Here is a 133,916-nt window from a genome sequence, read left to right on the forward strand (position 1 = left end):
AGTTACAGGTGATATGAGGTACTTAACATGGATTATACTGGGAACCAAACTTGAATCCTCTGCAAATGTGGTATCAGCAATTAACCCTAAAGCCACCCCTCCAGACCCCAGATACAGAAAATTTGTATATAGGGTTGTGATGTAAACTTTGTCCTTACTCTGTCCCTGTCCCAAAATATTAAAATATTTTTTAAAAAGAAAGAAAGGGCTAGGTGGTGGTGGCACACATCTTTAATCCCAGCACTTGGGAAGCAGAGGCAGGAGGATCTCTGTGAGTTTGAGGCCAGCCTGGTCTGGTCTACAGAGCTAGTTCTAGAACAGCCAAGGCTACCAAAGAAACCCTCTCTTAAAAAATAAAAAAATAAATAAAAACATAAATAAACAAAAGAAAAAAGAAAGAAGGAAAAAAGGAGAAGGGGACATGAGGAAATTATTGTTTCTGTCTTTTTTCCATGTGTTGGAAACTCTGTCTCAAAAAACCAAAACAAACAAACAAACAAAAACCACAAATCTGAATCTTCATCTCCATGATGTGGAAAGAGAAGGGGTGGAAGTTGAGACTCATAATGCAGGAGAAGGTACGTGCTCCACTAGAGTTGGAGCAGAATTAGTAGGCATGTTGGGTAGCAGGAATTGCTTCCAGACTTGTGTGAATAATAATGACGAAACATTGTTTAGTCCGATGAAACAGAAAATTTAAATTAACGAAGTCAGGAGATACTGGAAGGCAGCCGTGCTCCGGTAGGTAAGAGACATAAGGTGAAAACGGGCAGCAAGAACGCTTAGTGTTGTTTTTACAACTTGGGGGCAGCCAAGAGCCGAGTGGGAAGCAGACCAAGAGAGATGGTTTCCAGGTCAAAGTTCTACTATGCGAGCTCTGTTTACCGTTGCCCTGGCAATGGATCCCCGTTGAAGGCAATGAAGGATCTAGAGGAGCCTCTTATAAATGTAGTTGTAATTCAGGGGCTCTGCTTAGTCTGAGTTTGGTCCACTTTGGGGTAAGGTCGGAGGAGGAGTTTAAAAGAATTTGGTTGGGGCTAAAGAGATAGCTCAGAGGTTAAGAGCACTGGCTGCTCTTCCAGAGGTCCTGAGTTCAATTCCCAGCAGTCACAAGGTGGCTCAGAACCATCTGTAATGAAATCTGGCGCCCTCTTCTGGCCTGCAGGCATATGTGCAGACAGAATCCTGTATACATAATAAATAAATCTTTAAGGAAAAAAAAGGCTTGGTTGGCAAACAAGGGAGATGTCATGAAGGAAATGATAGAGCTTCTGCTTCCTGTCCTCCATGGAGAAGCTTCTCCACCATATTGTTCTACTTCATTACCAGTCCAGAAACATGGAACCAAGTGCATGGACTGAATCCTCTTAAACCGGAGGCAGAGATAAACAGTTCTTGCTTTGTTTCTGTCAGGTGTGTGGTCGCAGTGATACAAAAGTAACAAATGTATCAACACTTCTGGAGCTTCTCATTGTCCAGACAGCATCAGGTCAGTAAACACCCTCCTTCAAAAAGAGTTTTCCTGGCACTCAAGAGGCTGAGGCAGGATCATTTCTGCAAGTTCAGGCTATTTTTAGTTATAGAATGAGACTGTTGCTAAAACGCCAAAACTTTTTTTTTTTTTTTGAGACAGGGTTTCTCTGTAGCTTTGGAGTCTGTCCTGGACTAGCTCTGTAGCCCAGGCTGGCCTCAAACTCACAGAGATCCGCCTGCCTCTGCTTCCCGAGTGCTGGGATTACAGGCATGCATCACCACAGCCCCGGCAAAACGCCAAACCTTAATTCTTGATTTTTATTTAAGTTTGCCAGGGGCCTGGGGTTGTACCTTAGGGGTAAAGTACTTGCTAAGCATATACAAGGGCATAGGTTCAGTGCCCTGTGCTAAAAAGCAAAAAAACAAAACATTGGAAGAAAAACGAGGATTTGAATCCTCCAAATTTGGGGTCCTGGAGAGATGGCTTAGCAGTTAATAATGCTGGCTTCTCTTCTAGAGGACCTTGGTTTAGCACCCACATCGTAGCTCAGATCCAATCTGTAGTTCCAGTTCCAGGGGATCATATGTCCTCTTCTGACCTCTTTGGGGAGCTAAGCTATATATATATATATATATATATATATATATATATATATATATATATATATATAATTATATAGCAGCCAAGGTGAATCTCTGAGTTCGAGGCCAGCCTGGTCTACAAAGGATAGCCAAAGTTACACAGAGAAACCTTGGCTCGAAAAACCAATATATAATGCATGTAAGCTGTGGGCTGTCTTTCTGTACACTGCGAATATATGGTTGTTCCCATTGGTTAATAAATAAGATGCTTTGGCCTATAGCAAGGCAGCATAGAGGCCGGTGGGAAATCCAAGGAGAGAGAGACGGGAAAAAGAAAGGCAGAGTCTGGAGAGAGAAGCCAGCAGCAGCCAAAGGAACAACAAGATGCCAGCAGACCTGTAAAGCCACAGCCACATAGCAACACATAGATGTATAGGAATCGGTTGAATTAAGTTGTAAGAGCTAGCTAGCAAGAAGCCTGAGCCATAGGCCATGGCCATACAGTTTATAATTAACATAAGCCTCTGTGTGTTTACTTGGGATGGAGCAGCTGTGGGGCCAAGCGGGGACACAGGAAAATGTCTGACTACATATGTACATATGTATGTATGTATGTATGTATGTATGTGTATGTATATGTATATACATATATATATATACATATATATATAATTGTTTTCTAAGTGTGGTAGAATGAACCTATGCTCACAGCAAAGCCGGAAAGAAAGGAAAAGAAGGGGAGAGGGTAGAGGGGGATGGGAGGGAGGTGATATGAGGGGGGAAGGGGTTTTCAAGAGAGGATAAAGTCACTAACATTAACTGAACATCATTTACCACAGGCCAGCCACTGCTTTTAATCCTTCAACAACCCTAATAATGTGGTATTAAACCATTTTACAATCAAAGGAAATATGGTACTGCTATCCACTGCCCTGGGAGGCCTAGGAGAGGACTCAGCAGGAAGCTACCATGCAAAAGGGTGAGGGTGGTTAATCCAGTGGAGTCTGGACGCCTGGAGCCTTCTGCAGGGGCTAATCACCAATGATCCCGGCTTCTCTGCCCATCTCCAGACAGGATCTTCTCATCCCACATGCCTACACCCAGTTTTGCTGAGGCAGGAGGCCACCAAAAGCGGAGTTCCTGCTATGCCAGTCAAAAGTAACTAAGATGCCCAAGCAGATGAGGACCAGCCCAGCCACTCCCAAACGAATGAGGTTTCCCTGAGTATAGTCCGAGGAGCCAGAACCTATGGGCCAAAGAGAGGGAGACAGGGTGTTGGTGCCGTACCCCAGAGTCTCGATGCTCTTCTGCATATCTGAGACACAGACGGAGTTGTAGACTTCAACTCCCAAGTCTCTAAATTGGATGGGGTTGATGTCCCTGGACCCTTGGGTCTGAAGAAGGCCCAGAGCACCTCACCTTCGGAGCTGATGACCAGCGGCGGGCTGCGCTGTGACAGCACATAGGGCGCAGATGGTGTGTGGTAATAACAGCTGTAGGTGCCCGGAGCATGGGCGCCCGTCAGAGGGAAGTCAGCCCAGGGATACACAGAGTCGATGTACTGCAGAGGGGTTGCCACACCCACGCGGTACAGCGCAAAACTCATGCCCGGCACGCGGCCTGCACAGCGCAGGCTTATGTTGGCTCCTGGAGCTACCACAGGCCCAGGCAATGCAACCAGCGTTGGTCTGGGCAGCTGATCTGTAGAACACAGGCAAGGTTGTAAGTAGGCTGGCTTGTCTGTCTCTCTTCGCCCTCCCCTTCCTCCTCCCTCCTCTTCCCCTATGTTCAAGCATCTCTTATTCTACCTCCCTGCCATCTCTCTCCTTGTGTCCCTCTTCCCCGCCACACCCACCCTCCACCTTAACCCCACTCCTGCGCCCTTCTCCAATTTCTCCCGGATCTCACCTGTCACCAGCAGTTCCAAGACATTGCTGGACTGGGACCAGACACCGGGTCCCCAGTCTGTCCTGCGATAGCGGCAGTAATAACTGCCTCCCTGGGCCAGAGCCACTTCCTCCAGGAAGAACTCAGCCAGCTCCGCGGCCACATCCCGGAAGAACAGGGGGGTAACATCCCCAGTTCTGAAGAGTGCAAACCGCCAGGCAGGTTGGGGGGCACGGCACCGCAAGGTCACGTTGACTCCCGGAGTCACAACTGTGGCAGGGTGAGCCCCCAGCCAGGGCTTGGGGTTTGAGGCTGGCGGAGCTTAATAAAGAGAAGTGCTTGGGTCCTCAGGACCCTCCGTCCCTCCCAGCAGCCCCAGGAGACGTAGAAGAAGTTGGACAGGCACCGATCTCTCCTGATCTTAGATCTCTATAAAGGAGGGGAGGGCCTGGAGTACAATTACAACTGGCCCAAACTAGCTGAAAAATCACAGGAGTAAAACTTTGAGCTTGTTTTGTTTTGGAGGAAGGGTTTCTCTGTGTAGCAGCCCTAGCTGTCCTGGAACTCACTCTGTAGCCCAGGCTGGCCTAGAATTCACAGAGATCCTCCTGCCTCTGCCTTCTGAGTGCTGGGATCTAAGGTCTGCACCACCATGCCCACCTCTAACTGAGTTTTCTGTTGTGGAATATTTGTTTACACTGTGAAGACGTGTCTTTGCCAAGGCACCTTCTGATTGGTTTAATAAGGAGCTGCACGGCCAATGGCTAGGCAGAAAGAGGTTAGGGGGGACTTCTGGGGACGGAGAGGACTCTGGGAAGAAGAAAAGTGGGACACCACTGAGACATGGAAGAGTGGGACACAGAGAATGGGAGAGAGATAAAAGCCACATCGAAGAACATAGATTAATTTTTTAAAAATGGATTAATTTAAGTCATAAGAGCAAGCGGGACAAGCCTAAGCTAATGGCCAAGCTTTTATAATTAATAATAAGTCTCTGTGCCGTTATTTGTGAGCTGGTGGCCCAGAGGAAAGTCTGACTACAGCTTTTCCCTGCAGTTATTTGTTTGTGCCCAGAAGTGAACCCAGGGCCTTATACATTGTGGGTAATCACTCACTCACCACTAAGATATAGCCTCAAACCTCCTCCATTTTTTTTTTTTTTTGAGACAAGTTCTTGTGTAACCCTGGCAGACCTTGAACTTTCTATGTAGAGAAGAATGACCTTGAACTTCTGACCCTTCTGGATTATAAGCATGAGCCACCATCAGGACCACCACCTCCCCTCCCCATCTATGTAGTACTGGGGCCTGGTGGGCAAGCTAAATCCCCAAGCCCTTCTCCGAAATTTTAAGGCATAGTTTCAAAATATAATTTCAGAAATGGTTACTTTGTTTTGTTTGGTCTTATTATTACTGTTATTTTGTTGTTGTTCATTTGTTTGTTTTGAGACAAAGCCTCACTGTGCAGCTCAGTTTGTTCTAGACCTCACAGTGGTGCAGGCTGGCTTCAAACTTGTAATCCTTCTGCCTCCGCTTCCAATTGCTAGGCTGACAGCTATGTACCACCACACCTCACTACAAGCAGTTAAGGTTTGCCACATGTCAATAATTACTGCTACGGTCTGAACATGTCCCCCAGCTTAATCTTTGATATAATGATGTTGAAAGGTGGGTCTTTAACAGGTCATAGACTAGTGAACTGAAGAGATGACTCAACAGTTAAGAGTGCTTGCTGCTCTTGCAGAGGACCTAGGTTTGGCTTCTAGCACCCACACTGAGCAACTTATGACTACTTGTAACTCTAGTTCCAGGGGGATCTTGACATCTCTGGCCTCTGCAGGCACCTGCACTCAGGTACGTATACTCCCATACAGACACAAACACATACACATAATTAGAAAAACAAAAATAAATCTTTCTTAAGTAGGTGATAGAACAGTGGGGTACATGTAACTATTCCTCAGTGAGGGCTAGGGGGTGTGGCTCAGTGGTAGAACATCTCTCTAGAATGCCTCGGTGAGGGACTGGGAGTGTTGCTTGGTGAGAGAGTACTAGCCCACGATGAACAAGACCATAGTTTCAAAGCATCCCTAGTACATATCCAAACAACAAAAACATAACATGGTCAATGACCCAGTAATTCCACTGCCTCAGAATACATAAGCAAACTCTTATTTGTAAATAAATTTAAAATGTAAAAATAACTGTAATGATTGGGAAATATCTCCAAGACAAACTGTTAAGTCTAACATTTAAGATCCAGAGCGGAATGGGTCATGAAATACCAATTTTGATCTGGCAAGAAAAGGGGGAAGTGTGTAAATGCGTGATGTGTATGAATGCATGGAAAGCTTTTTGTAGGATCTGAAGCTTGTTTCAGGAACACAGGAAGGGGAAGAGGAAGATTGTTATATCTTTTGGTAATGACTGAGTCTTTATAACAATGAGTACCCATTAGCTGTATCATTTAAAATAATAGCCAGGTGGTGGTGGCACATGCCTTTAGTCCCAGCATTTAGGAGGCAGAGGCAGGCAGCTCTCTGTAAGTTCAAGGCCAGCCTGGTCTACATAGTGAGTTCCGGGACAGCCAGGGATACACAAAGAAATCCTGTCTCAAAAAAAAAAAGAAAGAAAGAAAGAAAATAATAATAATAAAAAAACAAATTTAAGGGGCTGAAGAGATGGCTCAGTGGTTAAGAGCACTGACTGATCTTCCAGAGGACCTGAGTTCAATTTCCAGTACCCACATGGCAGCTCACAACTGTCTGTAATTCCAGTTCCAGAGGACCCAATATCCATGGCAAAACACCAACGTACATAAAATAAAAATAAATAAATTTAAAAAAACAAATTTAAAATCAGGGGACTAGACAGATGGCTCAGCAGTTAAGAGTACTTGCTGCTTTTGCAAAAGACTGGGGTTTGATTCTCAGCACCACATGGTGGCTCATAACCACCTGTAACTCCAGTTCCACAGGATCCTCAGCTTTCTTCTGAGCTCTGCCAGCTCCAGACATGGATGTGGTGCACATACATGCATACAGGCAAAATGCTCATACACATAAAATGAAATAGTAAACTGATAACTCAGATATGAATGGCTTCCCAGATGGTTCTCATTCAAAACTGGAGTACAATGGGAGAAAGGCTGGGAGAAAGGAAACACCGTCTCCATCAGAAAACCCAAGGTGAAACCATCCTAGGGTAGGGGAATCCTCCTTTTGTGGAAAGCAGTTTCCAGTGAGAGAAGCTGGTATAATGGGCATTGCAGGAAATCCTGTCTGGACTATGCCAGGATCTGAGCCTACAGTTGACCTACATAATCATATTAAATCCTTACTGCAGCCATTTTCCAGAGAAGGAGATGGAGTCTTCAAGACCCTGGTTTTTTCAAGGCCATGCAACGAAGAAGATGGTCTAGTTTAGGTCTCCTTAGTATCCACATTCATGGTCTTCTATACTCACCTCTAAAGGTCACTAAAGGGATGAAGGGAAGAGAAGGGAGAAGAGAGGGAAGGGAAGGGGCCAAGGAGGAAAGGAATGGAGGAGGGAGGAGAGGGGGGAGGGGGGAGGGGAGAGGAGACAAGAGAAAAAGAAGAAAGAAAGAGAACAAGGGAGTTAGGGGAAACGAAGGGATGGAAAGAGGGAGAAGGAAGAGGAAGAGAGGCGAATAAGGAAATCTGGGGTGAGGCTTGGCGTCAAAATAAAGTGGTTTGGTGGAGATGGGGTGTGAGCAGCATGAAGGAGAGCATTGGGAGCATGCCACTCACCTGTCGGTGCGAAGTCCGCGTGACACACAGGCCCTGCAGAAGGTTAGGAGCCAGTTCTTTCCAAAGCTTCTGACTACCAGTCTTCCCTCACTGAGAGCCCTAGAGTCTGACTACATAGTTTCTTTTTCCTCTGGGAAATAAGAATCCTATCCCTGTCTTCTTTAGGATCCAGCAAAACTCTAGACTTCCATTCTCCAGGTACTTAAGAAGCCAGTGGTCTGACCCAAGGGGGTTTGGAAGTCTGGATGTCCTCCTCTTTCCAGTGCAGGAGTCCTGCCCATCTGTCATGAGAACTGAATATATTCCTTGACCCTAGATATCACTTACTTTCCTCCTGCCTGGAGATCCAGAGAAATCTATGCTCACCCCAGACCCAGCAGTCTGTCTTCCCCCATTTAGGACTCAAGTGTCTGGGTACCAGTCCTGACTCTTTTTTTCTAAACTGGATGTTGATTCCAGATAATCAGATACGGCTCTCAGCCCAGCCAGGGACCCACCCCCACACAGGGGAGGGACGGCTCACAGAAGGTCAACAGCTGGAGTATCAGCGACAGGATCATGGCGGGCACTCTCCGTGGAGCTGGGGAAAAGGCGAACCCTGCCTTCTGTCCTGAGGAAATGAAGCAGCACCAGAAAGCCATGTGAGAGCCCTGTTTAGGGAAGAGAGGAGTCAGGTGGAGGCCCCTGGGTAACCGTGTCATTGCCGCATTGTCTTGGAAAAAGTTGCAAGAGGGACAGTCAGAGCCTCCGGTATTCATTAATTCCATTTAAAAGTGGGGGAGGAGGGTTGGGGATGTTGTAGCGAAGGGGGAGACTGCTTGCCCAGTGTGTTCTAGTCCCAGTGGTGAGAGGAGAGAGGAAAAAAAGGAGGAGGGGGAAAAACAAAACAAAACAAAACGAAAAGGAGGAAAGGGGAAAAGATCCTTGGTGCACAATATACACTATGCTGGTGAAAAAGAGAAGGCTCAGACTCCATCAGTGCCTCACAGTCCCGGGTCTCGCTGGCTCAAGCCGATAACTTTTTTTTTTAAGTGATGTGCACGGTCTTGAAGGCTCGGGCTTGTAATCCCACCTACTTTGGACAACCAAGGCAAGAGGACCCCATGTTCAAAGCTTGAGGCACCAACCTGAGCCATTTAATGAAACCCTGTCTCAAAATAAAAACTAGAGATAGGGCGCGAAAATGTGGCAGTCAACAGTAAAGGACTTGCCTAAAATCCACCAGCTACAGCCTGGGGGCGTGGTTCAGTGGTAGATGGGTAGTCTAGCCTGTTCTGGTTTCAATCTCCAGCGAGACTGAGGGGCGAGAAAAAAAAAATGCGGTGAGCTGCATGCACACTAGTAACGTAAAGCACAGAAAAGTCCTTATTCTGCCGGGTGATGGTGGTGCACACCTTTAATCCCAGCACTCAGAAGGCAGATGGATCTCTGTGAGTTCAAAACCAGCCTGTTCTACAGAGTGAGTTCCAGGATAGCCAGAGCTACACACAGAGAAACCCTGTCTCGAAAAACAAACAAAACAAAACAAAACAAAAAGTCCTTAATTTATTTGGTATCGATTTAGAACTTCCAGAATGAGGGGCTGTCTAGATGTGACCTCATTGTAAAGCGGACTTTCTTGCCGGAGAACTCCAAGTTACTCCTTTGATGCATTTTTTTTTAAGCTAAAAGAAAAAGTTGAGACCAGCAGGTGTGCAAAGTCCTTGTGGTTTAAATCTTTGCCGCCAAGGTTCTCTGCTCTAGTTTAAAACGTCGGCTAAGCCTCACTCGGGAACTACAACTCCCATAAGGCTCCACGCCCTCGCCTTCCTACTCCGCTACTTCGACTCGGAAAGGCGCAGCCCAAGGGGCGGAGCCTCGCGCAAAGGAAGGGACCACAACTCCCAGAGAGCTCCGCGCCCTGGTCGCCTCCGAGACCAAGATGGCCGCGAGTAAGTACTGGCTCGGGAGGTGCGCGGGGCTCAGGTAGTTCCCAGGGAGCCGTGGGCTGGCGGGTGACTGAGGCTCAGCAGAGCTCTGGGGGCGCGGTGGGGTCCGTCCCAGAAGAGGGACGCGGCGGTCACGAGGGTGCTCTTGCAGGGTAGAAGTGGTAGGTGAGGGAGGGTTAGAGGTCACCGCAGCAGCCCCCAAGGGTGACTCTTCTCCCGCCTCTCCAGGAATCTCCGCCTTCCTTAAGAATGCCTGGGCGAACCAGCCGGTGCTGGTGGTGTCCTTCTCCATCTGGGGTCTCGGTGAGTGCTCCAGGAGCAAGTGTGCGTCCTCCACCCTGAGGACATCAGCGTTCCACAGTTCATCTTGCAGCCCCCGGCCCGTTCCGTACCGACATTACCGTGGCCTCCGTTCCTCAGCACCCTACACACACCTACGCAGGACAGCCTCACTTGTACTTTGACTTCGAAGTGCAGAAAAGCCTGTCTTAGGCAGATCTCCCAGCAAGCCTCTCTGGTGAAGAACCTGCCTTGGGACAGGGCTGTCCACAGTTCGGATGCACTGGAGCCCTGGGGGATGGGGGTGACCTGTTAAGCAAATTCTGATGACGACGGTCTGGGGTGAGGCCTGTGGTTTGGTAGTTATCACAGTCCCATAGTTATTGTCAGTATCGCCGAGCCGGAGTGTGATAATGAAGTTCTAGGACCCTCCCCCCTCCCCCCACCCCCCACCCCCGCCGCTACCCTAACTTCAAAGACCTAGAATACCCTAAAGTATGTGGTTTTAATGTAGAAAACGTTAAGATAATTATTTGAGGCATACTGATTCGTTCTTTAAATGTAAAATTACATTTGTGTGTGTGATTATCACCAGTTGGTTGTGGAGGTCAGAGGACAACTTGCTGGAGTCAGTTCTCTCCTTCCGCTCTGGGAGTCTCAGGCATTGAACTCAGGTTGTCAGCCTTGGCAGCAGGTACTTTGACTTGCTGAGCTCTCTCACAGCTCCAAGGTTAAATACTTTCTAGAACTGATTTTATTTTTACCTTTTCAGTTTGTTTGTTTGTGTTTAAATATAGGGGAACACACAAAAATTTATTTAGCCCAAGCTGGCCTCAAATTCACAGCAGTCTGCTTTGGCTTCTCAAGTTTTATTACAGACACAAGCCAATCTTTTTTAAGTGTGTGTGTGTGACACAAGCCAATCTTTTTTAAGTGTGTGTGTGTGTGTGTGTGTGTGTGCCTGCCTGTGGAGGTCAGAAGAGGGCATAGGATCCTTTGGAGCAGGAGGTATAGGCAGTTGTAAGCTAATGAACATGGCTGCTGGTTATTGAACTCAAGTCCTCTGGAAGATCAGCAAGTGCTCTTAACTGAGGAGCCATCTCTCCTCCACATTTTAAAAATAGATTTATGTATATGTGTGTTTCTGTATGCCACATGTGTGGGAATGCCCACAGAAGCTATATGAGTTTGTGTCAGCAACACTGGTCTATTAACATTCCTGTTGCCGGGTGGCAGTGGGAGGCAGAGCCAAGCAGATCTCTGTGAGTTTGAGGCCAGCCTGGTCTACAGAGCGAGACCCAGGACAGGCGCCAAAAACTACACAGAGAAACCCTCTCAAAAAAAAAAAAAAAAAAAAAAAAAAAAAAAAAATCCTGTTATATACCCACCTCCACTCCCGAAGACTCTTAGCTATAGCCCACATGGGCTAATCCAAAAGCTGTCAACTTGTGACCAGCCTTTGGCCTCACGTGTTCTTGAGTCCTGGGCTCTGACCTCTCTGCTACTCCCCACTTCAAACTGACCTCTGATAAGTGGGGACGGTGGAGTGCTGAGGGACCCACCGAAGGGCCCTCCTGGTTGTGCTGGCTCTTCCTGCTCCCCTTTGCCAGGGCTCGGTTTCTACCCTTTCCCCGCCCCTCGAGAGCCACTTCATCCTTGGATCTCACATTTATGCCTTTCTCCACAGCTATAATTATGCCCATAATCAGCCCCTATACCAAGTATTCTGGCATGATCAACAGGGCCACACCCTACGTCTACCCAGGTGAGCAGAGACCTGAGCTGGGGGAGGGGCAGGCACAGCTGTGTAGGAGAGTCCCTGCTGCGTTTTGGATGTTCTTTGTACTTTTAACATGTTTTGAGTTTCTCTCTCCAGATTTCTGGTCTCTGTGTTCCTCTGTCCCTGTTAGAGATATCTCCCTTATTTGGCTGTCTCTGCTGCTGCTGAATCTCTGGCCCTCACTCTCCTCCTTCTCACCTGGCATCCAATACTGTCTCTGAATATATAGAGACAGACTACCTCCTCTCTACAGGACCCTAGAGATCTGCTGATCTCAGTGGCTCACCCTTTTATTTCACAGTGCCTGTACGAGATAATGGGAACATGCCGGATGTGCCCAGCCACCCCCAGGACCCTCAGGGCCCAAGTCTGGAATGGCTGAAGAACCTGTGAATCCTCCTGCTGATGGAAGAGGCCCCCTTCCCTGTGCCCCCCAATAAAAATGTGAAAACCAACCACACAGTCTTTTCCTTGGTGAGTTTCTTTTGTTGTTGTTTTGAGAGAGGGAAATCTCACTATTTATGTAGGCTAGGCCGACCTGGAACTCAAGTGTGTAGCCAGGGTGGCCTCACACTTATGGCAATCTTCTGCCTGGGCCTCCAATCCCAGAACCTGAGTGTTTCAGGGATGGGAGCAGTGGACAGTGGCCTAAACAAGTGTACATGGGGAGTCTGTTTATTGGGGAGAGAGGATTAGTCAAAGGGTGAGCTAGCTAGGGTAGGGTAGGGCAGCAGTTTGTCCGGCCCTCGAGAAACCCAACTTGAATCCAAGGCCTCATCTGCTTCAAAGCCAAAGTCTTCCTCAACCTTAATCTGGAAAGATAAGCAACAAAATGTGAGTGGATATGGAGACCTAGAAGACATACCCCGCCCCCAACACATGCACCCAATCAGCCTGTGGGCACCGGTTTCCCGGGCCAGTCACTGTCCAGCAGCTCTGCCTGACAAGTATCCCTCAACTGACGTCCTCTGTCCCCACTGTTCACACATCTAGTCATTTTCTTCTTTAAACTCTAGTCTAAATTTTCCAACTCCTCTTCCCTGGCCTACCTGACTTTAATCCCGCTGCCACTCTGCCCAGCCCTCCCCCAGCCCCAGACCCCTCAAAACCCAGCCCAAGATTCTCACCACGCCTTGGCCCCAGCCCTCGGCTCCCACCTGTACTGGGGCCAGTTCTGGGGTCAACGAAGCCCCCACCCGAGGTGCCCTCCGCCTCTTCCGCCCACTGGGCCCCTCGCCAGGGGCTGGGCTGCTGGGGTCTAGGGGTGCAGGCGTCCTTTGGGGTGGGGAAAGCCCCTCTTTCTCTGGAGGCTCGTTCTCAGCATTGCCTGGGGTGGGGACATCTGTGCCTTGGCTGCCATCATCCTGGGAAGATGCACATTGGAGGCAGTTAAAGACTTAATTGGACTCCCCACTCCCCGAACCTGCCTGGAGACCAGAGCTCACCTCCAACACGATGGTGAACTGGCTAGCCCGGTAGTCATCCCCGTACGAGTCCAGCACCCTCATGAGGAACCTGTGTGGACAGAGATGCAGGCTCTGGGGCATCGTGTCTTCTGGGGGAGGGAAGTGACATCACAAAGTCCAGATCTCCCTTTACTTTAAAGTTGTCCCAAATTAGAAAGGTTTGGAGCTCTGCAGCCTGCGGGCATAGCCTGGGAACCTGTCTGCCCCAAAGTCTGTGAAGGACAGGTTACATACTTTCCCGATCTCTAAAGAACACAGTGTGATTGTCAGCATTGGCAAACATTCAATTGGATTCCAATTTTGTTGTTGGTAATGAAGACTGAATCCAGGGCCTTGAACATGCTTCACAAGTATTGCACTGCTGAGCGAGGAGTCCCAAACTTCTTATTTATTCATTTGTTTTTGTTTTTGAGATAGGGTTTCTCTGTGGAATAGCCTTGGCTGTCTTTGCTTTGTAGACCAGGCTGGCCTCGAACTCAGTGAGATTCACCTACCTATGTCCCATGAGTGCTGGGATTAAAGGTGTGTGCCACTACACCTGGCTCTGAACTTTTTTGTTTGTTTGTTTTTTGTGACAGGGTCTCATGATCTAGCCCTGGCTGGCCTTGAACTTACTGTGAAGAATAGGCTGGCCTTGAAGTTACAGAGATACACCTGCCTCTGCCTTCCAAGTGCTGGGATTAAAGGTGTGCGCCACCATGCTTGGTCTCTAAACAATTTTTTTGTTTTTAAGACATTGCCAGACTCAGCACCAAATAAAACAGAATTACAGTCAGGCAGGAGGATCAGAAGAACAGGGTTAGTTTGAGGTCAGCCTGGGCAACAGGAGCCCCTGACTTGGGTGGAATGTGGGGTGTGAGGAAAACTAGCTGAACAGAGGAGGGCATGGCAGAAGAACACCTCTGGCAGCAGCAGACCCTGTCACGGCACTGAAGTGCTCTGGGGTTTGAGTTCTACATAAAGCAAGCCACCCAAACCAGGCCACTCTGGCTATCATGAGGATGCTCACTCTCACTATGCCAGTGAGGGCACTGAGAGGCTGTGAGCAGAGGGACAGGCTGTCTGTCTGTTTTTCAAGACAAGGTTTCTCTATATAGTTCTGGCTGTACTGAAACTCACTCTGTAGACCAAGCTGGCCTTGAACTCAGAGATCCTACCTCTGCCTCCCAAGTGCTGGGATTAAAGGTGGGCGCCACCACCTGGTTTGTCTTCTATTTGAAGATTGTGTGCTCAGTCACCAGATTCTGATATAACAGGTCTGGGGTGAGGCTGGGAACTTGATTTTATAAGAAGACCCCCTAGTGGCAGCGTATGACAAGTGGTCCAGAGACCCTCTGGGAATGTGGCTGTGATCCAGGTAGAGAGTTTAGAGACTTCATCAGTCATACTGGATTGTTAAGGGGAGTTCATTCATTCAGCTTGGGTGGCTAATTTCATGTTTTACCTACAAAGACCAACAACCCCTATCATCAAGTCCCCTGATCCTACTGTAAAGTAAAATCTTGACTAGCCAGGGAGTGAGCATTGATAAAATTCCACCATCCAGAAAGAAACAAACAAAAAAGCCTGCAATATACAGGGAGAGCCTTTCTCTCTAGCCAAAACAAAAGGGCCGGAGAGATGGCTCAGCTGTCAGGAACACTTGCTGCCCCATCATGAGGATCCCGGTAGCCACACCGGAGGGTTCACAAATCCCTCTAACTCCAGCTCCCAGGCTCTCTTATGGTCTCCACAAGTGACCTAAATGTGTGCATAGAAACAATCACTCACAGAGATACAAAAGATTTTTAGAAATAAACTAATTAAAAACAAACACCTGGGCATGGTGGCACAAGCCTTTAATCCCAGCACTTGGGAGGCAGAGGCAGGTGGAACTCCAAGTTCGAGGCCACACTGGCCTACACAGAGAGTTCTAGGACAGTCAGGGCTACACAGAAAAATCCTGCCTTGAAACAAAACAAAAAAGAAAATGAACAAGGGCCGGAGGGGTGGGAGCATGCTGCTGTTCCTGAGGACCTGGGTTCAGTTCCCAGCACTTTCATTGGGTAGCTCACAACCACCTGTAACTCCAGCTCCATTCTCATACTTTTTCCTTTTACAGTACTAGAGGTTCACCCAGGGCCTAGAGAGATGGTTCAGCAAGAGCACTGACTGTTCTTCCTGAGGACCCAGGCTTGAAGCTAGTGCTGCCCACATGGCAGCTCACAACATCTGTAACCCAGGGGATCCAATGCCCTCTTCCTGTCTCCTTGTCCACTTCACACACGGGGTACACTGGCACACGTGCAGGCTATAGGGAAGAGGGGCAGGCTGGAGAAACGCACCCTGACCCTGGAGCCCAGAACTAGGGAAGGATGGCTCAGATCAGGCCAGTGAGAGAAACACGGTTTAGTTAGCTCAGATCAGAGACATCTCGGCCCCGGGCCAACTGACTTGTGAAACATTGAAGATACAATAGAAGAAATAGATTCATCAATCAAAGGAAATGTTAAATCAAAAAACTTGAAACACAAAACATCTAGAAAATCTGGGACACAGTGAAAAGACCAAACCTAAGAATAATAGAAATAGAAGAAGAAGAAGAAGAATCCCAGCTCACCAGGTGGTGGTGGCGCACGCCTTTAATCCCAACACTCGGGAGGCAGAGGCAGGCGGATCTCTGTGAGTCTGAGGCCAGCCTGGTCTCCAAAGAGAGTTACAGGAAAGGCACAAAGCTACACAGAGAAACCAAAAAAAAAAAAAAAAAAAAAAAAAAAAAAAAAAGAATCCCAGCTCAAAAACTCAAGAGAATATATTTAACAAAATCATAGGACAAAAATGTCCAAACATAAAGGACATTCCTATAAAGGTACAATAAGCTTACAGAACACCAAATAGATTGGATCAGAAAAGAAAATCCCTGTGCCACATAATAATCAAAACACTAAACATACAGAACAAAGAAAGACTATTAAGAGCTGCAAAGGAAAAAGGCTAAGGAACATACAAAGGCAGAACTATTAGAATCACGCCTGACTCCTCAAATGAGACCCTAAAAGCCAGAAGAGCCTGGACTGATGTCTTGCAGACTCTAAGAGACCATGGATGCCAGCCCAGACTAATATACCTAGCAAAACTTTCAGTCACCAGAGATGGAGAAAACAAGATATTTTACGACAAAGTCAAATTTAAAACATATCTATCCACAAATCCAGCCCTATAGAAGATACCAGAAGAAAAACTACAACCCAAGGAAGTTAACTACACCCATGAAAACATGGGCAATAGATAATCTCACACCAGCAAAACCCAAAGAAGGGAAACACACACACACACACACACACACACACACACATACACACACCAACCACAACCACTACCAACAACAACAAAAGAACAGGAATTAATAGTCACTAGTCATTAATATCTCTCAATATCAATGGACTCAATTCGCCAATAAAAAAAAAAACACAGGCTAACATAATGGATATGAAAACAGGATGCATCCTTCTGCTGCATACAAGAAACATCTTAACATCAAAGATAGACACTGCGTCAGAATAAAGGGTTGGACCTAAGAAGTAAGCTAGTGTAGCTATCCTAACATCTAATAAATAGACTTCAAGCCAAAATTAAACAAAAACGATGGAGAAGGACATTTCATATTCATCAAAGGAAAATTCCACCAAGATAATGTCTCAATTCTGAACATCTATGCCCCAAATGCAAGGGAACCCACATTTGTAAAAGAAACATTACTAAAGCTTAAGTCACACAATGAACCCCACACATTAATAGTGGGAGACTTCAACACCTCACTCTCACAATGGTCATCCAGACAGAAAGAAAACAGAGAAATAACAGAACTATCAGACATTATGACTCATATGGACCTAACAGATTATCTACAAAACATTTCACCCAAACACAAAAGAATATAACTTCTCAGCACCTCATGGAAAACTGACCATATACTCAGCCACAAAGCAAGTCTCAACAGATACAAGAAAATTGAAATAACCCCCTGCATCCTATCAGACCACCATGGATTAAAGCTGGATACCAACAACAACAGAAACTACAGGAAGCCTACAAACTCATGGAAACTAAACAACTCTCTACTGAGTTACCAATGGGTGAAGGAAGAAACAAAGAAAAATTAAAGACTTCCTAGAATTTAATGAAAATGAAATGCACAACATACCCAAACTTGTGGGATATAATGAAAGCCATGAAAAAAGGAAGGTTCACAGCACTAAGTGCCTTCATGAAGAAGTTGGAGAGATCTCACACTGGTGACTTAACAGCACTGAAAGCTCTAGAACAAAGTCACCCTAGAGGAGTAGAAGGCAGGAAATAATCAAACTGCGGGCTGAAATCAATAAAATAGAAACAAAGAGAACAATACAAGGAATCAATGAAACAGAGTTGGTTCTTTGAGAGAATCAACAACACAGACAAACCCTTATGACAATGAGGAAATCCAAAGAATCATCAGGTCATACTTCAAACAGGTACTCTACAAACCTGGGAAATCTAAAAGAAATGGACAAATTTCTTGATAGATACCACTTATCAAAATTAAATCAATATCAGATAAATAATTTAAATAGAACTATAACCCCCAAGGAAATAGAAGCAGTCCCAACCAAGAAAAGCTCAGGGCAAGAAGGTTTCAGTGCAGAATTTTACCAGACTTTCAAATAAGAGCTAATACCAGTACTCCTCAAATTATTCCACAAAGTAGAAACAGAAGAAACATTGTCAAATTCTTTCTATGAGGACACAGTTACCCTGATACCCAAACTACACAAAGATTGAACAAAGAAAATTACAGACCAATTTCCTCATGAACATTGATGCAAAAATACTCAATAAAATACTGGCAAACCAAATCCAAAAACACAATGAGAAGATCATCCACCAAGATCGAGTGGGCTTCATCCCAGAGATGCAAGGATGGTTCAACATACAAAAATCTATCAATGTAATACAACATATAAACAAATTGAAAGAAAAAAGCCACATGATCATTTTACTAGATGCTGAAAAGGCCAGTGACAAAATCCAACACCCCTTCATGATAAAGGTTCTAGAAAGATCGGGAATACAGGGAACACACCTAAACATAATAAAGGCAATTTACAGCAAGCTGACAGCCAACATCAAATTAACTGGAGAGAAACTCAAAACAATTCCACTAAAATCGGAAACAAGACAAGGCTGTCCACTCTTTCCATATCTACTCAATATAGTACTCAAAGCTCTAGCTAGAGCACGAAGAAAACAAAAGGAGAATAGGACAGGAAAAATTAGAAATTCAATTAGTAAATTGGAAAAGAATAAGTTAAAGTATTGCTATTTGCAGATGATATGATAGTATACATAAGCAACCCCAATTCTACTAAGGAACTCCTACAGATGATAAACATCTTTATCGAAGTAGCTGGATAGATACAAGATTAACTAAAAAAAATTAGTAGCTCTCTTATATACAAATAATAAAAGGGCTGAGAAAGAAATTAGGGAAACCTTCACAATAGTCACAAATACAAAACATATTAGGGTAACTCTAACCAAGCAAGTGAAAAATCTGAATTGACGAGAACTTCTAGTCTTTGAAAAAAGAAATTGGGGACAATATCAGAAAATGGATCAGTAGGATTAACATAGTAAAAATGGCCAAATGCAATCCCCATCAAAATTCCAACACAATTCTTTACAGAGCTTGAAAGAACAATACTCAATTCATATGGAAAAACAAAAAACCAGGATAGCTAAATAATCCTGTACAATAAAAGAACTGCCAGAGGCATCACCATCCCTGATCTCAAGATCTACTACAGGGTTATAGTAATAAAAGACACAGACATAAATCTACACACCTATGGAAAGTTGATTTTTGACAAAGAAGTTAGAAATATACAATGGAGAAAAGAAAGCATCTTCAACAAATGGTGCAGGCATAACTAGATGTCAGCAGGTAGAAGACTGCAAATAGATCCATATCTGTCACCATGTGCAAAACTCAAGTCCAAGTGGATCAAAGACCTCAACATAAATCCAGTTACATTGAACCTGATAGAAAGAAAAGTGGGGAAGAGCCTTGAACACATTAACACAGGAGACAACTTCCTGAATAGAACACCAGTAGCACAGACACTAAGATCAACAATTAATAAATGGGACCTCCTGAAACTGAAAAGCTTCCGTAAGGCAAAGGATAACATCAATAGGACAAAATGGCATCCTATAGAATGGGAAAAAATCTTCACCAAACCCACATCCAACAGAGGGCTGATCTCTAAAATATATAAAAAACTCAAGAAACTAGAAATCAAAAAACCAAATAATCCAATTAGACAATGGGATACTGAACTAAACAGAGACTTTTCAACAGAAGAATCTCAAACAGTAGAGAAAAACTTAAAGAAACGTTCATCATCTTTAGCCATCAAAGAAATGCAAATCAAAACAGATCGGAGATTACACCTGTCAGAATGGCTAAGATTAAAAACACAAATGACAGTCTATGTTGGCAAGAATAAGGAGCAAAGGGAACACTCCTCCACTGTTGGTGGGAATGCAAACTTGTACAACCACTGTGGAAATCAGTATGGCGCTTTCTCAGAAAATTGGGAATTGATCTACCACAAGACCCAGCCATACCACTCTTGGGCATATACCCAAGGAATGCCCAATTATACCACAAAGATACATGCTCAACTATGTTCATAGTAGCATTATTTGTAATAGCCAGAACCTGGAAACAACCTAGATGCCCTTCAACTGAAGAATGGATAAAGAAAACGTGGTACAGATACACAATGGAGTACTACTCAGCTATTAAGAATGATGACATCAGGAAATTTGAAGGCAAATAGATTGAACTAGAAAAATATCATCCTGAGTGATATAACACAGACCCAGAAAGACAAACATGGTTTGTACTCACTCATAATTGGATATTAGCTGCGAAGTAAAGGATAACCATGCTACAAACCACAGACCCTGAGAGGCTAGGTAACAAGGAGGGCCCCAGGTGGGATGCTTGGATCTCCCTGGGAGTGGGAAATAGAAGATATTGCTTGGGTGAACTGAGGGAGGGTGGGGATGGGAACATGAAGGATAAGGTTGGGGAATGGACGGGGAACAGTGGAAAGGAGGGGTAGTCTGGGGTCTAGTAGAAACCTGGCATAAGGGTAACTCCCAGGAATCTACAAGGATGAGCCAGCTAAGACTCCCAGCAATAATGGATACATAGCCTGAAATGGCCATTCCTGTGGCCAGGCAAGACTTCCAGTGGAGGGATTGGGACACATAACCCTCGATCTACAGTCTGTCCTGCCTATGGGATGTGCTGGGGTAACAGTGGCATAGAGGGAGTGACCAACCACTGACCCGTCCAGCCTGAGACCCATGCCAGGAGAGTAAGCCCATCCCTGACACTGCCTGGAGTGCCAGCACCCAGAGGCTGGATGACCCAGAGATCTAGGATAGAACCAAAATGACTAGAGAAAAAAATGTCAATGTAATATTGCCTAAAGATATTCTGCCATACGCATAGTTCGGTGCCTAGCCCAACTGTCATCAGAGAGACTTCATCCAGCAACTGATGGGAACAGATGTAGAGACCCACAGCCAAACAAACATTAGGCAGAGCTTGGGGAATCCTGCTAAAGAGAAAGGATAGAAGGACTGTAGGAGCCAGAGGGGTCAAGGACATCACAAGAAAACTTACAGCATCAACTAGCCTAGCTCATAAGAACTCACTATGAGTCAGCCAGGGAGGGACAATCTAAGCCCTCTCCATACGTGTGACACTTGTGTAGCTTGGTCTTCTTGTGGGGCTCCTAACAGAGGGAGCAGAGGCTGTCCCTAGTGCTTGGCTGTCTCTAACCTTTTGCTGCCTTCTGAAATATTCTTTCTCATACTGGGTTGTCTTGCCCAGCCTTAATACAAAGGGAGGTGCTTAGTCTTGCTGCAACTTGATTATGTCATGTTTTGTTGATACTCATGGGAGACCTGTCCTTTCTTGAACAGGAGTAGATGGGGGTGGAGATGGAGGAGAGGTAGTGGGGAGGGACTGGGAGGAGAGGAAGAAAGGGAAACTGTGGTCAGGATATAAAGTAAATAAATAAATTTAAAATAAAATTTTAAAAAATGACAGAAAGATTGAACTAAGGGCCTTGCACACGCTAAGCAAATGCTCTATGGGTAGGCCACATGCCCAGCCCTTCCTGGGAGATTCTAGGCAGATGCTCTACTAATGAGCCAAAACCCAGCCCCTCACTGGATTTTTCCAGGCAAGCACGATATTACTTTGGTCCTCTTTTGATTTATTTTTATGTATATAGCTATTTTCATATGAGTGTGTGTGTGTGTGTGTGTGTGTGTGTACACCTTGTACATGCCTGACACCCACAGTGGCCAGAAGAGGGAGTTGGAGGTACAGACAGTTGTGAGCCGCCATGTAGGTGGAAACTGAACATGGGTCATCTCCAAGAGCAGTCAGTACTCTTAACCACCAATCTACCTCTCCAGTCTATAAATTTAAATTTTAATTATCAAATATAAGCAAAAATAGCCATCTATAGCTAGCTAGCAGCCACCATACCTGACTATGAATCCTAGGAACTGACTACGGGGTGATGCTGTGGAACAAGCATCTTTTGGCACACTATGAATATGTATTATTCCCACTGGCTAATGAAGAGTTGACTGGCCTATAGCTGGGCAGGGGGGCGGTTAGGCAGGAAAACGAGACTAAGAGGATGCTGGGAGGAAGAAGGGTGGAGTCATGGGAGTTCAGAGGAGTTGACAGACAGATGCAGAGGGAGCAGGAGATGAATGTGCCATGCTAATAAAGGTACCACCATGTGGCAGAGTGTATATAAGGAATATGGGTTAATTTAAAATGTAAGAGCTTGTTAGTAATAAGCCTGAGTTATTGGCAGAGCATTTATAATTAATGTTAAGACTCTGAGTGGTTATTTGGGAGCAGGACAAGAAAACTCCACCTACAGGGTGAAGATCTGGGAGTGTGAAGACTGATCAGCAGGGATGGTTGAGAAGTAACTGCCTAGGAGTACCAAGACACCAGGAAAGTGTTCTTAGGGAGGGCCCATGGAGTCCAATGTGCCAAGCTGTGGAACTGAGAAGAGCTGGGTGGACTTGGCCTCAAAGAGCTCTGAATCATAAGCTTGTTCCTGTGTCAGTGGGATACAGCAAGTGGGCAGCTGACGGTAGGGCTCACACCCTACCTGACCATGGGGATACCAGTGCCTGGCAGGAGGTACTGACCTGAGCTTGCCACAGTGAACTCTAGCTCAAGCCTCGGTGCAGACTCCAGATGCTGCTGCTTGCCACCCTTAATGTCGGAGGATGCAGCTCAGAGACACAGCAAGTAAGCTCTGCGCTGCTTCCTTCCTGCGGTCCTCTCTACTTACACGGAGCAAACGCTGTCCTACCCCTTGGTCCAGTCCCAGGGCCAGCTCTTCTCTCCAACACCCAATTCCACCTTCGCCATTTATCTCATTCTGGGCCCATGTCTTCAGCTTTGTCCCTGTGCCGTGTGAAGGCCAGGAGGACGAGAGATGGCGCACAGGGTGAAAGGTGGTGGGAACATGTGGGAGCAGAGGTGCTGGACCCACAGAGCCTGCAGAACGGTACCTGCGCTCCTGCTGGAGTCTCCGGGTTATCCTTTGCACCTGATGGAGCCTGTTCAAGACTCGCTCATTCACCTGCAGGACGGCAGAAGAAATGCAATGGTTTTAACGAGAAACGTCCTCAGAGGCTCTGGCATCTGAATACTGGGTTCCCAGTTGTTGGCACTATTTGAGGAGGTCTAGGAGGTGTGGCCGTACTGGCGGAAGTACATCACTGGGACCAGGCTCTGAGGTTTCAAGAGCCTCACACCATTCCCAGGGCTGTTTCTCTGCTTCGTGCTTGCTGTTCAAGGTGTGAGCTCCCAGCTTCCTGATGCCTCTGCTCCACCACTTTGGATTTGAACCCTCTGGAACCCTAAGCTAAAATAAACTCTTCTTCAAGTTGCCTTGGCCATGGCATTTTGTCACAGTAACAGAGAAGTAACTTATAAAGAAGCCCGGGTCAGCTGGACTTCATCTATTCTCCCATTCACTTATTCAGTGTTTCTAATGCCATGCCTTCCATGTACCTGGCTCTATGGAGACATTTCAGGGCCCAAGGCCCTACTTCATTCACTTCTTTCTCCGGCCCATCATGGCTCCCCAGAACACACTCCTGGTCTAGAGAATGTCTTTCCACATTGTTCTCTTGTCCTCTCTCTCTCTATTTATTTTGAGCCAGCATCTCACTATCAGTCATGCCTGGCCTAGAACTTGCAGAGCTCTGCCTCCCCTTTATATTTTCTTTCTTTTTTTTTTTTTTTTTTTTTTTGTGGGGGGGGGGGTGTCTAGGCAGGGTTTCTCTGTGTAGCCCTGGCTGTCCTGGAACTCACTCTGTAGACCAGGCTGGTCTTGAATTCACAAAGACCCACTTGCCTCTGCCTCCTGAGTGCTGGGGTTAAAGGCGTGCGCCACCACTGCCTGGCTCCTTTACGTTTTCTAAACACACACATCTTCTTTACTTGGTTCGCTTATTGTCTGTCTAGCCACCCACAACATAAGCTCCCCAGTGACAGCAATGTGCCTGTGTCCCCCAGACCTTAACAGAGCCTGCCTGGTAGAGCCTCAGTCAAACCTTGCTGAATGAATGATTACAGAACTTTCCACTTCGAATCTGAAATACCTCCTTTTCTTAGTTACTCTTCTATTGCTGTGAAGAGGCACCATGGCCAAGGTAAATCTTACAGAAGAAAGCATTGACTTGGGCTTGCTTACAGTTTTAAAGGGTTAATCCATTATCATCATGGTGGGAAGCAGACGGGCATGGCTCTGGACCAGTAGCTGAGAGACTTACATCCTGATTTTCAGGCAGCAGGCATAGAAAGAGACGGGACCTGGCATGGCCTTTTGAAACCTCAAAGCCCACCCCCAGAGACACACCTCTTTTTATAAGGTCACACCTCATAATCCTTCCCAAATAGCTGACTAACCGGGGAACAAGCCTGCCAACGTATGAGCCCATGAGGGCTATTCTCATTCACCCACCACACCCTCACGGGCTCAAGCTTTCAATGCACGGCTCTCAGTTGGTGGGAGGCTTGGGAAAGTTTGAAAAGTGCATCTGCCTAGCAGAGATCAATTATTAGGGTTTGGCCTCTGAATGTTATACCCAGTCTGTGGTTCCTGCCTTCCTCTCTACTTCCTGGTACACAATGGTGTGAAAAGCCTCTTACACATGCTCCTGCCTACACAAACTGAGCAGATCTACTGAGCATCCTCACCATGATGCACTGGAGTCATGAGTCAAAATAAATCTTTCCTTTAAGTTGTTTCTGTTGGGTGCTGGGGTCACAGAAATGTAAAAGTCATTAATACAAGCACCAAAATGTTTGGCAGACACCAACAGTCTGCATGTCAGGTATTAGACCCGAAGATGGCCACTGTAATAAGGGCCATCGGAAGACCATTAAGCCAATACGTGAATGATAAATAGGAGACAAATGAGCAACAAGTCAGAAAGAAAACACTTTGGCAAAGAACAGCCCCTGAAGTTTCTGAAGACCCCAGCCCAGGCATGGAAAGAAAGGGATGTGACTCAGACAAACAGAGCCTAGGACATGGGCTGAATGTCCAATATGTTCCTTCTGATCAGAAAGACCCCTAATTCCTGCTCTGCCACTCATCAGCTGTGTGGATTCTTGCAAATTACTCAACTTGAACTTGGATTTCTGAATGTGGAATCTATTCTTAGTGGGGTGGATTAAGAATGGAAGCTTAGGGGATGGAGCAACAACTGGGTAGGTAAGAGTGCTTACTTGGGAGAGGGGAAGTGCTGGAGAGATGGCTCGCTGGTTAGGAGCATTGGCTATTCTTCCAGAAGACCCAGATTCAGTTCGCAGCACCCATATAGAGGCTAACAACCATTTGTAACTCTAATTCCAAGGGATCCAATGCCCTAGTCCAGCCTTTGTGGGTATTAAGCATGCACAACATGATGCACAGACATACATACATGCAGGCAAAATACGCATAAATATTATATGTGTGTGTGTGTGTGTGTGTGTATACACACACGCGCGCGCGCGCGCGCGCACACACACACACACACACACACACACACACACACACACACACACACACACAGAGTAGGAAGATCCACTCTGAATGTGGGCAGCACCATTTCCATGGACTGGAACCTGGAACTTAGTAAAAAGGAAAAGCCAAGCTGAGCACCAGTATTCATCTCTGTCTCTTTCCTTCCTGACTATGGATGCAACATGACCAGCTATTTCAGGCTCTTGCCACCATGGCTTCTTCCCCTCCATGATGTATCCTCAAACTCTAAGCCAAAGTAAGCCCTTCCTCAAGTTGCTTTGTCGGGTATTTTGTCATGACAACAAGAAAAATAACGAATAAATATGTTCGGGAAGAGAGCAATCCAGGTGCCTGGCAGATTTCGACCCACGTGGATCTGTTCATTTGTTCTAGTACGAGAGGACATGAGAAGAAGAGAAGGAAACTGGGAGGAGGAGGGGGGGAGGAGGAGGAGGAGGAGGAGGAAGAGGAGGAGGAAGCAGTTTAGGTCAGAGGACCCCCAAAATGGGAATCCACACTCACCTACCTGCTCGATCTCCCGGCAGCGCCGACCTAGAGCCTGGTACTTCCTTCTGTTTAGTTCCCGTTGGCGACGCCTGCGACCCCGAGCTGCCTCTTCCTCTTCATCCCGCTCCCGGAGTCCTGAACCACCCAGACCACCGGACACAAACTCCACTTCTGTCTCTAGCTCACTCTCCAGGATGTGGCCACCAAACAGGGGAGGCAGAGCCAGCTCTGAGCCTGGTGGCGCTGAGAACTCTTCAAAGCCCACGGCTGCCATGGTCCTGTAGGGCCGATAGGTTTCAGGAACCGTGCATTCGGGCTCTCCAGTCCCTCCTCAGACACTCTGGTCCAGGCCCCAGCCTTCCTCCCTCACACCCTACGGTCCAGGCCCCAGAATCAGACCCTAGCCTCCTTCCTCACCCCCAGGAGTCCAGGCCCTACCCCTCCTCCCTCACATCCCGGGGTCCAGGTCCCAACAACCCTTCTCCCTCACACCTAGAAATAAGACCCTAGCCTCCTCCCTCAGATCTTGGAGACCACGCTCTTCTTGCTCTCAGATCCATGAGGGCACACAAACTCCTAGTCTTCTTCCATAGGATGCTCCAGCACAGCTACCAGCACCCCAAAAAGATTCTAAAAGAAAACAACTTCACAAACTACAATCCCCACCCGCCTTAAGACCACTTCGGTCGACCGCGGCACACCACGCAGCAGTGTTTTCGGATTTCTCGTTTACACACAGGCTCAGCTACTCACCCCTCTCTCTGTTCCAGCTCCATTTCTCGGATCAGGAGACACCTCAAGCCTCAAATCGGTGGCGCCGAGCACGAAACTACCTGTCCCATTAGGCCTCGCGACACAGGAAAGCTTCGTGTCTCCTGGGAATTAGAGTTTCCTACCCCCCACCTTCGTTTGCACCCGACCCCGAGTGGCGGCTTGAAGTCCTCGGTGTATCCTCTAGCGCCTCCACCGATCGTCTTCGTCGCCGCCGTCTTTATTCCTGTCTCGTCGCCGTGTCATAGAGCCAAAGCGATTTCCCACTTACCAGGCTCAACCCACAACGTCGTCGCAGGAACCGGCCGAGCTCCACTTCTCGGCTTGCCGTCCAATGAGCCAGGCAGCTGCTAATAAAGTTGTTGTCCAAACGCTGCCGGAAACGTCGCGGGAAGCGGCCAATCAGAGCCCGGACGGCCGGGGCGCCGGATAAGACGTCATCAAAGAGCGCCGGCAGCGCTGCGGAAAGCGGATTTCTTAGAAACGGTTGTGAGAGGATCGAATCGGTGAGTGTGGTGGTGGAGACGAAGGGAGAGCGGGAAGCCAAGCTACTGGGTCTGGCGGAGACAGCGTAGCGGCCGACTTAAGTCATAGCCTAAGTAATTCTAAACGCACGAGGTGCCTTAGAACCGATGTACAGGACGTGTGTGAATCCTAGCATAACTTAGTTTAGGCTGGAATGGGGCGTGTGGAGCAGACAGGTGGAATGTGAGAGCCAAAGGCAGGGTGAGGGGAAGGGGAATGACTGTTCAAAGACCCAGAGATGTGGAGAAAGGTTGCCAGGTCAGGTAGCACCTGGAGGGTGTGTGGGTAGGAACTGGAGACATCCTCCCTGAACAAAGCAAGCCGTGGAGCCTGCGTGCTGGGGGAGCTGATGAGGAAGAAACCTCAGGGCCTTGGGGAGGAGCTGCTCCTAATAACTATAAAGGGACAGAGTCAAGGCGCAGTATTAGGGAACCCCATTCTCACTGTCCTATAGGCCTTGGGATGTCTCTGGCAGATGAGCTCTTGGCTGACCTTGAGGAGGCAGCAGAAGAGGAGGAAGGAGGAAGCTATGGAGAAGAAGAGGAGGAGCCAGCAATCGAGGATGTACAAGAAGAGACACAGCTGGATCTTTCTGGGGATTCCGTCAAGAGCATTGCTAAGCTATGGGATAGCAAGATGGTGAGATGGTACCCTATAAGCCAGTGTCCCTGGGAGGAGGAGAGGTAGGAACAGCAGTTCTTCTTTCTGAGAGCCCTGGTTGCTGACTGTGTTCTCCTTTCCCATCAGTTTGCTGAGATCATGATGAAGATTGAGGAGTACATCAGCAAACAAGCCAAAGCTTCAGAAGGTGCCTCTTCGCTCTTGTCCATTCTCCTGGCCCCGTGGCCCCTTTTGCTCCTTGTGGTTTTGGAAACTGAATCTCTCTCCCTCCTTGGCTTTCCCTATAGCACACTTCTTTTCATCCCAGTCACCAACCCTCTGAAAACATGTTGCCTTGTACCCAGGCATGTTGATGGGTGCTTATAATCTCACCATGTGGGAGGCTGAGACAGGAGGTGTGTGAGTTAAAGTCCAGCCTCGGCTACATAGTTAGGTGAGGATCAACCTGGGTAAAACCCTGTCTCAAAAATATATACATACCTGGCTCATAACTATCTGTAACTCTAGTTCTTAGAGATCTGACACCTTCTTCTGGTTTATGCACATATATACATTGCACTATAAAACCGGATACTTAAGCCCTATGTGTTTTCTATGGAATAAATTTACATTTAAATTTTCTATTTATATTTAAGTATAGAGTAGATAAATTTAAATATGGAAACAAGACCTCACTCTATAGCCCAGGATGATCTACACATATAAGCCTACAATAGCCTTGAACTCTGAGAAACCATCCTTTTTCAGTCTCCTGAGTGTTAGGATTAGAGGCATGAGCTACCACACCCAGCCTCAATTGGAGTTTGAATACTTGTGCTAACCCTGGAGAAAGAGCATGGTCTTTCCCTAGCCCCGAGTCATTGTGAGTGCCAGAAAACTCAGATAACAGCTTCTACAGGATCTCATGTGTCAGGCTGAGAAGCTTCTTGCTCCATAGAGCCAAGGAAAATCACAGAAAGTGGCATTTCCTGATGTCAAGTCTGATGAGTCAGACCTGCTCATAGCAGTTATCTATCTAGTGGAAGTAGACGCAAAGCATGTCTAGCAGAGATGGCCCGGCCCAGGACGTGGTATGGAGAGAAGACATCTCACCCTTCTAAAAGGGGAGGGAAGTGTCTTCCCTGCCCTCTGAGTTTTAATGGCTTAAAGAGACATTTGGCTGGGCAGCGGTGGTGGTGCACACCTTTAATCCCAGCACTTGGGATGCAGAGGCAGGTGGATCTCTGTGAGTTCAAGGCCAGCCTGGTCTACAAAGTGAGTTCCAGGACAGCTGGAACTGTTACACAGAGAAATCCTGTCTCAAAAAATTAAAAAAAAAAAAAAAAGACATTTGATGCACATATTATTTAATACCAGTATAATTATGCATAAATCAAAATTTCTAGAAACAGACTCAGGGAAGGAAGGGAGATGGAGCAGTGCTCATGAAGGCCAGGAGTAGTGAAATAGCCCTGAATGCCAGTGTCTGGGAGGATAAGGCAGGAAGACAAAGGCTATATGGAGCTGATGAGTCAGTGGATCTCCCTGGAGTGACTCCTGTACTGTGTGTACCAGGACTGCAGATGTGGGGAACATGTACCTAATACTTTTCCTTGTGGGTCCTCCCTCTGTATGGGAGACCTTGAGTGCCAGTCTGAGGATCTTGCTCGTTAGCCTCAGGGCTTTGGAGAGCCACCGAAGGGTTTAGTTTTGGAGAAAGATGAGGTCGAAGCTAGATTAGCCCAGAGGATGGACTGCAGGAGAGAGATGCGGGGCAGGAATAAGGATCCTGGAGAGGTTTCCGACCACCCAGTACATGCTTTAGCCCCTACTTAGCCCTTCAGCCTCCTTCCTGATCCCAGCCAGCTTCAGCTCCACTCTTCCCCAGCTTTGTGACTTCAGAGGGGTGGGTGTCCCTTCCTCATCCACCTCCTCCTTCTTTATAGTGATGGGACCAGTGGAGGCAGCCCCGGAGTACCGAGTCATTGTGGATGCCAACAACCTGACTGTGGAGATAGAAAACGAGCTGAGTGAGTGATGGGAAGGGCCATGGAGACAGCCCCGTCCTGTGCCCTTCAGTCTTTCTCTATAACCCAAAGGGAAGAACAGGCATGAACCTGGACCTCTTCTGTTTGCCTTTCTTGGACTACTGCTCTGACTAGGTTCTACTTCTCTTTTTTTTTTTTTTTTTTTTTTTTTTTTTGGTTTTTTGAGACAGGGTTTTTCTCTGTGTAGCTTTGCGCTTTTTCCTGGAGCTCACTTGGTAGCCCAGGCTGGCCTAGAACTCACAGAGATCCACCTGGCTCTGCCTCCCAAGTGCTGGGATTAAAGGCGTGCGCCACCACCGCCCGGCTAGGTTCTACTTCTGTACCAGACTAATTTACATAAAGAGAAAGTGTATTCTCCTTCATAAAAGTCTGAGTAAACAGAGCAGGTCACTCTTTGACCCCATTCATCCGCCAGACTGCCACCTGTTTCATGCTCTAGGGTCCCTACCAGCAAATAGGGAAGGAAGATAGGGCATGGCTGTTTTCTTAAGGCCATGGTCTGAAAGTTGATCCTGTAGACATTAGAACAAACTCCCGCCTGCACATAGCATTGGGGACAGCTAGGAAATGGAGACTTCATGCACCAACCCATGGTTTGGGGCTGTTTACTAGAGAGGCGGAAGGGGTATTGGGGATAGCAGCAGAGTTGGCCTCCCCCTCAGTGGACACCTGCCCTCCCTGTCCACTTTAGACATTATCCATAAGTTCATCCGGGATAAGTACTCGAAGAGGTTCCCTGAGCTAGAATCCTTGGTCCCCAACGCTCTGGATTACATCCGCACAGTCAAGGTGAGTGGACAGGAGTCTGGCTCCAGAACTGGGGCACTAGACCATAAAGCCTCAGGGTCTAGAAATGATGACGAGGCATGGATGGGGGCTCAGTGGGAAGGGGCAGATACTGGCGAGGATGTTTCACACGCATCTCTTGCTTCTCTCCTCCCCTTGGTCTTGTGGGAAAATCCCCATTGACCTGGCCCTTGCGTCTGGCTGCCGTTGGAGCAGGTGTCCTTTGAACTGCCATCTGAAGGCTGACGTAGGCAGAGGCTGCAGCTAGATCAGAGCTAAGATCCTGAGTGGGGACAAATGAGGAGGAAGTGAGAAGAGCCAGTGGGGAGAGCCGGGACAGGTCTGAAAGGTCAGAGTATATCAGACAAGGAAGGATTTGGCTTCTCTGGGAGAAGTGACGGGAGCAGGTGGAGGTAAAAGAGCAGGGGTCCTGCCTCTGTCCAAGAGATGAGGATGGTAGCAGAGGGAGTCTGTTTCTAGTCGTGAGCTCCTGCAGGCATCTGTAGTGCAGCATGGCTTCTTCGTGGAGGCCACTTTGCCCAGGTTCCACGTCTGGGTCAGCAGAAGAGCAGGCAGTGCTGATGCTTTAAGCAGCAAAGTTATAAAACTGTAAAAGGCCAGAGAGGACTCCAATATACAGACCTTAGCTTTCCCAGGTTCCTCAAGGGGAGACCTCTGTTAGTGTTGGAGCAAAAGGGCTTCTAGCATCTTTTGGGGGTTACTATGATTTCTCTCTTTCTCCCCTTCCCGCCCCAGGAGCTGGGCAACAGCCTGGACAAATGCAAGAACAATGAGAACCTGCAGCAGATCCTGACCAATGCCACCATCATGGTTGTCAGTGTCACTGCCTCCACCACGCAGGGGTATGTATACCACATGGTAAGGGGCCGTAGGCCTGCCACAGGCCAGCTAGCAGCAGAGACCAGAAAGGGCAGAATGGGGTGCGTGGTCAGGGTGGTGCTGGCTGAGAACTATGGCCCCTGGGCTGTTAGAACTTGGAATAGCCCCAGAGGTACACAAACACATGCAAAAGCCGAGAGGATGAGTGGGGCTGAACACCAGTTAGACGTGTACCCAGCAGAACTGGGGGCTGTCCCCAATGCTTAACCTGACCCCCAATTCAGGCAGCAGCTGTCAGATGAGGAGCTAGAGCGACTGGAGGAGGCCTGTGACATGGCACTGGAGCTGAATGCCTCCAAGCACCGCATCTATGAATATGTGGAATCCCGGATGTCCTTCATTGCACCCAACTTGTCCATCATCATTGGAGCATCCACAGCTGCTAAGATCATGGGTAAGTTCCCAGCTGGGTCGCATGGGCTGGGTCTGCTGATAGGTTAGGCTGCCTTGAGGAAGTAGGGTTTGGCATTAGGAACTCTATTATGTTGTCATTTGGAGACTGAGGTCAGCCAGCTTGGTACAACACATAGTAGAAGCATAGAAACCCCTTCTAGGTATAGCTGGCTCAAGCAGGTTGTGCAGATGGCAGACCAGCCTCCTGCCAGCAGGTCCATTTTGGACTCTGGGGCAGCCACAGAGTGGTAACGTCAGCTCCCTGACCCTTGGGCTTTCCTACTGGATGGGATAGCAAAGCCTGCCATGTGCTAAGTTCCTCCTCCCAGAAGCTCCTGTAGCCAGAGCCTCCTTCCTCGCGGGGTGCTTGCAGAGGGGATGTGGGGAAGCCACCCTCTTTGCTCCCGGACTTCGGCCTTGACCCTACAGGCCAGTTCTCCTGAGACTGCTATTTCAGAGATGACAAGTCTGAGACCAAGGTGCTTTGGGGGTTGGTTTCTCCCTAGGTCCCTGCTTGACTCAGGCATATCCTTCTGTGTCTTCATGCAGCCGTCCTGCTCTATCTGTATCCTTATCTCCCTTTCTCACAAGGATCCCAGTCAGATAGAATCAGGATCCATATGACCTCATTTTATCTTAGCCATCTCCCTAAAGATTCCCTGTCCTGGGCCAGAAAGATGGCTTAGCAGGTAAAAGTACTTTCTACCCAAGCCTGACACCCTGAGTGTGATCCTCTAAACCCACATAAAGGTGGAGAGAGCTGAGTCCCACAAGTGTCCTCTGATCTTCATGCACACTCCCTACACACACACATAAAATAATAATAAAAATAAAATACCGCCCCCCACACACACACAAAGGATCCTATATCCTTCCAAATGCAGTGGCTTAGACCAGTAATCCCAGTATTTGGAAGGCTGAGGCAGGAGGATTGCTTTGAGTTTGAGGCCAGCCTGGGCCACAGAGTAAGATACTGTCTCAAACCATCAAGTAAATGAAGGTGCCAAGTTGTCTTAGTCACTGTTCTGTTGCTGTGAAGAGACACCATGGCCAAGGCAGCTCTTACAGGCTTAAGCTATTATCCTCGTGATCGTTGTGGCTTGGTAGCAGCGAGCATGGCAGCAAGCAGGTGTGGTGCTGGAGTAGTAACTGAGAGCTGCATTCTGATCTGCAAGTGAAGACAGAGATTGGATCTGGTGTGGGCTTTTGGAACCTCCGAGTCCACCACCAGTGACACACTTCTTCCAACAAGGCCACACCTCCCAATCCTTCTAATCTGTCAGAGTTTCACTCCCTGGTGACTAAGCATTCAAATTTATAAATAAGCCTATGGAGGATATTCTAATTCAAATCACCAAGGTGCACTTGAGCCCCCAGATGTGAACCCTGTGTTCTTCTGATCTTACCTCTTGTTGTAGGTGTGGCCGGAGGCCTGACCAACCTCTCCAAGATGCCTGCCTGCAACATTATGCTGCTGGGAGCCCAGCGCAAGACACTATCTGGTTTCTCCTCTACCTCAGTGCTGCCCCACACCGGCTACATCTACCACAGTGACATCGTGCAGTCCCTGCCCCCGGTAAGCCCTTTACCTTGTGCCCTGCTCCCAGCCCCCAGGCCTTATCTGGTTTGGCTGACAATAGCACTGAGGAGCCTGAGGATAGGACAGCATGGGTTGGAAAAGGACACAATTCTGGGGCCACCACTTGGCAGTCAGGATGGTGGGGTGGGTGGAAGCTGGGAACCCTGCAATTAGGTAGCTAGGGTATACCTCTCAAGAGGCTGTTAGGAGATAAGCCCACAGGTGTGAAGCCTACCTCCTAGAACATGGGGTACAGCTGGACCTAGATGAGAAGTGACTATTGTGGTGGCTGTCACCTTGCCTCTAGAGAGTCATAGTTTCCTCTCCCCTTTCCATTGCTCCAGGATCTCCGGCGGAAGGCAGCCCGGCTGGTGGCTGCCAAATGCACTCTAGCAGCCCGTGTGGACAGTTTCCACGAGAGCACAGAGGGGAAGGTGAGGAGAGGACAGGCGTCTGTCCCTGGGGCTTGGGGCCTTTTCATGAGAAGCTACTTCAGAGAGCTCTCCACACTAGGAGACAAATATATGTGTCTACAACCCTCACCTCTGGGCATCAGTTGCATAGGGCAGCTATACCAGATCACTGTTGATGGAGTAGCTTCGTAGAGAAGTTTGCCGGGCCTGGGAGCTTATATCTTTAGCCTCAGTACTTGAGAGGAAGAGGTAGGAAGATCACTAGTTTGAGGTAGCCTGGGCTGTATAATGAGTTTCAGGTCAGATGAGGTTACATAGTGAGATCCTAACTTTGAAAAAAAAAAGCCCAGGGCTAGAGATGTGGCTCAATCAGTTAAATTCTTGCATGCAAGTGTGAGGACTTGAGTTCACTTCCCAAAAAAGGTGGGGGAGGGGGGAGACAGGCACAGTATGCATGCTTGTAACCCCAGTCAGTGCTGGGGAGGTGGAGGCAGGAGGGTATCTGGGGCTTGTGGGCCAGTCAACCAAATCATCAAGCTCCAGGTTTAATGAGAGACCCTGTCTCAAGAAATAAGGTGAGGAGTGAGTGTTGAAGCCACGTGATATTAATCTCTGGTCTCAGATGTGCACACACATACACACTGGACTAACATCAGGGTGTTAGTTGGGCTGTTCCCATTTGTAGCCTCGGGGGAAGAAATGTTCCTGCCCTTGTCAGCACCAGAGGCCACCAGCCGAGGCAGCATCTCCAGCCTTTCTGACCCTGTTAGGTTGGGGCCCCTTGTAGGATATTGAGCTCACACTCAGTGACAATGCAAGGTATTGTCACATCTCAGTCCTTAACTGAGTCACATCTGCAAAGATCCTCTGCTATGTGAACTATAGTCACCGATTCTAGAGACCAGGACACCTGGCACCAAGGCAGAGCTCTGTGTTGGAGAGGCCAGTGTTGCCCACCACACTAGGACCTGCCCTCCATTAGTAGGGACATAACTCCAATGGTACTTTCTGTTTTCCTGGGTGGGCTTAGGAAATATGGAGTCTCTGCTGTATGTGTGACTCTGCTAGAAACCCCATCATATCCTAAGTCAGGGTTCAGTCTCTCTCTCTGCCTTTTGCCACTGTCTAGATAAGGCAGTACAGCAGGGAATTACACAGATGTCAGATGTCTGCCTCCATGGCTTTTGTTTTTTTGGTGTGTGGGGGGGTGCAGTACTAGGATGGTACCTAGGACTTTACACACTCTAGACAAGTGCTCTACCACTTAGCTACATCCTCAGTGTCTCACACACACACACACACACACACACACACACACACACACACACACGAGTTTTGTTTTTTGTTTTTGTTTTGTTTGAGATCAGGTCTCTTCTCATCTCTAGTCCAGGAAAGCCTTGAAGAATTGTGATCCTTCTGTCTCTGCTTCCCTGGTAACTGGGATTGGAAGTTGTTGTCACACAGCACTTATGTTCTAGCCGGGACCAAAACACCTAGGCAGTAGGCCTGAAAAATCTATAATGGGTCCGGTAGTGCTGTGTGAATACCAGGGATGATAAGGGGAATTGTGGGGTGAGGAAGCTTAGATTCTGACTCAGCTAGGGTGTGAGGAAGAGCTTTGAGCATGTTGTAGTATGGGCCTGAGTGAAATTAGAGTCAGTTGTGTGGATACTTGGGCTACCCACTTGAAAGAATGTTCCAAGCAGAGGGAATGAATAGTGAGTACAGAGAACCTGAGGCTAGAGTTCGGTGAACCCCAGCAGGGACAGGAGCCTGCTGCACCCAGGGGCAGATAGTGCAACCTTTGGGGCCTCTGGCTGCAGTGGAGGCCCTGAAGCAACCCAGATGGGATCTGTGCTGGTGTGAGAGATACAGTAGAGGTGACATGCTGTCTGCTGACGGGGGAACACAGGGATTCTGCTTGGCCCATTTATGTTTGAAGGACTGGGATGGAAGCAGTTACCCAGAGGGTGCAGAGCTTGGTTGTAAGGGTTGAACATGAGCTACAACTTTAAGGGGTGCCAGGCACTGAGAACCGCACAGGACACCCTCCCTGGCCCAAGAAGTACGAACATGTCTTGGGGAGGGTGCACTGTCAGATGGACAGACACACAATAGATGGGTTGATGATGTACAGACATACTGCCTGGGGGACAGTCAACATAGCTGGCCACAGCTTCTCCCCAACTCCCTGCCCAGGTGGGCTACGAACTAAAGGATGAGATTGAGCGCAAGTTTGACAAGTGGCAGGAGCCACCACCAGTGAAGCAGGTGAAGCCCCTGCCTGCACCCCTTGATGGGCAGCGGAAGAAGCGAGGGGGCCGAAGGTAAGGAGCCCTGGTGGGGCTAGAAGCTGGGAAGGGGGTGAGGAGGAGGCTGGTACCTTCCCAGCCAACTCCCTGTATCCTGTTGGCATCCACCTTCCCCAGGTACCGCAAGATGAAGGAGCGGCTAGGACTGACAGAGATCCGGAAGCAGGCCAACCGCATGAGCTTTGGAGAGGTCAGGCTCGCTCCACAGTAGCAGTGGGACCTTGAGGTTTCTCTCTGCAGATCCTGCTGCCATCCTCTTTCCACCCTGTAATCTCAGAGTAGATCTGGGAGTACCCCAACCTCCTCCCTCCTGCCTAGTCTCTCCTCTCAAACACCCTTCCCCATCATGGTCTTTGCAGCTCTGAGCTGGCTGCCCACCCAGCTCCCCGTACGCTGCACCTGTATCTGGCCATCATCCAGGTGGTCCTGAGAGAATCCACTTAGGCACCATCTCAGCGGTGCAGCCCATCCCAATTCTTGGTGACTTAATCTGAACTTAGGGTACAATGGCCACTCTGTGTTCAGGTCAGGAACCAGTTCTGCACAGGGTTCCCAGCTATACCCAAGCAGAGTTAGGCTGGGCTCTTTCTCAGTCCTCCCAGCTGAGTGGGCACCCGTGAGGCTGGCTGATTGGAGACTCCCTGGGTTTTCAGTGGACTGTCCTGGGGGACGGGCTGAATGCAGCCAGCTTCTTAACAGCAGGCCACTCTCATCTCACCAGATTGAGGAGGATGCCTATCAAGAAGATCTGGGCTTTAGCCTGGGCCACTTGGGCAAGTCAGGCAGCGGCCGTGTACGGCAAACACAGGTGAATGAGGCCACCAAGGCCAGAATCTCCAAGACACTGCAGGTACGGACTGGGCCCGTGGGAATGGGAGGCAAGTAGGACATGGAGGTCAGTGAGCCTGGATCAAGCCTCCCCCTTTCCTACAGCGGACCTTACAGAAACAGAGTGTGGTGTATGGCGGCAAGTCTACCATCCGTGACCGATCCTCGGGGACTGCCTCCAGTGTGGCTTTCACTCCACTCCAGGTACCACACCCTCTCCTACCAGGCATGCAGTAGGGCTGTTGTGGAGGCCTTGTTGATCTAACACATGAAGAGCTTAGGAACCCAGGGCCACACAGTAAGTGCAAGTGGTTGGGAGAGACAGCGGTGACAAGCTCAGGCCAACTTTGAACTGGTCTAGGACTCTGTCCGTGTGATCCACATACCGTGAGCATCCTAGTCTTTGCTTTGAGATAGCCCCAGTAGTCAGGGTAACCTCAAGGCGGGCTTGAGTATCACCCCAGCCCAGTGGCATTGAACAGTGTGAAGCAGAATGGCCTCAGGTTACTCATGACAGGTAGGCAGATGTGTCCCATAATGTCACAAGCTTGCTAGAGTGCCTACTGATCACCAGCCTACCATCTTCTAGGCTTCAGGCACAGTGACAAGAGAGACAAGCCTTAGCCAGGTGTGGTAGCATACACCTTTAATCCCAGCACTCGGGAAGCAGAGGCAAGCGGATCTCTGAGTTCAAAGCCAGCCTATTCTACAAACCTTGTCTCAAAAAACCGGAAGAAAAAAAGAGAGACAAGGCTTGCCTTTTGGGGAGATGGAGGATGGGAGAGGACAGATGAATGCGTCAAGTGCATACTGTATTAGAAGGCTGTGGGTGCCAGAGAGAAGCAGGAGTGAAAGGTGATGGGGCCAGAGAAGGCCCAGCAAGAAGACTGGAAACATTCGATGAAGTGCCAGCATTATCATTGTGATGGTGTGGGTTTGCAGGAAACTGGCTGGTTATATCCCTCTGGAGCTCAGTTTCCTCATCCAGAATCAGACCAGAGTGGTGTTTGGTTTTTCGAGACAGGGTTTCTCTGTCATTTTTGCTGCCTGTCCTGGAACTCACTCTGTAGATCAGGCTGGCCTTGAACTCACAGAGATCCACCTGTCTCTGCCGCCCCGAGTGCTGGGATTAAAGGTGTGCCCACCACCGCCTGGCAGGAGTGGCGTTTTTAGCATCATCTGAGGAAGTTAACAATCCTGATATCCAGGCCCTGCCCCTAGACCCACTGGGACAAAATCTTCCAAACTGGGGGAGACTCCAGGGACTGTAAACAGTTCCGTGTCCACTAGAGTGTTTGGGGACATGTCTGGCTCTCACACAGGAGGGAGGCCTGAGCCTCCCCACCTTACCTGTCACCCTCTCCCTTCCCAACCCAGGGTCTGGAGATTGTGAACCCACAAGCAGCTGAGAAGAAGGTGGCAGAGGCCAACCAGAAGTATTTCTCCAGCATGGCTGAGTTCCTCAAGGTCAAGGGTGAGAAAAGTGGCACCATGTCCACCTGAAGAGGCCCACACCCCAGGTGGCCACCCACTGGAAGGACATGGAGGACTAGAACTTGAGAAATGATGGACATCTAGCCAGGAAGTTGTGGTGGCAGCCTGCCCTGCTCTGTCCTTGGCCTAAGCCCACAGCATCTAAGGAAAATGGTGAAGGGCCTTGGCCTCCCTACCCCATCACCCAGACTGCTGCTGCCCCAAATGGGCAGAGAAGGGCTTCCTCACACTCATCTTTTTTACTTACATGGGGAAAGGAAGTGCTTTTTTAGAAAGAGTACAATTAAATGCACAGTGTCAGGCTCTGACCAGAGGGTGTGATTATTTGTGAAAGACCCAGAGGAGTCAGAGCTGTGGGGTTTCCAGTCAAGGCAGCATTGACCCAGCTCTCCTCTGCTCTTGTCCTGGAATCAAAAAGGAGAAAAGCCCTGTCCATTTCTGACATCACCACCCACCCCCTGAGAACCCTCAGCGTCATGGCCGAACAGTATGGCCACAACAAAGCTCCAGAGCCCAACAAAGGCCCATAGGATTATTGTCCCTCAGGCTAGAAGCCTCCTTGGTCCAAGATCCACATCTGCACTGTGAGGCACCTAAGAAGCCTGGGAAGTGTTTGCAGAAGGCACCCAGCACTGAGCTTATTGGGGAGCCAGTTGTATTAATGTTTGCTGAGGGGGCCATGCCTGAGTCCTCAACAAGGGTGAGGCAGATGGGTACCCTACTGTGGGAGGCACCAATGCCAGGTAAGCAAAAGACGCACGCACTACCCAGGCTGACTTGAGAACCAATGCTCTGCCAAGGGAAAAAGTAGAACAGGGTGGACTATCTTTGGTGTGTTATGAATCTATGGTTCCGCAGAAGATAAGAAAGAGTCATTGCTGGGCTCCATTTTCTCAGCTTGAGCTTAACTCTGAGAGTCTGAGCATGGACCCAGCTGGTGAGGTCAGGATTCTCTTACTCATAATTTTGGCAGGTCTGTCTTGGGCTTCCTGGTCCATTCCTCCCTCTGTCTCCCCACTCTCTATCATGACCCCAGTCCCTGTGGGTCTGTGTGGAAAGCACTTTGTACATCACCCCCTTTAGAATCCCTGCTCTGTCCCTGCCTGACTTGCATCTGACATGGCCAGTGGTGAGTGGAATGGAATATGAAGGTGCAAGTCTCAGAATTCAAGATGCTGCAGAATGCCTTGAGGGCTCTCTAAGACATGGTTGCTAGTTCTAGAGTTTGATTCAGTTTTGCTAAGATAGAGCTCAAAAAAACGTGTATTTCACCCTGTAATCCTAGCTACCCAGCGGACCTGAGGCAGGCGGGTTCCAAGTTCAAAGCTACCTGGGCTACACAGTGAATTCAAGGGCAGGCTGGGCTGTAGGAAAAAGTCTGGGTCCAAAAGAGGGAAAAAACAAATTAAGCTAGAGAGAGGCCTGGAGAGAGAGCACTGTTAGTAAAGTGCTTTTCATAAAAGCACAAGAACCTTGGGAGGCAGAGGCAGGTGGATCTCTGTGAGTCCAAGGTCAGCCTGGTCTACAGAGCAAATTACAGGACAGCGAGAGCTACACAGAGAAACCCTGTCTTGAAAAAAAGTAACAAAAACAGCATAAGAACCCGAGTTCAATACTCAGCACCCATATAAAAGGCCAAGAATGGCAGCACGTGTTTGCCATCCCAATGCTGAGTAGGTGGAGACAAGTGGATCACTAGGGCATGCTACCAGCCATCAGTGAGTCCCAGGTCCTGATGAGTAGCCTATCTGAAAAAAATAAATAAATAAAAAGCTACTGAGGTTGATTTGGCCTCCATAAGCACATATGTGCAGCTACATACAATACATTCATATGTACACACACAATTTCAGGAAAGAGTTGGCTGGAGAGATTTCTCAATGGTTAAGAATATTGGCTGTTCTTCCAGAGGACCTGGGTTTAATTCCCAGCATCCATACGGCAGCCTACAATGATCTATAACTCCAGTCCCAGAAGGTAGGGCATCCTTTCCTAGTCTCCCTGGGCACCAGGCACACGTTTTGCACAGACATTCATGTAGGCTAAACAGCCATACATACACAAAAAAATGTCTCTAATGGGCAGGAATGCAGCGGTTCACCACAGGGTACTTGCCTAGCTGTGTCCAGGCCCTGCCTCTAAACAGTTGTAATAGGGCTGCTTTGCAGGACAGGCTCCAAAGCAACACAGAGAAACCCTGTCTCAGAAAAAAACAAGAACAAAAAAGGGCTGCCGCATGTGGTGGTACACACCTTTAATCCCAAGACTCGTAGGCAGAGAGCAGATTTATGTGAGTTGGAGGTCAGCCTAGTCTACATAGTGAGTTCCAAGGCCTACACAATAAGATCCTTAAAAAAGGGCAGAAGCTGGGACATGGTGGTACATACCTGTAATCCCAGCATTCGGGAAATGGCAGCAGGAAGACCAGGAGTTCAAGGTCGTCCTCTGCTACAAACCTAGTTCAAGTCCAGCCTGTCCTATATGAAACCCTGCCAAAAAAGAGGTGAGAGACGATTGGGGGAATAGCTCAATAGTAGGGTATTTTCCTGTCCTGTGAAGTCCTGGGTTCAAATCTCCCTGTGATGAAAAAGAAAAGTGCATTTCTATGTGTTATTTTTGGTGCTAGTTAAAGGACCATGCTTTGAGGAGAGTTTTTGGTGAGTGGTCTTTACATTAGCTGCATGTTGGAATTATCTCAGGGAAAGAATGGTAGCCAGCTCCTGCCTCCAGAGGTTGATGTAATTGTTCTAGCATGAGCCTGAGTATTTGGATCCCCTACCTCTCACCCCAGCTTCCCAGGTGATTCTAAAGTGCAGCTAAGCCTGAGAGTCACCACTCTGTGTTCTTGGGGCCATCAGCATGCCCTGGGAGCTTGTTAGAAGATGTAGAATTGGGAACCACTTAGATAAGCTGCATCTTAACAAACACACAAATTCCTGATAAGGCTAGAAGCAGGTCCCCATTCAGGGCCCACGTGGAATAGCAAAGCTGTGCATGAATAACAAACTCAAAAAAGTATGGGGGTGTTAGGAAAAATCTGGACAAATGCAGCTTCCCAGGTTTCACTTTAAGTCTATGTGACCCTAAAAATAAGCATTTTTTAAAAACAGTTTGTGAATGTGTTAGTATAAGGGAGTCAGATACCCTGGAAGTGGTGTTAACAGGCATGTGAGCCATCATGTGGATGCTGGGAACAGAATCCCAAGTCCTCTGCAGCAAGGTGTTATCTTGACTGCCGAGCCATCTCTCCAGCAGAATATGCCTTTTTATAAGCCATTTCTTCCTTTCTTGCTTCATGCCATTCTGTTGGGGTACAATGCACATCCACGTTCTCTTCAAGTTTGGATTTATCTTAATTTCCTTCACCTAGGCAGGCAGAGCTAGATCTGGCTTCCCAATTCATGAAAATGTGGTGCTCAAGTTTTCAACGCAAGTCATTGCTGGGACTATTCATCTACTAATTCAGCAAAAGGCTATGGAGTGCGTTATGAGTGCTAAACACTGAGAAATACAGAGAGGGAGACCCAAGTAAGTATTTTTAAAATAAAAGGGCAGGGTCTGAACGAAATTAAAGAGGCTCACCTAAGCATTCTGCAAGGGTGGTCGGGGAAGTTTACTCCCTAAGAAGCATAACAGAGCTCTAATGAGTAGCCATGACAGATGTAATCAAGTTAGGGCAAAGCGCAGCTTCTTATGCAGCTTCTACAGCTACAGAATCCTTGCAACACCAAAGAGATGGAGATAGAGGAGAGTGCCCCACAGTCTGCTTTCTCACTTAACTGGAGGCAGGACAGCCCCGTGCTCAGTCACTTCTGCTATGCATCGTGCCGGTGACTTGTCTCTGATTCCGCCTTTCCTTTTTCCATCCAGAAAGCACTGAGTTTTAGAGCTATGCCAAGCAGAGGCTCTTGAGGAACTCTTACCCGGACGGCAGGAATAGGGAGGGATGCTCAGAGAACCACACCTGTCGGCCGCTCACGCAGCACCCTCCGCTAACAACTACCCTATTGGCCAAACTGACGAGCCTGCCCCGGGAAATGGGAGGGGCCTTCTTGTCCAGCCCCTCCCCTTAGGCCTGGTGGCTCTTTTGATTGGCAGACAACTTGGGCCTAATGCCCCACCCCACACTCCACCCCCAGTCACCTGTCGTCTCCCACTAGGTAAGCTGCCTTTAACACCCACTCTCCATGCCTTCCGTCGTTTTCCCCTACCCACTTCCATGGCCAACCAATGAGTTCGGGGCGGAATATACCTTGCAACCAATTGCAGCTGCTTTCAAACTTGACGGACGACTTCCCGCCCCTCAGCCTGACTCCTCCCCGCAGCCAATTGATTTAGGAGAAGGGGGCGGACACATCCAATCAGCACGACACAGGCCTCCTGATTGACATCCAGGCCCTCGCGCTGGCGTGTTGTGCTCTGAGGCGGGGAGGAGGAGGAGGAGCCGGGAAGGAAAACCTGAGCCAATCCAAGCAAGCTGAGCGGGAGGCCAATCGAACGCCGCGCCCTGCAGGGATCAGCCAATCCTAGGGAGGGGGCCGGCCGTATCCTCCCCAGGAGCCAATGGGACGCGCCTGACGGCGCAGAGCGACGTGCTGCGGGAGCAATGACGGACCTATATTCGGGGCTCGGGGGCGGGCCGGCGCCAGAGACGAGAAGAGAGGAGGGGAGGCCTCCTCCGCCGCCGCCATCTTGGACCGGGCCCGTTCAGCTTCCGTGGAGCCGTCGGCAGCCGCCGCCGGGCCTTCCCTTGAGCCCCGAATCCCCTACTCGGTCGTCTAGAACAACCCCGGGCCCACTTCCTCTATCAACAACCCAACCCCACTTCCGGCTCTTGCGCCCTCTTATCGCGATAGCGCCCGGGCTTGGGGCGCGAGGAAAGAGGAAAAAAAAAAAAAAAAAAAAAGGCGGCTGGCGGGCGCTCGCCTCCGTCTCCCCCTCCTCGCCTGTCGCGATACGCTCCGCAGCGGCGGCGCCAGCTCCTGCGGTGAGAGCGTCAGGCTCGACTGGGCCGGACCCCTTCCCCTCTCCCCTCAGCGTCGTCGGCTGCCTTCCCGCCCCGCGACCCCTCCGCCTGCCGCGACACGGCCTCCGCGCCCGCCGGGCCCTGGCCCTGCCCCGGCCGGCCGCGCGCTCGGGCCTGGCTTCGGCTCGGGCGGGCGGGGACCCTCCACTCTCAGCCCTCCCGCGCGTCCCGATTCCCGCGTGGCAGCGCTCCGGCCCCGGGTGCGAGGTGCCCGCCCTCCTCCGCGTCCTGCCTGCCGGGCTTGGAGCGATGGGCGCGCAGCGGGCCGGGGCTTTCTGCGGTGGGTGTTGGGGGGCACTCCTGCAGCCATGCCCTCCCCGGGAGCTCCCTTTGGGAGCGTGGCCTCTGCACCCGAGAGCTCCAGCTTGTTGGTGTCTTGATAGGGGGAAGCCTCTTTGGAAGAGATGGATCTGGTGGAGGAAAAGTCCCCAAGACCCGAGGGTGCAGCTCCCGTTGTGAGTTGGAGCCTAAGCCAAAGTTTCCACCTTGTCCTCACAGCTCTGGCAGTCAAGTCTCCTAGATGTCCCATTCCACCAGTCTTCTTTTAAGGAAGCATGGCTTTTTTTTTCTTTAAACACTCCCTCCCCAGACCTTGGATTCAGGACTGTCCACCCTATTGCTCACTTCCTGGCTTCAGGAGGTCTTTTACATCTTTGAGGTAGGGGTATCAGTGGCCTCTAGCTTTGGGGATGCAAGCTCCACCAAGGTGCAAGCTGTCTGCCTCCGTGGATGTGGCTTCCTAGTGATGTCAAGTCTGCCGGTATTGCTGTGTGTGGTGGGAGCTGTTGAGCTCTCCTGGGTCCGTGTCGGTGGATTGTGAGCTCCCGGGCTCTGTTAGTGGTATGCTGCTGCTGTTAGGGGCAGTTAGAGCACCTCTTCTAAACAGCTGCATCTCCGTTCTGTGACTGTCATCCTCGGATTCGATCTCGGCCCTTTTGGCAAGGGTTTCCTCACTGTCTTCACCTTCTCCCCTCCATCGTATGGGTTGTCATCTCCCTGCACTTCCTTTCTTATTGACCCACCTGTGTGTGTGTAATCTCCCGTAATTGAAATCCACCGGGTGAAAGCATTGTGCCGGGCTAGAGTGGTCCTTCTCACCCAGCTGGTACCCCGTAGGCAAGCATTCCTCGCCTAGGTCTCCTGCTGCGTGTGCAAGGGGTGGCCTTTCTCCCTGCATTTGTGTTGTATTTGTGGGGTGGTGTCACCTGCAAGGTAAAGTTCCTTCCTTCTTTGGTTTTATCATCACCCTCCCTCCTGCATGTGAGATGACTACACCCTGGTGTACTCACTGTGAGGCTAGGTACTCTTGGGTGTGAGTACCCCCAGCTAGTGTGATTGACTCCTCTGTGGTTTTTCTGTGGGTCTAAAGTGAAGGTTCCTTGTGTGGTGTCTGGGACTTGGGAGAGAGACCACTGTGGTCACTTTGCTTGGGACTAAAGATTCTTAGGGATGACTTTTCACGGTGTAGGTTCCTCATCCCCTACCTTTGGTGTTGGGCCTCTCCAGGGGATACTTTATTCACCTAATAGAACCCCCATGTGGGGGTGCCAGGGTCCTCCACTGGGTTCAAGTTCCCCCTCCAGCGCTGCTTGCCACTGCTCCTGGCTTTAGTGTGAGCCCTCTAATCTGCAGGGTGCCCAGTGCTGTGCCCCAGGATGCCTGTGTGGCCACTCAACAGCACCAGCCTTCAGGATTAAGGCTGTGCCCTCCTTAGGTCTCGGTGTGACGATCTTGGAACCTGTGGTGAAAAGTTCTGAAGATTCCTGTTGTGAGTCCTGATTTGAGGATGTGCCCACATAACCTTGGACAGAGAGAGGAGCCTCCATCATGGGCCAAGAGGCCCAGCTTCCTCCATGCTGTCCAAACCCCATCCCATCTGTGTACATGTGTATGTTCTGTGTGAAGGTGCTTGCCTACCTCAAAAGGGCCCTGTGCTGATGGCCTCTTGAGAGGGTCTTGGAAAATGGGGTAGGCAGTCCTTGGTGGTGGCACCTCTGGTTTGAGGCTCCAGCACTGGCTTCCTTTCTGGCTTCTCAGGTGCGTGCACCCTCTTGGTGTGCAGCGGTTTTTGTTGTTGTTTGTTTTGTGGAGAGAAGGTGTTGCCTCCACTCTAGCTGAGAGAGCAGAAACTCCTGGGTGTGTGGGCCTTGTCCTGCTCTGTGGAGCAGCCTTTTGCCACTCAGATGCTGTCTTCACTTACACAGCTGTGCCCGCCCATCTTGATGGCTGAAGTATTACACCTGTTCTTTTTTTTTTTTTTTTTTTTTTATCATTACTTTTTAAAATTACTTTTATTCTATCCCTCCATGTAAGTGTGCTGTGCTGTACCTGAGAAGGCTATTGGTTCCCCTTGGAACTGGGGTTACAGGTAATTGTGAGCGGCTATGTGGGTGCTGGGAACTGAACCTGGACTGTGAGAGAGCAACAAGTGACATTTCCATCTGAGACGTCTCCAGCTCTTAATTTTTTTCTTATTTTATATATTTTTAAAGTTGATTTTCTGTATGTGCATGCATGCCAAGACAAATGTGGGGTTCAGAAAAAAACCTTTGAGAAGTTGATTCTTTGCTTTCACTATTTGGGACTCAGGTTGAATCCAGATCACCAGTACCTTTATCATAGCGAGTACCTCTATATACTCAGCCATCTCACAGGCCTTAATTATTTTTTATTGCTTTATTTGGTTGATTTTTTTTTTTTTTTTTTTTTTTTTGGGAGACACTTTCTCTCTATGTAGTCTGGGATGGCTTGCAACTCACTATGTAGACCAGGCTGACCTTCAGATCTGTCTGCCTCTGTCTCCCAAGGGTTGGGATTAAAGGCCAGCCCTGGCCCAACATTTCGTTTGTTTGTTTGTTTGGTGTGTATGTACTCTTTGGAATGTATACATGCCAGCACACATGTGAAAGATCGAGGACACCTTTTGAGAGTTGGGTCTCTTTCTGCGATGTGAATCCTGGAGATTGAACGTAGGTCGTCAGGCTTGGTTTATGCTGATCCTACTCACTGGCCCCTGTTTTTTTTTTTTTTTTTGACACCTTGTTTCTGGCTCCTTTAGGATTTCTGTCATTTTTTTGGTGCCATAGTACTGTATTCTCACTGTAAGGCATATCACCTCCCCCCTGTCCCAACCACATCACTGTGGAATTAGGGTAGGGCCTCGCCTCCTTAAGGTTGGAGTGCCTTGTCTGGGTTGCAGTGCCTGTCCAGAACCCTCCTGTAGGCTCTTGGGACAGAGTGGGTAGTGTAAGCTCTGTTTAACACTCCTCCCTTCCCTGGTGTAAAAGGGGGCTCTTCTGTGCTGATGGATGGTAGAGCCAAGACTCATTCCTGGTCAAGATCCTGAACACCTCTGCTGATCCCAGGCAAGATCCCTGGATCAGAGGTGCCTGTACTTCAGTCTCCTCAGTGGGGCTCTTTGCTGAGTCCTTTTGCTGGTTGTCTCGTCTTGCTGAAGATTCCTGGTGTGTGGTGTGTCAGCCAATCCTCAGAGGAGAGTGCTGCTCTTTTTTTTTTTTTTTTAAATAGGTCCTTTATTTAAGTTCCTAGAGCCTCAGGTGCTACCCATACCTACCTCCCCACAGAGTGAGACTCTGTAGAGTTAATTTTGAAAATTCCTTTCAGAAGAGGTGCCAACTCCATCGTCTCTGGGCCTCTTTTTCTAAATCCTGCTCCAAAATTCAGTGTCCATGCAGTGGTTGCTAGTCACCTGTGATTAGTGGAAATGGGAAAAACTGAGCCAGGAATGGCAGCGCACTCCTCTAACCCCAGCATTTGGGGGGTCAGGGCAGGAATGTGGGTTCAAAGCCAGCCTGAGCTGTATTCTAAGAGCCTGTTCTTGGAAAGGGTACGATCCTGTTTTTCTGTTGCACTGGTTGTAGTACATTAGGCTGACAGTGTGCTTTGAAACATTCCCCACATTGCATCTTCTGTTAAAAAACTCTCTGGGTATTCCTTTCCTTGTTAGTAAGGACCCTCATAGCTGCCTGCCAGGTTGAAACTCTTGGTCCTGGGAGTAGGGCTGTTTCTGCTAAGAGCTACTTTGGGGCACCCCTGTCCTGTATAGTTTTCAGAGCCTTGCTTTTTAGTATACCCCTAGGGAGACTGCTTCTGCTGGCGGCTCAGAAATCCTCTTCCCATGTCCCTCCCTCTCCAGGTTGCCCTGTTTCAGAGTCAAGTTTTGTTGTGTGGACTTCTTTGGCTATAACCCTCCCCTCCTCAGTCCTTCGTCCTCGGGCCCCTCTGAGTTAAGTTCACCTTTCTTCAGAATAAAAGTAGGTGCCCCTCTGTTCGTTTTGGTTTCTGCCCTGATGGGTTCATGTTTCTGAGTCTAAATTGCCAGTCTATCTGATAGGGAATTCCTCTCTCACAGCTAAGGTACCTTTTACTCTCTTATCTTGGCAAGATTTCTATCTTCTCCCAGCCCTCTTGAGGTGCTGCTTCCTGCTCCCAAGTTTCTATAACCGTTTTTAGTTTCAAGCTCTTCTGGTCAGGAGCATTATCTGTGTGGGCTCCAGGATTCTACTGTGAAGTAAATTTCTTGTTTGACATCCTGCCCTGTCCTGTATGAGCGGGTCCAGGTCTTCATAGCTACAGAAGTCCCCTATCACTCTTGCCCTTCAGTTCACACCTGTATACACAGCATCTCATCTTTCCAGGAGCCGCCAGCCTCATGTATTTCCTGACTTGTCTGGAGTGGCCTCTCCCAGTCACCTCTGCTCCCAACCCCTGTTTAGAATCCTCATTTCTAGGGCTCATGCCTGCACCCCAGCACTCCACTCTGTGCTGCATGTGCTGTAGTGTCATCTAGAGAACAGATACTCTGTACTCTGGAAATTTTTTGCTTCCAAAGTAAGAGGCCCACAAATAAGATACAGCAGTCTTTGTTTCAACAGTTTCCCAGAATCCAGTCTGCCCGTCTCTGTGCTGGGCAACTGAAGGAATTTAAAAGCAGGTCAGATCTCCCTTATCAGATAGGAAATGCAGCTGGGGATGTAGCTAGATGAAAGAATGCTTGCATGTGCAAGGCCCTGAGTTGTATCATCAGGTAGGGAAGAGGGCAAGTAACTGTTTCTTCCCTCTACCATCCTGCCTACCCCGTGACTCCCACCACGTCTCTGCGTTTGGACTAGCCAAGGAATAGATGTTAAGTCCTACCCAATTTTCCCCAGCAGCGTCCATTTCCAAGAGAGTATGAAGAGAGTTCGTCTGTAGGGCAGGGAAGATGGCGGACAAGCGCAAACTCCAAGGTAATAGACTGTAAATGTGGCCACATGCCCTCTCTTCTGGGAGCTTGTCTTTGGATATTTGCTGCCTTGGCAGGATCCTAATAGTCTTCCTCCCTGGCCAGGTGAGATTGATCGCTGCCTCAAGAAGGTGTCCGAAGGTGTGGAGCAGTTTGAAGATATTTGGCAAAAGGTACACGGCCTAGGAACCTCAAAATCTGGGTCTGTGGGGAGGAGAACCAAGAAGTTCAGAGTCTCAGGGTGTTGACCAGGGAATCGTCTCTAAGATCGACTGTGGGGAGGGGGTCCTAGATGTCCCAGCCCCAGCCGAGGAAGAAAGAGACTGGACCTTTTCTGCTATGGCGAGTTCTGGGCAGCCACCCTCACATTGACTGCTGAATTCTTCATCCCTCAGCTCCACAATGCAGCCAACGCGAACCAGAAAGAAAAGTATGAGGCTGACCTAAAGAAGGAGATTAAGAAGCTACAAGTGAGGGGGCTGGGGCTGGACTCTTGTGTCCTGTGGGAGGAGGGTTGGGGAGAGTGGACTGCTGGGTCCCAGGGAGAAGAGGTCACTAAGGGCCCCAGTTCCTAGGCTGCAGCCTGATTTTCTTGCTGGATCTCCCTTCAGCGGCTGAGGGACCAGATCAAGACATGGGTGGCATCCAACGAGATCAAGGACAAAAGGCAGCTTATCGAAAACCGCAAGCTCATTGAAACGGTAGGACACCAGAGCCTGGGGCTCTGTGGGGTGGTGAAATGATCAGGTTCCTGGGACCCCAGAAGGCAGAAGTGGAGCAGCAGCTCCAAACTCCTGAGAAGAGTAATGTCTCCACAGCCAAGGGAAGGGCAGAGAGGTCTCCAGGCTGTCTGTAGCATTGCTAGGCCTTACAGCTCCTGTCCCACCTTTGTGAGCTCTCCACCAACCTTACTCTCCACAGCAAATGGAACGGTTCAAAGTCGTGGAACGAGAGACCAAAACCAAAGCTTATAGCAAGGAGGGCCTGGGTCTGGCTCAGAAGGTGGACCCTGCCCAGAAGGAGAAGGAAGAGGTTGGCCAGTGGCTCACGGTGAGTTGGGACAGAGAAAGAAGTGAGCACATGGGCCCAGACTTAAGTGTATATCAGGGACTCGAGGACAAACCCTCTTCCCTTCTCTTCCCCCAGAACACCATTGACACCCTAAATATGCAGGTGGACCAGTTTGAGAGTGAGGTGGAGTCACTGTCGGTACAGACACGCAAGAAGAAGGGCGACAAGGATGTGAGTGGGGGGAGAACCATCACCTATGGGGTAGGGGTGGGTGTGGCTTGTGCACAGGAAGCCTCTGGAGGCTTGTGGGAGTCTAGTTCTGGGTGTCTAAAGTACACCTGGTGTAGAGATGGAGAAGCAGGACGAGGCAGCCTAGCTGGCTGAGTGGGGTAGGGAGGAGGTAAGATAGGATCCTGGGATATTGGCTAGGGTTAGTTTGGGTGAAGAGAGACTTAGGTTCAGCTGGGACTCCAAGTAAGTGAGACATGAAGGGACAGCCAGATTGGGAAGGTACACAGCACTCCAAAGATACCAGGTTCTCAGAAGCGGGTGATGTGTGTCCCTGAGAAACCAATGGCTATGGGATGCTCGGGAAAGGATGGTTTGAACCAAAGCCGTATGTTAGGGTCCTGGATCCTACACCTTTAGGGTTGTAGGGTGTGAATTCAAGGGGATGTCTGCTTAATGGTGTCACCAGAGAAGGAAGCTGGGGTAGGATGGAAAGTGAGAGGTGGTATATCATGATTGGTGAGAGATTTGAAAACCAGGGGTTGAGAGGGGAGAGGGTGAACTGGCACTAAGGTGTCAGGTGGTAAAGGGAACTGGAACTTTGGAGAGGAGCAGGAGCTCCCTGTGCAAGTTTCCTTCTCACAGCTCTGTCCTTAGTACTGTCATTACTGTCGCCACGAGAGGGGATGTGTATTCCAGGCAGAGGGCAGAACGGAGGGAGGCTGGGTGAGCACAGGCGTCACAGGTCTCTAGGGACCTCCAGAGCCCAAAGGGTTTGAGGAGGGAGAAGTGGGTCCCGAGATATCAGAAACCTCAGACTGGTCCTCACTGGGACAGGGGGTGGGCACACTCCTCACTGCCCCGTGCTGGGAGGGGCTGTAGTGGAGTTTTTGGGGTGCCCTGGGGACGGGGGACTGAGGACAGGTTCTGTGGGGGCAGGAGGGCTGGGCAGGTGCTCTGCAGCCCCTGAGCCTGGCCCTGGGCTCGCCAGCAGAAGCAGGACCGGATTGAGGGCTTGAAGCGGCACATCGAGAAGCACCGCTACCATGTGCGCATGCTGGAGACCATCCTGCGCATGCTGGACAATGACTCCATCCTGGTCGACGCCATCCGAAAGATCAAGGATGACGTGGAGTACTACGTTGACTCGTCCCAGGACCCCGACTTTGAAGAGAACGAATTCCTCTATGACGACCTGGACCTCGAGGACATTCGTGAGGCCCTGGGCTGACCTTCATGGCACAGAGGGTGAGGGCAGGAGGTGTGGCTGAGCCAGCTAAGCATGCTGCTCCCCTGCCCCCACAGCACAGGCGCTGGTCGCCACCTCCCCCCCCAGCCACAGCCACATGGAGGATGAGATCTTCAACCAGTCCAGCAGCACGCCCACCTCAACAACTTCCAGCTCTCCCATCCCACCCAGCCCAGCTAACTGCACTACGGTGAGGGTCTGGGTTCCCAAGAGGGTGGGCATAGAGAAATCAAAAGCCCGGTCTTGCCCTAGAGAGAGAGCAGCTGAGGAATTGCAATCTAGGCTTTTTGTGCTCCAAGGTCTTTCCTGGTATGGAATGGATATAAAGCCAAAAGATTGGCCCTGGGTTCCCACTCAGGTTTAGCATTCATGTGGGTTTTAGGTGGTGGTGGTGGCGTGCTACAGTGTGGGGTGCTGGAGGACCTGAGCAGCTGGGTATGTCCTCTCTGACAGGGATCCAGGGCTAAAGTCTGTAAGAGGTTCCTGAGTACTTCCCAGGGTGGGAGTGAGTGCTGGCTCTCAGAAGACAGTACTGAGGAGCTCAGATTTAGCTGTTTCCCAGTTTCAGGTGGATGTTGGAACAGCTCTGGGTCACAGGATGAGTCAGATGGGCCTGTGAGAAATTAAGAGCAGTAAGGGCCCTCCTGGGTCCTTTAAAGGATTGCCTTTTGTGTCGGGACCCTGGAAGTCACACAGTTCTGACTCTTACTTCCCATACCTCAGGAAAACTCTGAAGATGATAAGAAGAGAGGCCGCTCGACAGATAGTGAAGTCAGCCAGGTGGGTCCAGGTCTGAGTCTGATGGCTTGTCACTTGTTTATTCAGTGGTCCTTACAATCATTGAAGCTGCTGGGCTCTTGGAACGGTAGCATGCCAGAAACGGTGCCACCCTGAGGGCAGGCTGATGACTGGTGCTGTGGTTGAGGTGGCCTATGACTTGGCCTGCAGAAGAAGACCGAATGGTACTGTGGCAGCAGCAGATCACACAGAGGGGCTGTAGCAGAAAGCTTGGAAGTATGATGGGTGGGCCTGTTGGACTGAGGACCTGGTCTTTGTAGACCATCTCAGAAGGAACCAGACATGCCTGGGAAGTGATCGGAAGTCAGAATGCCTGTGTTGTGCTGACTGCAGGAAGCAGTCTCTGAGAGAGGAAGGAGTATGCGGCACTCCTCCAATTCCTCTGGCTCCTAGTGAATGAACTCTCTTAGCTCTGTCAACTTCTAAGACAGAACATACCTTAGGAAACAGGAATGTTGTGGCAGAAGGATCCCGAAGCCCCTCTGTGATGATAGAAGGAATAGTCCTAGGTGGGGGACCTCACTGGGCACAAGGGTTGAGAAACAGCAAGCGTAATGGAGAGAGAGACTGGGACAGGGACGCCTGGGAGTGGGCCCAGCTCTGCCACCTCACCAGGCACCCTGACTGTCAAGCATGATCCCAGGGGAAAAGAAAATGGCCAGTTCCCTTGGTACTTGGTAAGTGAGGTTCTTGTGGTGGTCAGAAATCCAGGAGGCAGTTCAGCATGGCAGCCTGGTTTCTGGAACTTGTCTGAGGTAGGGGTTCCCAGTCATTACACTGTGCACCACTGTATTTTACAGTCCTGTGACTGGCTGTAACAAACAGGCCTTTAGCTGACATTCAGAAGTATCCTGGCTGTCCCAGTTCCCTTACTTTTAAACATTTACACTGATCTAATTGAGGTGTTTGGGGGGGGAGTTAATTTTTGTTTAAAATTAAAGCATCTCACTGTGTAACCTTCACTGGCTTGAACTCGCCTAATAGACCAGGCTAATCTCAAACTTGGAGAGACCGGCTTCTCTCTGCCTCTCAAGTGCTAGGATCAAAGGCGGCGTGCACCTCCACTCCAGGTCTCAAATGGAGGGTATTTAAGAGTTTGCACTGGTCTCTGGTCTTAACGACCTAACCCCTGTCAGATTCGTGTGACGACAGGGGGCAGTGTCCACCAGGACTTGGACAGCTGAAGGGGCTGAAAAGAATAAATGGGTCTTAAACATGAGGACAGTTGAGTTCTGCTGGGTGCCCCGGAGGGTATGGACTGTTGTTGATAGCAGGTCAGAGACAGTGAGAGGGTGGTGGGTAGTGGACAGGCTGGCCTAGTACCTGACCAAGCTCTGTTCTTTTTTCCTGCAGTCTCCAGCCAAAAACGGCTCCAAGCCTGTCCACAGCAACCAGCACCCCCAGTCCCCAGCTGTGCCGCCCACCTACTCCTCTGGCCCCCCACCTGCCACTTCTGCCTTGAGCTCCGCCCCTGGCAACAATGGGGCCTCTACCCTAGCAGCACCTCCAAGTGCCCTGGGCCCCAAGGCCAGTCCGGCTCCCAGCCACAACTCGGGTACTCCTGCCCCCTATGCCCAGGCTGTGGCCCCACCCAATGCCAGCGGGCCCAGCGCTGCCCAGCCCCGGCCTCCCAGTGCCCAGCCGAGCGGCGGGGGAAGCGGTGGTGGCAGCGGAGGGAGCAGCAGCAGCAGCAGCAGTGGCACAGGCGCGGGGGCTGGCAAGCAGAACGGTGCCACCAGTAAGTGCGGCCAGCTGGGGGGACGGCGAGGGGGGCAGGGCTGGCAGCCTGGTGACACTTGCCCCTCTGCTCCCCAGGCTACAGTTCGGTTGTTGCAGACAGCCCTGCGGAGGTGGCTCTGAGCAGCAGTGGGGGCAGCAGTGCCAGCAGCCAAGCCCTGGGCCCCACTTCAGGCCCTCATAACCCAGCTCCCAGCACCTCGTGAGTAGTTCTGGAGTGGCAGGGTGTGCACAGGCTCTCCCGGCACCCTTGCTGCGGAGCTCCCAGTCCTGTCCCTGCTTCTTAGACCTGGGCCGGCTGTACATCAGTTCCCAGCTTTGTCCTCTTTTACTGATTTTTCCACTCTGGGTTCCAGACTGCTATCTCCCCGTTTCTGTTCTTTGCTCTGAGGTGGCCTGACTTCCATGGATGTGGGAGCTTTTCCCTTTCCAAGTGAAATGTCCTAGTCCCCCGTTTCTCCAACATGACGTCAGATTGCTCCCGCTGTTTCCAAACACATGCTGAATGAAAGATTGGCCACCTTGCCCCCGACATTACCAGCCCTAGTGAGATTGCACCATCTGCATCTGAGCAAGGTTACTTGTTCTGTGATAGGAACTTTATTCACTCTGCATCTGCCCCAGTGACTGCTCTAGAACTACCCTGTCCCCCATCTTTTAAGCTGTTAGGGGATCCTAAAAACCTGTATTCCTAACTCAGTACCTCCTGCTGTACTGAAGAGGGTCTCAGAGATTGCTCTCTTCTGCCCACCCCGGCTGTCTTGCCTTCAGCTGCCCGCTTTGGAGACCATTTTCTGTGTCCATCCTCCTTTAGGGACCTTAATCTCCTTCATTCTTTTTTTTTTTTTTAAAACATTTTTATTAAGAGATTTTTTTCTTTTGGAGTTGAGGATCAAACCTAGGGCCTTGCGCTTGCTAGGCAAGCCTCTACCACGGAGCTAAAGCCCCAACCCTCTCCTCCATTCCTTACCCAGGAAGGAACCCAGTACGGCAGCCCCAGCGGGGACTGGGAGTGTGGCTTCAGGCTCAGGGAACAACTCAGGGGGACCCAGCCTCTTGGTGCCACTGCCTGTGAATCCTCCCAGTTCTCCGACACCCAGCTTCAGTGAGGCCAAGGCAGCTGGCCCCCTGCTCAATGGTCCCCCGCAGTTCAGTACCACCCCGGAGATAAAGGTGAGCTCCTCAGATGTGGACCCTGAGCCCAACCTGGGACAGGAGATCCAGTGTGTCTCCTTTTCTAGGGAAGAAAAAGCATCGTAGATGTTCTCCTGAGTGGGTGATAGGGCTTTAGCATGGTTTTTAGGGGAGAAGAAACAAAATGACACCCTGTGGAGAGGCTCCTGTGGGTGGGGTGGGGGAAGAAGAGGATGAAGGAAGGACTAGGCCTTACTGGCTGTGACTAGTACAGAGTGAGTCCCTCCAAGAGATCTGGATGCAGGTCTGTGGGTGGGCTTTGGTAATGGAAGGGTTGTGCAGAGTGGGTAGAAGAGCCAGCCCTAAGCTCTTCACCAGGGAAAGCAGTGTGGGGGCTGCGGACCCAACCCACTGATGTTCCCAAGGAGACTGAATGCCCAAGGGATGGCCGACTTCCTTAAGCAGCAGCAGAGCCTGCAATCCTGCCAGCCACCTCCCTAAGATGCCATATTACTGTGGGCAGTCCAGTGGGCATTCCCCCAGCATGTGGTGTCTTTATGGAAGTGTGTGCTATGGCCTGTCCACCGTGTTTGTAGGGTATTTTTTCCTCTGGAATGTGTCATGGACCCTGAACAGAATTACACACTGGAGAGTCAGTGGACCATGTTCTGATGGTGACTTCAGATTTGCAGCTTCCTTATAGCCATGGTGTTTTAGCACAGTATGGGCAAATCTTGCAAATAGGGAACTAGCAACAGAAGAGTAGGCAGGGTGTACAGGTCCCGTCAGGCTTTGCATCTCTATGTAGTCCATTCTCTGCTCCAGGTCCTGAGGCTTGTCCCCTTTTTCCTTCCAGGCCCCTGAACCTCTGAGCTCTCTGAAATCCATGGCAGAACGGGCAGCTATCAGCTCTGGTATTGAGGACCCTGTGCCAACGTTACACCTAACAGAGCGAGGTGGTAGTCATGGAATGGTGGGGAGGGCAAAAGCCAAGGAGGAGGAACTGATCCCATCCTCATCATTGAGGGGCCTGGTGCCCCATCCCTCCCTACAGACATCATCCTGAGCAGCACATCAGCACCCCCCACCTCAGCCCAGCCAGCCCTGCAGCTGTCAGAGGTGAACATACCATTGTCACTGGGCGTGTGTCCCCTGGGGCCGGTGTCCCTCACCAAGGAGCAGCTTTACCAGCAAGCCATGGAAGAGGCCGCCTGGCACCACATGCCCCACCCCTCTGACTCTGAGCGCATTCGGTGAGGGCTGCAGGAAGGGGCTGGGGACCGGGTCCTGAGAGACTAGGTAGAGTACGCAGTGTTAAGGACTTGGCTTGGGCTCCCTATAGCAGGTTGAAGTTTATTCTAAACACCTCCCTGAGGACAGGGCAGGAACTGGAAGTCACCTGGCGCTAAATCCTCTCTGGTCCACAGGCAGTACCTCCCCCGGAACCCTTGCCCGACACCCCCCTACCACCACCAGATGCCACCCCCACACTCGGACACAGTGGAGTTCTACCAGCGCCTGTCAACTGAGACACTCTTCTTCATCTTCTACTATCTGGAGGTACAGCAGGGCCCCCGGGGCAGCCTCGGGCCCCCCAGCTCCGCCGCCACCGCTGCCATCCCCCCTCGGGCTGGAGGGGCGAGGTGGGTGTCCCACTGCGGCCACTGGGACCGCACCCCTCCCCATCCCAGGCCCCCTCAAATCAAACCTGTCCAGTCCCAAGGCATTCCACTTGCTCAGACTCAGGGAGAGGCTGCAGGGCCTAGGCCGTATCCACTCCACTGCCAAGAGCTCTCTGCTCCCTTTAGTTTAGGATAGCCTCTGAAGGCCTCCCTAGAGACCGCTGATTGCAGTGAGTCAGCCCCTCCCCAGCTCCCTTGAGTTTTCTGCATAGTCTCCTCTCAGCTTTCATTATGCATTAGTTTCTTCTTTCTCGGAGCTTTTCTGAAAGCAATTCTCACCTCACCTCCTGTTTCATTTTCTTCTGACCATGGTATGTTTTGTGCTCCCAGCACTGTCTCCAAGTGGACTCTCCCCAGCTGGTCTGTTGTGGGGGCCCTGGTCCAGCCCTGATGCCCTGCCCTGTTCCCCTGCTCCCTACCCAATTTGGATGCCCCCTGATCTTCCTCTGCATTTTCTCTCCCAGGGAACCAAGGCACAGTATTTGGCAGCCAAGGCCCTAAAGAAGCAGTCCTGGCGATTCCACACCAAGTACATGATGTGGTTCCAGAGGCACGAGGAGCCCAAGACCATCACAGATGAGTTTGAGCAGGTGAGGGCCCCGCCCACCCTGGTCCCACTGGGGTATGGCTAGTGTCCCCAAGCCCAGTCCTGCTGGCCTTTGACCTTCAAGCACAGTCCCGTAGACTGACCAAACTGGCCTCCCACACTGTTCACCTGGCCTGGGATGCTATCCCTCTCCATTTATCCATATCTTGGTGCTTTAGGTCTGAGCCATTGTTACTTCTTCCAAAGAGAAACTTTCCTAGAGCTGCTAACTGCCTCCACCATGCAGCCCTGGGTACTTTAGTTGGGAGTGTGGTGTTTTCTAGTTGACATCTCCCAAACCTGACCTCGGTGACCCCTTCTTCATTTCCTGGCAACCAGCAGAGCAGGAGGGACTTGAGTGTACTTGGAAGGAAGTCTGTTTAGGCAGCCAATTGGAAACTCCACTCTCCCTAAATTCCCCAAAGCTGGCTGGTAGGGGTTTAAGCCTAGCTCTTGCTGGCTGACATTGGGCAGGTCGATAGAACCTCTCTTGGTTTGATTCTCTGTCTGTACAAATGGGAGTTCACAGTGCCCATCTCATGCAGTTGTTACAAGGATTAAATGAGTTAATAACATGTAAGTACTAATGGTGCCTGCTATACAGTGAGCGTCACGGATTTCTGTTCTTCCTGTAGTTGCTGTCAGGTGGTGTGTTCCACGGTGGCTTTCCCTGTGCACAATTTCCCTACCTACACTTCCAGGTGCCAAGCTGGCCCTCATGGTCCCATTCTCACAGAACTCTGTCCATCCATCCCCTCCACTCTTCCAGACCACTGTGAAGCATTTCAGACGCTTGACCCAGCTTCTTTCTTCCTGTATCCTACCAACTTTGACTTCAGGCTTCCTGTCTCACCTTGGTTTGGTCCTCGACATTAATGCGTCTCAGGGCACTGAAGTCACTCAGAATCTCAGTTACAATGAAGTGTGTGTCCCTGCAGAGCACTTGGATATAGATGCGGCATCTGTTGGATGTAGGTCACCTGTCGGTCAGCATTCCCCGCTGTCTGAACATAAGCCGAGGCCTCGTGACTGTTCACATTTAGCCAAGGTCCTCCATAGTAGAGAAAGCCTCCAGGTCCACCTGGGGCCTGGCTCTCTGCGTCTCCCTCCTCCACTCTAAAGGCATCAAGGTTGGAGTGTGACAGGGTGTCAGCATGTAGGACAGATCAGCCTGGCACCTCCATGTCCCTGACAACTGCTTCTGTGTCCGTCTGCCTGGCCCAGATCAGCCTCCCTCCTCGTCCACTCACTGACCACCTTCTTCCCCGGCCAGGGCACCTACATCTACTTTGACTACGAGAAGTGGGGCCAGCGGAAGAAGGAAGGCTTCACCTTTGAGTACCGCTACCTGGAGGACCGGGACCTCCAGTGACACCGGCCCCCTCTACCTGACCCCTCCCCCGCATGCTGATCCCCCTGCCCAGGTGAGGGCCCTGCCCTGGAAGACTGGGGGAGGCCCAAGGCCATGAGGCACCCTCCCCCCCAGGAAGCAGGGAAAGGGCAGGGAGGCTTTCTCCTCCTCTCTGCCCTACCCTGGGGGCCTGGGGGCGAGGGCTGCCCCTTCCTCCCCTCCCCAGTGAGGGACATTTTTTGGTAAACCTATTTTCATTTTGGAAAATATTTATGAATAAATAGTTTTATATGACGGCTGGCAGCTGCAGCCTCTCCTATCCCCCCAGGAGTCAGTGGGCAGGAGTGGGGTTCTGCTGGCGGGGGCGCCGGGCCAGCTGGGGGTTGAACTGGGAGTTGTACCGCCGCCTCCTTTCATCCATCTCTTCCACTTCTTCCTGGCCTTGCTGGGATGCTCGGCCTTGTACCCGGGCCAGCAGGGCCTCTGCTCGAGCCCTCTCAGCTGCTTCCCGCTGAAGACGCTCAGTGCGGAGCTGTTGTAGGGAAGGTGGCCTGCACGGGGGAGAGCAAAAGAGCAGAACGCTTGAGAGAAGCCACCTGGTTCTGGGCCATATGAGCAAGTCCTCCTCATGGTTCTAGGATCAGATGCCCCTCCAGATCAAGAAAACACATTGAGCAGTATCCTGGGCCCCCTGTACCATTTTCAAATAAAAAGAGGTTACCCTTGAGTACCCCTTCTCCAGTTGATAGAATCTAGCATCTTACAGACAGAAACCTGCTTTTATTCTCTAATCCCAGTGATTTTAAAGATCTGTTTCTCTGTGTAGCCCTGGCTTATAGACCAGGCTGGCCTCGAACTCAGAGGTCTACCTGTCTGCTTCCCAAGTGCTGGGATTAAAGGCACCAGGTGGTAAGTTGTATCTATATATCTGTACTGAATTAGAAATGAAAACTGAGCACACAACCTTTGATCCTAGCATTTGGGAGGCAGAGGCCAACTACATAGTGAGACCCTGTCTCAAAGAAAACTGAAGGCTGGAGAGAGTTCAGTGCGTAAGCGCTCTGACTCCTCAGAAGACCAGGGTTTGGTCCCCAGCACTGTATAGTGACACAGTTTCAGGGGATCCAATGCCTTCCAGTCTCTAAGGGCACCAGCACATATGTGGTGCACACACAGACAAACATGGCAAGATACCCTTGCACATTAAAACTGAGAAGTCCTGCACATAAACATAGCCTTAGCCATATGGTGTAGCTAGAGGAGATACTGTTCTTAAAATCCTAAAATAAGTCTGTCTCCACAGAAGTCTCTAGACCATATACTAAGAACCATTTCACCCCAACTCTGCTGCTGAGCCCTTTTGTGATACCCGGGCTCTTACTCTCGGGGCCGTTGTTTCTGAGGCCGCTCCTCTCTAGAAGGCCGGCTTTCACTGCTGTGCCTTTTCTTTCCCAGGTGTTTCTGCATCTCCCTCAAGGGGTCCAACCGGTTCTTGATCTTCTCGTCTGGGCTTGGGCCTGGAGGGCAGCCCCCTTCCCTTGGGGGGAGCTGGTACCAAGGAGGTTGAGTTTGGGCCTCTGCTGCACTCTGGCCCAAGTACGTTAGGATGCCTAGTGCTTTCTCTTGCCTCTCCTGTTGGAGCAAGAAAACAGAATAGTCTTTTCAGTCCTTCTGGAAGCCCTAGATATAGGAGTCCCCGGAGAGGAAGGGTAGTCATTCAGCAAGGGAAATCACAGACCACGGAGCAGCTATGCAAAGTGCCAAGGGCTAATCTGCAGTAATGGGGGGATGGGAAAAGCTCCATGAGTTCAAAATTGGGCACCTTTGGGAGAAGTCTAAGGAAAAACCTGCAGAAAAGCAAAGCAGAGGAGTGATTTCAGTGGGATCCCGCACCTTCAGAGTTGGATGGGAGGCACTGTACAGTTCACAGCTTGAGAAGCACAAGTGCCATCTGGAGGTGCATGCCTATGACCCCAGCACTCAGGAGGCTAAAGCAGGGGGTTGTGAACTGGAGGGCACCCTGGTCTGTGTAGTTGAGGTCTCACCTCAAAATAAAAGTCTCATAAAATAAGGTTAACATCAGACACAGCTTAAGTGTTCTACGGCAGTAACCAAATTGTTAGGTGCTGCCTTTCAGTCACATTCAAAATTTTCTGTGTGCTCATCTGTCACCATATCCTAATAGTGGTTAGTCACAGCTAATTGTGTGTGTCATCCCCCCCCCCCACACACACACACACACACATCCCCAATTCCACCAACAGGAGGCCAGCTTACCTTCTCCTGTCGCTTCTCTTCCTCATGTTCTTTATTGCCTCTGGGCACTCCTTTCCCTTCTTCTAGCAACTCCTTAAACAGGTCCACAGGCCCAGAACTTGGATCTCCTGCATCTGCTGCTTCCAGCTCAGGCAGTGAGTGCCTGGCTTTCTTCCGTAGGAATTCTGTGCGAGCCTGTGAAGAAGTTATAGGCAGGACTTTCAGAACCTAGAAGCGCTGGGGGTTACAAGAAAGGGCCGTGGGCTGGCTAGTGGTGGTGTGTGCCTCAAATCCCAGCATTCAGGAGGCAGAGGAAGGAGGATCTCTGGAGTAAGAGGCCAGTCTGGTCTGTGGAGAGTTCCAGGTCAGTCAGGGCTACACAGAGAAACCCTATCTCGAAGAAAACCTTAAAAGGGGGGCGAGGGCATGGAAGTCTGGGAGCCAGAAAAGAATGACACCATTTGTAATTTAGAGTGCAGCGTGGATGTTTTTATTTAAACAGTAAACTGTACTGTCAGGAATTGCTGGGAGATCTCCAGCCTAAAACAAGGCTTCCCAGCCTGTAGTAATGTAAGAAAAACAGCTATCAAAAACCACTCCGCTCTGGGGTGGAGGTGGCTCGTTCAGCCATAGAGCCTCTGCTTAGTGTACACTCAGCACACGCATGCGCAACCCCCCAAATGTAGCTTATTAGGCAGCCAAACACTGATTTCTGGACAAAGGAGCTGAATCCCAGGTGTCGCTCCAGGTCACTATTCTCCATGTTCTCAATTAGGATTGTCTCCAGTTCACAATTCTCCCCTCTGCAGCCTCAGGATCTGGGATTACAAACTTGACCAAATTGGGCTACTTAGGTGTCGTAGTCCGCCCCCCCTCCACCCTCCCCAAACAGGGTTTCTCTGTGTAGCTTTGGAGCCTGTCCTGGAGCTCACTCTGTAGACCAGGCTGGCCTCGAACTCACAGAGATCCGCCTGCCTCTGCCTCCTGCGTGCTGGGATTAAAGGCGTGAGCCAACACCGCTCGACCACTTTTGAATTTATCTTTTTTTTTTTTTTTTTTTTTTGGTTTTTCGAGACAGGATTTCTCTGTAGTTTTGCGCCTTTCCTGGAACTCACTTGGTAGTCCAGGCTGGCCTCGAACTCACAGAGATCCGCCTGGCTCTGCCTCCCGAGTGCTGGGGTTAAAGGCGTGCGCCACCACCGCCCGGCCCACTTTTGAAATTTTAAAAATCCACACTACTTCATGATCAGATTGGCTAAGGGACTTAAGTGTAAGCCAAAATGATTGAGTAATTATTAAAGCCTGTGCATGTGTGTGTGGTCTTCAATCCCAGTATTCAGGAGGCAGAGGCAGGGGATCTCAGAGCTCGAGACCAGCCTGGTCTACATAGCCAGTTCCAAGATAGTCAAAGCTACAAAGACCGTTTCAAAGAAAGCCTCTGGGTGTGTTTGGGAGAGCAATGATGGAGAACGAACGCGTCCAGCCGAGTGGACTCCAGCCTGTCCGCCCTTTACCCTTCTCGTTGAAGCCGCTGCACTCCGTGCCCACCTCTAAGGACTCAAAGTTGTTCTAAGAGGGATTTCTCAAGTCTCGTGCTCCGTAGGAGGGAGCATACGTAAGTGGGTGCTCAGTAATTAACTTGTGCGGACGATCTATAAAGTAATCACAGTATCTGTACAACTCTTCCTATGTGCTAGTCTCTGGTCACTCCGGCTACACCAGTGGGGGAATCTAGGAAGGTTTCCTCAAAGTTAGCAAAGGATTTGCAGAGAAACATCGCCAAACACCGACCCGCGCCTCACACCGAGTGACGGGCAGGCCCACTGTGCTTCCGGGCCAGCCCCAGGCTTACCTCTTGCTGAGCGAGCAGCACCCTCCGCTCACGTTCCTTCTCCTCCTCCCGGGCCCGGGCCTCATCGCGCCGCACGCGGGCGACATTGTCCTTGTTTCGGACGTGCCAGCTCTTCTTGGGCAAGATATTCATGGCTCCGTAGCCGACCTCCGACCATCAGGCCCACTCTCAAACACTTCCGATTGGCGCGAGGATGTCACCGCCCCATGGTCCCACCCTCGCCTGCGCATTGGTTCTGGGCCAATTGTCACGCCCCCTCATGGCCTCGTTTAGAGGTGATTGGCTAAGAGGACCTCCATCACAGCAAATCCTAAACGCTTGCTACCTGAGTTGCTCCAACCGGACGCTGCCGTAGCAGGCTGATGATGCCCTGCCTATCTAGCCCTTCAGGCAGACACAAGCAGGCCCCTCCCCAAACCCTGCCCAGGGCTTCAGAACCGGGTTTCAAAATGCATAGCGGCCTCGGCTGTTGTTTATTAATACGGTTCAACTGAGACAATGGCACTTGGTGGCAGAGGGCGTGGGATTCGATTCCAGAGATGATCGCTTGATATATGAAGTCACTGAGGCGTAGAATGGGTCTGAGGGGCTGAAGGTGGGACAGCATTTCCAGCCAGACTGGTCAGATAACTCCATTACCTGAGCTCAGAGCCACAGCTCTCCGGGCTAGGAAGACTTTATTCTGCGCTTCCTAAAGGCAAAGGGGGCGGAAGTGAGACACCTTCTCTTCACCCATGTCCTTCTTCCCGTGTTCTCAGGGAGCCCTTCCCGGGGAACCAGCCTGGCTCACCGACTCTATCTGGCGTTTGAGCTCAGAAATGAGGCGTCCGTAACAGTTAGCCAAGGCTACTGTATACGCCATCAGTATGCTAAGGAAGACAGGAATGAAAGTCACTCCAGGGGGGAAAAAAATGTGTATATATATCCTCATCATATGGCTCCTTAGAAACCAGGATCAGGAACCTCAAAAACCTTTTGATTCTTCTATTCTCTTCTGCCTCAGACCAAGGAATCCATAGACCTCTGCCTCCTCCTTCGGACCAGGAGTCTAGGCTGCAGACCTCCTTTAGACCCAGGGTTCCAAACCCAGACTTCTTTTCTTAGACCCAGGAGCCCAGACGCCAACCCTCCTGCTCCAGGTCTAGGTGGTCCCTCGATCCCTTCCATCCCACATAGGTATCCAGCCTGCAGCCCTCCCCTCTAATACACGGGTGCCCAGCCCCTGCCTCCTTTTTCTTTCAAACACTAAACCACACATATCCAAACTCTGACCCTGAAGTCTGGAGCCACTCACCTAGAGAGGATCAGAAGGGGTACAGCAAAAGCCTGAGTCCCCAGAAAGTAGAGAAAGTTCTGAGCAGTTTGGGGGAGACTTTCAATGGACTCAGGGATCTGGACCCAAATGGACGGCTTCCCTTGGAATGGGCCACACAGCTTAGAAGGTGGGATCCTGCAGGCAGAGACACACTGGGTTCAATCGAGCAGGGCCAGAGTGAGGACCCCGGATGAACGCAAAGGGAAGCGGAACCCCTCATACTTACAGGAAGATACTGTAGAGCACAGGGACAGCAGAGATTGCCAGACCCACAAGAAGCACCAAGGGGAAAAAGAAATTTGCTATGGAGGCTCGGAAGGTGCCAGAGGCCGGTGAGTAGATGGAGAAGAGTGTTATCTGGCAGGGAGAGGTGAGGGAATGGAGATTTGAGACCCAAGAGTCAATCCTTTGTTTTTCCTTTTTTCCCACCTTGGAGTTTTGGCCTCCTTTAAGGCAGGCAGGACCCAGCTATCTGGGCCACCTGTTGTTCAGTCCTAGAAGGCAGAGTGTCTCAGATTCCTCCTTCTCTGGACCCAGGACTCTGAGGTCCAGCGCGCCCTCCCTCCCTCCCTCCTTGGTGGCATTCTCCTTTCCCTAGCCCAGTGCAGTCCACAACACCTGTCATCTCAGACCCCAGGATCGTCCTCGGCCTCACCTTCTTCAGACAGAAAAGTATCAGGAGCTTGGCAGTGTTGATCAAAGGTAGTAGAGGGCAGAAAAAACTTCCCACCCAGACCACGGTCTGAGCGTAGATGAGCCCCAGCACCTCGTCGGGCACTTGGAACTCCAGAGTCCCGGCCAGACGACCCAGTGCTCCAGGACAGAGGCCGCAGAGTATCCTGAAGCGCAAGGTAGGGCAGTCATAGACCCGCACTGTGGTCTCCCCAACCTTACCATCCAGCCCACTATTTTGTAAAGGATTGTGAAGAGCTGGATTTTTAAGACCTGTGATCTGTTCCAGAACCTGATTTCATAGTTACCAGGTCTAAAATGCTAAGCGAGCAGGAGTGAGGTCAGAGAGAAGTAAGAGAGAGAGAGAGAGAGAGAGAGAGAGAGAGAGAGAGAGAGAGAGAGAGCCTGGTCATCAGAGCCCTAGGGAGGCTGGATCACCACCAGTTCCAGGCCAGCCTAAGCTACAGTCAGACAGTGTCTGAGAAAAATCAAAAAGGAGGTGAGCAAGACGGCTCAGTGGTTAGGGGCCTGTACTGGGCTAGGCATGGTGGCGCATGCTTTTATTCCTGGCACTTTCAAGGCAGAGGCAGGTATATCTCTGTGAGTTCAAGGCCAGTCTGGTATACATAGAGAGTTCCAGGACAGCCAGGGCTGTGTTGAGACCCAGGGGGAAGAGTCTTCTTCCAGAGGACCAGAGTTCAATTCCTACCACCCATATCAAGTAGCTCACAACCACTTATAACTCCAGCTCACAACCAGCTTGTAACTCCTCCAAAAGGTTGACACTATTTTCTGGTTTCCATGGGCACCTGAATACCCACCCCCTACCCCACCACCCCATACACATAATTAAAATAAATCGTTAAAATACACACACACACACACACACACACACACACACACACACACACACACACATATATATATAGTCAGAAGAGATGGCTCAGCAGTTAAAAGCATTTGCTGGGCAATCATGAGAACCAGAGTTAAGATCACAGAACTCATATAACAAGTCAGGCATCTTGGCATGTCTGTAACCCCAGAAGGCCAGAGACAAGAAAATTGTTGGGGCTTGCCGATTTCCTGACTAGCTAAGAAAATGTGAGTCCTAGGTTCAAGGAGAGAGACCCTGCCTCACTCAAAGGAATAGGCAGAGAGTGATAGAGGAAGACATACAAAGCCCTCTCTGATCAACCCCCACACAAGCACATAGCATATGCTCACACAAACAGACACACATGCACAGAAATAAATAAACATGATAAACAAAATAATGAAGAGAGCTGGGGTATCTACTTTGCTTATGTAAAGACTCCAGTTAAAAAGAAAAGAAGTGTGGCATGGGCAGGGGTCTCCATGATGGGTAAGGTGACCCGCTGCCGTCCCACACAACCTAAGCCAGAAGCTCATTTTTTAGTAAAAGGGGGACCTGTAGGGCTCTGGCCCCCGTTTTGAGTAACTGTTGCCTTGCTTGCTGACCTTGACCTTGATATCCTCCCTATGCTAATTCCCTGCCGGGTTCCACCCTCCTGAATGCTTAAGGGAAGTTCCTTGTCTGTTTATCCTGAATAATGGGTGTTAACAGCTTAGATGCAAGATTGTAAAACATCAGTAGCAAACTTCTGCCCTCCGGGGTCCTCCCTTTGTGCTGTAAGCCTGTATTTAAGACCTCCTCCCTCCTTCAATAAACAGCATTTGGCATAAAAAAAAAAAAAAAAGGAAAGAAAAAGAAAATAATAAAGGAAAATCTGTAAAGAGAGAGTAAAGTAATACAGAAAGAATAGGCCATGTAGGGATGGGAAACACAACACAGGGCTTTTGGACCCTCTACAGTGCTTTAGTAACTTTAAAGTGTTTAAATGCTAATGAAAAAAAACAATAGCTACAGAGACATTGGAATGTGGGAAAACTGCTGAATTAAACCAGCCTATGCATTTTAAGTATGTCTTAACTTCAGAATGGAAGTCAGGAAATGTGTTACATTGGGGGGGGAGGCTATGCCTTTGTTTTCTCAGGAAATGAAAATGGATTTCTTCAAAATTAATAAAGATCAGATTTGACCAGGAAAATAAAAAAAAAAAAGAAAGAAAAGAAAATGGGTAGAACAAAGGTGAGAACTGAGCTGTGCAGCGGTGGTGCACGCCTTTAATCCCAGCACTCGGGAGTCAGAGCCAGGCGGATCTCTGTGAGTTCCAGGACAGGCTCCAAAGCTACACGGAGAAACCCTGTCTCCAAAAGCAAAAACAAACAAACAAACAAAAGGTGAGAAGTTCCCATGGTGGGTGGGGCCTGCTCCGATAGGGGCAGGGCTATAAGCAGGGTCAGAACACTTACTTTCTAGGAAACTGGACCAACAGCATGACCAGCAGGCCCATCAGCAGATCAAAGAGCACAAGTTTGTACATCTCTTGGCCCAGTCGAGTCTCCCAGCACTGAAGAAGTAAGAAATTGGTAGACCAGACCCTCCGACGTGGAGGCGCAGTTCCGAGGCTCCAAATTGCCAGCAAGCATCAGAAACCCCACTCATGAGTTGTGTGGGTGGGGGCTTCGGTGTTTGTAAGCATTCATGCTATGTTCAGCTTCCTCCCAAACCAAGGGAGGATGCACCCAGTTCCAACTATCCCTGCCCTACCTCTAAGCCCAAGAATGCCACACAGGCACCCACAGCATTCTCACCGGAATTTCTCTGTAATTGTAGCCACAGGCCTTGCATCCTTCCGCCTCCTTGTTCCCCCCACATGTGATCTGATTCCACAGAGAGAACAAGAGGAGCACCAGGGAGGCCAGACGCAAAAACACAGTCCTGCAAGATGAAGGTGGAGAGAAGGACTCACACTGATGTAGTGCAGACCATGCTGTTCCCGCCTGGATACAGGCTCATGATCCCGCCACCCCCCCTTTCTACAGAAGAAGGAACTGAGTTTCAGTGTCAGGATCTCATATGCATGGAACTCCCCTGTCTTACTTGTTTACATATATATTTTTGTATGTGTGTTCCTGTATGTGTGTGTACTACAAGCATGCTAGTGCCTGTAGAGGCCAGAAGAGGGAGTCTGATCCCCTGGACTTGGATATTCAGGCAGTTCTGAGCTCCCTGATGTGGTTGCTGGGAACCAACTCGCGCTCCTCTCCAGCTTCTTTCTCTATTAAAAAAAAAAGTGTGTGTGTGTGTGTGTGTGTGTGTGTGTGTGTGTGTGTGTGTGTGTGTGTGTGTGTGTTCGCGCATTGGAGGTCAGAGGACAACTTTGTGCATTAGGTTCTCTCCTTCCACCTTGACATTTCCTTCTGGGGATAAACTCAGATCGCCAGACTTGCACAGCAAACGCCTTTGTCCTCTGAGCCATCTCACTGGCCCAGACTTCTCTTATTTGCAGAACCAGAGACCCTCTCTCTTCCTGTCCCTTTGTCCCTCCTCCCAGAGATCCCATCCCATCCCGTGAGTCCAGAACCGAAGCAGGACGAAGACGATCTGGCGGCTGCGCGTGTAGCCCTCCAGCGAGGCAATGAACTTGAACACAGGGGGCAGCACGAAGTTGAACACGGAGATGAAAATGGATGGAAGATAATCCACCAGAAGTTTGAGGAGGGGGGTTTGTTGGACAAGGGGTGTCTCCTGAGAGGGAGTGTGGAACAAGGAAAGAAGCAAGCTGAAAATCCGTCCTTAGCCTCTTTTTACCATAAAGGACCTTAAAATCCCAGGCCCAACACCTCCCCTTTCCCAAGTCTAAGATCCTGGGATTTCGGGACTTCAGTCCTCTCCCACAGGGCTTCACCCTTGGAAATGTGAGTTCTAGGACCCGAGAACCCTCCTCCTCCAAGACCCTCTGCACCTGCAGCGTCACGGTGCACTCTGTGGCCCAGTAGATGCCGTAGAAGGCCGCCCCCAGGAGCGCAAGGATCAGCAGGTTGAGCAGAGCTCTCAACGACCACACCTTGGCTCGCTGGCCCAGCGTCTGCTCCGCAGCACGGCGCCTGACCACGGCTTCCTCCAGCTCCACCTGAGGCCAAGAGGGACGGCTGCTGCTGGGGATCCATCCCTCCAGCCTGGCTCTTCTTCAGACTGAACCACTATAGCCCTCTCCTTGTTCCATACCCTCCAGGCTGTCCGTGGGACCACTTAGTTCTTGGGGCACTGACCCTCCGCAGCCTGGACTTGCACCCAAGATCCACCTAGCCTAACACAGAAGCACAAACCCCGCCCCTTTGAGGTTCCGTCTTCTGCCCAATCCTTCCCCAGTGCAACCCAGAGTCCCAGGATCCATCCTCCTGAGACTCCGAGCCACTTCGTTTTTCAAGCCACGCCCCTATTTTACTTTGGACCAGTCTTGGGCTCCGCCCCTTCCCTAAGCGAATCCCTCTCGCCTCTTCCCCGCTCCCAGTCCCCTCCACGCCAGGCATTCTTGTGTAGCTTCTCCCTTACTTCTCTCTCGCTGTCTCTTAGCAATGCCTTGCTCCTCATCTCAACCGGGTCTTGTGTGGTCCACAACTAGTTGTAGCCCCGCTTGCCCGAGCGCACCTGTAGTTCGTACAAAATGACGCGCTGGCGCAGCCGCACGTGCACTTCCCCGCAGAGGCCAAAATTCCAAGCTGAGAACACCCGGTGGCTGTAACTGGTCAGAACCTCTGACTCGGCCAACAGCGTCTCCTTTAGCCCGGACACCGAACTGAGAGAAGAAACCACAGGAACAGAGCGTGTAAGTAAGTGTGTCTGTCGGTGGAGGCACCCTACTTACGGAGCACGAACTCAAAGACCTGTGATCGAGTGCCATCTGCTGGAGTCAGAGAGATACACAAGCAACGTCTTTGGAACCAAAGGCTAAGAGAGAGATCTGGGAAGCAGACACTCTAAAGAGATAGAAGGACCTAGGAGAGAGAGACTGGCAGATCTGCAGAGCAAGGAGCGGGAGACCTGAGAAGACGAGAGAGACAAGAGAAGAGAGCATAAAAAAAGACATTCTAGAAAGGAGGCAAGCTGGCCCGGTGGTGTGCGCTTCTAATATCAACACAAAGGAAGCTAAGTCAGGAGGATTTCTGCATGTTCTAGGGCCAGCCCTGCTACATAGTGAGTTCCAGACCAGCCAGAGGTATGCAAGGTAACAAGGTAACTATTTAAACCTGCCCAGTAAGACACGTGTTGTGGGGAGGGGGCAAAGACTAGAGAGACTGAGTAAGAAGAAAGGATGATAACAAAAAGAAGAGAAATACAGAACTGGCCAAAGAGACCATGTCTCCCTTCACCAGCCCCTTCTTCCTCCCCTGAACAACTAGGGAATGATCCCACATGATCTCTGTATTTGAACCTGTGGGAATATCCTTTTCATGTAACTCTGAAGGAGTTCCTATATTTAAAGAAAACTACCATAGAGCTTCTCTCAGCTTCCAAGATTTGAGCATCTTGCTGGCAAACCAACCAGGAAGCGTGTGTGTGTGTGTGTGTGTGTGTGTGTGTGTGTGTGTGTGTGTGTGTGTGTTGTATGTATGAGTGTTTAAGTGCACCTGGGAATCAGTGTGTGTGGGAGGTGTATGCATGAGTGTATAGGTGCACTAGGGAATGTGTGTGTATGTGTGTGTGTGTGTGTGTGTGTGTGTATGCATGAGCATATAGGTAAACAAAGTAATGTGTGTGTGTGTTTAGTGTATGCATGAGTGTATGGGTGCACTTGCGAATATGTGTGTGCATGTGGTATGTCTATGAATATATGGTGCACTCGTGCATACGTGTGTGCTTGGAGGCCAGAGGTGTATGCCAAGTGTCTATCACTCGGCATTTTGTTGTTTTCAGATGGAGTCTCTCACTGAACCTGGAACTCACTGTTGAGGATAGACTGGCTGGCTAGTGAGCCCCCGGGATCCTTTTGCCTCTGCTGCCCTCCTCCAGCCCAGCTAGGGTTACAGATGTGTGTTGCTGACACACTCAGCCCTTCTGTGGGTTTGGGGATCCAAACCTAAGTCTTTTAGCTTCTGCTGCAAGTGCTTTATCCACCAAGCCATCTCCTCAGCCTTTGTATTTTTTTTTTTTTTTCAAGACAAGGTTTCCCTGTGTAGCCCTGGCTGTCCTAGAACTTGATATGTAGACCAGGCTGGTCTGGAACTCACAGAGATCTGCCTGCCTTCTGCCTCCAGAGTGCTAGGATTAAAGGCGTGTGCTACCACCTCCAGGCTGTTTCGTTTGTTTTTGGAGACAAGGTCTCACTATGAGGGTGAGGCTGGCCTCAGACCCTACTGCCTTCACCTCCCCAGTGCAGACCCGGGCTCCTCCATCCATTTACTCATGCTTTGTTTGTTTGTTTGTTTTGTTGTTTTTTTTTTTTTCGAGACAGGGTTTCTCTGTGTAGTTTTTGGTGCTTGTCCTGGATCTCAATCTGTAGCCCAGGCTGGCCTCGAACTCACAGAGATCTGCCTGGCTCTGCCTCCCGAGTGCTGGGATTAAAGGCGTGCGCCACCACTGCCACCCGGCCTCGTTTACTCATGTTTAATTATATTTGTTCATAATTCAACAGTCTGTCTTATAGCTTGTGTCCACCTTCAGGACTACAAGCTGGAACAATATCTGGCAATCAGGAGACACTAACACTTTTTTTATAGCTTTCACTTTTTTTTTAATAGCTTTCTTAGTTTGAGAGCATGCCCCCCCCCCACCCAGTTTTACATTCATAGCCCTCACCCCTAGCCCCGTTTAAAACACTTGGTTTCCCTCCTTGAGGATCTCCCAGTCTCATCTGAATGACAGGTTCAAATACCTATCTCAATGTTAGGGATTTAGCTCAGTGGCAGAGCTCATGTCCTGGAACTCAATCTGTAGACCACACTGGCCTCAGAGGTCTGCCTTCCTCTGCCTCCCTAGTGCTGGGATTAACATGCTGAGCTAGACAGGATCCTCTGTGTAGCCCAGGGTGGCCTTCACCTTACCCTATAGCCCAGGCTGACCTTGAACTCAAAATAATGATACTGCCTCAGTCTCCCAAGTGATGATACTACTAGCTGGGGCCTCCACACCTAGCTTTAAAATGGATTTCAGTGCTGAAGAAATGACTCCTGGGGGAGGGGCCTTCTATGCCACCTGCAGTTTCTCCTTCCTGTCAGAGTCAGGATGTTAGTGGGTGTCACTAACCGGTGTAGGATGAACAGCAAGTAGATGAGCCCGATGACGAAGACGGAGCACAGGTAGGGGATGGCCAGGTTCGATCGGGGTGGGTAGAACCCATAGAACAGAGGGGACCATTCTAGGTAACCCTGGGGAGGAAGAGGCAGAGTAAGGGTCACTGTGGGGCTCGGCAGCGGCGGAGGCAAGGATCAGGGAGCCCGGGGATCTGGACCACAGGTCACTGAGGAAACCAGAGACCGTGGCACCTACCTCTCCAGAGAGCAAGTTGAAGAGCTGAGTGGGGAAGCTGACCAGGCCCTGAGTGTGGGGGGCATAGGAACCACAGGGCGAGGAGATGTTAGGGCTAGGGGAACCTGGAGGAGCGCCTTCCAACCAGGCGGGGACCAGCTTCATGCAGACTTCGATCACAGATGCCACCAGGTTGAGGAAGAGCAGGAAGCGCAGCAGGGAGAAGTAGGACTCGGTGCCTGCTCCGAACTGGCCTGCAGGGGGCAGCAGAGAGGCCTCAGCTCCCTCCCCAGCACAGTTCGGAGGGAGTTCAACCACGCCCCCGCCCGCCTCCCTCAGGCTCAGGGATGCAGGCCATAGCCCTCTTCTCTAAGGCCCAGGGGTAGTCTCTACCCCATCCTCTGTCAGTCTGGCCCACCAGACTCCAGCTTTCCTTCCTCAGACCCCAGGAATCCAGGTCTCAGCCCTCTCCCTTTAAAGCCAACCACACCCCCAATCTTCTTCAGCGTCCATGCCCAGGGCTGTATAGTCTGAAAGCCTTCTTTCATTTTCCCCTTGGTCCTGGAAAGCTGTCGGGTCCAGGAGGCAGCCTTCGATTCAGAGCCAGAGGCCACCTGCTCTCTAGCCTGGCTCTTTCTGGAAAGAAAGGAGAGCCAGAGTCAGAAAATGAAGGGCTTGGAAGCGACAAACTGGGAACCACCAAAAGATAGAAACAGCTCCACACAATGAGGTGGATATTGTGGTATACCGTATCCACAACGTGGAATACTCTTTAGCAATTAAAAAGGAAACAGCTCTACTTTATGTATAGGAAGCCGGGCACCAAATAACGATGGAGCCATGTATGGTGGTGTAGACTTGTAATCGCACCAGTGCTCAGGCTGAGGCAGGGGGATTGAGAGTCCCAGGACAGGCTGGTCAGATTAGTGACATGCTTTTGAAAGGAAATGAAGGAGTCGGGTGTGGTGCACCATTCATGCCCGTGGCCCCCTCAATTGGGAGAATCGGGTAGAAGGACTAGTGAAAATGTAAGGTCCGCTGGGGTAAACAGTGATTTCAGGTCAGTCTGGGTCGTAGAGTTGAGACCGTGTCTCAACAAAACAAAACAAAATGGCTGTTGGGGTGGCTCAGCAAGGAAGGGCCATTGTGGCGAGCTCAAACCTGTGTCTGGTCCCTGACCATCCCCAGAATTGACTGCTGCAAGCTGCCTTTGAGCTCCACTGAAAGCCATAAGCACATGCACGCATGCTCTCAGGGGCACACACACCAACATGTAAAAAAGAAAGAACCAAACAAATCACTGAGAGGGAAAGAAGGAAGGTTGGGAGAAGGGGAAGGAACAGAAATGAAAAATGATTAAGTCTTCCGGATTCTCAGTCTGTGGTGGTGGCGGCGGCGGCGGCGGCGGCGCATGCCTTTAATCCCAGCACTCGGGAGGCAGAGCCAGTGGATCTCTGTGAGTTCGAGGCCAGCCTGGGCTACAGAGTGAGTTCCAGGAAAGGCACAAAGCTACACAGAGAAACCCTGTCTTGAAAAACAATAACAACAACAACACAAAAGTCTTCCTCATTGTCTAGCACAAAGTTCAGAACAAGCCCAGGCAAACCTTACCCCTGCTAGTGGCAAGGCAATAACGTTAGAACATAACCTATTGAAATCAGGAAGAGTCACTCGACAGACGGAGGTGTCAGAGAAGAGAGACTGACCTGTGTTCCCGCCTTGCCTGCATAGGCCAGGGAAGTTCCCGGGGAGGGTGAGATTCCATGTGGGCAGTTTCTGCAAAGGTCTGAAGACCCTTTCCGCCTCCATCCTCATCCTCATCCTCATCCAGTGTCCCCCAAGGGAGCACACCGGGGCCACGGTATCGAAGAGTAGCAGCACTTGGGAGGTCCTTCAGCACAGAGGACAGTGATGGACCTGGCCATGGAAAAGGAAGGGTTGGAAAACAGCGGGTCTAGGCTACAATCCTTTTCTCTCAGACCCAGAATCCAGGCTTCAGCCCTGGACCCTCAGACCCAGGGATAGAGGCCTCAGCCCACCTCCCTCAGACCCAGTCCTCTTCCCTGAGGTCCAGGAGCTCAAGGCCCAGCCCTCCTCCTTCAGACTGAGGAACCCAGGGCCCAGCCTCCTCCCTCAGATACAGGAGCTCAAGGCCCAGCCTCCTCCCTCAGACTGAGGAGCCCAGGGCCAAGCCTCCTCCCTCAGATACAGGAGCTCAAGGCCCAGCCTCCTCCCTCAGACTGAGGAGGCCAGGGCCCAGCCTCCTCCTTCAGACTGAGGAACCCAGGGCCAAGCCTTCTCCCTCAGATACAGGAGCCCAGGGCCCAGCCTCCTCCCTCAGACCCAGGCGTCCAGAGCCCAGCCCTCCTCCCTCAGATACAGGAACCCAGGGCCCAGCCTCCTCCCTCAGATACAGGAACCCAGGGCCCAGCCTCCTCCCTCAGATACAGGAACCCAGGGCCCAGCCTCCTCCCTCAGATACAGGAGCCCAGGGCCCAGCCTCCTCCCTCAGATACAGGAACCCAGGGCCCAGCCTCCTCCCTCAGATACAGGAGCCCAGGGCCCAGCCTCCTCCCTCAGATACAGGAGTCCAGGGCCCAGCCTCCTCCCTCAGACCCAGGCGTCCAGAGCCCAGCCCTCCTCCCTCAGATACAGGAACCCAGGGCCCAGCCTCCTCCCTCAGATACAGGAGCCCAGGGCCCAGCCTCCTCCCTCAGATACAGGATCCCAGGGCCCAGCCTCCTCCCTCAGACTGAGGAGTCCAGGCCCCCAGCCTCCTCCCTCAGACCCTCAGACAGAGGTCCAAGTCTCAGCCCTCAGACCTAGTCCTCTTCTCTCAGGCCTAGGAGCCCAGGCCTCAGTCCACCTCCCTCAGACCCAGAAGTCTAGACTCAGGTTCTCCTCCCTTAGGGCTACAGATCCCATCATTTCTCCCTCAAATAAGAGATTCAAGGCCTTATCTCTTATTCCTCCGACCCAGAAGTCCAGGCCCGGGCCTTCCTCATACTGTTTTAAAACCCCAGGCTCAGACATCCACACTGCTAGACTCCCTTCCTAAAGTTTCTAGGTGTGAACCCCCGAGGTCCCTCCCACCCTAAGTGTGAGCCTGAACTTCAACTTCCTGTTCCCTTACTGCGGAGCTTGGAACCCCGGCCTCTCCCGTGACTGGTATTGGGAATCCAACCCGACTCTCTCCTCCAACACTGTAACTAGGTCTCGGCACCGTTCCTCTTCAGGGGTTCCGAGTTTCCATCTCAGGAAACCCAGGAAATGAAATCCCCCTTTGCTCTCAGGTTCAGGAACCCAGCCTCCTCTTTCCTTGATGGACGAATCTGATTTTCCCAAGACGCTCTCCTACCTGTTCTCCCCTTCACGGAGCTAGACCAGTCCCTGGACTGGCCCCAGGCTTCCCTGGGACGTTCTTCCATGTCTGTGGAGGTACTCTTTGCACCTGTTGTTTCCGTCTCCAGAGGCCTCCAGGGCGGGGACTGCCCTAGGTAAGGGAGTGGCCTGAGGCAGGGCTGTACCTGGCCACTAGGTTGCCTGGGGTGACCATGGTACACTTCCTATAAAGCCAGGCCTCTGCTTTGAAAGGTCTCCTGGGAAGTGAAGTCCTGACCATCTCTAAGCCTGCAAAACTTCATGGCAATGGGGACCTCGGTCTGCCACACTGGCAATCCGGGCTAAGTGTACTTTGGTGGTCTGTCGCTCACAGATACACTCACAAACAGATGCTTGTGTAACACTTTATTGGGAGAGATTTATACATTCTGATCTGTCACAGGCCAAGGTTGACACTGGGTGGCAGGTTGTTTGGGGGCCCAGAAGAGGCTCAGACAGGAGCTACTACTGTAAGAGCGAGTTCCCTTGGGGCTGTTTACTTGCACCTCGGCTTCTCCTCCAGGATCTGTAAGTTCATGGTCTCTGAAATACTGGTTTGATGATAAAAACCAAGAAGAAAACAGGAAGGATGTTCCTCCCCTTTCCCAAAACCTGGCCCTGAAGCTCCTGCCGCAATACCAGGGAACCCACAGGGACTTTGTCCAAGATGATACATGACCACTGGTCCGTGCCTTTCCATTTTGGGAAGTGTGGCATTTTGAATACCTGAAGACGGTTGCAGAGACAGGGACAGGAGTGGACAGTAATACCCTGATGTCAGCGGAGGGCGGTTTGGAAAAGTCAGGATGCACTGAGCACCCGGGAGAAGGGTACCCCTAGCTTTGTTTAAGTCAAGAGGCAGGGGATTAGCTGGGAAGAAGGAATCCTCTCCAGGCTCCGAATCAAACAAAGGATTCTTGCTGGGAAAAGGAGAATATAGCCCGGTTCACGGAATTCCCAAACAAAGCTTGAGCTGGCTGGCAGGCCAGCACAGCACAGCTCACTCTTCCCGGAGCTTTTCCCTGGCTTGGCTGCTGGTGGCCTGGGAAGCTGCCTTCCTCTTGCTGGGGCTGCCCCCACCCAAAGCAAGCCCCAGCCCCAGGCAGGCCAGGGCTAGGAAGTGGATCCAGAAGTAGATGGAGGCCCAGTACCGGAGCGTGTCGGCCATGGAAAGGAGCACGAAGCCCATGCACATGTAGTCGTAGGCACGCATCTTCAGGAACCAGTGGACCCAGTCCCAGGCTTGCTGGCCCCTGGGGCTCAGATGACTCCGCAAGGCTGACTCCAAATAGCCCTCAGCGGCCAGGCACAGCGGGATGGTCATGAAACTTAGGTAGTAGCCAGGGTGGAGGCCATGCCAATAGGCGCTCAGCAGCATGGTCCAGGCACTCCTGGAGAAAGAGATTGAGTCAGGACACAGAAGTCCAGGCTTCAGTCTCTACTGTCTCATGCCCTCCTCCCTCAGACTGAGGAGTTCAGGACCACTCATCCTTCTTGAATGCGGGAAGTCAAGGAGGCTTTGAGGGTTTTGATTGTTACTGGGGATTGAACCCAGTGCCTTGCATACACCAGGCAATAATGTACTACTAAGCTGCATCACCAACACTCTGAGACAACTTCTTCTTTTTCCAGACAGGGTTTCTCTGTGTAGCCCTGGCTGCCCTGGAACTCACTCTGTAGACCAGGCTGGCCTCAAACTCAGAGATCCTCCTGCTCCTGCCTCCTGAGTGCTGGGATTAAAAGTGTGTGCCCCCACTGCTCGGGTACAAAAAGTAAATCTTAAAAAGAAAAAACTCTCTGATCTTAAACTAAACAGAGTCAGGTTTGGTTAAAGTATTTGGATGGGAGAAATAGGAGTTCGTAGGACCTTCTCATCTGCATTAGAAACTCTTTAGGTAAACCAGGCATACTGTATACATCGCTGCAGGAGGAGCTGGAGAGTTGGCTTAGCTGTTAAGAGCATTTCTTGCTCTTGCAAAACACTCAGGTTTGATTCCTGGCATCCACATGGTGGCTCACAACAGCCTGTAACTGCAGTCTCAGGGCATCCAATGTTCTCTTTCTTACCTTCCTAGGCACCATGCAAGCGTGTGGTACACATACATATACTCATGCAAAAACACACGTAAAATATTGAAATAAATAAATTCTAAAAAATAAAAAATCTCCAGGGATGGTCCACCACCTTGGTGGACCCTAAAGTTTGATCTCTCTCTCTCATTTTTTTTTTTGTTTTCTTGAGACTGGGTCTCACTATGTAGCCTTGAACTCATATAGAGATCTGCTTGCCTCTGCCTTCCAAGAGCTGGGATAAAAGGTGTGCACCACCATGCCTGGCTTGTTCACTCTCTTACTAAGAGATTTAATTCCCAAACTATTTTTTTAAATTTATTTTTATTATGTGTATGGGTGTTTTGTGCCTGTGTGTATGTCTGTGTACCATGTGCATGCCTGATATCCTCTGAGTCCAGAAGAGGGCTCCCCTGGAACTGAAGTTACAGACTGTTGCCAGCTGTCATGTGAGTGTTGGGAAACCAAATTCAGATCCTCGGCAAGAGCAAGTGCTCTTAATGACTGAGCCATCTTTCCAAACCTTACTTCCCTAACTTTTCAGTCCACAAATTCAGGCTCTGACCCTCTGCTAAGGAGGACACAGAATGAAGTATTTTCTACTTCCTTCTCCAACTGAGCAATAACCAGTGCTTCTTGTAAGATAATGAGCTCCCAGATCCTTTTTTTTGTTTTGTTTTGTTTTTGTTTTTTGAGACAGGGTTTCTCTGTGTAGTTTTGGTGCCTGTCCTGGATCTCACTTTGTAAACCAGGCTGGCCTCCAAGTCACAAAGATCCGCCTGGCTCTGCCTCCCGAGTGCTGGGGTTAAAGGCGTGCGCCACCACCGCCCAGCACTCCCGGGTTCTTTTCCTGCTTAGGGACTCGTCTCTGACACACCAGCAGACTGCAATGACAGAACAATGCTGACTGTACTCTATGATGGGGGGGGGGGGCACTATGGACACACAGAAGTGCATCTTGTGTCTCCACCTGCAGATGCCCCGGAAATCTCTCAGCCATAGCAAAAATGTCTCCTCAAGTGGGGTACAGTTTAGTGGTTGTCCTGTTGTTGTTTTTTTTTTCTTCCCCTTTAATTAAATTAAATTTTGTCAATTTGACACAAGCTAGAGTCATCTGAGAAGACAGGATCTCAATTGAGAAAATAACCCATCAAATCAGCCTATGCAAGTCTGTGGAGCATTTTCTTGATTGGCGATTGATGTGGAAGGACCTAGCCCACTATGGGCAGGTGGTCCTGGGGTAGAAAGGGAGCAAGCCAGTAAGGAGCACTCCTCCAAGGTTTCTGCTTCAGCTGCTGCCTTGACTTCCCTCCACAATGGACAACTGGAAGCTGAAGTACACCATTTCATCCCCGAAGCTGCTTTTGGTCCTGATGTTTTATCACAGGAATAGAAACCAGAACTAAGACAGTAGTGGAGCCCTTGCCTGGTATGCTTGGGGCCCTGGAAACTAAAAAAGTCTCCAGACATTGTCATATGTCCCCTGAGGGTGTAGCACAATTACCCTTAATTGAGAATAAGTGATAAATAGTGGGGTGCCCTGGGCTTTGACCTGACCCCCAGGGTTTTAATAGTATCATCTGTAACTGGTAACACTCAAATGTCCTTCTTTAAAAGTCAAAAGTTGAGCCTAGGCTTGCCTCAAACTCCTGATCCTCCTGCCTCCACTTTCCAAGGGCTGTTATTACATATGTATACTACCAGCTGAAGTACATCCTCAGCCCACACCCCATTAACATTTATTATTTGCCTATGTGTGTACACGCTCGTGTGCCATGCAGCAGTGTGTGGTGTTCAGAGGACCACAAGCTGGAGTCCGTTCTCTCCTCCCACCATGTGGGTCTTGGAAAAGAAACTTGGGTGGCCAGGGTTGGTGGGGAGCACCTTTACCAGTTAAGCCCCCTCACCGGCCCTTTTTATGGCTGTTGTTTTCAGATGGTGTCTCACTTTGTTATCTAGGCTGACTTGGAGCTCATCATCCTCCTGCCTTTCCCCCGACAGTGCAGTGAGCACTACCTCACTTGGCTTCCGTGTCTTCGTCCAACACCTTTTCCTTAAGTGCCAGCATCACATTACCATCTACCTCTCCAGTGACACCTGATAGTCTTCAAGTTCACGAGATGGAACTCGAGGCTTGTTTCTCACCCACGTCCCAACAGATTCCTCCTGCGAGGTGTCCCCCTTTTCTGGAAAGGCTTTCCTGTGCCGTGGGTCACCGACAATCCACTGCCTGGGCAGCAGGACCCCTTCTGCTCTGTTCCTGCTGAGCCCTCTTCCTCCCAGAGCCTGCTGAGGAACTCCTCTCCATCACCCCCATCTGGATACCCAAAGGCTCACATTCACCTTCCTGTTCTACCTCCGCTACCCACACCCCCTCTGTGTGCGTTCTCGATACAAGGCCAGAGCAGATTGTTTCTTCATTCTTTTGTGATGCTGGAGATGGAATCCAGGGCCTTGTGCACACCAGACACAGAGTACATCTTTGTTTCTTTAAAGATGTGATTTCACTAAGTTGCCCAGGATGTCAACTTCCTGCTTCAGCCTCCAGAGTGCTGAGATTATAAGTGTGTGCTACCAAGCCTGATTCAGAGTGAATTTTTTTTTTTTGAAATTTTAATTGTGTGTGTGCATGTGTATGGTGGAGGTTATGCATGTGAGGGCAGTGCCTATGGAGGCCAGAAGAGAGTGTTTGATCCCCAGGAGTGGGAGTCACTAGTGACAATAAACCGGATATGGGTGCTGGGAACTGAACTAGGGTCTTCTCCAAGAGCAATAAGCAATCTTAACCATTGAGTCACCTCTCCAGCCCCTCACAGTGGATCTTTAAACCACAGTTCCCACAATGCCCAAGGAAATCTAGCTCATAAGCTGCCATCACTAACTACTTATCAGGAAATGGTACCTCTGTGTCCACTGATCACATCCGGCAGTTTGGAAAAGGCTGAGTGTTTGCATTGCAAAGAAACAAAACAAAAAACCAGAAGAGGGAAAACAGTTTGAAAGTTAGACTGAGGAGTGGTCTGCAGCTCCCACCGCTCAGGCCACGGAATGGGCTGAAGCCACCACGGAGTGGCCAAGAGCATTCTGCAGACACTTGAGCAAAACGGAAAGAAGGTGGATGGAAAAGAAACAGTTAAAAAAAGACGTTGGCCGGGTACGGTGGCACAGACCTGTAATCCCAACACTGAGGGAGCAGAGGCAGGAGGATAGCTGAAGTTGGAGACCAGTGTGGTTTATGTAACAAGTCCAGAACAGCCAGGGCCATAGAGCGAGACCTTATCTCAAGAACAAAACAAAAAAGCCCCAGCAAGAAGCCAGGCATGGCAGTGCACACCTGCACATGAAGACATGAAGATCGGGATTCTAGGTCATGGGTGGCTACCAATCTAGATTAAGGTCAGCCTGGCCCACATGAGGCTCTGCCTAAAAACAAACACAGACTGCCAAAACAGCCCAGTGGGTAAAAAGCCCTGCGGCTGGATGACCTGAGTTCAATCTCCGGGACCCAAGAATGACTACATTGTTGAACGAGCCTCACCTTAGGCCCAGAGGATTAACCTTAGCAGGCCCAAGAAACTAAAACTTCTATGAACCCCAGGACTCGGGGCTCAGCTAGAGAAGCCCCTGACTACCATGGGACCTAGTGGGAGACGATGTTCTGCACGGTCTCTGATATTAGGTGGGGCTCCCTCACCTCAGAACGTAGGAGCGGGCAGGTGCGCTCTTGTAGATGTACTGTGCCAGCCACCACTGCACCGTCATGTTCCAGTACCGCATGCCATCCCGCACCCGCACGCAGAAGTCTGTGCCATAGCAGTCGATGTTGCGGATGGTCTCATAGTCATACTCCAGGGAAGCTGCGTCCTCCGGACTGAGGGGGTGGAGGATGAGGATGGGGGATGGGGACAGACACGCAGCTCAGCCAGGCCCCTCCTGACATCTGCTTCTGTCCCAGCCCGTTGCTAAAGAAAGGGTTCTGGACAGGCGACAGCTCCCCCTCTCTCCGGGTGTGACTTTCGAGGGCAACAGGGTTGGATAGGCCAGAGGGGGTCAGGGGGGTGGGGCAGAGTTCACTAATAGTGGGGTGCTCTTGGTAACTAGTGGGCCCTAAATCAGCCACAAAAAGCCTTGAAAGGCAATCAATGGTTGCAAAGCTATCAAGTCCACTGGCAACCAAGCTCAGTATCTTGGGAACAGTTTTCAAGTATGGTCCCTTCTGAACTGTGGGGCAGAGCAGCTACCAGGGAAGTATCCACTCTAAAAAGGTGGTTCATGGTTGCTAGGGAGATATTCTAGGCCTTGTGACTCTCAATGATCTCTGTTGCTAGGGAAAAGGCATTCCTTAGCAACAAGGCCCAGGCTGTTCAGAAAAAAAATCTTCCAGAACAGGCCTCTTTCCTGGTCCCTGTGATTGTTCGAGAAGTGTCACCTCCTGAAATATCAGAGGTTTCCAGGTCTCTGACGCCAACACTGTTAGCTATAGAGAAAGCTGCCGGGCCGATGTGAACCTCCATTGGCTTCTGGACATGGGAGGGAAGGCATCCTTTACCGGTGGGACTTGCAGACTTAAAACAGCATTGAATCTCTGCCTGACTTCTCTGCACAATACTCTCTCTCTAGCAGCGGGGGGGTCCACCCGTAGTTACTAGGGCAGCGGTACTAAATCACATCCTGGGAGTGTCCTTACCCCAGCGAGGTGTGGCCTATAGTTTACAGAGAGGCTGCTACCCCCCCCCACCCCCCCACCCCCGGTTGGAAGGCTGACAATGGATTCTAGAAACAGAGATTCAGTTCATTGCTGGTTGCTAGGGATACCATTTTCCTATCATCAAGGCATAAGTGTTAAGAACCCGGTAGTTACTAGTTCTGTGACTCACCCAGCAATGACGGTGCTGGGTTTGGGGTAGCCTTACTAGGAAAGGGTTAAGCCTCGGCAATGGTGAGAAGACCTGCAGTTGCTGAGGGGTTGCTGGGGGCGGTGCTCTCCTCGGCTGGGGAGAGAAGCCGAGGCTGTTACTGCCTCAGAAACAGGGCAACTGGGAGGGGCTCTATGCGAACATCCCACGGTGAGGCAGTTCAAGGGGTAGAGTCCACAGCCACAAACAGCAAGGCTAGCAGCAAGGAGGAAGGGGCCACGGTTGCTAGGGATATAGCTTCCTCAGCAGAGAGGGGCAGTTCAGTTGCTAAGGAACTGCTTCCCTAGCAACAGAAGGTAGACCCACTACTACCAAACGATCATCATCGTAGTATCTCCAGCAACCAGGAACGACCTGGTTTGGGGGGGTGACACTTCCATGGCAACACAGGGTAGGCATGTGGTTGCTAGGATACCGTTTCCCTCTCCCTAGCAAAAGAGGGCAATTAGCCATACTGAGGGGTGACAAGTGCTAGCAACAAGGGGCAATCTGTAGGTACCAGGAACACATAGTTTCCCTAGTGGCCAGGGAAGGCAGGTGACAGTCACCAGGGGGGCAATAGGCTGTCAACCACAGCTGGTAGCCCTACACCCAGCTCCCTGCTCTCCTCCCTACTAGGGGCAGAGCCAACCCTTGGTGGTGGGGCCTGCTGGGTCTTGGGAAGCCTCCCTCCCGCCGCCTGACCTGCTGGGGGGTGGGCATTGGAGGGTGGGGCCACCCCCGGCCCGGGCTTTGGCAGCCACGGGGTAGGCCCCGAAGCCCGCGGCAATGCAACCGCACTCGGCCGCAATCCAGGCCACGTAGAAGCGCATGCGGAAGGCGAAGAAGACCGGGATCATGTAGAAGAGGCGGGTGGGCAGCGGGCGGGCGTAGAAGGCATCCTCGCGCACGGCTTCCAGTGGGAAGAGGTGGGAGGACAGCAGGAAGAGCAGGCCAAAGAGCGGGGCCGGCCAGGCTCGGCGCAGCAGGGGCCTCAGGCTGGGCACGGCCCCCGGGAAGGGCTGCTCCAGCCAGTCCAGGTAGGTGCGGTAGCGGAAGAACGGGCCTGTGGAGGGTGGCAAGGAGCGAGTGGTTGGAGGCTGTGCATCTGCGCCGACTGGGGGATTGGGAGGTGAAAGGAAGAGGATGCAGGGAAGGGAAAGGGGGAAGGGGAGGAAGAGGAGGAGGAGTTGAGGACAGGAGGTCTGTGAACAGAGAGGGTGAGGCTCAAAAATACAGAGAAAGGAGAGACCTAGACAGCTGAGGAACAAGGCCAAGGGAGAGGACAAAGTACTCCAGAGGAGGGGGAAAAAGATGGAAAACCAGACCAGGAAACCACGGTAAGTTTCCCTGACAAGGAAGAGCTGGTTCCTGACCCCTTTTCCTAAGCTCCCTCTGGATGCTGAGCGGGCTTGGGTGGTGGAGGGAGACAAGCAGAGAAAGGACAGTTGAGGTTCCTGAGGTACCATGGGGTTTGGACCAGGGAGCGTCCATGGGGATTGAAGGAAGGGATGGATGCTGAAGCCCTGTGTGTTCACCACGAACCATGAGTGTGATCCCGTTTACATGAACCGTCTTTACAGACAGAAGTCATCCGTGGTTTGCAGGCATGGAAGAGGTTTGGTGTTGATGACTAGAGGTTAGGTGACCCCTTTCCAGAGAGGAAGCTGTTCTGCAAACACATATGCACTGGTGATGGTTTCACAACTCTAAGGATCTATAGAAGGCAGTGAGCTGGGCACTGTGAATGGATGCATACATAAATAAGAGCTCCATAAGGCTGTACTGAAAAAAAAAAAATCAGGCCTGGGGAATATAGGTCAGTGGTAGAACAGTCACCTACATAGGCTCTGGGTTCAATCCCCAGCATTGCGCACAACAAAAACAAGCAAGGGATCTGGCAGGCATGATGGCGCATGCCTGTAATCCCAGATCCTGAGTTCAGTTAAGACCAGCCTGGACTATACAGGGAGACTCTGTTTCAAACAAAACAAAGGAGGCTGGAGAGTTCAGTAGAGTGCTTACTGCTCTTCCAGAAGCCCCAAGTTTGGGTCCCAGCCTGCATGTTAGACAGTTTATAACTGTAACTCTGGTTCTAGGGGATCCAGCTCCCTCTCCTGGCCTCCACACAGAGACAAGCAGGCACACATACATATACATATATTTTAAAAAATAAGTCAAATCAAACAAAGCAAGATGGTTTAGTGGGTAAAGGCACACACACACACAGAAGTGATCATGTGATGGCAGATGAGAACCCACTTCAGAGCATTGTCTTCTGACTCCACATGCACATCAAGGCATGCATGCATGCACAAATACACACAGACACACAGACAGACAGACAGACAGACAGACACACACACACACACACACTGAAAAAAAAGGTCAGCCAGACAGTGGTGGTGCACACCTTTAATCCCAGCACTTGGGAAGCAGAGGCAGGCCTATCTCTGTGAGTCTGAGGCCAGCATACTCTACAAAGTGAGTTCCAGGACAGCCAGGGCTATTATACAGAGAAAGCTTGTCTCAAAAACAAATAAAAAAACAACTCGCCCCCCCCAACTCAAAACCCAAACCAAACAAAAAATTCAAAAACAAAGGAACAAAGCCAAAACCTATGAGGTAGGTCTGGAGGTGTAGCTCAGTTGGTAGAGTACTTGCCTAGCACGCCCAAGGCTCTGGGTTCAGTCCCTAGCACCTAATGAACCCACCATAATGACTTTCTGATTCAGGTCACATGACACACTCCTGTAGTGTCCCCCTATCCAGGAAGCTGAGGTAGGAAAATCAGAGGTTCAAGGCCTACCTAGGAAACATACAGAGACCTTATCTCAAGATAAAAATTTAACTTGGGAGGCAAAGGCAGGCAGAACTCTGTGAGTTTGAGGCTACCCTGCTACACAGAGAGTTTTAGAATAGCCTGGGCTACATAGTGAGACCCTGTCTGGAGCAAAACCAAACCAAATGAAAAGGCTGGGAATCTAACTCAGTACTTGAGCATTTGCCTGGCATATACAAGGTACTAAGTTCAATCTTTAATACTGTGGCCCCAGCCTGCCCCCCACAAAAAAGAAATGTTTTCTGAAAATGAAAAATCCTGAGCTGCAAGTATTTGCTTTCTGGATGGTAGAAACCCCCGGCTTACATGCGCCTATCTCCTTTAGTTCTTCTATTGGACCCCGAACAGGTGAAAAGGAAGCAATCCTCCAGGGTTAGTTCCCACAGTAGACAGACATGTTCAGGACAGGACAGACAGAGCTGACAGAGAACAGGTAGCCTGGGGCGGAGCAGGGGACATAAAACAGGAACAGAACTCTGGGTAGGGTGGGGCAGAGGGTGGCCCAGCAGTGCTGGGCAGGCCACTCACCTGTCATGATCCCCACGTAACAGTAACTATAGCTGAGGGTCTCCATCAAAGAGGGGACCTCAGGCAGGAGGCCCAGGGTGGGCTCCTTGCTGAAGCCGGCGGCTATTTCCTTCCTCTGAGCCAGATGCAGCTCCTGGACTTCACTGGCCAGACTCACCAACTGTGGGAAGAGAGAGGAAGACGCGGACCAGTGCCCCCAGGCCATCTTCACATCCATTTCATTTCAGCCTGTAGCCAGGGCTGAGCTCCCACCTCATGGATGGCACTACACCTCCAGAGTGGTGGAAGGAACCTTTAGTTGGTGGCCATCCCCAGACCTTCCTCTTCTATTTTTTTTCTTTCTGCTTTCATCCAATTCCACAGCTTGCCTGCAGGCTTACCTTCCTACCTTCCTTTCTTCCTTCCCTTCTTCCTGGTCTAGGGTTCTCACACAGGACCTTGCGTATGCTATCCGAGTGCCCTAACACTGAGCCACATCCCAGGTCCCTCTCCCCCTTTTAAATTTTAAAACAAGATCATACTAAGTTTTCTAGGCTGGTCTTGAACTTATAATTCTCCAAACTTGCTTCCTGAAGAGCTGAGATTATATATAGGTCAAGCTTGTTCCTTTTTAATTTATTTTTATTTTATGTGCATTGGTGTTCTGCCATGGGTGTTCAGTCTCCTGGAACTGGAGTTAGAGACAGTTGTGAGCTGCCATGTGGGTGCTGGGAATTGAACCTGGGTCCTCTGGAAGAGCAGTCAGTGCTCTTAACTGCTGAGCCGTCTCTTTAGCCCCAAGTTGTTCCTTTCTGACTGCACTGGGTAGGGGTCAGGAATGAGGATGTCCCAACTGCCCTTCCAGATCTACTCTACCTATTTTGGAGAGAGAAAACTCAAAGGCCACATCTGTGTCTGCCTGCTTCCTGCTAGGCTCAGCGGACAGAGCCCCAGCAGACAGAGGGAGGCAAGAGAGGGAAGCAGGGCTAAAGATGGTTTCAAGGGGTGGGAAGGGGCTCTAGAAAACGCTTTTCCCTTCTGGGCTCCACAACATACAATTCTTTCCCTAACCCAGCTACTGGGCCAGGTTTTGTTGGTGGTGGTTTTTTTTTTTTTTTTTAACAACTCTGTCTCCCTTCACCAAGCCGCTGTCAAAAACAAAACAACAACAAACATCAAAACCCTCAAATCATCCTCAAAGCAACATGTCCCAAGGTGGGTCTGAGTCACCTGCTTACAGCTCACAGTGTATTATCAAGCTGCTTTCATAGTCATCTAGCCTTGTTTTTTCTTCAGAGTCTTATATAATCCAAACTCTTCTCAAACTCACCATGCAGCTAAGGATGGTCCTGCCTTCATCTGAGTGCGGGGCGTGCACCACCACACTAGCTTTTTTTGTCTTTAATACATAGTTTCATTTTTGTGTCTCTGTGTGTATGGACTCTGTGTGTAGATGCCAGAGGCCAGAAGAGGGTATCATCTCCCCTAGAGCTAGTGTTACTGTTCTTTGGGAGCCCCTCAGTCTGGGTGCCAGGATCCGAACTCAGGTCCTCTGGAAGAGCAGCACTCTCAACCATGGAGACCTCTCTCCAGTCCAGTTTTTCTGGTGGTGTGTTTTTTGTTGTTTTTTTGGGGGGGTCTTTTTGAAGGGAGGGTGTTTTTGTTTTTGGAGACAGGTTCTCTCTAAGTAGCCCTGGGTGTCCTGGAACTCTCTATGTACACCAAGCTGGTCTCAACTCACAGAGATCCACCTGTCTCTGCCTCCCTGGGATGAAAGGCATGTGCTACCATGCCCAGTTTATATATATTTTTTAAATGCTGGTATTACATCCATGAGCCATCATGCTTGACTCTGACAACAGGATCCTATCTCATCTCACTCCATCCTACTTAATTCTCCCAGCATCCATGGCAAGTTATTATTGAAGAGGTGGATTTGCTGTATCCTATCTCCTGGCCAGCAAACCAAAAAAAAAACCAAAACAAAGAAACAAACAAACAAAAAACAAATAAACAAAATGAAAAACTTTCTTCCCAAGGGATCTCAGCCCCCAATAGGAGGAAGTTCCATATTCATCATGGCCAGCAAAGCCCTTTGTGGCCTAGCTTCTGCTGCCCATTCAACTGCATGTTATTCAGAAAGGGGACCACAAGCATAGTCTGCAGCACCCAGCCCGTTCACATCCACGTGTGCAGGTCCACACAGACCCTGAAAGGCTCTTCTTCCAACTCATAGCTGACCCATCCCTGCCCACTGTGGAGTTTGTCGTAAGAACAAAGAAGTCTGGAGAAACCAGTTCTCAGCCTGGCAGGACTGTCCAGGCCTATGTTGCTGGAGCCAAGAACATAGCAAGAGCTCTTGTGGTCTGGGCTAGGAACTGAGGACCAATCTCTTTTCACCCTCTTCCTAGGTGGTGGTCAGACCCAGGGCTAAGAATGTAGTATAGTTGGTTGTGTGCTTGCCTAGTGTGCTTGAGGCCCTTGGTTTGATTCCCTAGTACCACATAAACGAGGCACAGTGGTACATGCCTACAATCCCCTGGCACTTGGGAGGTAGAGGCAGGCGGATCTCTGTGAGTTCGGGGCCAGCCTGGTCTACATAGTGAGTTCCAGGACAGCCAGGGCTACACAGTGTAACCTTGCCTCGGGAAGAAAAAAAAAATAGTTCAAAGTCATCTTTCTTTGAGGCCAACATAGGGTGCTACAAGAGACTCTATCTCAAGACCAAAACAACAAAACAAAACAAGACCTGGTAGTCCCAGCTGTGTGCCCTTGGGCCAGATACCTTTTCTCCACAGTGGTATTTCCTCCTTGGAGGATAGTCTGCTACAGACTGAAGAAGAGCATGTTGACAAAGCATGCTGGGTTGGCACATTCTAGGTGAGCCAAGTGGCCTGTGATAGAGCACTTGGGATATCTCCTGATGCTGGAATGAGTGGAGAGGTGAAGACTTCTCCGGAGTATGTGAGAGGTGAACTCTGTCCCCAGAGAGAGGTGACGTTGCAAGCTTAGGGTTTGTGAAAGATTTACAAACTAATAATAATAATAATAATAATAATAATAATAATAATAATCCATAGCCCGCTCCCCACTATGAGAAAGTCTGGGAGGAGAGAACAAGAGGCTACCTGTCTCCCAGGCAGAAAAAAAAAAGGCAGTAGCGTTTCCCAAGTCTCACCTTCAGTGTCAACAGCAGCTGGACAGCATTGGTGAAGGGCGTGGGAGTGGGCAGGCCCAGCAGGCTGAGGGCTCGGAAGAAGAGGAGATAGGAGAAGGTCCAGGCGAGAGCCAGGGCATGGCAGGAGCTAGGACAGAGGTGGGAAGTTATCGTGTTGGGTACAAGGATGATCTTAGTTAGCCTCTGCTTCCTTCTCCTGAGTGTGGCTTCATACCCCACCCCACCCCCCATTCAGACAGAAAAGAGAGGGAGAGGGAGGACTGGTGGATGGCAGGCAGGGACAGAAGAACACAGCCAGAGAGAAGAAAAGAATGAGAGGAGTTAAGAGGGAAGCTTTGTGGGTGAAGACGATATCTCAGCCCTCTGTAAGATCCAGAGCTCAAGACTGGGTTACGAATGACCATCATGTGGATATTCAGGACTGGGGCAAATACTCGGGGACAAGAAGGTCCAGACCAAGGTGGGAGAGGAAGAAAAACGGCCAAGACACAGAGAAAGGCACATGAGATGAACAAGAGGCTGAAAGAGAAGAAATTGGAAGACCCAAAGAGGAAACAGGTTGCTGTTGCTCTGCATCCTCTTTTCTTTCTCACCACCTCGTTCTCACCAGGGCTGGGCCTGAATGAGGGCCCAAGTTCCCAAGATGGTGATCAGAGAATGCAAAGTGTGGGGGCCGCAGGTGAATAGGGTGAGCCCCAGGCCCACAGCTGCTGCCCCCCATCTCTTCAGCCCAGGTCCTGAAAGGAAAAGGTAAAGTATAAGCCCAGAACCTTCAGGCGGGGGTGATCCCCACCTCCGCTCCCTCACCCTAATTTTCCACTGGGCACGGAACCTGACTCACCCGCTTTCTTAAAGAGGAAGCCGATAGGGACGGAGATAAGAAGGACCATTAGATATGTCCATTCTTCGGGTGTCATGGTCTGGGTGGAGGAAGGGCTCACAGTGAGAACCAGTATTCCAGTCCCTTCCTCTTTTCATAGTAGAATCCCCTGCTTTTGAGAACCCAGGCCTCCAGCTCAATCCCCCTTCCAGGACCCAGGAGTCAAGGCCCCACCCCAACCTCCGCCAATGTAGAAATCAAAAGTGCTTCTCCTACCCTCATTCAAGACCCAAACAACCAGACACCTTCAGGCACGGAAAACAATCCTTTGCAAGACCCTTCTCTAACAGCCCAGGAATCCACATCGCTTCCACCCTCCTCTGAGTACACAGGAACCCTTTAGACTGCTGTCTGCATCCCCATTCTCCCCTACGTCTCAGAGGACCGAAGAACCCACCCCCACTCAGCCCGGAAGAACCCAGCATTTAGCATCCACCTGTCTTCAGAGCTCTGGCCTCCTCTCCAACCCAGACCCTGGAGAGATGGCAATGTCTCATCTGCAGGCTCCCTCCGTAGCCCAGCCCCGTGCAAGCCCAGCGTGGATCCGATTCCGCCCCAGCAGATCCACAGGCGGTTACGCCACCCAGCCGGGGACCACGCTCTGGCCGCTGTCCCCGCACCCCGCCACCCTACGATCTTCGGCGACGCGGCCACTGTACATACCCACCCCGGCCCACCTGAACCGTCAGCCGGCCAGGAGGCTGCGGAGGAGCCCTCTTTCGCGATCGCCTCTGCTCGGGCCACGCCTCCCCCAGATCAGCACGCCCCCGCACGGCCTGTTTCCGATGGTGCCGACAGAGCTGCGCGGTGCAGGCCCCGAGAGCGGCTCAAGTACGGGATACAGCACCGTAGGAAAAGAACCCAGAACACCAGCGCACGCCAGGATGCCAGCCGCGTTCTTTCAGCGAGGCCCGGGGGCAAAGAGCTGCCAATACGCGAGGGGGGCGGGGTTTCGGGTTAGAGAGGCGGGGCCAAGCCTTCGAGTCCGGAGGAAACGGGTTGAGACTGGAGAAGGAGAGGAGGCGGGACCTGGAGCACGGCGTTCGGAAAGGGGCGGACCCTCAGCTTCGGGTCCCTTCGGGCGCACTCGGTCGTTCCAGCTGACGGCGTGGTGGTGGGGCCGCGAGCTTCGGCTTACTTCGGAGAGAGTCGCATTTTAAAGTCACGGTTCGGAATTAGATAGATGCGTTCTCCAACTCGGCCGGCCCACACGCCTCGGCGTGTTCCGGAGATAGTGGGTTCCAAAAGTCGCGGTTTAGCATTAGGCGGGTTCACCGACGCAGCGCGACGTGGGCGGGGCCGCGCGCTTCGGCTTACTTCGGAGGTGGTCGGGATCAGGCGGGGTGGGAGGTGTCAGAGACCAGCAGGATGTGGGCGGGGCCGCGCGCTTCGGCTTACTTCGGAGGTTGTCGGGATCAGGCGGGGTGGGAGGTGTCAGAGACCAGCAGGGTGTGGGCGGGGCCGCGCGCTTCGGCTTACTTCGGAGGTGGTCGGGATCAGGCGGGGTGGGAGGTGTCAGAGACCAGCGGGGTGTGGGCGGGGCCGCGCGCTTCGGCCTACTTCGGAGGTGGTCGGGATCAGGCGGGGTGGGAGGTGTCAGAGACCAGCAGGGTGTGGGCGGGGCCGCGCTTCGGCTTACTTCGGAGGTGGTCGGGATCAGGCGGGGTGGGAGGTGTCAGAGACCAGCAGGGTGTGGGCGGGGCCGCGCGCTTCGGCTTACTTCGGAGGTGGTCGGGATCAGGCGGGGTGGGAGGTGTCAGAGACCAGCGGGGTGTGGGCGGGGCCGCGCGCTTCGGCCTACTTCGGAGGTGGTCGGGATCAGGCGGGGTGGGAGGTGTCAGAGACCAGCAGGGTGTGGGCGGGGCCGCGCTTCGGCTTACTTCGGAGGTGGTCGGGATCAGGCGGGGTGGGAGGTGTCAGAGACCAGCAGGATGTGGGCGGGGCCGCGCGCTTCGGCTTACTTCGGAGGTTGTCGGGATCAGGCGGGGTGGGAGGTGTCAGAGACCAGCAGGGTGTGGGCGGGGCCGCGCGCTTCGGCTTACTTCGGAGGTGGTCGGGATCAGGCGGGGTGGGAGGTGTCAGAGACCAGCGGGGTGTGGGCGGGGCCGCGCGCTTCGGCCTACTTCGGAGGTGGTCGGGATCAGGCGGGGTGGGAGGTGTCAGAGACCAGCAGGGTGTGGGCGGGGCCGCGCTTCGGCTTACTTCGGAGGTGGTCGGGATCAGGCGGGGTGGGAGGTGTCAGAGACCAGCAGGGTGTGGGCGGGGCCGCGCTTCGGCTTACTTCGGAGGTGGTCGGGATAAGGCGGGGTGGGAGGTGTCAGAGACCAGCAGGGTGTGGGCGGGGCCGCGCGCTTCGGCTTACTTCGGAGGTGGTCGGGATCAGGCGGGGTGGGAGGTGTCAGAGGCTAGCAGGGTGTGGGCGGGGCCGGGTCCTTGGGCTTGTTTCGGATCCCTGAATATATTTCATGTCCCCGCCAAATGCCGGTGAGGCCAAAAGTGTTGGCTTGACTTAGGAAATAATCGGGTGTGAGTGGACTTGGTTTAATAACGGAGGAGGAAGGCGACAGGCGAGATCATCCGTAACGGGGCGGGGCCTCCGTGACTCGTGGGCGTGGGGGTGGAGTCAAGAGCGATGACCCCCCGCAAGGTCCCACGTTCAGAGACCCAGGGGCAGTGCGAGCTCCCCGCAGGTTTTCTGCCTTGCTGACGCGACGGGGTGACGGAGGACGCCCTACGTCGAGCCTGCTCCGCCTCCGCCGAGAGTGTGGGCCCGGCGCTGACTTGACTGCCGCTGCCCGGGGACAGTGCGGCAGGCCGAAGGGGAGCCGAGGCGTCTGCGGCGCCCGCCCAGAGCGCGACTGAGGGCTCCATCGCGTGCGCGAGCTCCCGAAACTGGGTAGGGAGGGCGCGGGGCCGCAGCCGGAGGACTGGCGGGGAGCTGGCTGGGCCCGAACGCCCAACCTCTTGCGACTCGGAAGGGGTGGCGGATTCGCCCGAGCCGGGGATCACCCTCCGGAGGGCTGGAACGCTTGTGTCCGGGGTGGGCAGGGCCCCCCGGTGGGGCCCCGAGCCGAGGATGCTGGAACCTCGAACGGCTTTGCGCAACCCAGGGACTGGGTTTCTCTTGCAGCCGGGCCGAGCGAATGGGCGGGAAAGGCGAACCTCGGGGTTCACCCGAAGTGGGAGGGGCCGGGCTCCCCGTCTCCTAGGAGAGGGTGGGGCTTGCCTGAGCAGACCGCCGCTCCACGTCCAGGTCCCGAGGCTTGACGGACACGCCCGAAGGAAGACACGCACTCTTGCGGAAAAGGGCGGTGCGACCGCCGTGGCGGCGGGAGGTCTCCCCGAGGAGACGTGATGCGGGGGCACGCACCGGCAGAGACGATGGCCACCGGGCGCTGAGGGGGAGCGGAGCGGTGGGACCTGCCCGCCAGGCGTGGTCTCTGCACGGTCCTTCCGGGCGGGGCTCGGCCCCGGGGGCGCGCAGGTGGCAACCCCGGCCCCGCCCCGCTCGGGATCAGGGGCGGGGCCTCGCTTGCACTGGGGCGTTGGAGGGCTTCGGTCGGGTCCGCGGGGCTGCTTGGGTGACCGCGTCGCCGCCTCCTACCCTGCAGGAGGATGCTGGTGGTGGAGGTCGCTAATGGCCGCTCGCTGGTGTGGGGAGCTGAGGCGGTGCAGGCGCTGCGGGAGCGCTTGGGAGTCGGGGGCCGCACGGTGGGCGCCCTGCCCCGCGGGCCCCGCCAGAACTCGCGCCTGGGCCTCCCGCTCCTGCTGTTGCCCGAAGAGGCCCGGCTCCTGGCCGAGATAGGCGCCGTGACGCTGGTCAGCGCCCCGCGTCCGGATCCCCGCAGCCATGGCCTGGTAAGAGGCGAAAGGCCCTTGTGGTGGGAATGCCTGGGAGGGCCTGGTCTGGAAAGGCGCTCTTGGAAGGTTGTTAGCAGGGTCGGAATTCCCGTCTTCCTAAGGGATCGCAGGCAGTGTGTGCCCTGGGGTTCCAGCTAAGTTTGCTTCTCAGGCCCTAGCATCGTTCAAACGCCAGCAAGAGCAGAGTTTCCAGGAGCAGAGCACTTTGGCCGCCGAGGCCCGTGAGACCCGGCGCCAGGAGCTCCAAGAGAAGATCGAAGAGGGCCAGGCCGCCAAGAAGCAGAAGCTGGAACAGGATTCAGGGGCGGAAGAAGGCCAAGAAGCCGGTGGAAGCGAAGCTACCCAAGCTAGTGAGACAAGTGATGATGGCCAGGCTTCTGCGGAGCAGGAGGGAGCAGGTGAGAATAGGGTTCGGAGTTCAGATTTGGGGCAGGAGGGAAGGAAGCTTTGGGGGATTTTAGTTGGGTTTTTTTGGGAATGAGGAGACCTTGCCTTGTGCATTCAGTAAATTCTTCTCTGCACCTCCCCCAGACTCCTCATCTCCCCAACCAGGGCCTTCAAACGGGGTGACCCCCTTGCCCAGGTCAGCCCTGCTCATCCAGCTGGCCACTGCCAGGCCTCGGCCTGTGAAGGCTAAGCCTCTGGACTGGCGTGTGCAGTCCAAAGACTGGCCCCACGCTGGCCGTCCTGCCCACGAGCTGCGCTACAGCATCTACCGTGACCTCTGGGAGAGAGGCTTCTTCCTCAGCGCAGCTGGGAAGTTTGGCGGCGACTTCCTGGTCTATCCCGGTGAGTTGAGGTTGGGGCTCTAGTGGCCGTCCCTTTCCTGATGGTCTTTGTCCTGCATTTTTCTCTCTTGTGTCACCTCTACGCCCTAGGGACACAGAAAAGTACAGCAAATAATGTGAGAGTTCTCCTGAGCTCCTGGAGGGTAGTTTAATAACTTGTTTTGTTTGAGACAGGGTCTCATTATGTCGCCAGGCGAGCTTGGAATTTGCTCTGCTGCACAGGCTAGCCTTGGAATGCAAAGTCTTCCTTTCTCTACTTCCCAAGTGTTGGGATTACAGGCTTATGTCACAACAGCTGGCTTGGTTTAGTAACTTTCCATAAGTTCTCTGTGTGATCTAGAAGATTGGCTTAGAAATGCTTGCAAGTGTTCACAGGACATAGGAGCACATTTGCTGCAGGATTCTTTATAGGTTTGAAAGATTAAAAGCAGCAAAGTCACTAATAGGTTGGAAACAAAACATAGCAGTTAAGCCAGAGAGGTGGTCTCTTCCTTTAATCCCAGCACTGGGGAGGCAGAGGTACGTGTATCTCTGAGTTCCGGGCCATCCAGGAGGCATAGAGACAGTCTCAGAACAACAGCAAGAAAAACAACAACAACGAAACAGTTGTCTGAGAAACACAGGCGTGATTATCGAAGAATTGAAGTGTAGGATTGTAGCTGGGTATGGCGGTACATGCCTCTAATAAGCGGAGGCATAGTGTAGGATTGTAGCTGGGTATGGCGGTACATGCCTCTAATGATAAGCGGAGGCACAGTGTAGGATTGTAGCTGGGTATGGGGGTACATGCCTCTAATGACAAGCGGAGGCATAGTGTAGGATTGTAGCTGGGTATGGCGGTACATGCCTCTAATGATAAGTGGAGGCACAACCAGTTTGAGGCTAGCTTTGGCTACATGATACCCCATCTCAACAAAGAAAAAAAAAAGGGTATGATGGCCATACCTATAATCTTAGCACTTGAGAGTCTGAGACAGGAGGATTGCCACAAGTTTGAGACCGATATAGGCTACATAGTGAGTTCAGGCGAGCCAGGGCTGGGTATCAAGACCGTGTCTGAAAAAAGAAAAAAAAAAAAAAAAAAAAACACAGGGTTGCCAGGTGGCGGCAGCACACACCTTTAACCCCAGCACTCAAGAGGCAGAGGCAGGTAGTAGATCTTCTGAGTTCAAAGCCATCCTGGTCTACAGAACGAGTTCCAGGACAGTCAGAGCTACATAGAGAAACCCTGTCTCGAAAAAAAAAAAAAGGTAGGGTCATGTATGTGAAAAATACAATCAAAAGTAAAATGACAGGTGGTTGAAAATGTGTGGTGGATTGCGTGTTGATACGGACATGCAGGTGCATGCATGCCATTTAAGTACCATTGATCGTTGAGGTTCTAGCTAGGTCTGAGTAAGGTGATATGGACCTGTATCCCCAGCTCCTTGGGAACCTGCAGCTTAAAATAACTACTTCAAATCAGTTAATTACCTAATACTATACCTTGTTTGTTTGTTTTTTGAGGTAGGGGCTCATCTGACTGGCCCAGAATTTGCTGTGTAGACCAGGGTAGACTCGAACTCACAGAGCCTGCCTCTGCCTCCCAAGTGCTCAGATTAAAGGCGTGCACCACCATGCCTGGCAATCTCAGTTTTTTAAGATTAGGTCGACTGTGTAACCCTGACAGGCCTCAGACAGAGATCCACCTGTCTGTCTCTAGAATGCTGGAATTAAAGGCATCTGCTTACCACACCAGGAATTTCTTTTCTTTTCATGCAAAGTCTCACTATTGAGTCCCAAGCCAGTGTCTAGTTCACTACCTAACACAGTTGGAAGCATCTTCTTGCCTCGGCCTCCCTAGTGCTAGGATGGCAAATGTGTGCCACCACACCCAGCTCTAATTCTACACATTAAATTGAACTATAAGCGAAACCGTTTGTTCTTTTCTTGCCTCTTTTACTTCTTTTTAACAGAGTGGTACATGTAACCCAGGCTGGCCTCAAACGTTGGAGTGCTGAGGTGATTAAAAAATGCATAAGCATTCAGGCCTGGCATAGACCAATTAGTTCTAATACGTCAACATTTCTAAAACAGTACTCAGTGTACGGGACACTGAGAGAATCCTTGTCTCCTGTGAAATAGTGTCCAAAGCCTCAGTCACTGTAATGCTTCTAAGTTTATTTTTAAATTTTGCCTGAGGCTCAAAGTTGCTAAGCCTCCAGGAAAACAGTTACGGGATTAGTTCCTCAAGCATATTGATGCACCCTCTCAGCTGGTGGGAGCCTTTTAACAGCCAGAGACTCTGGCTTCTGGCGAGGCTCTTGCCAGCAGCCCAGCTGCCAGGCAGGGATGTAGCAACAGTCCCCTTCGAATGCCACAGAGTCTCATGGTTTAGATTCTCATCCCCTCCCCTCTCTTAAAGAGTGTTCCTGTGTGTGTGTGTGTGTGTGTGTGTTAGTATGTGTGCATGTGTGTGGTTGCACAGGGAGACTAGAAGATGGCATGGATACTCCTGGAGTTGGAGTAGGCAGTTGTGAGTTATTTGATGTGACTGCTAGGAAGGAACTGAACTTGGGTCCTCTGGAAGAGTGGTAGGCGTTCTTAATCGCTGAGCCATCTTGCCAGCTCTACATTTTAAATTTCCATTGCCTGTGATTCACCCTCTTATAGTCTTATTCAGATTTCTATCCTGCTCATTTAGATTCACCTATTGAGGGACAGACTGAGCTGTTCAGTAACTAAAGCCCTCCGAGGGCCTCTGCTTATAGAGCCCGTGGCTGGTGCGCTGTGCTGGCAGAGCTAAGTATTTGCAACAAGGCCCACAAAACTTTCCTGCCTGGCTCTTTTTTTCTTAAAAATCGTATTGACTTTTTTTTGTTTGTTTGTTTGTTTTGTTTTTCTTAGACACAGTTTCTCTGTAGCCCTGGCTGTCCTGGAACTAGCTCTGTAGACCAGGCTGGCCTGGAACTCAGAGATCCACCTGCCCCTGCCTCCCAAGTGCTGGAATTAGCAAAGGACTTTAATTTTTGCTGTATCCTGTTATAAAATCGTTTTTTCTTTAGCCTAGTAGAGTCTCAGACTGGTTCCGTTTTTGTTTTGTGGTTGCATTACTAGGGATCAGATCTTGCCTGTGCTCCATAAGTGGTCTGCTAATGAGCTACACCCCAGCACTTGTGGCTTATCTTTTAATCTTGACTTTCTTTTTTTTCTCATTTTTTTTGGGGTGTGTGTGTTGTGTGTGTGTGTGTGTAAAATGTCTTTCTGTGTGGTGCCCAGGTTGGCCTTGAACTCCTAAGCTCAAGGAGTCCCTAGCCTAAGCCTCCTAAGTGCTTGAGGTTACAAACATGTCTCGCCATATCCTTTAATCGTGATATTGCTTAGGCTTATAGGTGTACCTTGTACCACAGAAGTTATTATTCTGTGCTTTCTATTCTGTTTTTTGGCAATTGTGAAGCCATCTTGGGCCATCAAAACCAACCTGGGCCACATGAAACAGCTGTTTCAAAAAGGGAAAAAGAGGGCTGGAGAGATGGCTTAGCAGTTAGGAGCATTGACTGCTTTTCCAGAGGACCCTGGTTCAATTCCCAGCACCCATATGAGCTCACAACTGTCTGTAACTCCAAGACACCCTCACACAGACATACATTCAGGCAAAACACCAATGCACAGGAAATAAATAAATGTGTGTGTGTATATATATATATATAGAGAGAGAGAGAGAGAAGAGAAGAGAAGAGAAGAGAAGAGAAGAGATCCTTAAGAGTGGAGGTGTGCCAGGTGTAGCAGTGCACACCTTTATTCCTAGCGCTTGGGAAACAGGCACGCAGATCTCTGTGGTTTGAGGCCAGTTTGGTCTATATAGTGAGTTCCAGAGCAGCCAGAGCCACATATAGAGAAACTCCGTGCCCACCCCCCAAAAGTAGAGTAGATGGGTCCAAGGGTATGTGTTTCAAAATATTCAGTGTTTGCTGCGATGTCCATGAAGCCCCTAATTCCAGCTACTCAGACAGGAGAATGAGAATGCCAGGGTTAGGGTGAGTGTGAGCTACGGGGCAAGTTCAAGACTAGCATGGGTGCTAGAGAGATGGCTCCATGGTGCTTTTGCAGAGGACCCAGACAGATCTGGTTCCCAGCACTCACATGGTAGCTCCCAACCATCTGTAACCCCAGTTCTGTGGGTTACCCTAGTCCTCTCTTCTGGCCTATGCAGGCACCAGCCACACACATGGTACACATACATGCATGCAGACAAGCAAACACTCATATACTTAAATAAATAAACAAATAGGAAGTGGTAGAGTACTTCCTTAATCTACACAAGGCCCTGGGTTCCATACCCAGCACACAAAGGAACCCAAAATGCAGTAAGCAGAAGACCCCTTGTCAGTGTTCCAGCCTCTGCAGACGGGAACTGCTAATGCATCTGTCTCTTTCCTCCAGGTGACCCGCTGCGTTTCCACGCTCACTACATTGCTCAGTGCTGGGCTGCTGAAGACCCCATCCCACTTCAGGACCTGGTCTCTGCCGGCCGCCTGGGAACCAGTGTTAGAAAGACCCTGCTTCTCTGCTCCCCTCAGCCTGATGGGAAGGTGGTCTACACCTCCCTGCAGTGGGCCAGCCTGCAGTGAGCTGCAGGAGACCGAGGGAGGTGTGGCTATGGTGAGGTGTGGCTGTGGGTCGCAAGAACCCTTCTGGATGGTCACTCCAGCTTGTCTGCACATGGAGGCTTGTGCCCTGCCTGGTTAGTTCCGATTCCAGAGTTTTGAACACTACATCCGTTCTAGTTTTTTTTTTTTTTTTGTTTTGTTTTGTTTTGTTTTGTTTTTTTCCTATTTTAAGGCACTTAGTAGCTGTGTTTTGTATTTCTGTTTCCATACTGTGAGCTTGTTCAGAGTTGAGACTGCTCTTACTTGGCTTTTCTGTTTTCTAGAGGGCAGTTCTCAATACATTTGTTGAATAAATGTTTGTATTTTGAGTCCTTACAGCAATCTTTGAAATGTGGAGTTTTTATTCCTATATTCAGATGAAAAAGGGGAAGGGGAAATGACTTGCTCAGGGTCACAAAACTTATAACAACTACCAGGCCTGGGGCTTTACGCTTGGTCTTTCTGATTCAGCAGTCTGCCTCTTTGCATCCCACTAAGTTTTGCCTTGAAGATTTTTTTTATTTATTGTATATATATACATGTGTATGTATGTGGGCACGAATGTGCCATGGAACATATGCGGAGGTCAGAGAAGAATTTGAGAAAGCCTGCTCTATTCTTTTTACCATGTGGTTCTCAGGGACCGAACTCAGGTTATCAGACTAGCCACCAAGCACCTTTAACTGCTGAGCCATCTCACTGGTCCCCTTGAGATTGCTACAAACCGTTTCAGATGCATATAAAGGTTATAACTAAAAAATGTTGCATGAGCTGGTTGTGGTGGTGTATACCAGTATAGTAAGATAGACTGAGGAGGCAAAGGCAGGAGGATCATGAGTTTGAGGCCTGCTTGGGCTACACCTTTGGGGCTATAGAGATGGCTCAGTAGTTGAGCTTTTCCAAGGGACCTACGTTCAGTTCTAAACACCCATATAGGACAGCTCACAAAGTTCCTGTAACTCCATCTTCAGGGAATTTGGCACCCTATTCTGTTCTCCACAGGCAACTCCACTCAGGTGCATATACCCACACATACACATAGTTAAAAACAGCTGAGTGTGGTGGTGGTATACACTTTGAATCCCAGTGCTCAGATAGGAGAAGCAGGAGGATCTTTGAATTCAAGGCTAGCCTGGTCTATATAGCAAGTTCCAGACCAGCAAGACCTTCTGCAGATAAATAAGGGCTGGAGAGATGGTTAAGAGTACTTGGTGCTCTTGCAAAGGAACTGGGTTTGGTTCACAGCACACACAGGGCTCACAAACACCTCTAACTCCAGTTTCTGGGCATCCAACCCTTTCTGGCCCTTGGAAGACACTAGGTTCACACATGGGAATGTATATATCTGCAGGCAAAATACCTGTATACATTAAATCACTTTTAAAAATTAAAATTTGCCGGGCAGTGGTGGCACACACCTTTAATCCCAGTACTTGGGAGGCAGAGCCAGGCAGATCTCTTGTGAGTTTGAAGCCAGCCTGGTCTACAGAGTGAGATCTAGGACAGGCACCAAAGCTACACAGAGAAAACCTGTCTCCAAAAACGAAAAACAAAACAAAACAAAAATTAAAAATTTGAACTGGAAAAAAATGGCTTAGCAGTTAAGAGCACTAGCTGCTCTTCCAGAGGACCCAAGTTCATCCCAGCTCACAATTATCTGTAACTCCCAACTCCAGGGGATTTGACACTCACACAGACATACGGGCAAAATACCAATGCACGCCGGGCAGTGGTGGCACACGCCTTTAATCCCAGCACTCGGGAGGCAGAGGCAGGCGGATCTCTGAGTTCAAGGCCAGCCGGGTCTCCAAAGCGAGTTCCAGGAAAGGCGCAAAGCTACACAGAGAAACCCTGTCTCGAAAAAACCAAAAAAAAAAAAAAAAACCAATGCACATAAAATAAAAAAAATTAAATATTTGACACGCAGAAAGTAAACTATAGTCTGTCTACCTGTCCCGTACCCTCACTCTGTCCTCCCAGACTAAATGAGCAAGATCCTTGCCTGAGTATGTAAATGTAAAAGTAAATTTCTACCAAACAGGTTAAAATAAAAGGAAAGAATACCTGATCTAGGCCTAGTGGTACAGGCCTGTCCTCTTAGCTACTCAGGGACATCATACCTATGAGTTTGAGGCCAGCCTGTCTACATAGTTCCAGGATAGCCTGGGCTAGGTACATAGACCCTGTTTCCCCACAAAGAAATAAAGCCGGGCGTGGTAGTGCACACTTTCAATCCCAGCACTTGGGAGGCAGGTGGATCTGTGAGTTTCAGGCCTGCTTGGTCTACACTGCCAGCTCCAGGACAACCAGGACTAAGCAGAAAGACCTTGGGGGAGGGGGAGGGAGAGACACGACAACAAACCCCAACCAAACGAAATATCTGTAGGAAAATGGGTTGTAATACCAGCACTTGGGAAGTATAGGAAAGAGGATCAGGAATGCATGGTCATTTGTTGGGAAACCCTGACTCAAAAACAATAAAACAGGAGAGACTTATGGGCCAAGATGATGGGGGAATTTTCTTATTTAAGAGTTCCTCTTTCCAGGTATGTCTAGGTTTGTGTCAACCTGACAAAAACGAACCGGCACAGCATGCATATTCCAGTATTACAAGCCCAGCACGGTGGCCCACACCTAATAGCCTAGCATTTGTATGGCCAAGATAGGGGCATTGTCACGAGACTGAGACCGTGGTGGGGAACCTTGGCTGCTGCCCTGAGTTTCCTGTGAGCTCTTCCCCAAGAGCCCTTGTTAAAACAAAAAGTGACAACTGCAGCGCGTTACGTGATGCCTTTGCCCTGGGAAGCGGCAAGGCAGCCCCGTTCACCCTTGGATTAATTAATTAATGCAAGCACGTCCCGTTGGCTCTGCAGCCGCCTAACCACCTCACTGGTAAGTCCGCCCAGCGCAGCGCCGCTCTGGCCCACCCGCTCCACTCTATGGCTTTCCCGCTTCCGATTGGCGGAGCCGCGAGCGGTGCGCGATGACGTCACGGCCGCGCGCCGTTGCTATAAGACCGCGGTCCGGCGGAAGCGTCTCTCTTTTGTCGCGGGCGTGAGTTTGCCGGTGAACGTCGTGAGGGTAATGTAGTTAGTTAGCTTTTCGGGGGGACGGTGTGAGGCGATGGAGCCGTTCAGAAGCTGACGGATAGGGGAGAGGGCCGGGAAGAAGGTGCTTGGACATCATTGCAGCACGGTGGTGGGGAAAAAAAAAGAAATCTCGGTTCCGAATTGTCTAAGGCGGTTCTCGCGAGAGCCGAGTTGGTGCGGGGCCCGCGGGGTTTGGCTGCGTATGCGCCCTGACGACACTCTTTTAAACACGACCCTTTGCGCAGGCGCGGCTGGCCTAGAGGAGCCAACATGCCGGTTGCCAGAAGTTGGGTGTGTCGCAAAACCTATGTGACCCCACGGAGACCCTTCGAGAAATCGCGTCTCGACCAGGAACTGAAGCTGATCGGTGCGTGGCCAGGGTGGGATTCCGGATTGGGGATCGGGGGCGGGGGTGGGAGATTCAGGTAGCCATGCGGTCGGTCCCCCACGTGCTCGCCCTGGGCGCCATCGCCGCAGAGGATCGTGGTTTAGATGAGGCTTGTGTTCTGAAGTGGCTGAGGCCAAGTGTAGTCACTCAGTGGCTCTGGCCCTGTCCTTCCCTCCCACGCGCGTGCAGGAGAGTATGGGCTCCGGAACAAGCGTGAGGTCTGGAGGGTCAAGTTTACCCTGGCTAAGATCCGCAAGGCCGCCCGGGAGCTGCTGACGCTGGACGAAAAGGACCCACGGCGTCTTTTTGAAGGTATATACGGGCTCATTTTCAAAAGGATGGGTGGTGGCCCCCGGGGTTGCTGAATTGAGCTTTTAGACTGCATTGTGGAAGGTATGACCCTGAACAAGTTGGGCTTTTGGGGAATATTTGAGACGGAAACTCATGTAGGTCAGTTTGGCCTGTAAGCTACCAGAAGTCTAAAAAGTACAGGGCTTGCATGTGTGGGTCGCTTGGCTTGGGGGAATTTTCAACACAGGCTTGGAAACAGATTCATGTTTTGGAGTTAGTTACAGAAGAACGGGAGCTGCAGGTATACAAACTTTAGGTTTTCTTGATGAGCAGAAGTGAAAATTGTCAAGGCAGCCTCCCTGGAATCGCTTTCTAATGAAACTTGGTTACGGTTAGGAAAGAAATGCCTTGGAGTTACCACTGCCTTGACTTCGGTCAGGTCTAGACTTTCCTATGTGTTAGTGACTACCAGAAAATGCCTGTCTCTTGATTGACAGTCAGATTTCAGATTAGAAACTGAACGTTTTAATACCAGCTTGTGCCACAAGGAGTCTATTCGAGTTAACTTTAGAGTTTTGGGCCTGTCAACTTGGTCAGATGGAGGCCACAGAACAGTTTAGTGGTAGGATGTGCTCTTGTGTTTATCAGTGTGCACTTTACTTTTTGTTTTCATACTGAATGTTTTATATAACAGTAACGGCATAATATTTTCCTTTTGGGGATATATTTTGTATTTGTATCTGACAAGTATTTATAAAACATAAGAAATTGAGTGTATTTTAGGATACTGGAAGAAAATCAGTGGTGAATTTTTTTTTTTAAACTTGGTTCTTTATATTTAGGATTTCTTACTAGGTGACTAGGCCTTCACAGTTAGCTTTCTTTCAAACTCCTGGGAGAATAGTCTGAGGAATAGATATGGGTTGTTTCTATATATATTGTTGGCTTGGTACTGTGTAGTTTAGATTATCTTTTGGTCTCTGCTCACCCTAGCCTCCCAAGTACTGTGATTCTTGTGAAAGTAGCATGGTTTTTTGTTTGGTTTTTCGAGACAGGTTTTCTCTGTACCTTGGAGCCTGTCTGGGAAGCCTCTCTTTGTTTTGTTTTTGTTTGTGTGTTGAGACAGAGTGTTTGGTTTTTGAGACAGAGTCTCTAGCTTTGGAGCCTGTCCTGGAACACTGTAGACAAAGCTGGCTTTGAACTCACAGTGATCCATCTGCCTCTGCCTCCCGTGTGCTGGGATTAAAGGCGTCCGCCGCCGCCGCTACCACCACCACCTGTCTTAAGTTGAATGTTAAAGCTCCTCCCTTAGTGATGAAGGTTGAATGAAAGGCTGTAACCCTGTGGTATAATGCCTGTTGTTTAAAGGGAGACTCAGTGCCCATGTCAGGGTCTCGAGCCTGCAGCTCTTAGAAGAAAGGTTGTTAGGCATATCACTGACATTCTTTTTTCCCGTGCTCCTTGCAAAATACAAAATGGGTGAAAGCTGTAGGAACTTGCCTTACGGGAGCTCTGAGGTTGAGGGGCCTCTGAGTGTGAGGTCAGGACTGATTTGAGTTATAATCCCCCCCCAGGCAATGCTCTGCTGAGGCGACTTGTTCGTATTGGGGTGCTGGATGAGGGCAAGATGAAGCTGGATTACATCCTGGGCCTGAAGATTGAGGATTTCTTGGAGAGGCGGCTGCAGACCCAGGTCTTTAAGCTGGGTCTGGCTAAATCTATTCACCATGCCCGTGTGCTCATCCGCCAGCGTCATATCAGGTAAGCTGAAGCTAGGCCTGATGAAAGCCTTACTTACCCAGTCTGCACTGTTGGTTTCCTTTGCTAAGCTGCCATCCTGTCTCCCGTGTAGCCTTCGGAGCTGACAAATCTGAGCTTACCCTGAGGGTTCAGAATGAAAGCTTACGGGGGAATTGGGGACAGCTTTGTCTCCCCCATAGCCCAGCGCAAGTGTCACTGCGGCTCAAGCCGTACACCTTGCGAAGTTCTCTGCCAGGCATGCAAGCAGCTGGACAGGTAATAGCTCTTGGTGCCCTCTCGGAGAGAGGATTGAGTTGGTGTTCGTGGGGGGCAAAGCTGTCATTGGAGCTTGCTGTATGAGTTCCAACCCAGACCTCATTGCTATACTCCTGTTTGTTAATTTGCCAGTTGATAATCAACCTGGCTAAAAGTGACTGGTGCAAAGACGAGTTAAATGAGTGAAAATTGCATACCTTTCCCCTTTCTGGAACTGATTTCTTCCTCACCAGCTCTATCTATGGGCAGAGATGTACTATTGTTGTCTGAGGTGGTGGTTTGAGGATTAGTACTCATCATAAACCATTTTGGCTACCTATAAGAGTCTATGAGGTCAAGAGTGCCCGTCAACCTGTTGTCTAGGACAGGACCAATTGGTTCCACCTCTCACCTTGTCCCCTAACCTGTTCTTCCTATTCAGGGTCCGCAAGCAGGTGGTGAACATTCCATCCTTCATTGTTCGTCTGGACTCCCAGAAGCACATTGATTTCTCCCTTCGTTCTCCTTATGGTGGTGGCCGCCCAGGCCGAGTGAAGAGGAAGAATGCCAAGAAGGGCCAGGGTGGTGCTGGAGCTGGTGATGATGAAGAAGAGGATTAAGTTAATGCCTCCCTAGACTGGAGGATTGTCTAGTTTTCCAGTTGACTAATAAAGCAGAATTAACACTTGGTTTATTGGTGTGCCTCTGCTGTGAACAGTCTCTGTACTGGGAAGAAGCCCTGTTAGATGTAGGCCAGGCCACTATACAGCTTGTTTGAAAATGTCCATAGGAGAGGAGAAAGTTGGTTGACCAGATGCTTTTCTGTTACCTATGCTGTGCGTAGTTGGTCCTTATTTAGTGGGCTATTGCAGAAAATAAAATCCCAACCCAGCTATCTGTAGCTAAAATAGGTCTCCAGTGAGGTTGACTGGTTGTAAGCTTGCAAAGTGGCTTCTGTTTATAAGTTATATCTCAAGATGTGGTAAGCAGGAAATAAGCTAGTGAACTCCGTTGCCCAGGGCTGCTTAAGAAATATTTAGCTATGTTTTGTACTCATGGTCAGGAGGGAAGCTGGCTTCCTCATTTTCTGTTTTGCCTTTCTGGGAAGTTTGGGTCAGATGAGAGGATGTGGTTTGATCTCTGAAGAAGTGAGGACAGGCTTGAAATTGAAAAGCAACTGTCAAGTAAGGACAGCTACTTTGCTACTATATTGAGAAGAGGATTCTGTCAGTTAAGTGGCCAGCTTCAATGCAAGAAAAGACCTTACAGCACTGTAAATCCTGCATAGAATATCAAAGGTAATGGAAGTGACAGGGCCCTCCCTATCCAGAGGACATGGCTAATGGTTAGGTAACTTGGAGTAAGCTCTGCAGGAATTTGGGATTGTCTGGAAGCAGTCACCTTCCAAAACAAGCTCCTTCTCAGTGGCCTCAAGCCAGCATGTTTATTGGTGTAGGGCATAGAAGTAAGCTAGCAGGACCTGGCACAAAGATCCTTTTGCAGACCAACTGCTACTAGACTTGACCAAGACCATTTAGTATGAGTCTTCCCATCCTTAACACCAGAAACCACTTAACCATCTATACTCATCCGCATTGCTTGTCCACATTTGCCCACTCAGCATGTCCCTCTTACTGCTACACAGCTTCTCTATAATGTGGGGTGGCAGTGGAATAGGTGTGAGCAGTGGTGGGAGTCAAGACTTGGTAATTATCAAGTTTGGTCTCAGGTGCTATAGAAATTTGAAAGTTCGCCTCTGGCCCACCCTGGAGTCTGCCAGAGAACTGGAAAGGTGATCTCCCATCCCCACTTAGAATTTAAGAGATAACAGTTCTCCTTGGTTATAAATCAGGGAGAGTCCATAGTAGCCTCAGTGTGAAATTAAAAATACATGGATTAAGCCTTGCAATAAACCTAGCCAAGGAGGTGAAAGATCTACAAAGTTAAAACAAGCATTCAAAGGTAAAGATGACTCAGTTGGCAAAATGTTGCTGTGCAAACGGACCTGAGTTTTGGTCCCCTAGCACTCACATTAAAAGCTGCATGCTTGTAGGGAGGGGGAAGTTATATTAAACATTTTATGTTCTCAAAAATTACAGTGCTGGGGAAGTGGTGACTGGAGCACACTGGCCACCTAGCCTACTAGGTGGCCTCTGAGTTCGGTGAGAGAAATCCTGGATCTTTGCCTGCCCCAAAAAGATAACCATTGATAAAGATGTCCAGCATTGTCTTGTGACTCGACATGCTCATGTGTTCAAATACACATGCATTGCCCACGTGTACAATACAATAAACTGAAAGCACTAGAAGATGAAAAGGTTTTCCCTGTTCATGAGTCAGCAGTATGAAAATGGCTATATGAACAAAAGCATTGTAGAGATTGAGAGCAATCCCCATGAAAATGTCAATGACATTCTTCATAGAAATAGAAAATCCTGCCGGGCGGCAGGGACCGGGACCTTTCCTTGATACAGCCAGCATTTTTATTGGCACAAAAACAGGCACGCATAACAACAGACAGCTAGCAAAGAATCCAGAGCTGGGCAAAGTGGTACAAGCATGTGAGCTAGGTATTTTTAAAGGAGTGGAGCAGGATGATCAGAAGTTCAAGTTCAGCAACAATTAAATAGCGGGTTTGAGGCCAGCTGGGCTACATCATGCCTAAAGTACATCAAACAAGGAAAGAGAGAAAGACGCTAACAGGATCCAGAAATAAACCTACCAAGGATAAGTCCTTGAGTTCTGGAATGCCGGGCAAGTGCTCTACTACTGGGCTATATCTTTTACCTTTTGGACGGAAATCTCACTAATTTGTAGAGAATGGCCTTGAACTCACTGGGCAACTAAAGTGGATTTTGCATTTTATATCGCCCTGTATCAGCCTCCAAAGTAGCTGTGATGTCAGGTCAGAACTGTGCCACCAGACCTAGCAATTTTTAAAATTTTAAGCGACTCGCTGTTTTTGAAACTAATATTAAAAAGCAAAACAAACTAATATTAAAACAAAGAAAAGAGAAAACCAAACCACCAGTGTGATTCTGATGTCCTTAAAAATAAATTACTGGCCGGGCGGTGGTGGCGCACGCCTTTAATTCCAGCACTCGGGAGGCAGAGCCAGGTGGATCTCTATGAGTTCGAGGCCAGCCTAGGCTACAGAGGGAATTCCAGGAAAGGCACAAAGCTACACAGAGAAACCCTGTCTCGAAAAACAAACAAAACAAAACAAAACAAAACAATTAAAAATTGGAACTGGAAAAAAATGGCTTAGCAGTTAAGAGCACTAGCTGCTCTTCCAGAGGACCCAAGTTCATCCCAGCACCCACATGGTAGCTCACAATTATCTATAACTCCAACTTTTTGTTTGTTTATTTATTTATTTATTTACTTGGTTTTTTTGAGACAGGGTTTCCCTGTGTAGCTTTGCGCCTTTCCTGGAATTCCTGGCCTCGAACTCACAAAGATCTGTCTGGCTCTGCCTCCCGAGTGCTGGGATTAAAGGTATGCGCCACCACTGCCCGGCTACTTATTTATTGCTTTTACTTCTCAATAAAAGTTTCTTCTCCCTCCTCTCCTCTCCACCCCCCAGCCCACCCACCCCGCATTCACTCCTCCTGTTTCTCTTCTGAAAACGGAGAGCGTCCATAGATATCAGCCAGCCACTGTATATAAAGTTGCAGTGAGACTAGGCACTTCCTCTTCTATTAATGCTAGACGAGGCAATCCAGTAGGAAGAATGGGTCCCAAAAGCAGGCATCAGAGTCAGGGATAACCCCTGCTCTCACTGTTAGGAGTCCCATAAGATCAAGATACACACAGCTGTAATATATATGCAGGGGGTCTAGGTTAGTTCCATGCAGGTTCCCTGGTTGTTGGTTCATCAATTTTTTTAAGAGATCACATCTAGTGAAAGAACTTTCTTCCTAGGTTTTCTTTGTCAAGTTTTGTTAAAAAATTATTTTCTGGTCTGATGAACTATGGTGGGCTATATTTCCTCTTTCTCTAGTTTCATGTCATTATTTCAAATACACAAACATTTGGAAAAAATCACCAGCTTCCAGAAAGAGAATTTCCAAAGGGGAACTTTTCTAGTGACAGTGTGTTCAATGTGTGGGAAATGACTCAGATTTTGTATTTATTGAGCAATAAAATAATTTTTATTGATGTCATGGGATCTATTTTATGTACAGCTCCTAATTTGTTGGTATAAAATTGTTCATAGTGCTCTGCTGTTTACAATTTTAACAAATTAGGGAGGCTGGAAAGGTGGCTCTATGATTAACAGCATGCACTGCTCTTGCTGAGGACCTGAGTTCAGTTCCCAGCACTCACGGCTTGTAGAACAAACACCTATAACTCCAGCTCCAATGTCCACTCTGGCCTCCATGGGCATCTGTATACACACAGCATAAAAACACACAAACACATATACATACACATACATAAAACACAATAAACCTTTAAGAAAATAAAGTGAATGTATGCTGTACATATGGGAACCGAGGCAGAAGGACAGCAGGTTGGAGGTCAGCCTTGTTGGCATCACAGGTCTACACCGCCATACCCAGCTTTCACTTATGATTATTAGTTTATTTTTAAATTGTTTTATTTATTTCTTGGGTGTGGTGAGGACACCAGGAACTTAGGTGGAGGTCAGATAACAAGTTGTGGGAGTCAGTTTTCTCCTTCCCCCATTCCTGCTGATTGAACTTAGGATGTCAGGCTTGGTGGCAAGTACCTTTACTGGCCAAGCCATCTCACTGGCCCTATTTTATTTATTTATTCTTCGAGACAAGGTTTCTCTATGTAGCTCTGGATAATTAAAACTCACTATTAGGCTAGCTGGCCTCAGACTCAGAGAGACCTGCCTGTCTCTACCTCCTAAGTGCTGAGATTGAAGGCTTGTGTCACCATGCCTGGCTTATTTATTTTAAAACAGTGTCACATGTGTTCTAGGCTGTACTCTTACTCCTGTGCTATGAAGGTGAAGATGACCTTGACTTCTTGATCCTCCTGTCCACACCTTCAAAGTGCTGGGATTTCAGGTGTGTACCTCCACCCTGGCCTTTGGTGGGTAATGTGTGAAACATGCCTCACTCTGCAGCTCAGGCTGGCATGAAATTCACTAGGTATGCCAAGATAACCACAAAACAAAGGCAATTCTCCTGCCTCAGCCTCCCTGGGGTTAGGATTATGGATCTGTGCAACCAAGCCTGTAAATTTTCTCATTTCATGGCTTTAATGAGTGATGTCATTAAAATTAGTACTCAGTGTGAAACCATTTCCTTCTATTTAGTTTCTCAATTCACTTGATTATTGAGAAATCTGCTTTATTTCCAAAATGTATGATGTTAGTTAAAATGCAGTCGTGTTCCCAAAAGTTCACAGAATCCCTTGGAGGTCTCTGTTAGGTCCCCTGGCAGGTAGAGGGTCATTGTTCCTTGTTACTGGGAACAGAGCCTTGTTGAGTGACTGCCAGAGCAGCATATACAGTGGACTCCTCTGGGGCCTCCTCTGCCTGGGAGGGAGGAGGTGCAGCTGTCCCCTGTCTGAGTGACCTGGTGCACAGCTGGGCATAGGTCACATCCTGAGGCTCCTCAGATTCAGCAGCCTGGAGTGGAAGAGAGAGTGAGAGGAGGGTTATGCTTGGCTTGGGGGATGCTGAAGTCCTGGGGAGGACAGGACTCACCTGACTGTCCATCTCTCTGTCATTTTCTGCTTGTCCATCTTTGGTGTCCAGGACTTCTCCTGACATGACAGAGGGTAGGACAGCTCCTGCCCTTCTGAGCCTGGAGCCTTTCACCTGGGCATATGTCTCTCCCTGGGGGTCTTCTTCAGCTGATCTCTGTAGCAGGGCAGTAGTGAGGGACAGACAGTGTCTCCCTGTTCCCCTGGGTATCTCTGGCCAGTTTTCCACAGTGAGGCCAGAGTGACCCATTTAGATGACAGCATCCCTGATGGGATCTTCTGGGGCTTCCTCCCTACATTTCTGGCCTCTTATCCTGACATTCTAAACCTTGCTGTCTTGGCTGTACTCACACAGCCCATCTTCCTGGATACACATTTCTGGTTGCTGGAGAGATGGCTCTGTGATTAAGAGCAATGGCTACTACTGCAGAGGATCGAGGTTTGGTTCCCAGAACCCACAAGGTAACCTGCATTCATATGTAACTCTCATTCCAGGGTACATGGCACTCTCTTCTGGCCCCTGGGAGCACCATGCAGGCATGTGGTTCAGAGACATACATGCTTGTAAAACATCTACACATACAATACAAAACCCCACGTTTCTGCCCAAGTCCCTTTGGTTCCTGCCTGCAGCTGCTAGTTCCATAAATGTTTCTGTGGGCTTTCCCATCCAGGCTGTCCCTCAGAAGACAATCAGACAGATGCCAAGGAGCCAGAAAGGGGACAGGATCGATGGGACACATGATCCCTGGAAAACCAGGAGAGAGTGAGGCAGGTTGTACTTGCAGAAGAGAGGTAAGGGATTAGCTGTGGTTGCTTCTGAGGAGAACAAAAAATGCTCTCTGGACTAAACTAGGCCCTAAGTTCTTAGCACTGCAGATAGGGACAGAAACCTCACCCAACTGTCCACCTTGGCACCATTCTCAGGCTGTGTGTCCTTCACCGAAGCATCTGTCAGAAGAACAAACAGAGTGTCTCCTGAGCAGAGTCTAGGGATGAATCTGACCCCTGGTTTCCTACATTGCCCCAGGTGTGGACAGAGAATCAGGGAGTGGTGTCATTTCCAGGGTCTATAGTGAGAAGTTCAGACCCAAATAGCAAAGACCCCAGAGCCTCTCCACCACCCCTGCAATGCTGAGTCCTCAGACATCTCCCTCCCCAGGACCCTCTTTATCTCACAAAGGCTTTCTTCCTGGGTGGCAGCAGCTGGGTTGGATCTGGAGAGACAAGAAGATGTCAGTTGGCAGTGAGGTGTGTCAGGAAGGTGGGGGTCTATATCTCTGGTCATGAGTTACCTCTTCTGGGAGCCTCTGTCTCTGAATACTGGCTCTACAGCTCCTCTAGGAAGTTGCAATTCCGTATCTTTCTGGGCTGCAAGAGAGAAAAGAGTCTCAGCCTCCCCCTCCCCCAGGCATGTACAGGAAGGAAGGAAGGAAGGAAGGAAGGAAGGAAGGAAGGGAGGGAGGGAGGGAGGGAGGGAGGGAGGGAGGGAGGGAGGGAGGAAGGAAGGAAGGAAGGAAGGAAGGAAGGGAGGAAGGAAGGAAGGAAGGGACCTTTACAACATGGGTGAGTGAGCAAATGTCCCAGGACATGGTGAAACTCACAGAACATCTGACATTGCACAAGTTCTGACATCATGTTCTTTATAATCTGAGATCTGCAAGTGTTTCTTTGAGGGTTCTTGTGAGTTTGGGGTTTCCCTGGGGCTGGTGTCCTGATCCCCTGCTTGGCTGTTCACATGGGATCCTGAGACCCAGGTCACCCACACCCTACTCACCATCCTTCCTGAATTTTCCCTGATGCCTTCGTCGGAGAAGAAGGAAGATGAGGATGAAGAGGAACAGGAGGAAGGCCACAGAGACTCCGACCAGAGCTTTCAGGTACCCTTCCAGTCCTGAGACACAAGTGATGTCATGAGTGGGCAATGTTGCTGCTGAACTGAGTACCTACTGTGTGACAACGCATGTTGGGTCTTTGCACTCATCTTCTCTCTTCACAATCTTTTTTTTTTTTTTTTTTTTTTTTTTTTTTTTTTTTTTTAAAGATTTACTTATTTATTATGTATACAGCATGTATGACTGCAGGCCAGAAGAGGGCCACAGATCTCATTACAGATGGTTGTGAGCTATCATATGGGTGCTGGGAATTGAACTCAGGATCTCTGGAAGAGCAGTCAGTGCTCTTAACCTCTGAGCCATCTCTCCAGCCCCTCCTCACAATCTTATGTAAGGAGGAATTTTTTTTTTCTACCCCACAGTTCACCAGCCTCAGATCACCTGACTGGAAGTGGCAGAGCTGGGAATTGAACCCAGGGATTCTTACTTACAGCTCTTTCCTCTCCACCTGAGCTGAGCCTCCTAACTGGAGGGGAGGAGCCTGAATGGCCTGCCCTGGCCCTCTGCCCCACCCTTGCACAGGTCCCCACCACTGTGGGACAGACCCACTACAGAATCAGGTTCTGGGGGACTTCTCTGTCAGGAGAGGTCATAGCCAATGCCAGCCCTGAAAGAAATTTAGACACGTGGGCCAGGCTTCTCCCCTTTTACTCAGCCAAATCCAGAGAGAGAAAGACTGGTCCAAGTCAGCATCTCCTGAAGCAGCTGTATGGAACCCATAACTAGCTATTGCCCATCTAGGTCCCACCTTTCAACAGAGTCCTTATTATCCCTCTGGGACCTGACTCCATGCAGTTGAGAGAGGTTTGTTCTCAGGGCGTTAGAGGCAGGATGGGGAGGCAAATGTCTGTGACCTCTGCTCTCCACCTCATCCACCTGCTCCATCCTTCAGACTAAGCCAGAACTTTCTGGATACCACCTTTCTGTATCCAAACCCCTAAGTCCTGGGTCTCTGGGGTCTCTGTTGGGATCTCTGTTTGCCTCCTGCACTCACAAGCTAAAGTGACAGAGAAATGAGGACTTCAGTGGGCTAAGAGATGCCAGGCAGCCTGGGGGTGGAGGATACTCCCTGCACTGAGGTGCCTGATACTCACCAGCTGTTGGCATGAACTTTGAGGGTGGTGTGGTTGAGGTTCCAATGGATCCTAGGAAACAGAACAAGAGGGGGTGAGGGTTAGATGCCAACCTAGGGATCTGTCTCTGCTCACTGTCTTACCCGTATCCTGTAACCTCTCCAAGATGCTCGTGCTGTGTGACTCACACCTAGACTGCAATAGAGGATGGAGTGGACATTACGAGAAAGACAGCTGCTGACATCCACTTCTCTGGCAGGGAAAGTGCCTTCTGACTAACCTTCCTGTTGTCCCCTTAATCCCATCGAAGTAAAGGGCTCTCCTAGGGTTTAGATTGTAAGTCATCCTGAGAGTTCAGGGACACCTCACCTGAGACAGTGAGATCCACAGGGTCACTGGCTTGTGTCAGCAGGTAGGGAGATGAGTCTTGAGATCCATAGCACCTGTAGGTGCCCGAGTGGTCAGAGGTCACAGCACTCATGGAGAATTCTGCCTGGAAGTCCGAAGCTTCAGACTTGGATTTTAGTCGCTGGGGTTGGTGGGCTGCTCCCTCCTTGGACAGAATGAAAGTGTCCACTTTGTATGTTGACTGACACAGCAGGGTCACGTTGTCTCCAGGGTGTACTGTGGAGTTAGGCTTCACTGAGAGGGAAGGACTGAAGGAACGCTGTCCTAAAGAGAAGAGGGATGGTGAGATGCTGCCTTCAATGTTCTGAGCTGACACCTCACCTGTGTCTGCCCTGAGCACCAGGGACTCTGTCTCTTTTCTCTGACTTAGCCCCTCCCCTGTTCTCCTGCCTCTGCATCTGTTTCTGGATAAGATCCCTGTCCCTCATCCCAGCCATCAGCTCCTTAACTCCCCCATGAGAACCCATGAAGAGGTTAGGTACCTGAGGGAATCTATTTAGTTCCTCACCGGTGATCAGGATGTTCAGGGGGTCACTGGAGGCTGACCACTCAGAGGAGAGGTTGTGTGCACCATAGCATCTGTATTGGCCTCCAGTAGTTCTGCTCACAGGACCCAGTGTGAAGTTGGCCAAGGAGAGGCCACTCTGGGTCCATTGGCCACCATTCTGGGTGACGTCAGCTTCCCCTAACTTGTATAGAGCAAATCTGTCATAGTTGATGTCAGAGCAACACTGCAGGGTGAGGCTCTTCCCAGGGTCCAGGATCTGGCCTTGGTGAGTCAGCAAGGACGGCTTCTTGGACAGACCTAGAGGGAAAGTGTCAGGCTAGTGATTGAGGAGCTGGTTTTTACCAAATACTGATCCCCTCCCATCCTTCCTTACACACGTCACTGCTTCTCCCCAGGAGTGGGGCTCTGGCTCAGCCACCAGGCTCTTCCTCTACCACTGTCTACCCACAACTATCCAGTGGGACAGGTCCATGGCAAAGGGCTTAGGGTGTCAAAAAAACATTGGTCAGTGGTGGGGCTGACTCACCTGAGACGTGTATTTCCAGGGGCTCACTGGGTACTGACCACCAGTGTGGGGCATGCTTGTAGTAACCGTAACATCTGAATGTCCCGCTGTGGTCTTGTGTTACATGATCTGTAGAGAACAAGGCTTGCCACTGCCTAATACTGTGTATAAACTGTGAGTTCAGAGAGCTGAGAAACTTCTGGTCGTCCTTGGTGAGAATGAACTTCTCATATCCCTCCCATGAGACACACTGGAGGGTCATATTCCTTCCTAAAGTCACCACAGGGCTGGACAGGACAGACAGGCTGGGTTTATTATGGTAGTAGATTCCTAGGAGAGAAGGAGGCAGACTGTTTCATGGGCTCACACAGCCAGAATGCTATCCAGGGCTAGGCTGTGGGAGGGGAATACTCCTGAGAGCAGAGCCTGGTCCTGAGACCCTCACCTTCACCTATCACCACAATCTCCAGGGTGTCACTGGGCTCTGACCAGCCAGCTGAGCTGTAACAGTAACAGCAATATTGTCCCCCATGTTGCTGTGTCACAGAAGGGATGGAGAACTTGGCCTTGTTCTCAGGCTTCTCTGGGGTCTGTGTATCCAAGGGATTTTGGCTTCCCTCTTTATGCAGAACACATATTTCTGCATCCAGGGTCCCCTGACACCAGATGGTCACAACACTTCTGAGAGAAACTACAGAGCCTGGCTCAGCCTTGATGGTGGGTTTGTGGAGGGTCCCTGGAAGAAAATTGAATAGAAGAAGGTGGGTCTGTCTGAAAGTGGCACAGATAAAGTCATACTTGCAGATGGCACTTTTTTCTTTTAAATGAATCCATACAATGTATTCTGACAGCAGCCTCCCACCTTCTTTCTCCCCTAGATCCACTACTCTGTTTCCCTTCAGAAAAGATCAGGTTTCCCAGTGATATTATCTGAACATGGCATGACAAACATGCAATAAGGCTAGTCACACACCCTCATTTTAAGACTGGACAAGGGAACCCAGGAGGAAGAAAAATATCCCACGTGCAGGCAAAAGAGTCAGAGAGATCCCCACTTCCATTGTTATGGGTCTAACAAAAACCCAGAGCTAGCCAGGCAGTGGTGGTGCAGGTCTTTAACCCCAGTACTCCGTAGGCAGATGCTACAGATCTCTGTGAGTTCAAGGCCAGCCTGGTCTACAAGTGAATTCCAGGACAGCCAGAGCTACACAGTGAAACTCTAAAAAACAAAACAAAACAAAACAAGAAAGAGCCCAAGGTAAACAACCAGAGCATGTGTGCAGAGACCCTAGGGCAGACCCATGCTGGCTCTGTGCTTGCTGTTTTAGCCTCTGTGAGTCCTTATTATCCCTGCTTAGTTGATTGTGTGGTCCATGTTCTCCTGATGTCCTGAGTGCTCTGGCTCCTGCAACCCTTCCTCCCTCTCTTCTATGGGGTTCCCCGAGCTGTTGTGGATGGCACATGAGCTGATCCAGAGTAACAGAAGGCCCCATAAGGATTCGTCTCTGTCCTGGACCTCCTGGGCTTTGCTGTCACTCTCTGCCTTGGATTCTGTATCTTGTGTCCCACTCTCTACCATGCTCTGTGTCATGGGCTCAGGAGTCCTGGCCCCTCACACACACCGTACACTAAGCCCTCCCTGAGCATCTGTATCATTTCAGCATCATTCTAGGGAAAGGCTGGGGTTCCTCACCTGAGACCAGGAGCTCCAGGGGGTCACTAGGTTCTGACCACTCCTGTGGTCTGTTCCTGTTAAAGCTGTAACATCTGAATGTCCACCTTTTTCTGGAGGTCACAGGGCCCACATAGAACAGGGCCTGGAACTGTCCAGTATAGGAGTTATACTGTGAGTTCAGCATCCAGGAGCGCTTCTGAGGTCCTTCCTTAATCAGAATGAAGCTGTGATATGACTGCCATGAGACACACTGGAGGGTGACAGTCCCTCCTTCAGTCACCACAGGGCTGGGCTGGGCTGACAGGCTGGGTTTACTGTAGAGTCCTAGGAGAGAAGGAGGAATCAGTTATGTATCAGGCCTCCTTATCCTCTATTGCTGTGAACAGACCCACCTCTTGACAGTCAAACCTGAGGCTGGGGACCCTGTGTGTTCTCTCACCTGTCACCACCAGATCCAGGGAGTCACTATACTCTGACCATCCATCATCAGTCTGATATCGACAGCGATATTGCCTTGCATGGTAATGGTCTATTTTTGAGATTGAGAATTCAGCCTTGTCCTTACAACTCTGTGGAGTCTCTGTGCACCTTAAATATTGGTGTCCATCTTTATACAGATAGTACTCTTTGGCTCTTGTGGTCCCCTCACACAAGAAGATTACGGTAGTCTGCTGAGAGACTACAGAGTCTGGTTGTGCTCTGAGGATAGGCTTAGGGAGGGCCCCTGCAAAAAAAAAAAAAATGAGCAGCTATGATCCAGAACAGCCATCCTCCAATTGCAGGCCCCAACCCCAACCCTCCAGCCATCCCCAGGTTCAGCACACATATGTTGTTCTCCATCCTCACTGCCCAGGCATGGCTGCAGGAATGATGAGAAGTGAAGGTCAGACATCTGCAGACACTCACTCACCTGCCAGCACTGGGGTTCCCAGGCCCAGAGTCAGTCCTGGAAGAGAGTTCCCTGTGAGAGGTTTGTCCCTGAAGTTGAGCAGGTCCTCCCCTCTGCAGAACCTCCTGAGACCCTGGGGTTTCCTGATGGACAGTGCTGGGCTGTGGGGCAGCATCAACCCTAGACCACAGTACCCCCTCCCTATCTCCACATCTCACCCAGACAGAGCAGGGCTGTGAAGGTGAAGGTCATGGCATCTCCTCCTGGAGGCTGCAACTTTGCTCATGGGCAGTTACAGAGACTGCCTAGAGGGACGGGAGACACAGGGTGTGGTCTCTGGAGGCTGGACACTCCCTATGACATGGTTGTACTGGAGCAGCCCCACAGGAAGGGGAAGTGCCCTCCTCAGGCCCCAGGCTCTGACTTCCCCAAGGCTGTGGCTATGATAGGTAGTAGACTCTGCAATTAATTCTTTGAGGGATGACATTTCCACAGTCCCATCATTGTCTGTCTCATTCTGTCCTCATCTTTGTCAGTTCCACCTGGATGAAACTGTATAAATATTACACATGAAAAATACATGTATGAATATTACACATGTGAAATACAAATTTACATGTGGGTTTGCTTTATTTCACTTTTTGTGCAAAATGCTTCATATTCAAAATGTTTGAAGATTTGTGTGAAGGGTTCACTGTGTACATCTGCATGGAATAAAATTCATAATCCTCTTCCTCATAGTCTCAAGTGCTGGGTTATAAATGTGTACCACTGTTTCCGGTTGTTTGTTCTTTTTTGCTGTGTGTACTTTCCATTACAACTTTAAATTACACTTGTTTAATTATTTACACTTATTCCTTTAAATTACACTTATTTAATAATAATAATAAATTACACTTACTTTTCCCTTCATGTGTGTATATTCGCATGTGTCACAGCACATGCATGGTGGTCAGAGGACACCTACAGAAGGCATGGTTCTCTTTGCATAATGTGGGTCAGCGTCAGGGCTGAAGGTTGGCAGCAGCACTCATTCACTGGTCCATGTCACTAGCCCAATCTTAGCATCATCACTTTCCTTAGTCCTCCTGCAAGCAAAAAATATTCATTGTTTCCCAGGAGTCCTGGGCCAAACAAGGTCCCAGCATCATTTGACTTTCTTGGGGCACAGGTTGTTGGTGTGGCTACCCTTCTTCTTGAAGAATTTGACCACACAGGGGTGCAGGTGTGGGCAGCACTTATGGGCAGCAGTACATGGCTTTTTCACAGTTGTGTTTCTGGAGAAATTGGCAAAGGGATGGCTCTATGAGGCCACCACACAGGCACAGCACCAGTGACCAGTGGGACTCTTTCTGGACCTTGCTGCTGGCCAGGGTACAACTGTGCTCTATCTGCTGGCAGCAAACACCAGCTCTGCTGGTCAGGTGGGATGCCTTCCTTGTCTTAGACCTCAGCCTTGACATTCTCTATGAAGTCACCGGGTTAAGCCTTGAGGGTGATGGTCTTACACTTCAGGGCTTTGCCAAATATCAGCATATTTGTGTCTGTTTGGTGACCTAATTCAAGAGAAAGAGAGCTCAGTAAAAATATCTTATTTCCCTTTCCTTTTGGTGCCAGGGATTGATGGCAGGGCCTCCAGTATTCTAAGAACATACTCGACCCCTGAGCTACACTCACTTTATCCTGCAATGGTAAATTTCTGATCTTACTTTAATTTTTTTCATTTGCTATCATTTTCTTATTCTTATGCACTGAATTATTTTTGTTGTTGATTTTGAAAAGGCTCTCTATGTGGAGCTCTGGCAGTCCTGGAACTGGTTATGTAGGCCAGGCTGGGTTGGAACTAACAGAAATAAATCCTCCTGCTTCTGTTTCCAAGTGTTTGGATTAAAGGTGTGGGCCACCAAACCTGGCCAAGGTCTTAAGATCTTAATTGTTTAAAAATGTCCAGTTAGCTGGTCACGCGCCCATGAGGGCGAAGCCAAGCACGCCGGGTGAGCAGTGATGTCGGGATGTATTGTGTTTTGATGGAATCTTACCCCTCCATTCTCCGTCACCCTCCCTGGCTGGTTCCTTTTCACTGACCTGCTTTTATTTCTTCTTTTTTTTTTTTTTTTTTTTTTTTAGACAGGGTTTCTCTGTGTAGCATTGGTGGTGCCTGTCCTAGATCATGCTCTGTAGACCAGGCTGGCCTGGAACTCATAGAGATCTCCCAAGTATGGGGATTAAAGGCATGCACCACCGCTGCCCTGACTAATTTTTCCTTTTGATTCCTTCTGTGACTTTCTAGTTGTTGAAAATCCACTGACTTTCCTTACACACCTGTCTATTTTCTTCCATGCAGTTCAATTTGTGCTTCCCATATTCTTGGGCATAATACCCAGGGCCACACCATTAAAGAAACTGATTCTGCCTCTCCCAGTAGATATCGCATGCCAATAACTCTTCATCTATGGGTGGCGCTCTTTGCCCATCTCCCATCACCATAGTGGATTTGTTCTGCATTGAGCTTCCATGGGACTTGTAGATGTTATCACAACCACTGTGGGCTCAAGTGTTCGACTATTCTGCAGTGTCCAGAAAAGTTTGTCATCATCCACCATGTGTTGGCTGTAAAATTTTTCAGCCTCCTCTTTAGTAATGATCCCATGCTAGGAGTGTGTCACGTGCGGAAAATTCTCTAACTTAGCATAATTTAAGATGGGTTTATGGCACAAACATTTCCTGTTTGTCACATGGAGAAGAGTACAGAGGTCAGTGAAGATTTCCCCCTTTTGTTGCTGAGCCCCCAAACATCCTTAATTTCCTCTCTTATCAATGTCAATATGAATAATTACCATCTTGTAAATCTGTCTGTGTATGTCCTTTACTACACCAGAAAAGTGCTCAGTTGGTAGAGTATTTGTTGTGTGAAATTCTTAGATGTCAGGGTTTGATTCACAGTACTGCATAAATCTGATGTTGTGGCTCAAGTCTTTGACTAATCATTCAGGAGGCAGAGCTAAGAGTATTGGGAGTTTAAGGACATTCTTACTGTGCAATGTGTTGGGATCAGCCTGGGCTATATCAGGCCCTCTCTCATAAAAGGAAAGAAAAATATCATCTAGTGTATGTGGTAAACATGATCAAATACATTTTATGCATGTAATTATCTTCAAAGAAATAGTGAAAATATATTTAGTATAAAGCTCCCATACTGTGGATATGTCCCAAGTATTTCATCACATCCATTTCTAAGGGGATATTCCTCTTCCAGCCTCCGTGTCTTTGCATCCCTGTGAGTTGTCAATGTCCAGCATGTCACATGGCTAGAATGTCTCTTTCCTATTGATTTCATGGGCTGCTGTTTTTCCTGACCTGAGAAGAAGTGATGGGGCATGCCATTTGAACCAGTCAGTTTTTCCCGAGTGCTGTGAGCTCATTCATAATTACCTCCCAAAAGGCATCACTGTCAGTGAGAAGACATGCTGCCCTCTTCTGGTTGTGTACCAGGAGTTCCCACAGAGCATTTGCATCTGACTTGTAATCTGAAGTGTTAGCACCTGGGCTTTGCTCTGCCATTTGTGATTGTTATCTTTTGTGTTCTCAACCCTCTGATTGAAGTATGTAAATCTTATCTGAGTTCTTCATGAAAGGTTCAAGCCTACACATGACTTGGTTGTAGTAGGTGTCAGAAAACTGAGACATCCTGGGACTGAGAATTGCTTTGGCATTTGTCTTCTTTGGGAAGCTTCAGATAAAAGGTTTTGGTATGGGGAAATTGACTTGTCAGTTGTATAACAATAAAAAAACCTTTTGCAAAGCAAACGTCAGTCAGTTGACCAGCAGCTGCTTTCCCTGCCCTGGCAAAATCTAAAATTGATCCTGGTGTGTGACCTTGTTTCTTCCATGGACCTGTGAGAAACTGAACATCCACACTTGACATGGTGAGGTGAACTCCAGGTGGTGAACTTGCCTCAGATGACCGACAGCCACACATGGCATCTCATCCGTCCTCTCTGAAAGAGATGGTCAGATGTAGATTTCAAGCAGAGACATCTTGTTTGCTGGTGGATATGAACTCCCCGGGATGTAGGGTCATAATTCCTCTCCAACCTTGCCCATAGCATTCCACATGGACCATAATTACTGACCAATAGCCAGATGGACTCTGTGAATTAGTAATTTAAACCTGTGTGTTTATCAGAGTTTGCCCAACTGAGGTCAGTTCCTGTTACTTTTCACAATCAGCTCACGGTGGAATGCAGGAGAGTCTCTGATTTGATTCCACCTCAGAGTCTAAGTGGCTGGATCTTGAATGTAGGCTGTGTTTGTGTGACTCCTGACACAGCCACACCATGCCTAGTGTCTTGTTGCTTGTTGTGGTGAGTGATTTTCTGTCCTTTTTCCAGTAGGTTCAGATTTTGATTATTGACTATTGATCAAATTCTTTTTCTTCTTCAAATCAAGGGAAAACACTTCCCATTAATTTTTCTCTGTGAATGAAGCACACCCATCCACACCCTGCCACACATGAATATGCACAGACACACTCCATCCACTTGCCAGGGGGTGTTTCCTGCTAATATTTAGTTCAGGATTTTAATCTCTCCCTAGACAGGAAGAAAATTTCCACCCGGCTTCATGATGGAAAGAGCAGGCTCCTGTCTTCTCCTAAGGACATCACCAGGCCTGGCTGCACCGACAGAGAAGGCTGTATAGAGAGCTGTGTGGGAGAGAAGAAGGGTGTTCAAATAGCTTCCTACATTTTCTCAGCTGAAGTCTCTGAGGACTTGTGTTTTGTGTCTCTTATCACTAGCCCACTCCCAGAACTCTACTCTTCAAGCTTATCCCTCCAGTTATCAAATGGTTATAATGCTCATCACCTTCTGGAATCCTCTAGTGGCACTTGTGTCAAGTGTAGACTTCTGACTATTCCTGCTGGACTCATCTTCTAGGACAGAATGTCCAGCAGCTCACTAGCTGCAAAGAGGGAGTGATCTCTGTTCCCCCCAGCTCGTCACAGAGCTCAACAGGAAGTCATTCTGAGAGACTCCAGTCTAAGATTTTGTCCAGAGAACAATGGGTATCAGTTCTCGATCATTGGACATCAGGGAGACACTGGACATAAGTCTCTTAAGTAGCCTAGAACAGAGCCTGTCTTGGCCACCATTGATGAATTCCTGAATACACTTCTTTGGAGAATGGGCAGTGGGTTCATTTTTACCCTACAGCTGCCCCCTCCCATCCTCTGATGCAGGTCTCCCCTTATCTCACACTCCGCAAAAGAGAACTCAGCTCCATTCAGTGACACACCATCTATGGTTCTCCTCAGTACACAGCTATTGAAAAGAACTTCAGTGTGCATGACAGTTGTGTGGCTTGGGAGGTTGGTATGGCCACTGGCAATAGGATCAGGATTTATCACTAGTGCATGTACTGGCTTTTTGGAGTCCATTCCCTATGGAGGGATACTTTGATCAGGCTTGATACAGTGGGGAGGGACTTGGTCCTGCCTTAACTTGATGTGCCAGACTTTGCTGATTCCCCATGGGAGGCCTTACCCTCTCTGAGGATGGGATGGAGGGGAGTAGGGTAGGTGAAATTTGTGGGGTGAGCATGAGAAGGGTGGGAGGGGGAACTGTGATTGATATGTAAAATGAAAGAAAACTTTTTTTTTTTTTTTTTTTTTTTTGGTTTTTTCGAGACAGGGTTTCTCTGTGTAGCTTTGCGCCTTTCCTGGAACTCACTTGGTAGCCCAGGCTGGCCTTGAACTCACAGAGATCCGCCTGCCTCTGCCTCCCGAGTGCTGGGATTAAAGGCGTGCGCCACCAACGCCCGGCTGAAAGAAAACTTTTAAATAAAAAAGGATAATGAAAAAATAGACAAACACAAAGAAAAGAAAAGACCTTAACGTCTTGAAATCACAGGTACAGGGTTGGGACTTCTTCTCCTATGACCAGAAACTGCAGGGTGTTGCTGGGCATTGACCACACCTGTGATTTTATTCTTTGTTTGGTTTTTTTTTTTTTTTTTGGTTTTTCGAGACAGGGTTTCTCTTGTGTAGCTTTGCGCCTTTCCTGGAACTCACTTGGTAGCCCAGGCTGGCCTCGAACTCACAGAGATCCGCCTGCCTCTGCCTCCCGAGTGCTGGGATTAAAGGCATGCGCCACCACCGCCCGGCCTGTGATTTTATTCTTGTAGTGAGTGGAACATCTGCATGAGCGCATGTGGGTCAACATTTGTTGGCCCAGGATGAACATGCTGTGTGTTTATGAACTAGGGGTGGGTTTAGGGTGCAAGAGTACTCATGATGAGTTCCCCTCCCTTTGACAGCATGAATCTTCCACGACTACTGTGACCAACACTGGAGGGTTACAGTCCCTTCTGATATGGAAGTATAAGGTGTAGATATGATAGGATAAAAGGGTGGATTGCTGAACTTACTTTTAAAGAGCAACTTGTTTAAAATGTTTTACATTGCTATAGATTTTAGTTTGTTGATACAAATTTAAAGTTAATTTTGTTATAATGTATGTATATTTCTAATTCTACTCTCATTTAAGGTATTATGTTTATGTAACTCATTTGAATTGTAATGGATAATTAAGAAATACAGATTAATAATTAGTCTTCTATGATCGTCAAACTTACAGTCAAGTTTATATATATATATATATATATATATATATATATATATATATATATATATATATATACATATATATAATTCAATTAGGTAGGTAATCTTCAAACACTTCAAAGATCTACAGAATATGTAGCTTTGGCACCTGTCCTGGATCTCATTCTGTAGACCAGGTTGGCCTCGAACTCACATAGATCCACCTGCCTCTGCCTCCCAAGTGCTGAAATTAAAGGCATGTTCCACCATGCCCAGCTTTAAACTGTTTTTAAAAACTTAGACTTTTCTGGACAATGAGATATGTCTGCTTTTGCCAGGACCAATTACCTCAAGGAAGATGATGGGCATCGAAGACATTCCATATGGAATTTATCTTCTTCTTGGCAAAAATAGCCATTTGGGCAAGAAACTGTTCTTGCCTGGACACTAGACAAAATGTTGTATCAAATGGACATGCAGGACCCATAAGAAGGTGACCATTGAACTTTTCAACCCTTCAGGTTCATGCTTGGGCAGCTGAAACTACCAGACATTCTACAGGACACAGAGCAAAAAAATGTCTGAGTCTCTAGGCCTATGGGCTGAAAATGGATGTCCCAATATTGCAGAAGAACTTTAGGTGACTGTTCAGGCAGCCAGCTGTCTCTGTCATTCTAGATTTTTGAAAGTTGCTTACAATGCACTTCCTGTTTACTCAGGTAATAGTATATCCTTCTGAGGTCTTTGATGGAGTTAAAAACTAGATAGTTATAATTTTTCTTGGTTAAGACAAACAATAAATTAGATATGAAACTTTAGACTCCTGAGTGAAAGTATGACTGACTCACAGGGTTAGCTCATCACATCCTCTCAGGTCAGAGAAAACAAGTATCTGTGAATAATTAGGAAAGAAACACTATGTGTGATACTGTGTATGACCAGACACAAGGATGAATAAGATGCAAGGGCTTGGGTGCTGCTGTGTGTGAAAGAGCATGAGCATGTCTCCTTAGAAGTGGATATGAGGAAAAGTTAGGGATTACCTGTGCAGTATAGGTATCTGATTGTTTGTTCATTCACTTGTCTGTTGTTGAACGAGGTCTGATGTGTCCCAGGCTGATATTAAATACACACACTGTGTTGCATAAATGATTGTCCTGCCACCATCAACTGAATGCTTAGATTAAAGGCATGAGCCCCGACACTGGATTTGTGTACTGCCGGATCATACCAAGGGGTCCTTGGATGCAAACATAATCAACTGAGCTGTAGTGTGGTGCAGAGGAGCAACATTTTGGTACAAGAAAGCAGATACAAATAAATACATAGACATAGAAGATGAGAATAATGGAAAAAAATAGATATCAAGGGTATTCAATCTCACGGGGAAATATGGCATACCAAAGAGACAAGAATGGATGAGAATGCTGCTTCTTGGGAGATGGAGTGATTTGTGTTAATAAGAAGTGGAGGAGGGACCGACAGGATACAACTTGGCAAAGGAAACATAAAACCAGAGTGCCATGAAAAGAGCCCCATTTCCCTCCCTATCTCCCTGTGTATCTCCTCTGTGCTCCTCTCCAGGATAGAAGCTCCCTGTGAGCTGTAAAATCATGTGGTTTCTCTCTCTCTCTCTCTCTCTCTCTCTCTCTCTCTCTCTCTCTCTCTCTCTCTCTCTCACTGCTTTGTATCTGCTCTGAAGCATCAATATGCATTTTCCCCTGCTGTGGGATGCTGTCCTGCAGGCAAGGGTTGACACTTGCCTTCTTGAACTCCTAGTCGCTATGATGGCCTAAAGGTGATGAATATAAGAATGGGCCCATTAAGGTATTCTTTCATGTAGAATCCCAGGAGATGATACCTTTCCCTAAGGACACATAGCAGATAGGCAGCTAAAGGTTTCCGGGGGAAAATCTTTTCTTCAGTGATGTGCATGTTAAACATATGCTAATTCATCTTTCATGTCCATAAAATAAAACTAACTCCTTCACCAAGCCTGGCTTGGTGGAGTTGTGTCATTGTTTCTGTTAGTTATGCCCCATCTGGATGAGTATGTAGTGTTTATGTGTCTCCAGGAAAATTCATGTAATGTCTTCAAAACAACTTAACAGCTGGGGAGCAGTCTGCCTGTGATTAGGACCACACCACTGTGAGGATGGTCTGGATGAATGAGCGAAGAAGACTGACATGGAGGCTCTGAGGGAAAATGGCCACCCCTAGGTCACTCTCAGCTGGGAAGTTACTTCTCAAGAAGAAACTAGGACATTAATTGCTAAGTCCTGGCCATTGATGACATGAGAATCATTCAGACTGATATAGAAAACTCCACAGAAAAGCTCATTCTGTGAGAAAAGACTAGCTCATCACTGGCCCATAATCCAGGCAAAGAGGAAGCTGAGGGAGGATCATCATGAGTTTGATCACTGTCTGTGCTTCATGAAACTCCTTCTACAAATAATAATCTAGAAGCTTGTTGAGCTGAAGCATTTGGGAAACCAAAGACAGTTGGCCAAAGAAGGCAATTCTTCTTCCTTTGAGGCTGATGAAAGGACAGCCTGTGATAGGAGGGAGATCCCACCACCTAAAGGCTACATACACTCTGTGTATCTTCCAATCTTGTGGTGGGGACAGAAAAGAGGACACATTAGGTTTCCAGACCAAGTCCCTAACTTCATGAAAGGGGTCTGTTCTCAAGGGTATTTTCCTCCCATAGGGAAACTCTTAAGGATGAAGTAGGCTGTATGAGCACATATAACATGCTAATTTCTTCTTTGTAGGATTCTTCTTCAGCCCTGTCCACCTCTGTGGTGGCCTCAAGAAGGAGCATGGCACTCCAGTGTGTCTCATGGGAGAGATATGACAGGTTCATTTTGACCACAGAAGATGGGGTATTCTCCAAGCTCCTGGACTCACAATATGTATCTCTCCTGGGAAGTGCTAGGATCTTTTCCATATGGGTCCTGTGACAACCAGGTATAGTGGGAAGTTTAGATGTTATGGCCCAAAGAAGTCCCTATATGTGGTCTAGGCCCAGTGAACCCAAGGAAATACACAGCTCAGGTATGTTTGTAAGTTTTACAACTCTGAAGGGAAAGGTATCCTTGCTGTCAAAAGCCAGGCTATACCTGTAAGTTTTCCAGCTCTGAAGGGAAATATATTCTGGCCAACATAAGCCAGACTATATCTTTAAATGTTACAGCTCTGAAGAGAAATATAACCTGGCTGTCAGAATCCATGCAATACCATAGCTCTAAAGAGAAAAGTATCCTGGCCAGTGGAAGACAGGCAATACCTAAGCTCTGAAGGAAAAATTATCCTGGATGGCAGAAGCCAGGCAATACCTACACCTCTGTTCTTTTTTTTATTTTTAATTCATTTTGTATATCAGCCACAGATCCCCCTCTCATCCCATTCTCATTCCCCCTACCCCCACATTCCACCCCCTGACCCACCTCTCATACCCTCCTCCAAAAGGGTAAGTTCTCCCATGTCAGGACAGTTAAGCCTGGTACATTCAGCTGAGGCAGGGTGAAGGCCCTCCCTGTTTCATTAAGTGTTAGTAAGGTGTCTGATCATAGGTAATGGGATCCAAAAAGCCAGCTCATGCACCAGGGATAGATCCTGATCACTCTGCCAGGGGCCCCGCAAACAGACCCAGCTGTCCAACTATCTACGTATGCAGAGGGTCTAAACTGGTCCCATGAAGGTTCCACAGCTGTCGGTCTAAAGTATGTGAGTTACTATGAACTTGGTTCAGTTGTCTCTGTAGATTTCCCCATCATGATCTTCACCACCCCCTCTTGTTCATATAATCCCTCTTCCTCTCTTCAACTGAACTCCCAGAGCTTGACCTGGTGCTTGGTTATGGATCTCTGCATCTGCTTCCATGAATTACTGGATGCAGGCTCTGATTACAGTTAGGATATTCACTAATCTGACCAGGGTAGGCCAGGTGCTAGTAGTCTAATCTGGGGTCATCCTTGTGGATTCCTGGAAATTTCCCTAGGACTAGATCTCTCCTTTGTCCAGTAATGTTTCCCTCTATCAAGGTAACTCTTTCATTGCTCTCCCACTCTGTCTGTCCCCTAGCTCAACCATCTCATTCCCTCATGTTCTCATCCCTTATGTTCTCCCCTCCATTGCCCCTCCACATCCCCAGTTTATTCATGGAGATCTCCTCTGTTTCTCCTTCCCAATGTGATCCATAAATCCCCCTCAGGGTCCTCGTTATTTCCTAGCTTCTCTGGAACACTTACCCCTCTGTTCTTGTGGGGGATGTTTTCCCCACAGGAATGTAGCAGTTCTGCTCCCTTCTAGGAGAGACATTATTTTTCTGCTCCACTCTGCTAAGGGAGTTTACGTGAGGACATGTAGCAGCTCTGCTCCTGATCTGGTGAAAGATGTTATTTCTCTGCTCCCCTTTGTTAAGGGAATTGCCATGTTCAAAGATTGGCTGGATTTCATGATCAGGGATTGATTGGTTTTCCTGCTCAGGGATTGGTTGGTTTATGTGCTGAGTTGGACAGGGGCAGAATGTGTTTCTCTGAGTGTGTTGGTCACATCATCTCAGGTATTTAGTCCCACCACTGATTTGATCATGTTAGAGACCCATGAGCTCTGCTCTCACGGAGTCCCAAGAAGGAGGGTGCTGAAGGAAACTCCTGGCTCTTAAAAAAGAGTTTTGGAAATTTAAAGACCTTAAGACATGATGGGAGGGAGAGATACTTGTCAGGAACAAGCTGTCTTCCTGCCAAGGCTTTCTGAAGCAGGAGAAGGCAAAGGTAAGTCCAGATGCTCCCACAATCAGAACCTACTCTGACCCCAGTGTCTCCTTCCCTGGTCTGAGGGGATCAAATCTCTCCAGTGTTGGAGAGGTGGTTGCTCCTTCTGTCTTAGAATCTCTGCATGTGTGTCCTTCATTTCTTCAACCTGTCCATTTAGAGTTCACTTGGCTTCTTAAGACAACTAGTTATGGTCCTGGTCTTGAAGATGCTTTTGTAAAGATACAGGCTGTTGCTTTTCCAGGGATTGTAAAGCCATGGAGATGCACTGAGCACATGACTACAGTTCATGTGGAGACAAACCCTTCCTTCCAGAACTCTGTTTAGTGCAAGAATTGCTCCTTCCTCCTAATACCCATGTAGTGATTATTAACCACTGGGAACATGCTACATACACTTAGTCCCGGGACAGAGAGTGACTGGTATCACCAACTGGTTCCTTCTTTGGACTGAAGGAGATAGATTTGCAAAAGTGCCAGTGATGGGTAAATTAGTGGCAGCTTTCTACACATGAGGGAGCTTCATAGAAGGAGAGTGAAGTCTCTCTGACAGTGGAAGTCAAGTGAGTCAAAGGTTGAGGCTACATTGAAGATGGGTGGAGTCCATGCCTGACGAGAGTGTAAGACCCATTTAGGAGTGCTTATTGATCAAGGGAGACCAACAACCTTTCTGAAATGTGAAACACTTCCAGAGTGCTGTGACTCCATCTTAGCCTTGTGCAATGGATATGATCTGTGCTTTCATCTTTAAATAAGGCAAATGTTTATGCAAAGGAATATATGTTGCTGCTCCAGGGAGTCAATTGTTACAGAAAGCTGATGGTAGAAGGAACCTGTTTGGACTAAATTGTGACCAGTCTCCAGTAGTAATCTGAATCCACACAATGTGTCCACCATTGTAGAAAGCTGTAATTTTCCAGTGTGCCCCTGACAAGGACCTGAGCTCCTTAATATATATCCATTCAATGGGTCAACATAAGCACATTTCTTTGTCAACATCAGTGTTCAGAGGCAGCAGTGGTATTCCCAAGTTTCTTATTTTCCTCAGAAAGCAAGTATGAGAGGTACAGGAATTTTAATGCTAGAAGGGTCTAATTGTGTTCTCCCCCCCCCCCTCTCTCTGTGTGTGTGTGTAAAATGCAGCTTGTTTCCTCAATTGAATTTGTGTTTTGGGAAGAATGGGTTTGTTGGGGATAGATTACCTGTGCTGACTGTGAGCATCGGGAAGGGATTCTGTGATACTATAGAAAGAAGAGCCCTCTGGAAGGATGCCGCATACAGGAAGGTAGGGATTAGAGTAGAATGATAGAAGAGGTATTGAACATATATAGGAACAGATGAAGTGATGACATGGGACTGGAGTTCTACAGAGGGTGGATGGATCAAGAGCATAGACAGATGTCTTGAGTCTTCACTGCACTTGGGCTGTGCTGATCTCCCAGGGACAGTGACAAAAGCAGCACTGTTTGGGACTGTTTGAGGTTATTATCAGAATGGGAATGGAAGGATGGAGAGCCTAAATAAGGCTCTTCACTCCTGAGATTGCACCATTAACCAAGGCCATTGTAGATAAGGACAGAAAGTTTAGAAACAGTTATACAAGCCCTGGGTGACTCACTGGGGAAGCTGGCATTCCTCCTTTCCTGAGCTTGCAGTTTGTAACTGGTAATTTCCTCTCTCCTCTGACTTCTTCATTTCTGTCACAGGAAGTCCCTCTTACTCCCTTCTCTTCTTCCAAACCTCCTCACTGGCTTTCTTTCCCATCTGTTTCTTTTTTATCTGGGCCACAGTTCCTGATATCACACTGCAGATAGCGTCTCAATGCCCTGAGCACTAATGCTCAGGGGATCAAAAAATCTGGCTGCTCTCTAAGGTACAAGAATATCATTTGCTGACTTTCAAACTGAAGATGGTATTAATCTATATCCGCCCCTCTTTGGGTACAGTGAGGCAGTGCCCTGTCTTTCAGGGTTAGTGTGAGAATCAACTAGTTCAGTGGCACAGGAGGATTCATATATAGATTTTTATTTCTGAGAATATGAATCAGGGTGGGAGAGTGCAATGGTTAGTTTTTTCATCTTGAGGTAGACTAAAGTCACCTGTGAAATAGGGAACCTCACCTGAGGATGTGCTTTGATCAGATTACACTTTAGTCATGTCTGTGGGCACTTTCTTGATTAATGAGTCTAAGAGACATCAGAACCTGATGCTACCCTCTCAGAGGACAACACATGGAAGCAAAGTTTGAGACTCCTGACATGTTCAATTCCATTCCCTGATGCCAGCATATAGTTTGCTGGTTGGGTATAGGAGGGGAGTCTATAATTTCACAGAAACTGGAGATCTTTACTGGATCCATCCAGCCCTTTCTCTTCTGGTTCACTTTGGTGTTGCTCATTCCTCCTCGAACAGCTTCATGCAGAAGTGACTGAAGTGTTACTATGTATTGGTAATGGTTGAAATTAGGACAACAAATCATTTCCTGAGTCAGATATAATTGATTCTGCTCACATTTGCATCAGCAACCTGTTTCTCTCACCACGTTGCATGACTTTTTGTAAACTAGTGTTGTGTACAGAGTGGAAAGGACCTTAGAGCATCTGGGCTGTGTGGTGTCACGTGGCATCCTAGCTCCTTGTACACCTTCCATTGACCTCCAATGTAGTAACTATCAGTATCAATTCCTAGATTCATCCTAGGCACCATGTTTCAGAACCAGGACATATCTCCTCCCTCCATGCGCCTACAAGATTCAGATGAAAAAAATGACAAGTCCAGGTAACATTTTTCATGAGGACAGAGTAAGGTGGTGTATTGATGGTATGGACAAACGTAGTCTCCTGAAGTCTGCTCGGTTGCTAGTTGCAGTGGCAAATCTCTTTAAATCCAACACTTTTGAGGTGGAGGAAGTTGGATATCTGTAAGTTCAAGACCAACCAGGTCTACATAGGGAGTTCCAGTACAGCCTAGGCTCTATAAAGAGATCTTGTCTCAAAAACAAAAAACAAAAGCAAAGCAAAAGACTCTGCTCAGTTAGAGGAAGAAATTGAGTACAGCCTTTCAACTACTTGCACACTCAGGTCTAGAAAATTTATTGTGTAACTAAGTCATGCTGTAAGGCCAACATCACCTAACTGTGAATCAAGACAAAGAAATTAGATGAAATAAATTATAGGCTAAACCCTCCCATGAACACAGCTGCAAAATCTACAAAAATATCATTCCTGCAACCTGTAGAGACAGTCCTGAAGAGCAAGTAATCTGTGACATCATATTCACGAGTCCTTACTAAGTATTCTATGATGTTAACACCATGAAACACATTTACTAAATATGATTTCTTCAGACCATATCCTGCTGTTAGCCATGAGAATGTATTATAAAATGAAAAGAACACCTTCTGAAAAAGCAGAATTTAGTCAGTCATGCAAATCCCATTAAATATTTAGAACTATACTTTATTGATGATAGTAACAAGATTAAAATAAAACATATATAACTGAGACAGTTTTTCGTGAATAGTTAACATTTGTCAGTGTCCCACAGCCATTCATCATGAATACTCACAGGAAATTAGATACAGAGAACCTCCAGGATCAGAATAATTAATGTACCAAAATACTGAAGTTAGCATCATACTTAATTGTGAGAAAGCAGATTTTGTATTAAATCATGCAGAAGGTAACAGATTCTCCTTTCTTCATGCATTTTCAGCTTTGTATTTGAAGACTTGGCTAATACAGAAACAGAAGTGAAGGTAAAACATGAGAGAGAGAGAGAGAGAGAGAGAGAGAGAGAGAGAGAGAGAGAGAGAGAGAAATACAACTATCATTGTCTGAAGATAACATAATTGTCTATGTAGAAATTATGAATCATTGTATGGTAACTTTCCCTACCAAGGTGAATGTGGGATGATTGATCTGCAAGCCAATGGCTTTTGCATATATGAGAAATAGACAGTGGAAAATGAAATGAAAAACACATCAATTTAATGTGACACTCCCCACCCTCACACCCGTGGGGATATTTATAGTGGTCAGCAAATTCTACAACTCAGAAATTTGTGTTAAGAAAACACTTTCAATGTCCTGCCCATACTGTCCTGCCAGCTAGTCCTTATTCTACCAGTGTGTTAACACTGGCTTTATATTTCAAGAGAAACTCTGTGAAGAACCTGTGTTGAAGCCTGAAAGGGTGGAGGGTCACAAAGAGAGTTTCGGGACATCATAGGCAGAGTGACTTTGAATTACGGGCTCTGAATTTACTTATTATTTTTGTTATTGAGGCACATTCTTTATTTCTAGTCCAACAGAGAGAAGCTTCTGCCATAGTGAATGTGACAATTTATTAAAATGGAAAATGACACATGAGGTGGGGGGAAGGAAAATATGTATAGAAACAAGGACCAAAGCCAGAGAGATGGGACAGCATATTCCCTCACTTTATGGATCAAGAAAAGAGTTGGTTCAGTCAGCAAAGGCCTACAGCTGGTGGAGTGATGTAAATTCATTTGCTGCAGAAGGAACTTATCAGAACACTCAAGCCTTCCTCTGCACCCAAAACTGTAGGGGCCCACAGAGATCCACAATGATGCCTTATTCCATCTTGACTAAAGGTCAGTGAGTCCAAGCTTGTTTTCCACTCTGCAAGGCTGCATAATAGGATGCTTTGTCCAAAGGCATGGTTACCAGGTGTCTTATACTTCAAGGCCTAATTACAGGATGCTTTGCATTAAGGCATAGCTACTAGATGTCTTGAGTGCTAAGGAGATGATTACATTCATCTGTGCTATGTACCCTGAACAGTGATGTCCTTGAAAAGGGGAAGTTTCTTTGCCCCCTTTACTTTGAATATATAAAGGCTGTGAATAATAAACGCAGGAGTCTGTGGTACTGACCCAGATCCCTCAAAAAGATCTTCTGTGTCTATGTATTTTTCTTTGCGTCTACCTCTCTCTATATTTCCTAGAAGTTATTTCTCAATTCTTACTCCTCCATTCAAGGACCCTTCAACATTTCAGAAAAGGACCCAGACATAAAACACGTTTGCTCACTGAACATTCTCTCACAACAGTTCCTCAATATAAGAACTGGATTTTCTTACAGAAGTCGGGATCATCAGATTTATTTCTCAGACTCTGGAATCTTG

General features: G+C 49.4%; 11 protein-coding genes and 1 long non-coding RNA gene across 30 annotated transcripts; 5 read left to right on the forward strand and 7 right to left on the reverse strand.

Moving 5' to 3' along the window:
* Positions 1-2,884: 2,884 nt before the first annotated feature.
* Oscar (osteoclast associated Ig-like receptor) lies at positions 2,885-8,378 on the reverse strand. Its single transcript, XM_076568396.1, has 5 exons — positions 8,235-8,378; positions 7,712-7,744; positions 3,964-4,263; positions 3,475-3,756; positions 2,885-3,301 (listed from the first exon to the last, which is right to left on the reverse strand). The coding sequence occupies exons 1-5, from the start codon at positions 8,350-8,352 to the stop codon at positions 3,150-3,152; spliced, it is 885 nt and encodes a 294-aa protein (XP_076424511.1). The 5' UTR covers positions 8,353-8,378; the 3' UTR covers positions 2,885-3,149.
* Ndufa3 (NADH:ubiquinone oxidoreductase subunit A3) lies at positions 8,269-12,153 on the forward strand. Its single transcript, XM_006996026.4, has 4 exons — positions 8,269-9,642; positions 9,868-9,942; positions 11,606-11,683; positions 12,000-12,153. The coding sequence occupies exons 1-4, from the start codon at positions 9,633-9,635 to the stop codon at positions 12,089-12,091; spliced, it is 255 nt and encodes an 84-aa protein (XP_006996088.1). The 5' UTR covers positions 8,269-9,632; the 3' UTR covers positions 12,092-12,153.
* A 204-nt stretch (positions 12,154-12,357) lies between these two features.
* On the reverse strand, positions 12,358-26,945 carry Tfpt (TCF3 fusion partner). 2 transcript variants are annotated; one of them, XM_006996028.4, is made up of 6 exons: positions 26,586-26,945; positions 25,852-26,110; positions 22,816-22,886; positions 13,144-13,213; positions 12,856-13,062; positions 12,358-12,510 (listed from the first exon to the last, which is right to left on the reverse strand). In XM_006996028.4, the coding sequence occupies exons 1-6, from the start codon at positions 26,606-26,608 to the stop codon at positions 12,391-12,393; spliced, it is 750 nt and encodes a 249-aa protein (XP_006996090.1). In that variant the 5' UTR covers positions 26,609-26,945; the 3' UTR covers positions 12,358-12,390. The 2 variants fall into 2 exon arrangements, with proteins under 2 accessions (XP_006996090.1, XP_006996089.1); XM_006996027.4 differs by having other exon boundaries at positions 12,826-13,062; positions 26,586-26,944.
* A 19-nt stretch (positions 26,946-26,964) lies between these two features.
* On the forward strand, positions 26,965-38,789 carry Prpf31 (pre-mRNA processing factor 31). Of its 2 annotated transcripts, none has more exons than XM_042269791.2 (14): positions 26,965-27,109; positions 27,583-27,767; positions 27,876-27,936; positions 29,675-29,758; positions 30,468-30,565; positions 31,319-31,425; positions 31,687-31,856; positions 33,274-33,431; positions 33,779-33,868; positions 36,047-36,174; positions 36,277-36,349; positions 36,881-37,009; positions 37,093-37,191; positions 38,365-38,789. In XM_042269791.2, the coding sequence occupies exons 2-14, from the start codon at positions 27,591-27,593 to the stop codon at positions 38,488-38,490; spliced, it is 1,500 nt and encodes a 499-aa protein (XP_042125725.1). In that variant the 5' UTR covers positions 26,965-27,109; positions 27,583-27,590; the 3' UTR covers positions 38,491-38,789. The 2 variants fall into 2 exon arrangements, with proteins under 2 accessions (XP_042125725.1, XP_042125726.1); XM_042269792.2 differs by having other exon boundaries at positions 27,106-27,202.
* LOC143272588 (uncharacterized) lies at positions 31,852-42,578 on the reverse strand. Its single transcript, XR_013050267.1, has 3 exons — positions 42,405-42,578; positions 40,869-40,970; positions 31,852-33,023 (listed from the first exon to the last, which is right to left on the reverse strand). It is a non-coding gene; the product is annotated as an uncharacterized LOC143272588 (long non-coding RNA).
* Positions 42,579-43,111: 533 nt separating this feature from the next.
* On the forward strand, positions 43,112-58,822 carry Cnot3 (CCR4-NOT transcription complex subunit 3). 7 transcript variants are annotated; one of them, XM_006996029.4, is made up of 18 exons: positions 43,112-43,468; positions 48,682-48,756; positions 48,858-48,925; positions 49,148-49,222; positions 49,364-49,453; positions 49,674-49,802; positions 49,899-49,994; positions 50,983-51,205; positions 51,297-51,430; positions 51,964-52,020; positions 53,392-53,776; positions 53,854-53,977; positions 54,750-54,948; positions 55,766-55,865; positions 55,964-56,162; positions 56,337-56,469; positions 57,056-57,181; positions 58,451-58,822. In XM_006996029.4, the coding sequence occupies exons 2-18, from the start codon at positions 48,732-48,734 to the stop codon at positions 58,547-58,549; spliced, it is 2,262 nt and encodes a 753-aa protein (XP_006996091.2). In that variant the 5' UTR covers positions 43,112-43,468; positions 48,682-48,731; the 3' UTR covers positions 58,550-58,822. The 7 variants fall into 7 exon arrangements, with proteins under 7 accessions (XP_006996091.2, XP_006996092.2, XP_076424515.1 ...); XM_006996030.4 differs by having other exon boundaries at positions 43,114-43,468; positions 50,986-51,205; XM_076568400.1 differs by having other exon boundaries at positions 43,135-43,468; positions 48,679-48,756; positions 50,986-51,205.
* On the reverse strand, positions 58,780-62,856 carry Leng1 (leukocyte receptor cluster member 1). The gene is made up of 4 exons (XM_042269795.2): positions 62,637-62,856; positions 60,806-60,979; positions 59,910-60,160; positions 58,780-59,079 (listed from the first exon to the last, which is right to left on the reverse strand). The coding sequence occupies exons 1-4, from the start codon at positions 62,766-62,768 to the stop codon at positions 58,860-58,862; spliced, it is 777 nt and encodes a 258-aa protein (XP_042125729.1). The 5' UTR covers positions 62,769-62,856; the 3' UTR covers positions 58,780-58,859.
* Positions 62,857-63,090: 234 nt separating this feature from the next.
* On the reverse strand, positions 63,091-75,469 carry Tmc4 (transmembrane channel like 4). The gene is made up of 15 exons (XM_042269789.2): positions 75,315-75,469; positions 73,663-73,873; positions 72,447-72,592; positions 71,978-72,210; positions 71,735-71,856; positions 69,140-69,287; positions 68,454-68,621; positions 68,073-68,236; positions 67,300-67,426; positions 66,958-67,055; positions 64,607-64,790; positions 64,178-64,308; positions 63,931-64,086; positions 63,427-63,505; positions 63,091-63,327 (listed from the first exon to the last, which is right to left on the reverse strand). The coding sequence occupies exons 1-15, from the start codon at positions 75,382-75,384 to the stop codon at positions 63,259-63,261; spliced, it is 2,106 nt and encodes a 701-aa protein (XP_042125723.2). The 5' UTR covers positions 75,385-75,469; the 3' UTR covers positions 63,091-63,258.
* Positions 75,470-75,688: 219 nt separating this feature from the next.
* Positions 75,689-90,759, reverse strand: Mboat7 (membrane bound acylglycerophosphatidylinositol O-acyltransferase MBOAT7). 8 transcript variants are annotated; one of them, XM_015989424.3, is made up of 8 exons: positions 90,387-90,759; positions 89,671-89,749; positions 89,437-89,566; positions 88,830-88,956; positions 85,673-85,832; positions 83,008-83,368; positions 81,102-81,278; positions 75,689-76,728 (listed from the first exon to the last, which is right to left on the reverse strand). In XM_015989424.3, the coding sequence occupies exons 2-8, from the start codon at positions 89,744-89,746 to the stop codon at positions 76,338-76,340; spliced, it is 1,422 nt and encodes a 473-aa protein (XP_015844910.1). In that variant the 5' UTR covers positions 89,747-89,749; positions 90,387-90,759; the 3' UTR covers positions 75,689-76,337. The 8 variants fall into 8 exon arrangements, with proteins under 8 accessions (XP_015844910.1, XP_015844911.1, XP_015844909.1 ...); XM_015989425.3 differs by having other exon boundaries at positions 90,373-90,759; XM_015989423.3 differs by having other exon boundaries at positions 90,377-90,622.
* A 101-nt stretch (positions 90,760-90,860) lies between these two features.
* On the forward strand, positions 90,861-99,328 carry Tsen34 (tRNA splicing endonuclease subunit 34). 3 transcript variants are annotated; one of them, XM_015989434.3, is made up of 5 exons: positions 90,861-90,876; positions 93,321-93,567; positions 93,722-93,968; positions 94,102-94,359; positions 98,781-99,328. In XM_015989434.3, exons 2-5 carry the CDS (start codon positions 93,325-93,327, stop codon positions 98,966-98,968), a joined length of 936 nt encoding a protein of 311 aa, XP_015844920.1. In that variant the 5' UTR covers positions 90,861-90,876; positions 93,321-93,324; the 3' UTR covers positions 98,969-99,328. The 3 variants fall into 3 exon arrangements, with proteins under 3 accessions (XP_015844920.1, XP_006996094.1, XP_042125728.1); XM_006996032.4 differs by lacking the exon at positions 90,861-90,876 and adding an exon at positions 92,467-92,605; XM_042269794.2 differs by lacking the exon at positions 90,861-90,876 and adding an exon at positions 93,060-93,193.
* A 2,614-nt stretch (positions 99,329-101,942) lies between these two features.
* Positions 101,943-105,439, forward strand: Rps9 (ribosomal protein S9). Of its 2 annotated transcripts, none has more exons than XM_006996035.4 (5): positions 101,943-102,067; positions 102,321-102,442; positions 102,653-102,775; positions 104,329-104,515; positions 105,192-105,439. In XM_006996035.4, exons 2-5 carry the CDS (start codon positions 102,346-102,348, stop codon positions 105,367-105,369), a joined length of 585 nt encoding a protein of 194 aa, XP_006996097.1. In that variant the 5' UTR covers positions 101,943-102,067; positions 102,321-102,345; the 3' UTR covers positions 105,370-105,439. The 2 variants fall into 2 exon arrangements, with proteins under 2 accessions (XP_006996097.1, XP_076424640.1); XM_076568525.1 differs by having other exon boundaries at positions 101,952-102,052.
* A 2,916-nt stretch (positions 105,440-108,355) lies between these two features.
* On the reverse strand, positions 108,356-117,679 carry LOC107399876 (paired immunoglobulin-like receptor B). Its single transcript, XM_076568442.1, has 15 exons — positions 117,606-117,679; positions 117,409-117,444; positions 116,938-117,222; positions 116,517-116,822; positions 115,275-115,559; positions 114,845-115,153; positions 114,319-114,615; positions 113,772-114,074; positions 113,424-113,474; positions 112,212-112,328; positions 111,730-111,805; positions 111,614-111,651; positions 111,333-111,385; positions 110,436-110,591; positions 108,356-110,357 (listed from the first exon to the last, which is right to left on the reverse strand). The coding sequence occupies exons 1-15, from the start codon at positions 117,637-117,639 to the stop codon at positions 110,178-110,180; spliced, it is 2,526 nt and encodes an 841-aa protein (XP_076424557.1). The 5' UTR covers positions 117,640-117,679; the 3' UTR covers positions 108,356-110,177.
* Between the last annotated feature and the right edge of the window lie 16,237 nt (positions 117,680-133,916).

The sequence above is a fragment of the Peromyscus maniculatus genome, chromosome 1, assembly GCF_049852395.1.
Source record: "Peromyscus maniculatus bairdii isolate BWxNUB_F1_BW_parent chromosome 1, HU_Pman_BW_mat_3.1, whole genome shotgun sequence".
Classification (NCBI taxonomy): Eukaryota; Metazoa; Chordata; class Mammalia; order Rodentia; family Cricetidae; genus Peromyscus; species Peromyscus maniculatus.

Excerpts from the sequence above, each read along its gene's own strand:
- Rps9 (XM_006996035.4), top strand. The coding sequence starts at position 102,346 with ATGCCGGTTGCCAGAAGTTGGGTGTGTCGCAAAACCTATGTGACCCCA. Across the intron at positions 102,443-102,652 it reads CCAGGAACTGAAGCTGATCG|GAGAGTATGGGCTCCGGAAC; the intron begins GTGCGTGGCCAG and ends ACGCGCGTGCAG. Across the intron at positions 102,776-104,328 it reads CCCACGGCGTCTTTTTGAAG|GCAATGCTCTGCTGAGGCGA; the intron begins GTATATACGGGC and ends ATCCCCCCCCAG.
- LOC107399876 (XM_076568442.1), bottom strand. The coding sequence starts at position 117,639 with ATGACCTTCACCTTCACAGCCCTGCTCTGTCTGG. Across the intron at positions 115,154-115,274 it reads CCTGGAGATTGTGGTGATAG|GAATCTACTACCATAATAAA; the intron begins GTGAAGGTGAGG and ends CTTCTCTCCTAG. Across the intron at positions 110,592-111,332 it reads GTGCCAAGGTGGACAGTTGG|AGATCAGCTGAAGAAGACCC; the intron begins GTGAGGTTTCTG and ends GCCCTGCTACAG.
- Tfpt (XM_006996027.4), bottom strand. The coding sequence starts at position 26,608 with ATGGAGCTGGAACAGAGAGAGGG. Across the intron at positions 13,214-22,815 it reads AGACTCCAGCAGGAGCGCAG|GTTCCTCATGAGGGTGCTGG; the intron begins GTACCGTTCTGC and ends CTGTCCACACAG. Across the intron at positions 13,063-13,143 it reads AGTTCACCATCGTGTTGGAG|GATGATGGCAGCCAAGGCAC; the intron begins GTGAGCTCTGGT and ends GCATCTTCCCAG.
- Mboat7 (XM_015989424.3), bottom strand. The coding sequence starts at position 89,746 with ATGACACCCGAAGAATGGACATATCTAATGGTCCTTCTTATCTCCGTC. Across the intron at positions 89,567-89,670 it reads CTTCCTCTTTAAGAAAGCGG|GACCTGGGCTGAAGAGATGG; the intron begins GTGAGTCAGGTT and ends TTTTCCTTTCAG. Across the intron at positions 85,833-88,829 it reads AGCTGCTGTTGACACTGAAG|TTGGTGAGTCTGGCCAGTGA; the intron begins GTGAGACTTGGG and ends CTCTTCCCACAG.
- Leng1 (XM_042269795.2), bottom strand. The coding sequence starts at position 62,768 with ATGAATATCTTGCCCAAGAAGAGCTGGCACGTCCGAAACAAGGACAAT. Across the intron at positions 60,980-62,636 it reads TGCTGCTCGCTCAGCAAGAG|GCTCGCACAGAATTCCTACG; the intron begins GTAAGCCTGGGG and ends ACTTCTTCACAG. Across the intron at positions 59,080-59,909 it reads CAGAAACAACGGCCCCGAGA|GCCACCTTCCCTACAACAGC; the intron begins GTAAGAGCCCGG and ends TCCCCCGTGCAG.
- Oscar (XM_076568396.1), bottom strand. The coding sequence starts at position 8,352 with ATGGCTTTCTGGTGCTGCTTCATTTCCTCAGGACAGAAGGCAGGGTTC. Across the intron at positions 7,745-8,234 it reads ACTCCAGCTGTTGACCTTCT|GGCCTGTGTGTCACGCGGAC; the intron begins GTGAGCCGTCCC and ends AACCTTCTGCAG. Across the intron at positions 3,757-3,963 it reads CTTGGAACTGCTGGTGACAG|ATCAGCTGCCCAGACCAACG; the intron begins GTGAGATCCGGG and ends TGTGTTCTACAG.
- Ndufa3 (XM_006996026.4), top strand. Across the intron at positions 9,943-11,605 it reads CTTCTCCATCTGGGGTCTCG|CTATAATTATGCCCATAATC; the intron begins GTGAGTGCTCCA and ends CTTTCTCCACAG. Across the intron at positions 11,684-11,999 it reads CACACCCTACGTCTACCCAG|TGCCTGTACGAGATAATGGG; the intron begins GTGAGCAGAGAC and ends TTTATTTCACAG.
- Cnot3 (XM_006996029.4), top strand. The coding sequence starts at position 48,732 with ATGGCGGACAAGCGCAAACTCCAAG. Across the intron at positions 49,995-50,982 it reads AGAAGAAGGGCGACAAGGAT|CAGAAGCAGGACCGGATTGA; the intron begins GTGAGTGGGGGG and ends TGGGCTCGCCAG. Across the intron at positions 51,431-51,963 it reads GCCCAGCTAACTGCACTACG|GAAAACTCTGAAGATGATAA; the intron begins GTGAGGGTCTGG and ends CCCATACCTCAG.
- Tmc4 (XM_042269789.2), bottom strand. The coding sequence starts at position 75,384 with ATGGAAGAACGTCCCAGGGAAGCCTGGGGCCAGTCCAGGGACTGGTCT. Across the intron at positions 72,211-72,446 it reads GACGCTGAAGAAGATTGGGG|GCCAGTTCGGAGCAGGCACC; the intron begins GTGTGGTTGGCT and ends TGCCCCCTGCAG. Across the intron at positions 64,087-64,177 it reads GTGCTCTACAGTATCTTCCT|GATCCCACCTTCTAAGCTGT; the intron begins GTAAGTATGAGG and ends CTCTGCCTGCAG.
- Prpf31 (XM_042269791.2), top strand. The coding sequence starts at position 27,591 with ATGTCTCTGGCAGATGAGCTCTTGGCTGACCTTGAGGAGGCAGCAGAA. Across the intron at positions 27,937-29,674 it reads ACAAGCCAAAGCTTCAGAAG|TGATGGGACCAGTGGAGGCA; the intron begins GTGCCTCTTCGC and ends CCTTCTTTATAG. Across the intron at positions 36,175-36,276 it reads AAGAAGCGAGGGGGCCGAAG|GTACCGCAAGATGAAGGAGC; the intron begins GTAAGGAGCCCT and ends CACCTTCCCCAG.
- Tsen34 (XM_015989434.3), top strand. The coding sequence starts at position 93,325 with ATGCTGGTGGTGGAGGTCGCTAATGGCCGCTCGCTGGTGTGGGGAGCT. Across the intron at positions 93,568-93,721 it reads ATCCCCGCAGCCATGGCCTG|GCCCTAGCATCGTTCAAACG; the intron begins GTAAGAGGCGAA and ends TTTGCTTCTCAG. Across the intron at positions 94,360-98,780 it reads CGACTTCCTGGTCTATCCCG|GTGACCCGCTGCGTTTCCAC; the intron begins GTGAGTTGAGGT and ends TCTTTCCTCCAG.